This window comes from Pongo pygmaeus, chromosome 11 (genome assembly GCF_028885625.2).
Source record: "Pongo pygmaeus isolate AG05252 chromosome 11, NHGRI_mPonPyg2-v2.0_pri, whole genome shotgun sequence".
Taxonomy (NCBI): domain Eukaryota; kingdom Metazoa; phylum Chordata; class Mammalia; order Primates; family Hominidae; genus Pongo; species Pongo pygmaeus.
Genome location: NC_072384.2, coordinates 138,561,274 through 138,672,221, shown reverse-complemented (window position 1 = coordinate 138,672,221; position 110,948 = coordinate 138,561,274). Strand labels below are relative to the sequence as shown.

General features: G+C 45.5%; 1 protein-coding gene and 1 non-coding gene across 5 annotated transcripts; one reads left to right on the top strand and one right to left on the bottom strand.

Moving 5' to 3' along the window:
* Positions 1-13,402: 13,402 nt before the first annotated feature.
* UBE2F (ubiquitin conjugating enzyme E2 F (putative)) lies at positions 13,403-88,560 on the bottom strand. 4 transcript variants are annotated; one of them, XR_010122914.1, is made up of 11 exons: positions 88,389-88,560; positions 82,295-82,428; positions 67,660-67,689; positions 61,007-61,072; positions 39,380-39,447; positions 30,590-30,660; positions 25,428-25,485; positions 23,787-23,819; positions 20,059-20,121; positions 14,102-14,709; positions 13,403-13,880 (listed from the first exon to the last, which is right to left on the bottom strand). XR_010122914.1 is itself a non-coding variant. In XM_063648180.1 (10 exons), exons 2-10 carry the CDS (start codon positions 82,410-82,412, stop codon positions 14,659-14,661), a joined length of 558 nt encoding a protein of 185 aa, XP_063504250.1. In that variant the 5' UTR covers positions 82,413-82,428; positions 88,389-88,560; the 3' UTR covers positions 13,403-14,658. The 4 variants fall into 4 exon arrangements, 3 of the variants coding, with proteins under 3 accessions (XP_063504250.1, XP_054335392.1, XP_063504251.1); XM_063648180.1 differs by having other exon boundaries at positions 13,403-14,709; XM_054479417.2 differs by lacking the exon at positions 88,389-88,560 and adding an exon at positions 86,616-86,741 and having other exon boundaries at positions 13,403-14,709.
* LOC129032223 (U6 spliceosomal RNA) lies at positions 26,993-27,094 on the top strand. The gene has a single exon (XR_008501244.1). It is a non-coding gene; the product is annotated as a U6 spliceosomal RNA (small nuclear RNA).
* Positions 88,561-110,948: the final 22,388 nt, after the last annotated feature.

The following is a 110,948-nucleotide window of genomic DNA, read 5'->3' as shown; positions in this document are numbered from 1 at the left end:
CACAAAAAATTTAAACAAGTATTGAAAATATTTTGCTCTGTCACTGATTTTGAGCACTTTCATTATGAGACTTCATTACGGAGTAGTGTTCTTCATGCTCTTGTGTTTTCGGTTTGTTGACCTTTTTAGACCCATTGGATTAAAGTGTTCATCAATTTGGAAATTTTTTCTTTTCAAATATTTCTTTCTCCCCTGCTTCTTTGGGGATTCACAATTATGAGTTATCTCACAGCTCATGAAGTTCTCATGGGGGAGAGGTTCCCAGTTTTTCCCTTTATTTTGGATTGTCTTTGTGGCTCTATCTTGAAGTCCATGTTTCTTTTGCAAAATATAAGCTGCTGTTAAACCCATCCAGTGTCTTTTTTTTTTTTTAGATGATCTCTGTCACTCAGGCTGGAGTGCAGTGGCACGATGTTGGCTCACTGCAACCTCCGCCTCTTGGGTTCAAGTGATTCTCCTGCCTCAGCCTCCCAAGTAATTGAGATTACAGGCATGCGCCACCACACCCAGCTAATTTTTGTATTTTTAGTAGAGACAGGGTTTCTCCATGTTGGCTGGTCTCAAACTCCTGACCTCAGGTGATCCCCCTGCCTCGGCCTCCCAAAGTGCTGGGATTACAGGTGTGAGCCACCAAGCCCGGCCTGTAATTTTTAATTGAATGCTAGGCATAGTATGTTTTCTCTGGTGGGTGCTGGATATTTTTTTATTTATTTATTTTTTTGTAGACAAGAGTCTTGCTCTGTCACCCAGGCTGGAGTGCAGTGGCGTGATCTCAGCTCACTGCAACCTCCTCCCAGGCTCAAGCAATCCTCCCACCTCAGCCTCCCAACTAGCTGAGACTACAGGTGCACACCACCACACCTGGCTAATTTTTGTATTTTTCGTAGAGATGGGGTCTCACCATGGTGCCCAGGCTGGTCTCCTGTGCTCAAGCCATCCTGACCTCTGCCTTAGCCTCCCCAAGGGCTGGGATTACAGGCATGAACCACCACTCCTGGCCTGGATATATATTTTTAATTAAAAATTTTATTGAGATCATTGTAGATTTACATGCAGATGTAAATAAATGACAGAGATCCTGGCTGGGCGCGGTGGCTCAAGCCTGTAATCCCAGCACTTTGGGAGGCCGAGGCAGATGAATCACCTGAGGTCGGGAGTTCGAGACCAGCCTGACCAACAAAAATACAAAAATACTCTCTACTATACAAAAATACAAAGTACTATACAAAAATACTGCCTCTACTAAAAATACAAAAAATTAGCCAGGTGTGGTGGTGCATGCCTGTAAATCTCAGCTACTTGGGAGGCTGAGTTAGGAGAATCACTTGAACCCGGGAGGCGGAGGTTGCAGTGAGCTGAGATCGCACCATTGCACTTCAGCCTGGGCAACAAGAGTGAAACTGTCTCGGAAAAAAAAAAAAAGAGATCCTTTACCCAGCTGTCCACGATGATTAACATCTTGAAAACTATAGTATAACATTACAACCAGGGCCAGGCGAGGTAGCTCATGCCTGTAATTCCAGCACTTTGGGAGGCCAAGGTGGGTAGGTCACGAGGTCAGGAGTTCGAGACCAGCCTGGCGAATATAGTGAAACCCCGTCTCTACTAAAAATACGAAAATTAGCCAGGCATGGTGGCATGTGCCTGTGTTCCCAGCTACTTGGGGGGCTGAGGCAGAAGAATCACTTGAACCCAGGAGGCAGAATTTGCAGTGAGCCGAGATCACCACTGCACTCCAACCTGGGCAACAGAGCAATACTTCATATCTCTTTCTCTCTCTCTCTCTCTATAAAATTTATATATTATATATTTATATATTATATATTATATATATTTATATATTATATATTATATATATTTATATATTATATATTATATATAATTTATATATTTATATAATATTTATATATTTATATATATGTTATTTATATATTATATATTTATATTTATATATATAAAATATATATATATCTCTCACAACCAGGATATTGACATTGATACAATTCATTGTTTTTCCCCAGCTTTACTCATTTGTGGGGTGTTTAGCCCTATGCAATTTTTTGATGTGTACATTTGTGTATCCACTACCACAATCAAGATATATTTCCGTCATTACAGGGATCCTTGTATTAGTCTTAAAAACAAATCCACCCCCTCCTCCTGCCCATTCCTGTCTAACTCCTGCCAGCCACTAAACTCGTTTCTAAAATTTTGTTTTTCCAAATGTGTTATATAAACAAAAATATACAGCATGTTACTTCTTGAGATTTTTTTTTTTTTTTCCCTCAGTGTAATTCCTGGAGACTGGTCCAAGTTGCTGTGAATAGCTTATTGCTGTTCACTGCTGAGTAGTATTCCAGGGTATGTGTGTACCACAGCTTGATTATCCATTCACAGGTTGAAGGACACCTGGGCTGATTCCAGATTACAGCTGATATAAATAAGGCTACTATAAACATTGGTGTAAAGGTTTTTGTGTGAACTTAAGTTTTCATTTCTCTGGGATAAATGGTCAGGAATGTAGTAGCTGGGGCATACAGTAATTGCATGTTCAATGTAATGACTCAGCAACTGAAATTTCCAACTATGACTGCAGATTTGTCTGTCTCTTTTCAGCTCTATCAGTTTTTACTTCATGTGTTTTGAGAGTCTGATGTTGGTAAAGGCACATGTAGGACTGTCTGGTGGTGAATCTTCTGTTATGTAATATCCATCTTTGTCTCTGCCAATTTTCTTTGCTCTGAAGTCTAAGTGATCAGATATCAATAGTCACTGCTGCTTTTTTTAAAAAATTAAATTCTGCATATCTGTTTTCATCCTTTCAATCTACAAATGTTTTTTAATTTGATGGGAGTTTCTACTAAACAATATAATTGAGTTGTGTCTTTTAATCCACTCTGCCAGTCTTTGACTTAAGAGAACTACTGATATGTTAGCTCTTAAATCTACCGTTTTGTTTGTTTCATCGGTTTACAGGCTGTATCTCTTTACTTGCCTTCCTTTGGGTTACCTGAACAGTTTTCAGTATTCTGTCTTGATTTCTTTATACTGTTTTCAAAAACTGAGATATAATCCACATACCATAACCTTCACCCTTTTAGAGTACACAATTCAGTGGATTTTCATCTATTCCCAAGGTTGTGCAACCATCACCACTAATTCCAGAATATTTTCAACACCCCAAAAAGAAATAACTGTGCTCATTAGTATTCATTTCCCATATCCTAGCAACCAGTAAACTTTTTTTTTTTTTTTTTTTTGTAAGATGGAGTCTTGCTCTGTTGCCCAGCCTGGAGTGCAGTGGCTCGATCTCGGCTCACTGCAACCTCTGTCTTCCGGGTTCAAGCAATTCTTGTGCCTCAGCCTCCCAAGGAGCTGGGATTACAGGTGTGCGCCACCATGCCCAGCTAATTTTTGTATTTCTAGTAGAGACAGGGTTTCACCATTAGCCAGGCTCTTGTATTTAGGTTTTTAATTCATTTGACTTAATCTTTGTATTATAATATATGACATCAGGCAAGAAAAGACAATTCTTTTTACCATTTAATCGTCTCGATACTCATCAAATATCTATTGACTGTAGGCCAGGTGCAGTGGCTCATGCCTGTAATCCCAGCACTTTGGGAGGCCAAGGTGGGTGGACTGCTTTGAGCTCACAAGTTCGAGACCAGCCTACACAACATGGTGAAACCCTGTCTTTACAAAAAATACAAAAATATTAGCCAGGCGTGGTGGCGCATGCCTGTAGTACCAGCTACTCGGGAAGCTGAGGTGGGAGGATGGCTTGAACCTGGGAGGCCAGAGGTTGCAGTGAACTGAGATCGCACCACTGCACCGCATCCTGGGCAACAGAGCCAGACCTTGCCTCAAAGAAAAAAAAATCAATTGATCAAGTCAGGCATAGTCCCACATACTCAGGAGGCTGAGGTGGGAAAATCCTTTGAGCCCAAGAGTGCAAGTCTAGCCTGGACAACATAGTGAGACCCCTATCACTTGGAAAAGAAAACTCAATTGACCATAGATGTATAGGTTTATTTCTGGACTCTATTATCTATTAATCTATACATCTCTCCTTATGACACTGTCTTGATTACTATGACTTTATAGTTAAGTTTTGAAATCACAAAGTGTGAGTCCTCTAGATTTGTCCCTTTTCAAGATTGTGTTGGCTATTTGGGGCCCCTTACATTTTCTCAAGACTGTTAGGATTAGCTTGAGAGGGTTTGCACTAAATCTGTATGTTTATTTACTGTATTAGTCCTTTTTCATGCTGCTGATAGACATACCGGAGACTGGGCAATATACAAAAGAAAGAGGTTTAATGGACTTACAGTTCCACATGGCTGGGGAGGCTTCACAATCATGGTGGAAGGCAAGGAGGAGCAAGTCACATCTTATGTGGATGGCAGCAGGCAAAGAGAGAGCTTGTGCAGGGAAACTCCCCCTTATAAAACCATCAGATCTCGTGAGACTCACCCATCACCATGAGGACAGCACGGAAAAGACCTGCCACCATGATTCAATTACCTCCCACCAGGTCCCTCCCACAACACGTGGGAATTTAAGATGAGATTTGGGTGGGGACACAGCCAAACCATATTATTTAGGGAGTATTGTCATCTTAACAATATTAAGTCTTGCAAAACATAAACACAGAATGGCTTTCCATTTATTTGTCTTCAATTTCTTCCAGTGGTATTTTGTAGTTTTTGTCTCTAAGTCTTGTTTCTTTTATTAAATGTATCACTAAGTATTTTTTATGCCATCACAAATGGAATTGCTTTCCTTATTTTCATTTTTAGATTGTTCATTGCTAGTGATTACAGTATACTGAACTTATATATTGCAACCTGGGAAAAGCAGTTTTGTCCTCAGTGAGCTCTAACTCAAGTCAAATACAGCCTTGCAAGTGGGGTTTTCATGGAACTACAAGATTTGTTAAATGACACATTTCTCAGCTGGGCGACATGGCTCATGCCTGTAATCCCAGCCCTTTGGGAGGCTGAGGTGGGCAGATCACCTGAGGTCAGGAGTTTGAGGCCAGCCTGGCCAACATGGTCAAACCCCGTCTCTACCAAAACTACAAAAATTAGCGGGGTGTGGTGGTGTGCACCTGTAGTCCCGCTACTTAGGAGGCTGAGGCAGGAGAATCACTTGAACCTGGGAGGTGGAGGTTGCAGTGAGCTGAGATCATGCCACTGCACTCCAGCCTGGGCAACATAGCAAGAAAAGGACACATTTCTCCAGTAATGAGGCTTTGAAGGATCTCCAGCCATGTTCTGCTCCCTCCAGTGGTGTCCAGGCTGTGCATTTGCACTGTGAATGTGTTTAAGGCTACTGTGGAGTTTGAGGGTGTGAAAGAGGGATAGTGTGCCAGGCATGGTGGCTCACAGCTGTAATTCCAGCACTTTGGGAGGCCGAGGTGGGTGGATCACCTGAGGTCAGGAGTTCAAGACCAGCCTGATCAACATGGAGAAACCCCGTCTCTACTAAAAATACAAAATTAGCTGGGCATGGTGGCGCATGCCTGTAATCCCAGCTACTCAAGAGGCTGAGGCAGGAGAATCGTTTGAATCTGGGAGGCAGGAGGTTGAGGTGAGCCGAGATCATGTCATTGTTCTCCAGTCTGGGTAACAAGAGCAAAACTCTGTCCAAAAAAAAAGAAAAAGAAAAAAGAAAGAGGAATAGTGTAAGTTAAAAATGCCATAAACCTCTGTTGTTAATGAGATTTACATATTTTTCTTGAGTAAATACTCTGGATTGCTTCAAGCCTATGGTTAATTTCCAGACCTATAAAAAGGTGACTGATAATTTTTTGCCAGTTTTGTTACTTTTATGGAAGAGAACATTTTAAGAAGTCCTTGGCTGGATGCGGTGGCTCACGCCTGTAATCCAAGCACTTTGGGAGGCTGAGGCAGGCGGATCACTTTAGGTTAGGAGTTCAAAACCAGCCTGGCCAACATGGTGAGACCCTGTCCCTACTAAAAATAGAAAAATTAGCCAGGCGTGGTGGCGCACGCCTGTAATCCCAGTTACTCGGGAGGCCGAGGCAAGAGAATCTCTTGAACCCGGAAAGCGGAGGTTGCAGTGAGCCGAGATTGCACCACTGCACTCCAGCCTGGGTGACAGAGCAAGACTGTCTTAAAAAAACAAAATAAGTTCTTTGCCAATCTCACTGATATCATTTCTATTCATACTGTCTCTTAGTGTGTCTCTGTAGTTTCCTTAGTGGCTCTGGTATTACAATATACATATATGACTTATTAAGTCTACTAGTGTCAACATTTTACCACTTCTAATGAAATAAGGAAATCTTACTTGCATTTAATTTTATTGGTTTTTTTTTTTTCCAAGAGAGAGGGTCTTGCTGTTGGCCAGGCTGGAGTGCAGTTGCGGTCATAGCTCACTGTAACATCTAACTCCTGAGTTCAAGTCATCTTCCTGCCTCACCCTCCTGAGTAGATATGACTACAGGCATACACCACCATGACGGGCTAATTTTTTTTTTTTTTGAGACGGAGTCTTGCTCTGTCACCCAGGCTGGAGTGCAGTGGCACAATCTCGGCTCACTGCAAGCTCCGCCTCCCGGGTTCACGCCATTCTCCTGCCTCAGCCTCCCGAGCAGCTGGGACTACAGGCGCCTGCCACCACACCCGGTTAATTTTTTTGTATTTTTAGTAGAGACGGGGTTTCACCGTGTTGGCCAGGGTGGTCTCAATCTCCTGACCTCGTGATCCGCCTGCCTTGGCCTCCCAAAGTGCTGGCATTACAGGCGTGAGCCACCGCACCTGGCCCCATGATGGGCTAATTTTTTAGAGATGGGGTCTTGCTATGTTGCCCATGCTGGTCTCAAACTCCTGGCCTCAAGCAATTCTCTTGCCTTGGCCTCCCAAAGTGTTGGGATCACAGGCATGAGCCACTACACCCTGCCCTATTTCCTCTACTTTTAAATATCATTGTGTTGAGCATCAGACAGCATGATTTTTAATTTAATCAACACATATGATTTATGAAGATTATTTTATCACTTCTTTTGTTTGAAGAACTTCCTTTAGCTAAACTTTATGGGTAGATCTGCTATTAACTAATTCTTCTTGTTTTATTTCATCCAAGAATGTTTTGATTTCACTCATTCCTGAAAGTAAGTTTTGCTGTATATAGAATTCATGGTAGACAGTTATTTTCCTTTCAACACTTATAATACCATGCCACTTCCTTCTGGCCTCCATGATTTCTGAGGAGAAATTGACTGCTTTCAAACTGGTGTCCCCCTATAAGTAATGCACTATTTTCCTCTGGCTGCTTTTAGGACTTTTTGTTTTCAATTTTTAGATGGTTAACTTATTATTTGCCTTGGCATGGATTCTTCTTTTTTTTTTGAGATGGACTTTCACTCTCGTTGCCCAGGCTGGAGTGCGATGGCGCGATCTCTGCTCACCACAACCTCCGCCTCCCGAGTAGCTGGGATTACAGGCATGCAGCACCATACCCAGCTAATTTTTATTTTTAGTACAGACGGGGTTTCTCCATGTTGGTCAGGCTGGTCTCAAACTCTTGACCTCAGGTGATCCGCCTGCCTCGGCCTCCCAAAGTGCTGGGATTACGGGTGTGAGCCACCACGCCTGGCCTCTTGGCATGAATTTCTTTGAGTTTATCCTGTGTGGGGGTCACTTAGCTTCATCAATCTCTGTTTCAGTCTTTCCATAACATTTGCAAAGTTTTCACATTTATTGTTTCAAATACTCTTTTAGTCTTATTCCCTTTCTCCTCTCCTTTCGGAACTCAGTAGGAAATGGAATCTTTTGTCATTGTTCCATTGAGGTTTTGTCCTCCTGCACTCCCCCTTTTTGGTTTCTCTCTCTTCGGATTTAGTAAATTCTATTGATCTGTCCTCAGATTTGCTGATTGTATCTTCTGTTATTTCTACTCTACTATTGAGCTCATCCAGTAAATTTTTAAAGTTTCTGTCACTGCACATTTTAGTTCAATAATTTCCACTTGGTTTTCTGTAAGTTCTATATCCTTGTAGAGATATTCTATTTTTTTATTTGTCTCAGAACAATTCATTATCAGCTTTTGAAACATTTTTATGATGGGTACTTTAAAATACTTATAAGAAAATTCCATCTGATTCAGCTCATGATTAGTGTCAGTTTATTGTATTTTCTCATTTAAGTTGCAATTTTCCTGCCTCTTGGTATGATGAGTGATTTTCATTTGTATCTTGGACATTTCTATTACGTTAGGAGATTGTTAATTTAAATCGCTGTCATGAACTGCCTGACGTCATGTCTGAAAGCCTGAAAAGCCATAGATATTGTTGGGTTTTTGCTTATATTCATATAGGAGGGTGGATCCAATCCTTGTTACTCAAGCTGCAAGCACAAGTCCCCTCTGTCCTTTCTGTTATCTTCCTTCCGATGGCTTTTGTCTGTTTTCTTCTGCATTCTGGGAGAATTCCTCAAATTTGTCTCCACATCATTGATCTACTTTCTCAGCATCAATTCTGCCCTTTGCTGTGCACTTTATTATGATGATTTTAGTTTCCTCATCTAGTTCTTTTATAGTTTCATTCTGTTTCCTTTTCACTTTGGCCTATTGCCTACTTAGGGCTTTTTTAGTCAAACATGCAATTTACTGCATTTTCCTAAACATGTGGATTTTTCTTCCCTAAAATATTTTTTTCATTCTACACTTCATTTCCAAAATCATGTTTACCCTTAGAATCTCCAGGATATTACTTCTTCTTTTCTGCAGCATTTTCCCACAGGCTTTACTCAAGCAAAGTAAACTCTGCTCAGCCTTGACATCTGTCAGCTGATGGAAGGGCAGTTACCTTGCCTGGGTGGTGCCAGACGCCATCCTCAGCTATTGCCTGGGCTAGTAAGTGCACCCAGCTCCTGGTTGACTGCCACAAGCAGGCTTGCAGCTGGTGTACTGTGCTCTTAAGCTACTACATATTTACTCAACAGCCAAAAATCACATTGTAGTAACCTACTCAGTTACTGCAGCTGGCTAAGGCCTGTACTCCAGATGCTGACTCCTGGGAGAGGCAGGAATACATATGTGAATAAGTGCAGTCGACACCCTTGGTGCTTCTGGAAGCTTGGGAAAGACGAGGATACTCAGAAAGTGTTCGTCTACCTGTAAGAGCAGCAACAGCTTCATAGCAGTGGCACTATATGAACTAACTCTTGAAGGAGTCCCAAGAGGGAGGCTGAGTGTCTTGGAAAAGCGGACCTCATCTCAGAGCATGTAAACACTACTTTGAGGCCAGGGTCTTCAGGGCAGTGGCTGGCAGGGTGGACAGGGGCCCAGTAACAATGGGCTCTGTACGCCAGGCACAGGAATGCTTATTCTGAAGGCAAGAGGAAGAGCTGGAATGGTCAGAGGTGTTTCAGAAACCTCTGTGGGAGTAAAGTGGAGAGGATGTGGGTAAGGAGGACATCCCCACGGGTTTTAGTCTCACCTGGATGTCTGGCCAGCTCTTCCACATGCCACTGCCCTTCCTACAATGACCATGGTTTCTGTCACATGCCACTGCCCTTCCTACAATGACCATGGTTTCTGTCACATGCCACTGTGATTGGTATGGCAGCCATGTGAGTGGGATCCACAGAGTCACTGGACTCCACCTGTGTCTCCTGCTCTATCTGGAGCTCCTTGCCACAGCATTCCCCAGGGAGACAGGTTTTCTCTTTCCAGACTAACTTGAGGCAGAAACCTCTTAGGAATAGGAAACAAGGCTACTGACCCACAGGGCTGCACCCAGCTACAGCTCCTCCACCTCACCATGGGTAGGAGAGGAAAGGACACAGGTGAACAGGGTCACTGAGGTTGGAATACATATTTTTAGAAAGGGATATCTGGTAATATCAATGACTGGTTTGAGACAAAGTAATCTTCCAACATTAGGCATCAGGAATGACATACGAGTGATGAGCTGCTAGGAACGTCATGAGGTTGGACACTGAGGTGATGAAAACCCAACACTGAAAAATACAACAAATACAGACAGAGGAGGCCTTATAGGCCACAAGAGCATCATCTGGGTATCACCTAGATTATCAGAGAAGGGGAAACACCCACACATGAACTGTGGACCAGAGGCCCAAGGAAGAGACAAAATGGAAGTGCTAAGCCACTACGGCTACTATGTAAGTCTCTCCTGGTTACTGTGCCTCCCTGACAAGTATTTACCCCAGTCGGCTGTGCATGGAGGCCCTGTTCACAGGTGTTCTCTTCCCCAGCATGGGGAACTCTTGGAGTAGGCACTGTCATTTCCATCTGGCCCTGACATAAGCTAAAAAAAAAAAAAAAAAAAAAAAAAAAAGCAGTGAATATACTGGAAGAACTCTGGCTCAGTGAATTTGCCAATGAGAATCAGCAAGGCCTAAGATGAATTTTCTGAAGTGATCGTTCAGTTCTTTATATAACTGTGTGAACAAACAGATATTCTTAACAATGCAGGGTCCCCAAATGCTCCCATCAGTGGGTTTCTTGAAGAACTTTATTTTTTCAAACCACATTTCTTTCAATAAATAAATTTCTGTAACCTATGGAAACCTGGGGTAAGAGAGGTGACGCAGATAGGTGATATAGACGCCTCTGAACCAGCCCCTCTCAGCTGTTCAATATGTTTAATTTTAGGCAGGGCTATAGGAGGGAAGAAAGAGGGGAGTGACAGGTTTTCTCATTTTTCAAATTATTCTTTGGCAAAGAACAAGTTAAACATTTTACTAAGACTATATATCAACATTTTACTAGACTTATTTTATGAAGAATAGTGAACGTGTAGCAAACTTGAATTTCCAAAGCGAAACATACGGATAAAAGTGAAGGCCAGGTGCGGTGGCTCACACCTGTAATCCCAGCACTTTGGGAGGCCAAGGCGGGCGGACTGCTTGAGCTCTGGAGTTTGGGACCAGCCTGGCTAACATGGTAAAACCCCATCTCTACCAAAAATACAAAAAATTAGCTAGGAATGGTGGTGCATGCCTGTGGTCCCAGCTACTGGGGAGGCTGAGGTGGGAGGATTGCTTGAGCCCAGGAGGTGGAGGTTGCAGAAAGCTGAGATCACACCACTGTACTCTAGCTCCAGCCTGGGTTACAGAGTGAGGCCCCATCTCAAAAAAAGAAAAAAAAGAAAGTGAAAACAATCCTGAATTGGTGGTTTACATCTTCTTGTTGGAATTCTTACTTTAAAAAACACAGTCTGCTTGATTTGATTATTGGCAAAAAGGGCGATGTTAACACGAATAAGTGACTTATTTTGAAAATCTCTTAGGGAATAAGAAGGTTCTACTTAACAAATGTAAATCAGAATGCACCAGTAGTGCCGTGGGTTTTACAGAAGAAACTGGAACTGATTTTTTACAGCGGTTCTTTAAATAAGTGGGGGTGAGGAGTGGCAGCAGAGCAACCCCAGGAACAGCAAGTGGGGTTTGTTCACTGAAGACTGTGACAGACTTTTGTGATCACCACCGCCTGGGAGTTTGCCCTCTGGGATTTTATTTTTCTTTTTTGGGGGTCTAGAATCCAGCAGAAGGGCTATTCAATCTTTCTGCTGCCATAAGAAAAAAACATGCTGGGTCTATCACCAGACGGCCTCTGAATGGGCTAGGACTCTGCTGAGACTGGCCTAGCTATGAACACTGTTGTGTTCTACACCCCACAAGGTCTTTCCAGACAAGTGTGCAAGTAACTAGAGACAGAGGAAAATATGCACAGGTGCTTTGAATCATGTAAACTGCCAAATACTAAGGTACATGATCCTTTAAAAAACGGACATTCACAATGTTTTAGCTCCTGAGCAGCCTCTCAGGCCTCTCGTGCTTGGAGACGAGGGCAGGTGAAGACAACCCTAACCCAAGACACTGGCTCCCTGTGGTCTGTGCTCTGCAAATAAAGCTGTTGGAAACACCACAGATGACGAGTCATGGGAGAAAAGGCGAGGGGCACAGCTGAGATCCATTTTCAATATCTGAGTAATACTCTTGCCTTGGCTCCTTAGTAGAAAGACTGCAAAGGGATGGTCACCTGCTGGTGGTTATTTAGGGGAAGATCAGAGGTAAGATGTGAGCCTTCTTCTGAGAGGCCTACCCTGGAAGTGTTTCCTTCTAGGAGTGGTTGAAAAACATACAGCTTATGCATCAAATTCTAAGCAATAGTCATAAGGACCCTCTGGAGTCCAGCCAAGAACCAGGATTCAGGAAGCAAAGGTTCTGGATGTCCAATTGGATGTCAGAGCTTCCCAAGAGCTTCACTTCCCCAAGGGCCTGCTCACTCTCACTATTTCCAGGACTGGCCTTTTGGCCGAGTCTAGGGATTCCCATTCCCTGACAGATCAGAAACCACCAACTAGTACCTGGTTGGTTGGGGGCACATGCACTGGAGCCAGAAATGTGACTTTGGCCTGTGAAAGAGGGAGGGGAATGCCAAGAAGTCAAAAAGTCTGGAAGGAAACTGGGTCCCACAGTCACCCAACAGATCCCAAGGGCCCCACTGGCCAAGCACCCAGGACAACAGCTGCTGCTTACTGTGATGGGCTGCATCTGAATGTGCTCCTAAGACGGGGGTGTGTGTGCAAAATATCTCTGGGGGACTTCCCCTAGACAGAATGGGATGATTCAGTTATCTGGACATTTTGAAAGAATTGCTTAATCCCTGATAATGAGCAAAGTGTTTTTCTACTGTGCAGATACTTTGATGTCAGAATAACTGATATTACCACTTTCAGTGCGGTCCAGAGGGCACACTGTCTTTCATGTACACTGCATAAATGTTTCCACTGGACAGCAGGCGTGAATTCTCCCACAGAAGCGCTCTTCTGGAAAGTCCTGCATCAACACCTGCAAACCACCAGCTGGGGAACTCCAGGGAGCCCGAACAACTACTATGGCATGTGCCCTGACTTGGGCCTGGGACTGGCACCAAGCAGAGAACCTCATTTCCTGGGTCACAGGCGGCAGGAATTAGCTGCTGGCCTCCTGCCCTGCCTAGAGAGGAAGCCTAGTGCTCAGCTGGCAAGTTCCTCTGACACTAGGAAGAGGAAAAGTGTGAAAGCTGCAGTACCTCCTTCTCCTAGGCCCTGAGAGGTGGGCACTAATGTGTCTCCTGGACAAGCCCTGAGCTCCTGAGATGCCATCATTCTCTTTATCCAATCTCACCCTTCCTGCTCTGTGTGGCCTGTTAGCCAGGGGCCACCCTCAAGTCTAATGGGTGCAAAGAGGAAGCAAGGCCTACATTCCTCACCTGCTGGGTCTCTGTGACAGACTGATCTCACAATCAGAGATTCTATAAATTAAGAAAAACAAACTAAACTCAGTAGATGGCAGACGGGGGAATCCAGAGGTCTAAGGAAGCTGGCAGTTAAATTTGAGAGTGTTAGGCAGGCAGCAAATGAAACTAGACAGACATTTATTTTGTGTTTGATTTCACTGGTTCAAATGTCTACATGCTGGAGTAAATCCACTTGCCTCTCTTCAGGGCTCTTCCTCTGCAGTACATTAACCTGGCCGAGGATGGCGTATGCCACTGTTGACTCCTGGTCCTCCAAGGCCTAGGAGGCTCACCCCACCGGCAGGGCCTGGAGCCATAGCAAACTCAGAAGAAGGCCACAGGTACAGTCTCAGTGACATCAGACATTGGGCTGATTCCTGAGGCATCGCTCCTGTCTCCCAGGACAGCAGGGTCTGGCGCTCTGATAAGCAGCTACCAGGTCACAATCACATGACCACTGCAGAAGCATCAACCCCAGCTGGTCCAGGCTCCAGCCAGTTTCCTCTGGGCAGCATGTGAGAATGGGCTCCCTGCCTTTTTGTTTTGATCATCCAAATCTAGCTTCAAAGGGCTCCAAAATGTCCTCACCACATCTGGACCTGAAAGCAAGAGCTGATTTTTAAGAGTGAGATTCTCATTGCATTTGGACAAAATGAATAATGTGCCTTTCATATTTTCTTTGTATTTCTCTTCAATAGTTGCTTGACCCAACATCTTTCTGTCTGCTCTATACAATGAAAATACAAACTAAATGAGAATAGAAAAAATAATTAAAGCATTGAATTGTACAAATTACAAATCTGTTCCAAAATATACTTACATTAAATAAAATACGCATTTCAATAAGAGATCTGCAGTGAATGACTCTATGCATTCTGGGAGGCTTCACAACATCTAGGCAGGGCCAACATTCGTGAAAGAAGCTAAGAGATTTTGCATCCAATCACAGTTTGTAGCGGGTATCTTATTGCCAATCTGCGAGTTACACTGAACACATCATTAGCATCGCTTGTGCAGAAAACCAATTTTGTTTGGGAAAAGGGAAAGCAAGCCTGGCCTCAATTTTGAGTTCATTACAACTTCTTAAGAATTTCACCAACAGCCTATACAGTACAAGTTCAAAAAAGTAAACATGTTAAGGTAAGCAGACAACTCTTCAGAAGCCCAAACACATTTTCTTGCTGTATTTATGTTGAATTCTCCATCTACAATGAGCAGTCATGAAGATGGTCTTCTTCAGGGCAACATGGTCACAGGACTGGGGCAATCCAGGGGACTGAGAGGGAGCATGAGGACGGGAGAGGGGGCTACCTCTTGCTGTTTCATGTTAGAGACAAACTGTAACACAGTCCATGGGCCCGCAATCGTCCCCTTTTATCATCTGGCATAACGTTTGATGTAGTCATCCACTTTATTCCGGAAGTCCTCCTGTGGAGTAACAGCATTGGGGACAGAAAGAAGAACAGGAGGAGTGAGTGAGTGAGTGAAGCAGCGCTTCAGGGACAAGTCAGATCCACCGGCACCAAGGTCCCCTGTGGTCGCCAAGGTGGCAGAAGGACCGGGACCTTGCAGAGTCTGAGTGCCATTTTGCCCCGACCTGGGTGCCTACTGCACGCAAGACACAGTGCTGGGTATGTTGAGGGGGGAGCACGTGGAAGGCCTGAGTGGGAGGGACCCTAAGGGGGCACCTATCCCTTCTCATTTTCCAGATGGGGAAGGTGGAGCCCAGAAAAGTGTGGTCGAGGTCACAAAGCCAAGACTCCTTTGGCCACAGTGGATGTGAGCCACAGCTGCTCCTCTCAGGAAGACCCTTGTTTCTGGATTTGTCTTCCTAGAATGATTTCCCTGGATGCTGCTACCTATTTAAAATGTGCCTGCTCTTCACAGCCCATGTACAGCCCCCCGTCTCTTCTGGGCAGGATTACTACCCTGCCCAGAAGAGAGCTGGGTGTGCCACAGAGCTCCACCCTCATGCATTGAAATGAAGGTGGACAGTGACCAAAGGCGGTATGGACCTAGGAATCACCCCAGGCCAGTATGGGTGGAACAATCTTCTCAGATCTGGGCCACTGTCAGGTTTGTCCCTGGATCTGGTCTCTCCAAGGTTAGGAGTAAAATCCCATGGGACTGTATAAGCCATAAGAGTGACTTGGAGCTCTTAACCCTCTCACTCCTACAACACAGCTGCTGGGTCTCTGATGTCCCTGCAGGATCACACTGCTTCAGTCCCATCAATGCCATGCAGCCCCCACTGCACAGGGAACACAGCACAGTTACCACAGTTCTTAGTGGGCATGAGTTCCATTTCCTTAGCTAAACCTCAGCCCTCCTGTCTAAGCCTCAGTCTAACCTGTTTGCTGATTCCACTGCATAATCTCGACACCTGGCAATGTGCAGGGCATACCCTGGCACTCGATGTATACCTCACTGCTGCCGCAATGCCCTCTTGCAGGGGAGACCCTGCCTGGAGCATGGTCCTGGCCAGCTGGGCACCAGGTGCCTGCCCTCCTGCCACACCCTTTAGTTAGCATGGCAACCCTTTCCGGGGCGGGCAAGTTCCCAATTTGAAGCTATGGATATGGCCCCATGACTTGCTCTGGTCTCAGGGTGAGAAAGTGGAGTGCTCTGAGTCTACCCAGGTGCCTCTGCCCTGCTAACTGCCCTATTTGTCTACAGGATGGCGTTTGGAGCCTCCCACATGGGCCTTTACCCCGCAACAAAGAGGGGCTGTGCAGAAACCCTGCCTGCCCTTTTACAAAACCTTCTCAAGGCCATTTCCACAGTCCCCAGAGCCAGACAATACTGGCAGCTCACAAGGACCCTGCAAAAGCTTACAGGATGTAAAATGAAGACCCCATAAATGCCCCTGCCTCTCCATGTTCTGGAGGACAAAAGACGCCATGTACTCTTAGTCGCCCTGTTCACCTCAGCCAACATAGAGCCCGGTGTCCATGCCTGCAGGAGGCCCCATGCTCCAGCAGGCCCCATGCTCCAGCCTCTGCTGCCTCCCTCCTCCTCTCCTACTGCAAGGGACACAAAGCACAGGGCCCAAGTGAAAACCACAGACTCTGGAGCCAGATGGAGGTGGGTCCAAGTCCTGGGCTCTGCCTCCAACGGGCTACTTAATCATGGCAAATCTCAGCTTCTTGGCAGCTGTGTCGTCAGCAGCAAAACAGGGATCATAATGGTATCTGCCCCAAGGGGCTGTCGTGAGAAACAAGTGCACTCTGTGTCAGGTGCATGGAAGCGTGCCTGGCTCCTCCTATTCCATTCCTCTGACGTGCACCAGTCATAATGGCCTCTTTTCTCTGCCCTGAGCTCCACAGCACGTTTGCCTCAGGGCCTTTGCATTGGCAGCCAAGGTTTTCTGGAGCGCTCCTCTCTCACCACCCAGCCCTCTGTGGCCCCCTCTCCACCTCACATGCTGTGTTTGTTCACCTATTTTTTTTTTAATTTTAATTTTCATATTATTATTTTTTTGAGACAGAGTTTCGCTCTTGCTGCCCAGGCAGGAGTGCAATGGCGTGATCTCAGTTCACTGCAACCTCCACCTCCTGGGTTCAAGCGATTCTCCTGACTCAGCCTCCCAAGTAGCTGGAATTACAAGTGCCTGCCACCATGCCCAGCTAATTTTTTTATTTTTACTAGAGACGGGGTTTTACCATGTTGGCCAGGCTGGTCTCGAACTCCTGACCTCAGGTGATCTGCCCACCTCAGTTTCTCAAAGTGCTGGGATTAGAGGCATGAGCTACGGCATCTGGCTGTGTTTGTTCACCTATGCTCTACCTCCTCCTGCCGGAATGTGTGCGCCACAGGGACAAGGACTGTCATTCCCACAGTCATCCCAAGCACTTTGCACCTCCCTTGGCACCTAAGTGGTCACCAGCCAAATAAGTGATGAACGAGTGGACATAAGGACGCGGCGCTCACCAGCTGTGACTATGACTCCGCACGGAGACGGGGATGGGGCGGCACTGCTTAGGCTTCATGTGGAGGCATCACTGTTTGAAGATTTTAGGTCCATTTTACTGGGGCTAAAAGTGTACCAGTTGCAAAGTCCTATTTTATACAAATCAGGAATATGAAATCTTATTTCATACAAAGAAAGGTAAAATGGAAGACATCTCTCCACCTGGAGCTGTGGGAGTGCCCCTATTGCCATCACTTTCTATCTGATAAGGCTTGGTCCACAAGGGCTAGTCCTCGCCAGCAACAGCAGACAGGAGTGCCGCCATGAATGCCTGCAAGGGGTTGGCCAAGGGGCACATTTGCCCAGGGCTTGTCAGCGCAGTACCAAGCCCAAGGCTTTACCAGACAACACAAGCCCATCAGGACCACCGACGGATGGCAGGGGTCAGGGACTGACTGCCCCCATGGGGAGCTGTGAGCACAGGGCTGCCTCACACCCCCGCTACTTCTCTTGAGGACCCCTGCTGTTCCAGCCCTCAGGACAGAGCTCGCATCCTCGGCAGCACACCAGCCTCAGAAGATGGCCTGCTCTGCCCGCCTGGTTGCACTGCGCCACTCCCCGTGCCCACTGTGCTTGCCACTTGTTTCGTGAGTCTGAGCAGGATGCATGCTGGGTGGCACTTCTCTTGTCTCCCTGTTGGAGGTGCTCCTGCCCACTCTTTGGGGCCGTGGTCAGGCAGCACCTCCTGGGCTCAAGACTGTAGCGAGGACTTGGCAGGGCACATTTCAAATGCCCTACTTGGTCGTGGCACATAGTAGGTCTAACTAACATTAACAGAAGCCAAGGCGCTGAACATTCAGCACGATGTCTAGAACTAGCTAGAGGGGTTTTAGAACTGTGTTCAAAGCTACATCAGGTCGGGTGCAGTAATCACTTTGGGAGGCTAAGGCAGGTGGGTCGCTTGAGGCCAGGAGTTTGAGACCAGCATGGGCAACATGGTAAAACCCCCTCTCTACTACTAAGAATACAAAAATTAGCCCAGTATGGTGGCACACGCCCACAGTCCCAGCTACTCGGGAGGCTGAGGCACAAGAATTGCCTGAACCCGGGAGATAGAGGTTGCAGTGAGCCAAGACTGCACCACTGCACTCCAGCCTGGGTAACAGACTTTGTTTCAAAAAAAAAAAAAGCAACTTCAGCCAAGTGAACAGTGGTGGCTGACCGACTGCCACAATGGCAAGGCTGCCATAGGGAATCTGGTTCAGAAAACGGAATGTGAGGTTCTACCACCAAATCCAGCCAGAGCCCCTGGCCTAAGCTGAGCTACCTCGACGCCAGCCACACATGGCCTGCCTCTGCAGGCTCCTGCTTCATGTGCTTTGCACTGGGCCAATGGTAAAGTCATTTCAGACCCCCTTTCCTGACAGCACTTCCCCTCCTCAAGGCTTGTATGCTTTCTTTTATCAGACAGTTAAAACCACTGCTGTCTTGCTACTCAAACACAGTGGAAGGTGACATTCAGCAACTATAATTCTTTCAGCTTGGGTTTTGTTATACTTTTTTCTTCCCAGTGAGTTTTAATATATTGTTTCTAGGTAAACGGTCTTCCTTAAACAGGTGTCTTACTGGAAGACCTCAGTGTGGCTCCTGAAATGAATGACTGATCATTTATGCACTGCATTAGAGGAAAAAACTTTTTAGAAGTGGAATTGAAGATTAAAAATAATGAATAGGGTGAGCTCTCTGAACCTTTACAAGCTCAGGGTGCTGCCCTAAAAATTAAAAAAATAAATAAAAATTAAAAACAGTAATGAATAGGATCTCATTATTTTTGGGTAAAAATCAAAGTCAAGTGTGTATGAATGTGTATGAGCTCAGCAAAAGGTGTGGAAGGGTAAGGTGGGCCGCTGGGGGTCAGGAGGGTGCTAGTGGGTGTGACACCGTCCCTTCTCCTTCTCTGTTCCTACTATTTATTTATTAATGTATTTAAAGATAGGGTCTCACTCTGTCACACAGGCTGGAGTGCAGTGGCACAGTCTTGGCTCACTCAACTTCCCAGGCACAAGCAATCCTCCCACCTTAGCCTCCTGAGTAGCTGGGACCACAGGCGTGTGCCACCATGCCTGGCTAATTTTTGTAAAGACAGAGTTTTGCCATGTTGCCCAGGCTGGTCTCAAACTCCTGAGCTCAAGCAATCTGCCCACCGTGGTCTCCCAAAGGCTGGGATTACAGGTGTAATCACAACGCCACCATGCTAGTGCTATACCTGTTTTAAATTACTCATACTAAATTCCACTAGGAAATCACATCAAATAAAAATCACTTCTCGGCTGGGTGCCGTGGCTCATGCCGGTAATCCTAGCACTTTGGGAGGGCAAGGCAGGAGGATTGCTTGAGGCCAACTGTTCAAGACCAGCCTGGGCAACAAAGCAAGACCCCATCTCTACAAAAAATAAAAGTAAAAAAATTAGCTGAATGTGGTGTCATGCACCTGTAGTCCCAGCTACTCGGGAGGCTGAAGAGGGAGGATCACTTGAGCCCAGAAGGTGGAGGCTGCAGTGAGCCACTACTGCAACACTGCATTCCAGCCTGGGTGACAGAGTGAAATCTTGTCTCAAAAAACACAACAAAACAAAACAAAAAACAAAAAAACAAACACACACCAATTCTCTCTAACCTTGGGTAAAGCATTTTCCTCAGGTTACACACATTTACTATACCATATTGTTTGCAAATTGCTTTGAATTCCAGCCTTGAATCCCACCACTCTCTTGGTGGATAAATTTCTCATTTATCCAGTCAAGAGACAGTAGTAATCGTCTTCGTGACAAGTACATCAACCTAGAATAAGCCTGTTACTGGCTCACCTTGTCCCGCAAATGATGTTCTGCAGCTTCAATATTCAGTGGATCATCAAAATTCAAAAGATCCTTAAAAAGAGAGAAACTTAAAGTAAACATTGGAAGAATTGCTTTTCTGCTGTTAAAGTCTTCATTTTATGGCACAGTAAGAGAAGTCTAATTAGCAAATGGTAGACCAAACTGGAGAGCTGAGAATCCCACTAAGAACTCAAGTGCTTGTGATATCAAAGTATCGAACATGTGGGTATTTTTTTCAAAATGGTGACTGACAACTGACTGAAAGAAGTCAGAGATATGTTGACATGCAGTTCTACAAAGTTTGGTGAAGATGGAGTAAATTGCAATCGCATTCATTTCTAATGCTATTTGTGATAACTAGAGAGTGAAAACCACTATTATTAAGCATTTCCAAATAAAAATCCCCTTCTTTTCCATAAAAATTAACTTTTTCTTTTGTTTTGTGATTAACAGTTTTGACTTTTTGAGCCCCTTTCCTGGACTTTCCTTTCTCTGCTTCACCAAGCCTCCCATGCACAGCCAATAGGGACGATGTCTAGAACCCGAGCAAACTGCACAGCAGTGTTGCTAGGCTCATGTCCCCCAACTCAGGAGAGGGAGCCAGACCCATTCTCCCCTAGAAAAGCACTGCAATGGCTACGCCCCTCAGCCCCAAGAAGCACTCTGGACTTTGGACCAAAGCCGCATCTTATCTTCACACTGCTAACCCCTCTTGTTGAGAATCAGGGGGCTTGCCTGGCTGGGCGCGGTGGCTCACGCCTGTAATCCCAGCACTTTGGGAGACTGAGACGGGCAGATCACCAGAGGTCAGAAGTTCGAGACCAGCTTGGCCAACACGGTGAAACCCCGTCTCTACCAAAAATACGAAAATTAGCCAGGCATGGTGGCGCATGCCTATAATCCCAGCTACTCGGGAGGCTGAGGCAGGAAAATCGCTTGAACCCAGAGGCGGAGGTTGCAGTTAGCCAAGATGGCGCCACTGCACTCCAGCCTGGGTGACAGAGCAAGACTCGGGCTCAAAAACGAAAAAAAAAAAAGAAAAAATCAGGGGGCCTCAATTTGTCCTTATGATGAGTCATGGCTTTCCAACGCAGGCTGTAGGATGGATCATTGTCAAGACAACCATATTTCTCTTCAGGAATGATGTTAACTTTGGGGACTATGTTCCTGGAGATTAATATGGCTGTGACCATTAAAATGTTACAAAATAGCAAAGAAAAACTGTAAATCTCTATAGCCATTCACAGTTGGAAAATTAGATTCCAAGTCCTAGAAAAAGGCAAAAATGTAAAGTACGTATTAGATAAAGACTGTTATCAGACACACAGAATTTCTTATCTTCTTTACTGTATGTTAGACCTAAGATAAATGAGTTGATCAGAATAACCATTACAGACTTAATTAGCAAGTTTGATTGGCTCTTTTAGAATTTACTTAGAGCACTGAGAGATGGGGAGCTAGTGTGGCTGCAGCAGATTTCTTTAAAAAAAAAAAAATTTTTTTTTTTGAGACGGAATTTCGCTCTTGTTGCCCAGGCTGGAGTGCAATGGCGTGATCTCAGCTCACTGCAACCTCCACCTCCTGGATTCAAGCGATTCTCCTGCCTCAGCCCACCAAGTAGCTGGGATTACAGGCGCCCGACACCACGCCTGGCTAATTTTTTTTTTTTTTTTTTTTTTTTTTAGTAGAGATGAGGTTTCACCATATTGTCCAGGCTGGTCTCCAATTTCTGACCTCAGGTGATCTGCTGGTCTCAGCGCCTCCTAAAGTGCTAGGATTACAGGCGTGAGTCACTGCGCCCAGCCAACAATTTTTTTTTTAATTCCAAGGAGCCAGTGTTTCTTTCCTCCCATTAATTCCCCTGCAGCAAGTCACCAGTCAAAACCTATTCAGAGCCAAGTAACCTGGGACAGACATGGTGGGCTCTAGAAAAAAATCATCATGGTGGCTGATGATAATGACGGCATATGGGCCCCTAGAAGGGCCTGAGTTCACACCTTTGGCTCTCTCAATCAAATCTGGAGATGCCAACGCTCAATATTACAATGGAGCACAACTGCCAGACAGATTTCAAATTAGGCTCCAGAAATAAAACTTCATTCACTTCAATAAAAAAGCCAAAGACAGAAGCAGAACAAAGTGGCTGAGACCAGCAGAAACTGTCAAGCCCAGGTCTCCATCAGGTATGACCTCCCATGGAGATTCAGGGAGATCCTGAAATCACTGGAAGTACTTGGTTTCTCTGCTTGTGTGATAGACATTCACCAGCTAACATCTGACAGAAAGACAAAAGGTGGGCAGGGACTCAGTTTAGTTTGCTCTGCTTTTGCTGCTTTTGCTCAGTTTAGGCTCTGCTTTTGCTGAAGATAAGAACACTGTGCCCTCAGATGACAGGACAAGTAAGAACAGACCCGTCCCTAGTTTAACTGAGTCCTGCAGGTGCCTCTGCTGTAGGCAACAGCCAGTGACCCACATGACACTCGGCCAGGAGGATGCTCGTAAAACAGCCCGCTGGCCTGGGTGGACTATCCAAGATCATAGAGGCACCTTAGGTTTTATAAAAGTAGCAAAAACTATTTTTTCACAAACAGATCTCTGAAGCTTATTTCTTTAAAAGCGCCTTTATGAATCGAAAAGTAAAAATTCAAAGGAACGTATAATATTGTATAAACAAATCCAACCAACAGCTTTTGGCTGAGTCCATTTAGCCCCTTCCTGCCCTAAGGCCATTGTCTGAGAAATGCTATTTCCTGAGAACAGCAAACTTCAGCAGCTCATCACTGACAAAAAGACAACAACTCTGAGGTTCTGGACTCGTGAAAAGCCCTCAAGGCTGGGTAACCACAAAATCATCCACCCCAACCAGGACACTTGGGAGGTGACAGGGCCACTCCCTGGGCTGGCTAGTGTAGCCACAGGCACAGACGTGGACTGGGCCAAGTGAACCCAGGGTAACAGCCACCCTGCTGGAAGGGGCTAAGGCAAGTGGAACCAGCCTCATCCCCTAGAAACCAGGGTCAGCCACCTCAGCAGGGCAGAAGTGAGACTGCTGTGGCCCCTGCCCCAGACAACCTCCCCACATGTCACTCCAAAGTCCCCTCATTCCCCACCTCACTGTTCTACTTCTGACTCATAAAAGAGCAACAGAAAAAAGGGGTAACTATGTAACTATTTGCATGGTGGGCTATTTTTTAATTTATTATTTTTTTTTAGAGACAGGTCTTGCTATGTTGCCCAGGCTGGTCTTGAATTCATGGGCTCAAGTGATCCACCTGCCTCAGTCTCCCAATGTGCTAGGATTACAGGTGTGAGCCACCATGCCCAGCCAGCATGTTTTTTGGGGGGGTTTTGTGTGTATCTGTTTTTTGAGGCAGAGTCTCTGTCACCCAGGCTGGAGTACAGTGGTGCAATCTCAGCTCACTGCAACCTCTGCCTCCTGGGCTCAAGCAATTCTCCCAACTCAGCCTTCCAAGCAGCTGGGACTACAGACGTGTGCCACTATGCCCAACTAATTTTTCTATTTTTTGTAGAGATGGGGTTTGGGCCTCCTGGACTCAAGTGGGGATCCGCCCAAAGTGCTAGGATTATAGGCGTGAGCCACTGTGCCCAGTCCATGTTTCATTTTTTAACATGGTTTTGTGTTAACCTTAACGCAATGTCTAAAACCAGCAACAAGGAAACTGAGAATAACTTGGGATTTTGATCACTGTACTTACAGTAAACAAAGAGTTTAATCCCCAAACGACATCCTGAAATAAAAAAGAAAACAGAAAACAAGTTTTAAGCCAAAGTGCACCTAGTCTTTTAAACCCATGATCAAGAAATATGCTTTGTACTGTATCAAAACCTGTCTTTAGCATGGTTTGTTTTTCTCAAGATAGAAAATTAAAATAACTTCTCTTCAAGTGTAACAACAAACTCTGGAAAATTCAAAGAGATGAGCAGTCTCAGGTAGTGAATATAAAATCAAAGACAGCATCAGCCACCCTCCCAGTCAGACCTGACAAGCCCACTCCTGCACGACAGGGCCCGCAGGCCAGTGTCTGCACAGGGGCTCCACCTTAAATCACCTCTTACTTGTTACCACCAAATATGGTTCTGACTTCTAAAAAGTCACCTTCAAAATAAAGTCTGTTGTTTTTACATCTACTGCCTCTTGTGGTTGTAGATAAGTTAATTACCCCTCATCCTATTAAGTTTTCTTAATGATTTTGCATTAGTTATTTAAAGAATCATAGAAGATTCACAATTCAAGGATCAGAGATTTTCATTAAATAAAACTGAAAGCCAGAGTTGTTCTATCTGTACTGACCTGCCATCTGTGAATCACAAATTCATTCTCCATTTTCCTCTTCATCAACTCAAGAGTTTCATCCTTTTTAGGCCTGTTCTCATGCTCCTCCCCTACTTTTTGCTAGTTGGTAATTTTATTTGCCCTTCTCTGTTTTCTCTAGTCCATCAATCCATCCACCCACCCATCCCTGACCTTCCGACGTGAGCCAGGCCTAGGGTTGGAGTGTGCATGAAGGTGAGCCCTCAGCCTGAGGAAGGGGGATGTACAGATGGGCAGGTCAGCAGGCCAGCACTGTTCACGAGACGTGTTCCCCAGAGCACCCACCCTGGGAGGAGAGGCTCCAGAGGCAATGACAGCCATCTGAGCCCCAGGGGAGCAGGAGTCTGCCAGGGAGAGGGCTGGAGGAGAGGGCCACCTTCCAGGTAGAGGCACGACCTGCAGAGGGAAAGTTCTGAGAGGGCAGGACATTTCTAGAGCGTGGGGAGAGGCTAAAAAAAGGCTGGGTGGGCTGCCCATGGTGGCAGAGACTACAGCTCAGAGGAGCTGGGTCAGGACTGCATGCAGTCTGCAGTGCTCCCTGATGCAGGGCCAGGGCCAAAAGCCCCTTCCTGTGCTCTTCCCCTAGGGTACCTGCCTGATGTTAGGTACCCAACACCTGACAGTCTTCTCTGGCCATAGGGAGTGGTTTACACATCAATTTGCTGCTCCTTCTCCAACACCTAGTGGCCAGAAGAGCTCAAGACATCCCTGTTGAATGAATGGTGGCCATGAGGTTTCCTATGTGGCGGGTGGTTTGGCTGTGAAGCCTGCAGTTTGGGCTCCTATCTCTGGTTCTAGAATGGTGCCTGGCAAAGCCAACAAGGATGCTCATCTGGCCCAAACTGACTGAGGTCAGTGACTGGCTAAGTAGCCTAGGCAGCAGGGAGAAGAGGAGGCAGGGTGTGTCCGGCCACTGGTGTGGATGTGACAGGCAAGGACATGTGCTGCTTTCTCAGGAGGCTGGCTACTGCAGGGAGAGGACCACAGGGACAACTTATGATCAAGATCAAGGCACAGACTCTACCTTTAATGTTCTTGTGGGAGCCCAGCCAGTGCCATCAATTGAATGTTCTCTCAGTAAACTGAAAAAGATAAACACACAGTGGTTAGTAAGGAGCAGCCACAGGTACCCTGCAGGCTGCCAACCAGTCCTCTCGGTGTGTGTTTTGTCTTTATTTATGCCATGCAGGAGCTCTACTTTTTATTAAACCCATCTTTTCCTCTGTGGCTTCTCAGTTTTCTCTTGCTGAGGAAGGCATTTCTACCTCCAAGGTTACATACATATTCAATTATAAAGTCTTGTGTTATGTTTATCTGTTTGTTGTAATACTTGACATGGAAGTTTTAGGCTGAGGAAAAGCATGTTTAAAACAACACACAAAGAACATTTGTCAATTTAATATTCAGAAAATGACAATGGTGGCTGCGTATGGTGGCTCACGCCTGTAATCCCAGCATTCTGGGAGGCTGAGGCAAGGTGGGAAGACAGCTTGGATCCAGGAGTTTGAGACCAGCCTGGGCAACACAGTGATACCCTGTCTCTACTAAAAATTAAAAATTAGCCAGGCATAGTGGTGCACGCCTGTACTCCCAAAGGCGGAGGACTGCTTGAGTCCAGGAGTTCGAGGCTGCAGTGAGCTGTGATGGCGCCCCTGTACTCCAGCCTGGGAATTGTGTGAGGCCCTGTCTCAAAAAAAAAAAAAAAAAAAAAAAAAAAGAAAGAAAATGACAATGGCAACAAAATGACAAGATGACAAAGGAGTAACTGAAGCTTAGAGCTTATTATGTGTATGTCAGGCACAATCCTAGGTGCTGTGCCATTAAATTCACTTAATGCCTATAACCACCCGTGAAGAGAGCATCACTGTTTCCCTGTCTTATACAGGAGGAAATGAAGGCACAGAGAAGACATGCCCAAAGGCACACGCCTCATGAACAATGTTCTTCCAACCCAGGCAGCTCGCGGGCACCAACATTCTGAAACACTGCTGATGCAGGTTAACAACAATGGGAGCTCCCAGCATATGACATTTTAATAACTGGGTTTTTTTTTTTTTTTTTGAGACGGAGTCTCTCTCTGTCTCCCAGGCTGGAGTGCAGTGGCACGTTCTTGGCTCACTGTAAGCTCCACCTCCCCAGTTTTACGCCATTCTCCTGCCTCAGCCTCCCGAGTAGCTGGGACTACAGGCATGCACCATCTATGCCCGGCTAATTTTGTTTTTCGAATTTTTAGTAGAGATGGGGTTTCACCGTGTTAACCAGGATGGTCTCAATCTCCTGACCTCGTGATCCCACCTGCCTCGGCCTCCCAAGGTGCTGGGATTACAGGCGTGAGCCACAACGCCCGGCCGTAACTGGGTTTTTTTTTTTTTTTTTAAGTTCAAAAGAAAAAGCTTGAGGATAAAAGATTAATGCAAAATTCTGAATATCAATCACTCCTTAGGTGGGGGGCCCATGCTCAGGGAAGGCACACCAGGATCAGAGGTCCGGTGAGGCCCCATTTCTGAAGCTGGTACCTGAGAGTCCTGGTCGTTACTGTCTATCAGCTGTAAAGGCACACCATATACTCTCATGGAAATGATCATTCCAGTGCTCACTTCCGCAGCACACATGCTCAAATTGGGATGATACAGAGAAGATTAGCAATTTCCCAATAATCTTAAAAAGTAAAAAAAAAATTTAAATAATTTTAAAAGGATTAAATGATCATTCCATACTTTGAAAAAGTATAATTTATTGCCAAGCTTCCTTCTGGAGATACAATTACTTTTGTATTTGTTGAATTATTGTGCTGTGGCTTTGATCTGTAAATAAAATATCAGGCTTTATCCATAATTGTTACCTCTGATTAACTTTTTTGAATTAGAGCATGTTTAAATTCACAAAAGTCAATTTAGATCAGGCGAAAAATATGTAGAGTTTGAATCAGCAGTTTAAAAAAACAGATAACTAACCTTAAATTGACCATTAAAATTTACTTTTAGCCTTAAAAAGAAAAAAGGAAAACTCAAATCATGTACCCTACCAACTGGGTGGACGTCTTTCTACCCTATAGAGGTATTGGTGACTTGTGGATCTGAATCGTCAACTTCTGAATAACTTTTTTGGGAATGAAGTCAAATCCTAGTGGCTATATTTTGTTGAATGGAGGAATTATTTCTGATCTAGCTAATCATTTTCTTATATAGATCTTAATGCAACCTTCAGTTATATATTTGTCATTTATTTGTTGAACGCCTGTTTCATCCATAAAAGCAGGGAATGCTAATTCCTCTGCCAGTGCCTAAGCTCAATCAACATTAGCTGAATGAAGGAGAAGGAAGCTCACCCTGAGCTTTGCTGTCAATAGCACAGCCAGAGGCCGGGGCAGGTAATGGGGAGGCAAGGCCGGCCCCAGCATGTGGTGGCCACTGGTCTGGGCAGCAGTGAGGCCCATCAGGGGTGCAGTGCCTCCAGTCACTGAGGAAGTTCTCGCCTGGCCTCACAGAGGATAGTCCCAGCAACAGCTCAGGAGACAGAGACACTCGGCTATCAGAGACGTCATTAAGCAAGGAGACAAAGGACACCCCACGAACTGTAATAGAAGCTTGGGCTCTAGGAGAAGCTTTGACTGAGCTCTTGACCTAGGCCCTCCAATCCCACAGACATGGAGCCTCTGACCTTGTGCCAGAGCAGGGGAAGGGTCCCTGCTGGGACAACAAGGTGGAGCCAGGGCAAATCTCTCTAAAAGAGGAAGGTGCTCCTGTGTGCCAGCACTGAAAGGCCCGTGGAGCCCCAGGCACACATCAGTCCTGCTGTGGGAAGGGCTGATGAGCTGCTGTCAGCGTCACCACAAACCAGGGGTGCAGTTGGGCTTTTCCTTCCCTTTATTCGGGACACACCATAAAGCTGCCACTGGACACTGTCTGCTTTTCACTAACAAGGTGGTCCCTGTACATCAATCTGGCACATTATTTCCTTAGATTAAATCCCTGGAAGTGCAGCTGACAAGCCCAAGGGTACATACGAGTTACAGGTAGTCTACATGGCTGAAGGACCAATGAAAGGTGTGCAAATATACACACCCTCCAACAAGAGAGCCTGCTCGCTCTCTGTCACACACTCCCCTACCACCACCAAGTATCTACCTTTGTGCCTGCCAATCTGGTAAGTGGTAAGCCACTTCATGGTTTTCTGCACCTTTCTCTGGTTACTGATGAGAGTGAACATCTCCTCAGATATTTACTGCCCACCTCTATTTCTCCTTTTATGAATCACCTATTTGTAGCCAATGCCACATTTTTCCAGAGAAGTATCCATCTTTTTTATAATGAATAGTAAGGACTATTTACATACCAAGGATGTTAATCCAGTTGATCATTTCTCCTTCTATTTTGTGTTTTTAATTTTTACGTGGTCAAATCTGACAATCTTTTTCCTTAAGATGTCTGGCTTTTATATCAGGATACCATCTGTTCATCCTTATAAGGCTTTGCTAATCATCTGATTTCCCAGAAGACGGCAAAAGGGACAAGAGAGCTTCCTATTCTGGACCCATTTCTGACTGAGGCAGGGCAAGACAGGGAAGTAGAGTATGGCCCTCCAGAAAGTGAGCCAGGTGTCCTCACAAGCACAGGAGGAAGCGGGGCAGTGGGGGCCTGGGCCAAACACATTTATAACCTGCAACCAAAGATAGTGGAATTTTAATGTTTCAATACGTAAAGGACAGATACTTCAAAGGGAAGATGCTTTTTAAAAAAGGTATGTCTGGTAAAATGTATTTTTAACCATCTGTGAAAAATGAGGCTGATATTGAAGAAAGGGAGCAGTATATACAAAAATGAAATGGGCAAATGGGCACCAACTGTAGTTATGAAGAGAAAGGCATCCGGCATGGCGCGGTGGCTCACACCTGTAATTCCAGCACTCTGGGAGGCTGAGGTGGGCAGATCACGAGGTCAGGAGATTGAAACCATCCTGGCTAACACAGTGAAACCCCGTCTCTACTAAAGAAAACAAAAATTAGCCGAGCGTAGTGGTGGGCGCCTGTAGTCCCAGCTACTGGGGAGGCTGAGGCCGGAGAATGGTGTGAACCTGGGAGGCAGAGCTTGCAGTGAGCTGAGATCGCACCACTGCACTCCAGCCTGGGCGACAGAGCGAGACTCCGTCTCAAAAAGAAAAAAGAGAAAGGGATCCTGAGGTAAGATTTCCAGCAGCCACAGTTTACACATTTCCTTTCAAAGGTGATTAGTGTTTACTAAGGAGAGAGGAACGAAAGAAAAGAGATACGGAAGTTGAGCATGAGAAATGACTTAGGCCACTAATTGCATTTCATGTCAAAAGTAGGAGAAACGTGCTAAGAAAACGCTTTGTGCCTACTTTTCAAACTGGCTGAGTGTGAGGCACATACGGGTCAAATACCTAGCCTAAAGTCCCACAGCTGCCCCGGGCAGCGGGGTGGGGGCGGGGGCGGCGAGCTGGACTCAGGTCCAGGTGGTCTGATATCAAAGCCCCTACAATCAACCTTGCTGCCTTAAAGTGATGAAAGGGACAAAGTGCTGAAAAAATAAAGCCCAAATGCGAAACTTACTTTAAAAACCAACCAATCCACCTACACAACTTTTCCAGTAGCCTTAGGAGGAGAAATCACTGATGCCTGACGTTCTGCCCATGCCAGGGATCAGGGACACAAGTCACAGCAGACACGAAGCTCTGAGAGGCTGCCTGCCCTAAGTGCCCTGACATCTATCAGGACCATTTTGGTAGAGAGAGGGCAGCTTAAATACAAGTGCCCAAGGTCATCTCAAGCCTGCCATCTACAGTTTTTCTCCTGCATATCTATCGTTAATCATATTTTCTCATCTTAGCTAAAATCAGCCACATGGAGGGAGTGTGGTCTCTCATTTAAATAGGAGGGGAACAAGGCAAGGGACTCCAAGGGTCCATCCTGGGCAGGCAAGGAGGCTGCACTAAGAACTTAGTAGGGCTGTGGACCCCAGAGGGCCAAGAGAAGACACTGGTCTGGAGGCAGAAGGTAGGGTAGGGTTTGGGAGCAGGCAGGCAACCGCAGCTACTTCAGCTGAGTTCAAGCCGTTCCTAATCTTGGCCATGCCTCAAAATCTTTTCAGAGGAGACAACATGTTTAAAAGCCCAACGCTTGCACATGACACTCACGAATGTAGAAGAAAGAAAAGACAAGAAACTCACCTCAGACATATTTCCCCTGTCTCTGTGATGTTGGGGTGCCAGATCTTGGTCAGGCATTTCACTTTGGGAGGCTGCAACACAGAGAGAATGAGAGAGATCACGCCGACAGTCTCTGCAAATCACATCTCCAGGCCAGAGCCTTACCACATCCCCTATTTAGACGCTTGTTTCATGGCTTACTCAGCATGCAGTTTGACTTGCTGAACACGTGTTCAACCCTGAATACTGGCTCACCTCACCCAGGAGGCATGTGTTGATGTGCTGCATCCACAAGGGCTAGTCTCAGCAGCAAAGTCTACCCGTGGGCTTCTGAGCACCTCTCTACAAGCCCCATGTGTCCTGCCGGCTGACAGTGCTGGTGACTGGACCTCTGTCACCTCCCATACCCCCTGGGTTTGGGACTGCAGAAGGTATCCACAGTGCACTCTAAGGAATAGTTCTGCATCCTCTGGGTCCAAATCCAATCAGAAGCCCCAGATTCCTTTGCAATACAAGTTACTATGGCTGAAAGTTACTGCTCCTTGCAAGAACAGCCTGTTCCGTTTGCTGGATTTTTCTGAAGATGCTATTGTCACATACATTTTCCTAGATGAAAGCCCTAGTCCACTTTACATTTAAAGGAGAGAAAGAGAATGAAAATGAATTTGTGGGGATAAAGTATATCAACATCATTTATGACTTGGCATGTTTGGATAAAGTTCTTTTAAGATTTTTCTAGTTTGCACATGGTAGCTAACTTTGGGAGGCCACGTAAAAGAATAAAATATAATTAATGATAGATACCCAGGAGAAAAAAAATCTCAGCGTTTTGGGAGGCTGAGGTGGGAGGATCGCTTGAGGCCAAGGGTTTAAGATTAGCCAGGGCAATATAGCAAGACCCTGTCTCTCCAGGGAAAAAAAAAGAGCTGGGCATGGTAGCTCCTGCTTGTAGTCCCAGCTACTCAGGAGGCTGAGGTGGGAGAATCACTTGAGCTCAGAAGTTCTAGGCTGCAGTGAGCTATGATCACACCATTGTACTCCAGCCTGGGTGACAGAGCGAGTCCCTGCCTCCAAACCAGAAAACAAAACCAAACCAAACCAAACAGATTTCTCTGTTACAAAGGCAATCCATACTCAGAGAGAAAAGGACAACAGAAATGAAAAGAAACATGTGTAAATATATAATAAATTCTGCTATCTTTCACTTTTTTTATGTAAGAATATATACACTCCATCAAAATGCTACCCAGAAATTATGTGACACCTGATGTACATGTGTTTATGCCTCTTTTCTAGGCCACACACATAGTGTGCATGCAGCATACTCACTTTTCTTTATAGAAGAAAGCTGTGCTACATGTTTTAGTTATTTCTGCCATCGTTTCAGATGGCATCCTGCATTCCATGGTACACCTGCCCGAGTTTAATAAGCACTTCCCTACCTCTGGGCCCTCAGGTTGCTTCCTCTTCTCCCAACCCTGCTCTATCAATGCAGGGTTCATCCTGGGTGAAATGTTTCCTCAGGATGAAGCCCAGGAAGAGGATCTGCTGGTCAGAAACCCTAGCTTCTGATACACTGCTCATGTCCTTCAGAAGATGTGACACCCCCCCCGCCAAACCCGCCACAACCTGCAGTAAGGGAGAGGGCCTCTTCTCCAGGACCTCCCACAGCAAGGTCCCCTTGGTTAACATGCAGAAGTGTCAAATCACAGGATCTCATCAGAAAGGTCGTCTCAAAAAGGAATCAAACCTTTGTGAAATGGGTAACATTTTCCCTGTGTATCATCTGCTATTAACTTTTATTTATGATGTTTTCTGAGGAGGTTATTTTTGTAATCAAATTTTTATCTTTGATGCCATACTTAGAAAATACTTCACCATCCAAATATCCTCTTTAACTTTCCAGTAAACTTTTATAGTTTCATCTTTTTATTTATTTGTATAAAGCAAAAATACTTTTTCAACACTCTAATGAGCATTCTTCCTAATTTCAAAATACCACAAAATCAGTAGATTCCAAAAAACTGATTAAACTGACTGTGTAAATCCATGTGTCTGAGGACAAAGAATTTAGGTTCAGAATGAGTTTAAATAAATTTCACGTTGTGCTTTTCTATAAATAAATGGGAATGTATTTAATAGAAAGGAGGAACTGAATCTTTCCTTTCCACTGAGGCATTTGGGCTGCAGAGGGAAGGTCAGACTGCCATGAGGGGCAGGGCTCTGTGCCCCTCTCTGGGTCACTGGATGATGGCAGGCTAGTGCTAGGCCAAGTCACCAACTCTCAGTTTTTGTAGGAACCTAGAAAATTGTCAAACTCACTCTCCCTCCCAAGCAGGTACCCCTTCTGCGGAGGCCCTCACACATGACCACGCAGCCTGGTGCTACCACATCTCCCAAAGGCTTGGGGGTATTTGCCCTTCCTCCTGTCCCCTTCACACCTTCCATAATTTGACGTTAACACAGATACCTCCTTTTGTCAACGGTCCTCTTAACTGTGGTTCCAGAACAGAGGGCAAAATTCTGCGCCTGGCTTCTGACATACATACTTTCCAAACTGAATTAGGCCTGTAGCCCCTTCCCCCTAACCCCAGTGGCCCACAGCTAGACCAACAAGCAATGCCCAGCCCTCCCACATTCCCCCTCAGTGCTTGGCATGGCCACCATCACTCACCCTGCCGGGAGCCTAATGTATGACAAATCTGGCCTTTCAAACCAACAGAGAACTGGGTTATTTGGTGGGCTGCGGCTACCCATTTGGAAAAACACAGTGTTCCAGATGCATTAAAATTAAACATAAAAGAGAATTATAGGACTAGAAGAAAATGTAGATGACCATCTTGGGGTCTGAAGGCTGCTTTAAGCATATCATAACATACAAAACTCAAGCAGTGAAACAAAAAAACCAAACTTGTATAGAACAACGACTAAAGACAGCAAATGCAAAACAAAGAAAGTATTTACAGCATAGCTAAAAAACCTAAGAAAAAAGTTTCACATACTTTGCTTGTAAGGACTCTAGTAAATCTAGAAGAAAAACAAATATCCCCACTGGAAACATGGGCAAAGGACATAATAGCAGCTCATAAAAAATATAAACAGCTTATTAGTGGGAAATACTATTCAGCATCCGACTTAAGAAATGAAAATGCAATTGCTTGAACCCAGGAGGCGGAGGTTACAGTGAGCTGAGACTGTGCCACCGGACTCCAGCCTGGGGGACAGATCAAGACTCTGTCTCAAAAAAAAAAAAAAAGAAAGAAAGAAAAAGAAAAGAAATGACAATCGGATATTAAATGAGATACCATTTCCTCCCAAAATGGCAACAACAACAACAAAAAGGCAAATAATCTACCTTGGTAAGTATTTAGGGAAACGGAATTTTCAAACATTGATGGTGAGGATGCCAACTGGCATTCCTCTCTGCAAGGTAATTTAATAGGATTTATCCAGAACCTTAAAATGGAGCATCAATTACTCAATACCCATAATGCCATGTCTAGGAACTGATCCAGAGGAAAGAGGCAGACAGACATAAGATGCATGCCCCAGACTTACCTCACAGCCCTATTTATTCTGGGGCAGCAGACCACAGCCTACAGACCAAATCGAGGCTGGGACTGTTTTCACATGGTCAAAGACTGGTTTTTACATTTCTAAAAGGTTATTGAAAAAACAAAAAAGAATATGGGATAGAGAGCCTAAAATATTTATTGGTCCACAGAGCCTAAAATATTTATTGCTTAGCCCTTTACAGAAAGTCTGCTTTATACTACAAAAGGTTGGTCAACCAGTGACCAATGATAAAGGACTGGTTTAAATGATACATCATACAAGGAAGTGCTCTTATTAATAATGATGCAATCGTGCATTGACTGACATAAATGTGTACGTCCATCATATTATGATGGGAAAGCCCCGAGTTACCAGACTATGTGTAGCATCACCCCATTGGTATGTGGGATTTATACTGTCTGCAACAGACATTAGAGAGTCAGGGTGATCATCTCTGGATGGAGAGATTACGGGTTATTATTATTCTATTTTTGCATGGCCGTGTTGTCTCAATTCCCTACAAAGTCTGATAATTTCATATGAAGAAGAAGGGAGAGTGGGAGTTCAGGTGTCACTTGTGGTCGCCATCACTGCTGTTCAACATGTGTCTCTGGCTCTCCTCCTCCAGGGCCCATGGCAGGCCTGGCCTTCTTTAGTCCCTCTGGGCTGGCCATGGTCATGTTATCTGATTTGGCCAATAACATGTGAGGAGATGTGGTGTCTTCACTTCCAGGAGGAAACCAGAGCCAAGAACAAAAAGCTGTAGTCCTTTCTCCTGCTGTAGCACACAGCTTCCTCCAACCAGTCCTGAACGACGCACCTGAGGGCTGTGTGACACCACAGGCCAGCTAGGGTCTGGGCTAAGCTCTCTCCTCCTCCAAGACATCCCCAGGCCATGTCACGTGCTCCTCCTCTGGGCGTCCCACCAGCCTGAGGAATAGCCATCGCCCACATCACCACCCGGGCTCCTCATTGTCATGTCAGCGTCTGTCTCCCCAGAGACTGAAATTCTTAAAAGGCCACCAAGTTCCCATCCTTGGCCCTCCAGTGTCTGACACGGAGCCTGGCACAATGTAGGAGCTCAATAAATGTCACTACATCCGTTTGGACGGTTTCTAAACTGACAAATTACAAGGCAGGCTTTAGGCTGGGAGTTAAAACTTCAGAGGCAAAGGGACAAAAACACAAAGAAAATTTGAATTTTAGCTGCTGGGATATTGGGTGGGGTGGGGGATTCCAAATAGACATTTTTCTTTTAAAAGTTTATTCTAAAATAATGATCGACTTTATTAAAGGTTTTCCACATTCACGGTCTTAATAACAGACCTTCACTGCAGGAACTGTAACTCTTAGGAGATAAGTCCTTATGAAGTACAGAAATTGTGTCAAGTCAGTCATGGCAGTGAAGCAGATGCACCCTGAGAAGCCCCAGCCCACCCCTAGGCTCCGCACTGGCTGCTGCTGTGACCCACCTGGTGCCCTCAGAGTGTGCCCTCACTCTCTATGCTGAATGCCTGTGCCTATGTGATTTTCCTATGCTGGCTGAATTAGTTCATCTCTTTTCTACACTAAGTTTATTGGGGGCAGAGAGAGGGGCAACCACTGAACAATTTGTGTTTTTTGCCTAGCATGGCAGGCACAGGCTACACACTGGAAATAGTGTGGGCAAGACAGCTGGCACTCCCTTAGGGCTCACAGCCCAGTGGGAAAGAGATGCTCGGGAGAGTCTGTAAGCAATGATTCATTATAAACATGGCAAATGCAACTACTTTTGTGTTCAGCCAAGTACTACACCCTAATGATCCCCTGGAGACTCCCTGCTGGGGACACCAGTGACATATGCTGGCCCCTAAGGAAGTTGCCCCACGCTTGCCTGAATGAGAGGCAGACAGGAAGAAAACAAGAGAAGGGGACAGGAGGCTGGGTGCAGTGGCTCATGCCTGTAATCCCAGCACTATAGTAGGCCAAGGCTGGCGGATCACCTGAGGTCAGGAGTTTGAGACCAACCCGGCCAACATGGTGAAACCCCGTCTCTACTAAAACTACATAAATTAGCCGGGCATGGTGGCAGGCACCTGTAATCCCAGCTACTCGGGAGGCTGAGGCAGAAGAATCACTTGAATCCAGGAGGCAGAGGTTGCAGTGAGCCGAGATCATGCCATTGCACTCCAGCCTGGGTGACAAGAGTGAAACTCCATCTCATTAAAAAAAAAAAAAAAAAAAAAAAAGGCTGAGCACAGTGGCTCCCCGGCACTTTGGGAGGCCGAGGCAGGCAGATCACCTGAGGTCGAGAGTTTGATACCAGCCTGACCAACATGGAAAAACTCCGTCTCTACTAAAAATACAAAATTAGCTGGGCGTGGTGGTACATGTGTGTAATCCCAGCTACTCAGGAGGTTGAGGCAGGACAATCACTTGAACCCACAGGCAGAGGTTGTGGTGAGCCGAAATCGTGCCAGCCTGGGCAACAGAGTGAGACTCTGTCTCAAAAAAAAAAAAAAAAAAAAAAAAAAAAAAAGGCAGGGGGGACAGGAAGGAAAGGCTGGGGAAAGGAGAGGAAAGGACCCTACAGAAGCAGGGTAGGAACATGGTTCATGCAGAGCCCCCAGCTGCTCTCAGTACTTCTGGGTTTGAGAACATGGGGTTTTATTCCTGATGAAATCTGACCAGCCCATCATTTATGAAACTTCCAAAAGAGACAGCAGTGGAAATAGAAAAATGTAAGATCATCATTACAGAGCTAAAGGTCAAACACAGCACACAGAACTTCAGAAAGGCTGCACGGGGATGATGTTTTCCCACAGGGACTGGTAGTGGGGAGGGGAGAGGGGGGCTGGGGAATACCAGGTCTGAGAGAAGGACAGGAAAATTTAAGCCTTACCCCTCCACCTCAACCTCTGTGCCAGTCTCAAACTAATAAGGGAAACAAGTCTTCAAGGCTCAGTGGCTTTCAAGTCATTCTTTATTCCATTTTCCTTCCTATTTCTTGAAGTCACAAATGGGACAAGACAGTATGACAAACATTTTCTCACCACCTGGTGTGGTAGGAAGGGCACACGCTTAAAAGCTGGGCAGCCCTGAACATTAAGTGACTTCAACAATTCAGCCGTCTCCATTGGCAAAGCTAATGTTTTAACTTTAGCTTTCAGAACCCTAACTTCCTAATGTATAAAGATATGAATGTTAAGATCACCCAGTGACAGTAGGCTAGGGCAGGAGAATTGCTTGAACCCGGGAGCTGGTGGTTGCAGTGAGCTGAGATCACGCCATGGCACTCCAGCCTGGGAAACAGAGCAAGACTCCGTCTCTAAATAAATAAATAAATAAATAACCCACTGAACTATCAGAAGAATGGAATAAAATAATGTGAGTCAAGACACCTGGCACACAGAGGCTCTCAATCATGCCCGTTCCTTCCCTGGTATTTTCTCTTAGTTTGCTTTCTTCCTATAGTGAAAACAAGGAGCTCTGCTCCTAGATGATGCCAGATATACCTGAAACAATGGTTCTCTGATGCCTCACAATTTGTCTGGAAAGTTTATCAGCTTACACTTAACTCCCTGCTATGACATCCAGAATGGTGTGTCATAAGTATTTAGTGGCAAATCTAAATACAGAATTTTAAATACTGTATGCCTGTTTGTTTCCAGAAACCACCAAAGAGTCCCCAAATTCTAAACATCTGTACTGAAACCAAGCCTCTGGAACCACCTCCCACTGGCCATGGTGCAGTGCTCCGTCGCCAGGTTTCTCAGTGTGGTTTGGGAAGGATGGAAAGTCTCAGCAGGTGGTGGATGGACAAAGACTGGAAATGTGTATTTTCCCATCTTTGTCTACAAATTTAAAAATTTCTTGAACTGCCAACTCTTCCCCATCCCCATAAATTACATTTCAAAAAGAATCTTAAATGGAGTAGTCCGGTAAAAAGTCAATTTCCATAGATGAAGGTTTGCTTCTAAAACAAGTATTGCAGCCACTGAACGGAGCCCGGTGGTTGGGGTTGGGGGCAACTCCACTCGTCAGGCAGTGGGAGCACACTTCCCACAAGCGAAGTCACAGGCACAGTGTCCCCAATGCCCACATCCTCATGATGGGAGTGAGGCTTCCTTTTCTCTGGCAGCACCATCAGCTTGTGCTTTCCTACTGGATGGGCCAAGAGGGTTAGTTAGAACACGTGAGGAGGAATACATATCCATGGTGCACGCCAATAAGACAAGCACGCTGAACTGCCTGTACACCAACTCCTGGCAATTTGGGCTGAGACACATCACACCCGTCCCTAAAGCGCAGCCACACCTCCTCTAATACCCCAACTTGGGGGTGTGGAATTACTCAGACTCTCCAGTGGTTTGTCACTGCCAAATCGAAAACGCCCAACCAAACCCCCACATCTGAGTTTTCCCATTTTTTCCTCTATTCTTCCCCAACTCCAATTCTTCACTCGAGTTGACCTGGCCCTATCTGCCTTCTGCAGGTTGCAAGTTCTCATGTCCACACCTGTCACCACAGTTCACCACGTTTCCATGTCACCTAGAACACCCTCCCCTGGTTCTGGGCCACATCAGGGTGACTCCAGTTAGATTTCCCCCTAAAAGCTTAACTAGCCCCGACCACTTTCCAAAGTGATGATTACTTTCCCTTCTCTGAATTCTCAAAAACTAGTTTCCTATCATTGATCAGTACCACTACTGTCCTCTACTTACCATTTTTATCACTTTATCAACTTTCTACACTTTATCTCTCCTAATTGGTCTGTAAGTTCCATCAAAGCAAAGACATAATGTAATGGTATTTGGTATAATTATCGCCTAAAAGGATCTTTGAGGGATTAACATGAAACTATAGGTATAAATTACTTATAGTTTAAACTACAAGTCACTGTTCTCTGAAATTCTAAAATACACATTTTATAGACTTGTGGAATTTTGGTGTTATATCATGAACAAAACTACAGTCATTTTATTAAATGCTTTTTTTCTTCAGTGCCAGACTGTAACAGATAAGAGTTATAGAAAATACACAGGCAGGCTGCCTGGCACATAGTACTCATAAGTATTTGTTGAATAAACGAATTCTTTACTAACACTCTAAATACTGCTGATGAGTGACATTCATCACAAAAATACTGAAGTGAGTACTCAGTCACACATGGACACACGCAGAGGGGAGTGCTAGGGCCCTGTGCCAGTGGCGGGCCACAGCCACAGGCAGCCCCGCCCGAGAAGTAAAACAACAGGCTCAACGCAGGCTACTCACCACCATGTTGTACGCATCGGGAACTTCAGTTTCAAACTGAAATTTTCCACCCTGGTAGTAACCCTCATCTATCAAAAAACACAAAACAAAACAAAAAAATCCTTTAAATTAAAAAAAAAAGGAAACAAAAAGCAAACACTCTGTTAGGATATGGCAAATACAGAGAATCGGGAGTTTAAAAACAGGCCTGCAGAGTTCCTCGGTTCCATCACCAAATGCACACACATTGGTGGAAGTCCTGCCCCTGCCTGAACAGAAATGGGCTCCATGCTGTCACCCGCCTGCTGTCTGTCTTCTCAGGGGGCCGAGCACACCCTCAGGGAAGGGAAGGGACATCCTTCTGGGGCCATCTGCCTGGCCTCCTTGCATCCTACCATCTTCCTGGAACCTACAACCCTCCAAACACATCTCATTCCTTAAGTGACTTCTTTATCTGCTTACTGCTGGTCTCCCCAAGAGAATGTCAATTGGAGGACACAAGACTAACAGTCACCAACAAACCCTTACTGAGCACCCAACCTCTGCTGGGCATGGTTCTAGGCCTTGGGGACACAGCAGTGAACCTGACAGAATCACTGCCTCAGTGACTGCTTGGTGCAGCCTTCAGAACAGAGCAGGCCTTCTAGAAATGCGGGCTGGTAGGCACGAAGGAGGATGCCCAGGGTCTGAGCATCACCAACATTGCCATCCACATGCTGTGTACCCCCACTCCCTCTTTACCCCACCCCGCACGCCCTGTAGACCCCACAGGGCAGTCCCTCTCCTCAGAGAGTACCCAGCCTGGGGTCACTAAGTGGCTGCTGGTGCCAGCAGAGGGCACTTCAGCATGAATGAGCTTGGAAAAGCCACTGGAAATAAATTATTCTCAATTTTCAAATGTGACAGAATTAGCACCATTTTAAAATTAAAATTCAATTTCCCCTAAAATATTTATCATCAGGAACAAACCAGTAATATTAAATCCTATCATTTTCCTCAAATTTTTTATATGAAATGAATGCATAACAGCAAGTTGTTAGCCTCAAACAAGTCATCATTAAAAAAAAAATTCCATTCCTTAAGAGTTGAGACTGTATCAACATTTATGTCATCTAGTAGTTAAAACTGGCATTACCTGGACCCTAACATTTTTTTTCTTTGCCAATTTGATAGAAGAGACATACTAGTTCTCTTTTATTTTACATTCGCTGATGAATACTAGTGAGGCTAAAATTTATATGATTATTGGTCATTTATGTTTTTTCTTTTAATAACTGAATGATCAATGTTCTGAAACTCTCCTTTTATTACTGAGATATTCATCTTTTAATTACCAATATGAAAATCTCTTAGTCTTTGCTTTTTAAATAGTCTACAAGCAATTTTTCTTAGTCTGCTGTTTGCATTTTGATTTGGTGCTTTCTGAACACTAGTTTTCCATTTTTAAGCAGCTAATCTTTCTTTAGGGTTTCTGTCTTCGGGGTCATGCTTAGAAAAGGCCTTTCCCAACCAAGATTATATCAATATCCTCTTATATTTTCTTCTAGTAATTTAATGTTTCATAGATTACATTTAATCAGCTCATTCATTCATCAACTGATTACAGACTAAGGTCGTATTTTTTTTCCTAACTGGTTGCTTAATCTTCCCAACAGCATTTATTATTCTAGCCTTCCTCCACTTATTTGAGATGTGTATTTCTAGTTTTTATAAATACACTTGGTTTCTGACTGGCAGTATAAAGTCTCTGGCAAAGATACTTGTTTGGGGAAATTTTTAACTCCAGATATAAGAACTTTTCAAATAAGTGGCATCTTAGATATAAAATACTCAGAGTATACGTCTTTGTTCGTCAAAGCATGTGTGGATGTTGGTGTCTTACACGTATGCTGATATTGAGCACTGTGGCACGACACAGAAATCCAATGCCAGGCTTCACGTTACAAACCACGCAGTCCACTCTGTGAACTGTTAACACAGCTTTTGGATGATGCTGCTTCACCCGCGCTGTCCTTTTCCTTTTCCTTAGGAATGATCACTACCCATGCGAGACACCCTGGTCGTGGCTGTGCTCTGGCCATTCCATCCTGCCATGCTATATTTTTTCTCTAGCTGGCTTTCCAGTTCATGGATTACAGAGTTTCAACTCTATTGCCTACCACTTTCAAAGATGTTATTTGGTCTAATATGATTGTCACTTTACCTTATTCCCTCTGCTCCAGTCAAGTTCTTACTTAATAATTATTAGGATTATATCTTCTCTTAACTCATTAAAAAGTGAGAACAGACTGTTTTATTTTTTTCTCTTTCATGAAACAAGTCTCTCTCAGGAGAATGATCTGCTCCTGCATCAGTACTTCTTTTTCCCTCTTTGAAGTTGCACAGCTTTTAGACCTGATCCAAATCTGCTTATTTATTATTGAATTTGCCCAGAAATTCCACAGTCCAACTTAAAAAGCAGCTTGGGAGCAGACTGGACTGAGATGAAACCCAAGAGCATCTCTTATTTACAAGGTTTCCTTCACGATGTCCCCAGCTTAAGAGTTCAGATTCACCTTCTACACCTGGCTCTGGGAGTACCTAGCCCAAGGCAGAGACGGTTCAAGGAAGGCCTGCTCACTTCCACAGCTGGCAGGTAGTGGACTCACTGAGAATGTCTGTAACTACATGTGCACCGTGGCCCACAGCACAGTATACAAGTCCAGGACAGGCCAATTCTATGTTACTATCGTCCATGGCTGCTGGGGCTGAAAACATGGTATTTCTCAGACAACTAGGTTTTAAAATACAGTAATGAAATGCAACTGAGGGAAGTTCCTGGCACTCAGCTCTCAATCAGCCAGCCTGGCCCCTGCCCCACTGTTACAATTAGAGGAATTATCCTCCTCTTTCCTTGTGTTTTAGAGCCCACTCCTCACTACCTTTGAGGAACCATACTCCAGTGTCTTCAGGATTACTGAGAGCCCTGGGAAAACAAACCTTTCGAAGGGGTATGTCGGCACAAATCACTGTGAAAGAATCTATTTCTAGATTCTAGATGGCCGACATCCACATATGCTCTGTCTGGTAACAAATCTGTGGACAACGCCCTTGAGGCCAAGGAGTCATGCCAGCTCTCCATCCCACCTCCTCTTTTACAACCTTCTTCCCCCCTGTAAAAAAAAGGCCTACCTCCCATCTCTCCCTGTACTAGAATGAACTGCCTCGAGGAGTGGACATTCCCAGGGGACAAAAGTACCAGTGACGCACTGATAAGGGTAAAGCCACCTCAAAGCGACGCATTAAGGTAGGGTTGTGCTTTTCCCTATATTTGCTTTTTCCCCCACCACTGTGTCTCCATTCGCTTTTCCCTATCTATAACCATTTCTTTCTTTTTTAAAATTATTTATTTATTTTTGAGACAGTCTCATTCAATTGCTCAGGCTGGGGTGCACAGCTCACTGCAGCCTCCAACTCCAGGGCTCAGGTGATCCTCCCACCTCAACCACCCAAGTAGCTGGGACTACAGGTGTGTGCCACCACGCCCAGCTAGTTTTTTGTAGAGATGGGGTCTCACCATGCTGCCCAGGCTGGTCTCAAACTCCTGACAAGTGATCTGCCCATCTTGGCCTCCCCATAGTGCTGGGATTACAGGCATGAGCCACCACACCTGGCCTATACCCATTTCTGTAAAGGACAAAGCATCGTATTATAAATAGTATGTGGTGGTTCACGCTGGAGTGTCTTGGGTTCAGACACTGTGGAGTCTGATGGCAGGGATGATGAAAACTTCATTTAGTAACTTCAAACCCTAGACCACTGTAAAAGCAGGCATTACCCCTTTGAGAGCCAAGCAAAGAGGATGCCAAGAAACAATAGCCATGGTGCCTTCCTCCACCTAGGGCACCAGCTCCATGTCTCACCTATCTAACTAGGAACCTCCAGGAGCTCAGAGTGAGATGGCTGTCAGAGGCATATTCTTAGAATGAAAATGAAGTAAAACTTTTGCCTGAGGGAAAGAGTCTGATTTCGCAGACTAGTTTGACAATTAATGTATATGGCAGATAGTTTTGATAAACTGAATGGGCTGAATCTGGAGCTCCAAGCTTTGGGTGAAAATAGGAAGAATGTAATAAGATTTAAAAAATACTACATTGGTGTACATATTAGTATGTTGAAATTAATAATACTGCTGTTTTTCTCAACTCTTCCTCAGCATTTCCAGCAAAAGCCTGCAAAGCTGCTCTGAAGTGAAGAGTGACAGATGTAACTATTCAGGGTAGAAAAGCATTCTGATGTCCCTGCAGCTGACAGGGATTGGTAAAGTGATTCTGGTGGACACTTCAGAAACTGAAGCAAAGGACTCCAATGATTGAGTGACAAAGCCTTCTCCAAGTCAGGTGGCTTCCAATTCTCTACTTTCAACAAAATGGAAGAAGGAATCTAATCTAATAGTCAGTGGAAAAATCATGAAAATACTTTATATGACGACAGGCAAGGTGACTCATGCCTATAATCCCGGCACTTTGCGGGGCCAAGGCAGGTGGCTTCCTCGAGCTCAAGAGTTTGAGACCAGCCTGAGCAACATGGCAAAACCCCATCTCCACAGAAAAAAAAAAAAAAATTGCCAGGTGTGGTGGTGTGTGCCTGCAGTCCTAGCTACTTGGGAGGCTGAGGTGGGAAGATTGCTTGAGCCTGGAAATTTGAGGCTGCAGAGAGCCATGACTGTACCACTTCACTCCAGCCTGGGCAACAGAGTGAGACCCTGTCTCAAAAAAAGAAAATACTTTGTATGATCTTTGGCCTTTAACTTTGAAGTCCAAAGACAAAACGGCACAGCCATAACAAGACACCTTCCATGCCCATCTAATCTACTTATTTATGTGAACAAGCAGTCCTGAGTGTTTATATCTATAAAGACAAAATAATGGAAGAAAACTGGTATCAGACTTTTGTTTCTAGCATAAAATAATATTCATTCACAAATGCATCACTTTAATCAGGGAAAATGCTAACAGTAACCCCATCATTTTCAGAGATACACTGCAAGTGAAATGTTTAATTATCATCAAAATTTGCTTAAATTCATTATTCATTACACAAATAGTTGATGAGTGCCCACCATGTGCCACACACAGTTCTAGGCCCTGGTGACACATCAACAAGAGATAATTCCCGCCCTTATGAAGCGTATATTCTAATGGAAGGGAGAGAAAATACATAAATTACATAATAGAAGGAGTAGAAAGTGGGAAGAGGCTGCAATTTTAAGCAGGGAGGTCAGAGAAAATGACGACTTGAAGGAGGAGGGTACTGGGGTGAAGGACACTCCACGCAGATGAAACAGGGTGGGTACGGTCAGAGGCCTAGTATGTTCCATGAACCCTGCAGAAGCCAGTGTGGTCAGAGAGTGAGGTGGAAGAAGAAGACCTGAGCCCGAAGAGGGAGCAGATGCAAAGGGTGTTGGGCCCTGCAGGCCCCTGCATGTAGCTGGCTCTGATTCAGAGTGAGATGGGGCCATGAAAGGGGTCTGAGTAGGGGAGGGACAGGAGCATATAAATGGATCACAGAGCAGGAGCCCAGTTGTGATTATCTGTTGTAATCACCCAGGTGAAAGATGGTAATAGTTAGGATCAGGGTGGGAGCAGGTAAAGTGGACAGATTTTGAAGGCAGCAACACCAGAATTTGTTGACAGATTAGGCACGGAGGGAGGAGAGAAGGAGTCAAAGAAGATCTTTGACCTTGCAATGGAAAAGGCAGAGTTGCTACCATGAAGATAAAAGGACTGCAGATGGCACAACTGTGTGAAGTTCAAATCAGACACATTAACTTGAGATTTCAAGTTGGCATCCCAGTGGAGGTGCTGAGTGGGCAGCTGACAGATCATTCTTGAGTACTGGGAGAGGTTGGATAGAGAGGGCAGTTTGGGAGCCATTCAGGGTAAAGCATTCTGATGTCACAAGATAGCCAGGACACCAGGGAACTGACTACACAGGTCCAAAGACAGGATGAAACCTTGAGGTTCCCCCACTTTGACGGGCTGGAAGATGAGGCAGAGGACAGGCAGCCAGAGACAAAGAAGGAAAAACTAGAAGCAGGAGCCTGTACAAATAACAACTGCAACAATCGTTCAAAAGCAAATGTTTAAAAGCAAATGTTTAACACTTAAGAGTCTTAACAGTTATAGGAACTTTTCAAATAGTGAGCTCTGGGCTGGGCACGGTGGCTCACGCCTGTAATCCCAGCACTTTGGGAGGCCAAGGCAGGTGGATCATGAGGTCAAGAGTTCAAGACCAGCCTGGCCAACATGGTGAAACCCGTCTATATTAAGAATACAAAAATTAGCCGGGCATAGTGGCGGGTACTTGTATTCCCAGCTACTCGGGAGGCTGAGGCAGAAGAACTGCTTGAACTCGGGAGGCAGAGGTTGCAGTGAGCCAAGATTGTGCCACTGTACTCCAGCCTGGGCAATAGAGCAAGACTCTGTCTCGGAAAAAAAAAAAAAAAACAAATAAATAAAGCTCAATCTATCTATCTACCTGTATATCTAGTTACAGAAGAGTATAAAAAAATTACAAAATACTTATAAGCATAAAAATGTTTACATTAGGGTGCAATTCGAGGGAACAAGTGGAATGAAAACATGAGTGCCGGGAGAAAAACTAGCAAAGGCTTTCCAGCCAGTGAAGTAGAGCTTATTCACGTCAAAAACAAAAAAACAAAAAAACAAAAAACTGTGATGATGGGCATATCTGTGGTGGTGGGCATATTTGTGGTATTTATATTCTATACTGGAAACATTTCAAAGAGTAATATAATACTTTCATTTTTAAATGTCAATATTTACAGCACACTGGAAGTGATATCCTATGCAAACTTTAAACTTAAAAGGCTCTGATCCATCTCAGATCAGACTGTTGAAAGAGAAGAGACAGAGACAGATGGTGGAGAAGAGGAAGTGAGTGCGAGCAGAGGCAGGAGCAGGACAGACACGGGCACCAGGGAGCGGGCAGGACTCTGGGATGCAGGGCTGCAGACAAAGGCACAATGACAGCTATTGTATAGAGATGCTGAGACTTAGAGGAAAACATGAACATAATGAGGAAAGAAATGGACGGTTAGGGGGAAAGCACCAAATGGAACGTCAACAGCTAGAAAATACAGTATCTGAAATGAAAAATTCACTGGATGTGCTTAACAGCAAATGAGACATTGCAGAAAAAGAAACTATCCAAACTGAGGCACAGAAAGAAAAGTGAACAAAGCCTTGTGACCCAATGGAGGTATAATTTACATGTAGAAGTAATCTATATGTAAGACATATATGATATATATATATAAACTAGAGTGCCAGAAAACGATCACAGAAAAATATTTAAAGAAATGTTGGCCAAATTATTTCTAAATTGGATGAAAACTATAACTCACAGATCCAAAAAGCTTAATAAACCCAAGTTGTGATAAAAAGAAAAAACCACTTCAAAGCACATTATAATCAAACTGCTGAAAGCAGTGATAAGGAGAAAATCTCAAAAGCAGCCAGAGAATAAAATGCACATCGCATAAAGTGGAACAAAGAATCACCACTAACTTCTAAGGAAAAAATACAGAAGGCAGTAGAATGACATCCTTAAAATGCTGAAACTGTCAACTTAAGAATTCAACCTTCAGCAACACTGATAGAATTCATCACAAGCAAATCCGCACTACAAAAAAATCTTCAAGGATGTTCTTTAGGCAGAAGTAAAATAACACAGAGGAGAAATCTAGATCTACAAAAGGGAATGAGGGTCATAAATGTTAAGTATGTGGAGACATACATTTTAAAAACAGACTGTGTAAAGCACAGATAATATATTCTGGGTTACAACATATGTAAAAGTAAAACAAATGAGAACTATAAAATAAAGGTTGGGCTGGGAAATGGAAACATACTACTGTTTGTCTAAGCTTCAATCTTAAACATCAGAAAAAGAAGAGCAAATTAAACTGGAAATAAAGAGGAGGGAAATAACAAAGACATGAGCAAAATTCAAAAAACGGCAAAATCAATGAAACTAAAAGTAGGTTCTTTGCAAAGATCAAAAAAAATTGACAATCTTCTCACTAACCTGATCAAGAAAAAAAGACAAAAATTACAATATCAGTAATTAAAGAGGAGACACAACACAAACTCTACTGAACTTAAAAGGATAAGATGATACTAAGAACATTATATCAATAAACTGAAAAATGCAGATGATATGAGCAAATCCCTTGAAGGACACAAATTAGTGAAGCCCACTCAAGAATAACCTAGGCAGCCCTATATCTATTAGAAATTGTGTTTATACTTAAAATCTTACCACAACAAAACAAAATTCCAGAGACAGGTGGCTTCACAGGTGAATTCTACCACTGAATAAAGAATTAATAGGCCAGGCACAGTGGCTCACACCTGTAATCTCAGTACTTTGGGAGGATCACTTGAGCCCAAGGTTTCGAGACCAGCCTGGGCAACATAGTGAGACCCCCGTCTTTACAAAAAATAATTAGCTGGACATGGTAGTGCATCTGCCCACTACAGACGGTGGGCATCTGTAGTCCCAGTTACCTGGGAGCCTGAGGCGGGAGGATTGCTTGAGCCCAGGAGGTTGAGGCTGCAGTGAGGCGTGATCATGCCACTGCACTTCAGCCTGGGCAAGAGAGTAAGACCTTGTCTAAAAAAAAATTAACTAATTAATACTAATTCTACACAAACTCTTCCAGAGAACAGAACACTTCCCAATTCAAAGACCAGAATGCATTACCTTGACACCAAAATTAGGCAACTCATTACAAAAAAAACTACAAATATCCCTCACAGACAGGTAAGGATTTGTAAAAATTCTTAACAAAATACTAATATATCAAACTGAGCAATATATGAAACCATTAACACATAATACATGATGAATTACGGTTTATCTCACAAATGCAGCTTTGGTTCAACATTTGAAAAATAATTTATCAGTGTAACTTACCTTATCAACAGACCAAAACAGAAAAACCGTTATGATCACCTCAGTAGATGCAGAAAAAGCCTTTGACAAATTAAGCATCCATTCATCATTGGCCATTTTTGGTTTGGGGGGAAAAAAGCATCCATTCATGATTAAAAAAAAATACATACATACATACATATACATATATATGTATATATGCAAACAAGAAGTAGAAAAGAACTTCTCAATCTGATAAAGGGCATCTGCAAAAACCCTATAGCAAGGCCGGACTCAGTGGCTCACGCCTGTAATCCCAGCACTTTGGGAGACCAAGGCAGGCAGATTACCTGAGGTCAGGAGTTCGAGACCAGCCTGGCCAATATGGTGAAACGCCATATCTACTAAAAATATAAAAATTAGCTGGGCATGGTGGTGGGCACCTGTAGTCCCAGCTACTCAGGAAGCTGAGGCACACGAATTACCTGAACCTGGGAGGCAGAGGATATAGTGAGCTGAGATCACACCACTGCACTCCAGCCTGGGCGATAGAGCAAGACTCTGTCTCGAAAAAAACAGACAAAAACCCTACAGCAAACCATACACGTAATGATGAAAGACTGATAGCATCCCCCTAAGATTAGAAACAAGCCAACCGGGTGCGGTGGCTCACGCCTGTAATCCCAGCACTTTGGGAGGCAGAGGCGGGCGGATCACCTGAGGTTGGGAGTCCGAGACCAGCCTGACCAACATGGTGAAACCTCATCTCTACTAAAAATACAAAAATTAGCCGGGTGTGGTGGTGCATGCCTGTAATCCCAGCTACTCAGGAGGCTGAGGCAATAGAACTGCTTGAACCTGGGAGGTGGAGGTTGTGGTGAGCTGAGATCATGCCATTGTACTCCAGCCTGGGAAACAAGAACGAAACTCTTTCTCAAAAAAAAAAAAAAAAAAAGGAACAAGCCAAGGATGTCCCTCTTACCACTTCTATACATGATTGTACTGGAAGTCTTAGACAAGAAAGTAAAGCAAGAAGAGGAAACAGAAGGATACAGACTGAAAGGGAGAGATAAAATTGTCTTTATGCACAGATGGCATGATAGTTTACATAGGAAAATCTACAGAATCCACAATACAACTACTACAATGAAAAGCAGGTTTATCAAGGTTGTAGGACACAAGGTCACTACACAAAAATCAGCTGTATGTTTATGTACTAGCAACAGAAAACTGAAATGGAGATATAAACCATGTTCATGGATTAGAAGATGTGATAATTAAGATGACAATTGATATGGTTTGGATGTGTGTCCCCTCCAAATCTCATGTTGAAATGTGATGCCCATTGTTTGTTTGAGGTGGGGTCTGGTGGGAGGTGTCTGGGTGATGGGGCAGATCCCTTATGAATGGCTTAGTGCCATGGTAATTAGTGAGTTTTTACTGTTAGTTCATGCAAGAGTTGGTTGTTTAAAAGAGTCTGCATCTCTTTTGCTCCCTCTCTCACCATGTGATACGCCGGCTCCACTTTGCCTTCCGCTAGGATTATAAGCTTCCTGATGCCCTCACTAGAGGCAGATGCCAGCACCATGCTTCCTACACAGCCTGCAGAACCATAAGCCAAAATTGGCCTCTTTTCTTTACAAATTACCTGGCCTCAGGTATTTCTTTATAGCAATGCAAATAAACGAACACAGCAATTCTCCCCAAATTGATTTACATTAGAGTCAATGTAGTCCTAATCAAAATCTCAGCAAGTTTTTTGCCAAATTTGACAGGCTGATTCTAAAGTGTATGTGGAAAAGTAAAGGAACAAAAATCACCAAAATAATTTTGAAAAAGTAGAAAAATGTTGAAGGAGTCAGAGGTCACATGATGGGATTTCAAGACTTACTATAAAGCCATAATAATCAAGCAGTGGTATTTGTACAAGTGTAGATGTACAGAACAATGGAATGGAACAGAGTCCAGAAGCAGACCCACACACATAGAGTCATGTAATGTCAACAAAGGTGCCAAGGTAAGTCAATGGGAAAAACCCTCTTCAACAAATGGTGCTAGAAATGGACAATGCAAAAAGAGATAGAGAAAAAAAAAACCAGAAAACTACACTCTTCTCTTGTATAATATGTGAAAATTAACTCAAACTGGATCACAGACCTAACTGTAAAACCTAGAGCTATAAAACTTCGGCTTTTAAAAAAATAAGGCTGGGCATGGTGGCTCCTGCCTGTAATCCCAGTACTTTGGGAGGCCAAAAGTTGGCTGATCACTTGAGCCCAAGAGTCAAGACTAGCTTGCGCAACATGGCGAAACCCTGTCTCTACAAAAAATACAAAAATCAGCCAAGTGTGGCAGCATGTTCCTGTGGTCCCAGCTACCTCAGGAGGCTGAGGCAGAAGGATAACTTGAGCCCAGGAGGTGGAGGTTACAGTGAGCCATGATCGTGCCACTGCATTCCAGCTGGGGCAACAGAGCAAGACCCTGTCTCAAAAAAATAAAATAATTTTAAAAATAAGAGAAAAAATCTTTGTATTTCTTAGACAAAGATTTCTTAGGACACAACAATCACAAACTATTCTTACTAGTTTTGCATTGCTGCTATAATAAATTTCCACAAACTCTGTGCCTTGAACAATACAAATTTATTATCTTCTGGAGGCCAGAAGACCAAAATGAATCTCACTGGGCTAAGATCATGAAGTTGGCAAGGGGGCACTCCTTTCTGGATGCCCCAGAAAAGGCTGTCTCTTTGCACTACCAGCGGTCAGAAGCTGCCAGCATCCAGGGCTCATGGGCCCTTCCTCCACCTCCAGAGGCAGCAGTGGCAGGTGAGTCTTTCTGCCAGTGCCTCACCTGCTTCCTGCTTCCATTGTCACATCACCTTCTCTGGCTCTAACTGCTTCTCTCTCCCTTTCCACTTTAAGGATCCCTGTAATTACACTGGGTCCACCTAGAAACTCCAGGACAATCTCCCTCCCTTAAGATCAGATGACTAGCAATCTTAATTTATCTGCAACTCTAATTCCCTTTTGCCATGTAACATAACACATTCAACAGCTTCCAGGAATTAAGACATGGACATCTGTTAGGGCCATTATTCTGCCAACCACATTACCACAAAGAAAACAATCATAAGTTGGATATCCCCAAATGAATTTAAAATACATGGTCTTTAAAAGACAGTATTAAGGAAATAAAGACGAGCCATAGACTAGGAAAAAACATTTATAAAGCACATCTGATAAAAGACATATCTAGGGTAAGGAACTCTTGAAATCCCACAATAAGAAAAAAAAACTTATTTTTTTTTAAATGAGCAAAACAGTTGAGCAGACGCATCTCCAAAAAAGAGACAGTTATTAAGAAAATGCAAATTAATACCACAATTAAATACCACCATGTAACCATTACCATGAGTAAAGTTTTTTAAACTAAATGCTGGTGAAAATACAGAGCAACTAGAATCCTCATACAGTGCTGGTGGGAACACAAAATAGTACAGCTACTTGGAAAAAACAATTTTGTAGTTTCTTATAATTTAAGAAAACTGAGAGCAACTCAAATGTCTACCATTTGATGAATGGATAATCAAACTGTGGTACACCCATACAACTGAAATAACAATAAACACAACAACGTGGATGAATGTCAAAAGCATTACACTTAAGTGGGAGAAGCCACATACAAAATGTTGCATACTGTTTGGGTTCATTTAAATAATATCCTGGTAAAGGGAAAACTATAGGGAAAGAAATCAGGTCGATGACTGCAAGGGGCTGGGGATGGAGAGAGGATCTACAAAGTGGATCCAGGCAACTTTTTGAGGTGATGGAAACTTCCTGTATCTTAATTGCAGCAGTGGTTATGTGAGTGCGTAGGTCTGTCAAAAGGCAGAGAGCTGTCTACCTAAGAATGGTAAACTTACTGTATGTAAATTATAGCTCACTAAACATGATTCTTAAAAAAGATAAAAAGCCTGTGCCACATAAAAGACACCATCAGGTGGAATGGGAAACTTAAAGAGTGGTGGTAATTTTTTAAATGCCAAAAAACTTAAGATTTAAATACTATGTCATTTTTGGAGATTTTATACACACTATATACATTTTTACTGGAGACCACCAGAATCTGTTTTTGCCCATGGAAATGAATGGTTTTTAAAACAATTCATATCATACTCACTTCAGGAAGCCTGAGCATCCCACGAGAGAATCTGACTTGGAGTTACGTTTAAGGCAGGGGACAGACCAGTGTGAGAACAGATCAGGTGTCTCTGTATCAGATGATGGGGTGGCCTACTCAGTAGGCGCAGTAAGCAAAGAAGCATCACACCAGCCAAATTCTTGGAAGGAGCAAGGAGAGAGCAGTGAATGTTCTCCTGATGAAAGTTAAGAGAATGCTTTGGCAGATAACTGACATTTTAAGAGCTCATATCACATTTCTATTCTACATCGCAAGAAAATTGGCATCTGTATTTTTAAGATTATTTGAAAGAAAAGATTCTACCAAAAAAAAAAAAAAAACACTGTGCTTCTTCAAATTTATCCCCCTTATAATGTTTATCTCCATACTAAAATTAAAAATCAAGCTAGAAAGAAACAGGGATGAGAGTATAAATTTTATGTGTCTGAAACCTTTACATATTAACAATAAACTACATGTAAACTACTACATGGTCAGGATGTTGGTCAAGGCAATAGGTCTCCTCCGGTGCTCTACTCCATTTCCTTATCTTCTTACATGTCCATGACTATTTAAATGTTGTTCCAAAACATTCATGCGTCAGCCGGGCATGGTGGCTCACGCCTTTAATCCCAGCACTTTGGGAGGCCAAGGCAGATGGATCACTTGAGGTCAGGAGTTCGAGACCAGCCTGGCCAACATGGGGAAACCCTGTCTCTACTAAAAATAAAATAAATAAATAAATAAAATAAAAATTAGCCAGGCATGGTGGTGCACACCTGTAACCCCAGCTACTCAGGAGGCTGAGACAGGAGAATCGCTTGAACCCAGGAGGTGGAGAACGCAGTGAGTCAAGATCGTACCACTGCACTCCAGCCTGGGTGATGGAGTGAGATTCCTTCTCAAAAAAACAAAAAAACAAAATGTTCATGCATGGAACCAACTCGGGTTTCAGGTTTACCAACTGTAATTCTTTGCTCAAAAATTGGAATATTCTGGCCAGGTGCAGCGGCTCATGCCTGTAATCCCAGCACTTTGGGAGGCCGAGGCAGGAAGATCACCAGAGGTCAGGAGTTCGAGACCAGCCTGGCCAACATAGTGAAACCTCGTCTTTACTAAAAATATAAAAATTATCTGGGTGTGGTGGCACATGCCTGTAATCCCAGCTACTCGGTAGCCTCAGGCAGGAGAATCGCTTGAACCTGGGAGGCAGAGGTTGCAGTGAGCTGAGATTGTGCCACTGCACTCCAGCCTGGGCAACAGAGCGAAACTCTGTCTCAAAAAAAAAAAAAAAAAAAAAAATTGGGATATTCCTTTATTACACATTCAGAAACTTCTCCTTCTATAGCTCCAAAGCTCTGAAACAAACCAAACATGATGGGGATAGCAGATAAATCCACTAAATGTTTATGACTCAATGTAAGCTGCACGTTTATTATCATGTATCAGGGAGTTTTTATAAATTAAAATTTCAAAATAAGAAAACATCAATAATCTAATGACTGATACATTCTTTTTTGTTTTGTTTTGTTTTTTGTTTTTTGTTGAGATGGAGTCTTGCTCTGTCACCCAGGCTGGAGTGCAGTGGCGCAATCTCAGCTCACTGCAAGCTCCGCCTCCCGGGTTCACGCCTTTCTCCTGCCTCAGCCTCCCAAGTAGCTGGGACTACAGGCGCCCACCACCGCACTCTGCTAATTTTGTTTTGTATTTTTAGGAGAGACGGGGTTTCACCATGTTAGCAAGGATGGTCTCGATCTCTTGACCTCGTGATCCGCCCGCCTCGGCCTCCCAAAGTGCTGGGATTACAGGCATGAGCCACTGGGCCCGGCCTAATGACTGATACATTCTAAAACAAATTTAGAGGAATACACACATAACTATATAAGATTTATAATCTAGCTATAGAAGTCTCTAATCAGAATTTTTTCTATATGTAATATCAATAAAAACCCTTTAAAAAAAATCACATATCTGATAAAGGATTCATATCAAGGTATATAAGGAAAGCTTGCAACTTAATAAGACAATCAGGCTTGGCGTGGTGGCTCACGCCTGTACTCCCAGCACTTTAGGAGGCTGAGGTGGGCAGATCACCTGAGGTGGGGAGTTCGAGACCAGCCTGACCAACATGGAGAAACCTTGTCTTTACTAAAAATACAAAATTAGCCGGGCGTGGTGGCGCATGCCTGTAATCCCAGCTACTTGGGAGGCTGAGGCAGGAGAATCGCTTGAACCAGGAAGCGGAGGTTGCAGTGAGCCGAGATTGCACCATTGCACTCCAGCCTGGGCAACAAGAGTGAAACTTGATCTCAAAAAAAAAAAAAAAAAAAAAAAAGACAATCAATCATATTTTTAAATGGGCAAAATATTTGAAGACTCACTTGAACAAAGAAGATATACAGGTAGCAAACAAGCAAATGATAAGATCACCATCACCAGTCATTAGGGAAATGCAAGTTAAAGTTATAATGAGATATACACCTACTAGAATGGCTAAAATTGAAAAGAATGACAATACCAGTTGTTGGTAAGAATATAGAGAAACTGGAATTCTCATTCATTGCTAGTAGGAATGCAAAACTTTGGAAAACTTAATGGTGGTGGTTTTATAAAGTTAAACTTACTCTTACCACATGGCCCAGTAATTCAACTGCTTTGTATTTACCCAGAAGAAATAAAAACATACTGGCAAATGAAGACCTGCACATAAAAATTTTTAACAGCTTCAGGTATAATAGCCCCAAAGTGGAAACAACACAAAGGTTTGTCCACTGGTCAACAGGTAAATAAACTGGTATGCGTCCATACAACAGAATACAATTCAACAATACAAAATACAGAATACTGATTAACAACATGGGTGAAACTCAAAAACATTACGTTAAGTAAAAGAATGTAACTTATATCTCAATCAACATTACTTTTAAAAACACTAAAATAGATATATACACACCAATGATCTAGATTCTACTTCAAGAAGCTAGAAAAAGTAAAGTAAAACCAAAGTATTAGGAAGGAAATAACAAAGAGCAGAAATAAATGAAATGGGCAAACAATTGAGAAAAAAGTTCTTTGCAAAAATCAACTGCATAAACCTTTAGCTAACATGATCAAGAAAAATGAGAAGCCACAAATTACTGTATCAGTAATGAAAAAGGAGACATCAATATAAGTCTTACAGATATTAGTAGGCTAGTAAGAATATTCTGGGCTGGGCGCAGTGGCTCACGCTTGTAATACCAGCATTTTGGGAGGCCAAGGCGGGTGGATCACGAGGTCAGGAGATAGAGACCAGCCTGGCCAACATCATGAAACCTGTCTCTACTAAAAATATAAAAATTAGCTGGGTATGGTGGTGTACACTTGTAATCCCAGCTACTCGGGAGGCTGAGGCAGGAGAATCGCTTGAACCTGGGAGGTGGAGGTTGCAGTGAGCTGAGATCGCACCACTGCACTCCAGCCTAGGCGACACAGCGAGACTCCGTCTCAAAAAAAAAAAAAAAGAACAACATCAAAATACTTCCATCTATGAATTTCAAAATAAGTACTATATAAAGCTATGACAATTAAAACAGTGTGGTACGCGCCTAAGGGTAAACACAGACCAATGGAACAGAATCAAGTCAAAAAAGCAGAACTACACATATACAGTCAATGCTTTTTGGTCAAGGTATCAAGGTAATTCAATGAAGAAAGGAAAGTCTTTTCATTGAAACAGCTGGATATCTATAAAGTAAATCTGAACCTCTGTCTTACTCCATATACAAAAATCAATTCAAGATGGATGATGGACCTTAACATAAAACCTACAATCCTAAAGCTTCTAGGAAAAAAACCTCGGGTAAGCAAAAATTTCTGGACAGGACATAAAAGGCACAAACTATTAAAAAACTGATAAACTGCACATCATAAAAATTAAAATTTCAGCCAGATGTGGTGGCTCATGCCAGTAATCTCAGCACTTTGGGAGGCCAGGGTGAGCGGATCACTTGAGGCCAAGAGTTTGAGACCATCCTGGGCAACACAGCAAAACCCCGTCTCTACTAAAACTACAATGGGTGAAACTCAAAAACATCACGTTAAATAAAAGAGGCTGAGGCCTGGGAATCGCCTGAATCCGGGAGGCAGAGATTTCAGTGAGGTGAAGTTGCACCACTGCACTCCAGCCTGGGTGACAGAGCAAGACTCTGTCTCAAAAAAAAAAAAAAAATTCCTCCTCAACAAAAGACAGCATTTTTAAAAATGAGCAGAAAAGTCAGAGAACGGGAGAAAATATTTGCAGCTCACGCATCTGACAAAAGACTTGTATTCAGACCACAGCACAAAATAAAAAGATTTTTTAGGGCAAAAGACTGGGGCACTTCAGAAAGGACGATGTATAAATGGCCCGTAAATACATGAAAAGACACTCTACATCATCTGTCACTGGGAAATGCAAATAAAAACCCCAATGATATACCATTTCACACCCAAATGTTGATATATGTGTAGAACAATGGAAACTTCTCATACAGTGCTGGTCAGTGTATGGCACAGCCACAGTGGAAAGTTTCTTAAAAGGTTAAACATGTTATCTTTCCCATGACTCAGAAATTCCACTCTTAGGTAGAATTAAAGAGAAAGGAAAACTATGAACACGAAAAGCTTGTAAAAAAAAAAAAAAAAAAAGCTCACAGCAGTCAAACCTCATAGCTTTTGGTTTATTGATACTAGCCAAAACCTAGAAACTACTCAAATGTCTATCACTAGGAAGATAAATTATGGCATATTCATTAAAATTCCATAAAAAGGGAATAAACTACTGATTCACACAACATGTGTAAATTTAAAACTATGTTAAGTGAAAGAAGTCAGAGACAGAGTACATATATAAGATTCCATTTACATATAAAAAATTCAAGAACAAGCAAAACTAATTTATGGAAATATAAATCAGAAAGGAATTTTGGATGGTGGTGTGGGGGGCAAGGAACAGGCTGCAAAGAGGCAGAAAGAAACTTTGGGAATGATGGAAATGTTTTTCATCTTTATTGGGGTTATGGTTACATATGTGTATACATTCTCCAAATGTAAGCTATACATTTCAAATTAGTACATTTTATTGTTTATAATTTTATACTTCAGTAAAACTGATTTTAAAAATTTAAATTTAAATTTTAAAAATTGTCATTGTTACTTAAACCCATGTTCCCGTCAGCCTAAAACCATCACCACCATCACAGCAGGGCAGGCTGAGGTGACCTCCATCAACATGTCAGTCAGGCCACTCACTGAACAGGTCCAGTTTTTCAAACTGTCCCACTAACTTCCCAGAAGCCTCCATGGGATATTTCAGGCTATCTTTTAAGTTTTTGTTTTGTTTCATTTCACTTATTACTACTTTTTCTTGTTTTGTGAGATGATGTGGACACTTTTTTTCTAAATTCGGTCCCTTTCTTTTCCCCATCACCAAATTACATTTCCATGTTTTTCTCTAAAGAGTGTATTTATTCCCAAGCATGAGCAACCATTCCAAAAACAAACAAAACTATCAAAATGTTAGCAAGTGTGAACAGGAGCCAGATAAAGAGGTGTGAGCTGAAAATGCAGACGCAATTCTTCCACTCTTGACCATTCTAACCCTCAGATCATAGATTTTAGTGAGTTTTCAGCCCTAGCTCCAGGATTACTGGCTACAAATAAGTCCATTTCAAAATCATTTTATTTCATATATTGTTAAAACTTTACAACTTAGACATATCACTGTAATTTGTTTTCAATATGAGGAGGAGCATGATTCTAAAATTTTTTTTAAAAACCATGATATGAGGCAAGTTTTTCCGGCTGGCATATCTCGGCCACACTTCTCTTAATAATCAAAGGGCAGGCATCACCACAGCTTTCTAATTCACAGACATCACAAAATAAGGGCATATACACAGTATCTAAAAAGCATGCCATGCACAGCTCAATGTTAATGTCCCTGAAGTACACTTATTAAAAATATGAATGTTCAGGCATTAAGTATTTACAGGTACCAAGACACAAGTTACTTTTTATTTATTTATTTATTTATTTTGAGACAGCTGTCGCTCAGGCTGGAGTGCACTGGGCCGATCTCAGCTCATTGCAACCTCTACCTCCTGGGTTCAAGCAATTCTCCTGCCTCAGCCTCCTGAGTAGCTGGGATTACAGGCACGCACCACCACCACGCCGGGCTAATTTTTTTGTATGTTTAGTAGAAATGAGGTTTCACTATGTTGGCCAGGCTGGTCTCGAACTCCTGACCTCAAATGATCCACCCACCTGGGCCTCCCAAAGTGCCGGAATTACAGACATGAGCCACCGGGCCCAGCCACAAGTTACTTTTTAATCTGATGGAACAATGAATACAAAAACTGTAACAATTATGCTCCATTTTCAAGGACAATTCTAAGACCAACATCAAAGATGCTGTCATATACACAATAATCACAACGTTAAAGTGATTCAGTAAAAAATTTCAGTAAAAAAATAAGGGGGGCTGGGCGCAGTGGCTCACGCCTGTAATCCCAGCACTTTGGGAAGCCGAGGCTGGCAGATCACCTGAGGTTAGGCGTTTGAGACTAGCCTGGCCAACACAGTGAAATCCCATCTCTACTAAAAATACAAAAATTAGCTGGGCATGGTGGCACATGCCTGTAATCCCAGCTACTCAGGAGGCTGAGGCAGGAGAATCACTTGAACCCGGGAGGCGAAGGTTGCAGTGAGCCCGAGATTGCGCCACCGCACTCCAGCCTCGGTGGCAGGGTGAGACTTGGTCTCAAAAAAAAAAAGGCGGAGGGGAAGCGGAGAAGCAGCATTTATCCATACTTGTCAGAAACCCAATCACATGACAATAAAGAGCCTGGAAAAATCAACAAACATCTTTGAGTGGCCAAGGACCACAAAGCCCATGCTTGGGATGGGCAGAGCTACAGAATCCCTGATAGCCATTGAAAATGCCCTAGAAAGGCAGATGAAAGAAAATATTTTACTATAAACACACAAGTCTGAAATTAGGAAACAGAGAACCAATCTTAATCACTACAATGATTTCTAAGAACACCCTACATTACTTAACAGAATAGTAAATGATGTCCCCGTAACAGTGACTTTGAGTCACCAAGAAAGCATTAGAGTGTGCTCAATACCTCTCGTCAAAAACAGCACAATATGCAATGTGTTTTAGGAAGGCAGCCAAAGGATCGTTAGAGTTTTCATCATTTCACAGTTTAAAGCCCTTCACTACATTTATCTATAGATGTCAGGCATGTGGAACACTCTGCTTTCTAACGATGGTGTTCTATTTGGCATAAAGTACAGCTAATAGAAAAAACAAGAAAAAAGAAAAAAAAAATCTAATGATGATGTTCTAGCACTAACTCCTACACCCAAGTTCTCTCCTTATCTTAGAAGGGTCAGTAGCAGACTGATTTACACTCCCAGAACCCCCAAGTCCTCTCCTTATCTTAGAAGGATCAGTAGCAGACTGATTTACACTCCCAGAGCCCTTCGTGGGACCATCACACAGATAAAATGGAATGTTTTTTAAGTTTTCAAGCATATTTTGATATTTTGAAACCAGGATTTCTTGTGCTATTATTATCAAACATCTTCCACAGAAAAAGCCCATCCTACCTACAGAGAGACAAGGCCGGGACTTATTTGTGGGTTCATTGCCACCTACCAAAATCCTGTATTCTTTTCCACATTTTAATTAGCTAGTGACTAATAATTCTCAGTTTCTCACTACCTTTCCATCCCCCAAATAAAATAACACCCTATATTTCCACCACCAAACATCCTTCCCTCTTGCTAATTCCCCACAACAGCATCGACCGGTTGCCACCCACTGTCCAACATAAACACCAGTGGGTTGTGAAGTGTGGGAATCTGCAGCTCTTGGAGCTGCACTGTAACTAGAAAATATACAAGTCCTCCTCTTGCTGTCTACTTTGACCAAGAAGAAATATGTTGCCATGCTGGGGCAGCTTAGGGATTAGACACTTATCAGTCTTACTGAGGACAGCTGGTAATCTTCTGTCTGCTTCTGTGTGCCAGACCCTGGGCTTAAGTGCTTTACCCACACTATCTGTTTAATCCTCACAACTGTCCTATGAGATAGGTCCTATTTGATCCCACTTTGTAGATAGGCAGGCTGTGGCTAAAAGGTTAAGCAACTTAACCAAGGTCACACTATTCCTACGTAAGGGAAAAGGATTGGAACCCACTTATGACTTCAGAGCCCACACTCTTCACTATACACCAACTGCTTCAGCTGTCATTAGCTTTAGTTACATTTATACATCATTATTGAGAGTGTACACTGAATGCCTCAAATTCACTTTAATATGCTTTATTTCATTCACTATGAAGTATATATCTTATCTTCATATGAAATTGTTATTAATGTGTTAATTTTTTAAAAGCTAGAGGACAAACCAAAGCAAAGATTACAGGTTTGGGCAGCCTTTATCATTTGCTGTTTGAAATCACTTTAATACTTAAGTTATGTAAGAATATTACCTGGGGTTACTGTTAGCTGAAAACAATGAAGCTTGTTTGGATCAGGAAAATGCACTTTACATGTACCTGCAAAAGAAACAGCACATCAGGAAGGTCTGGCAGTGAGCAGCAGTCCATATGTTGAGGCTAACCTTTGAACACATGTAAAGTTAGCGGTGCTACAGGGATTCGTATGGTTTACGGAAAGCTGGTAGATCTCCCTCACTATTTGTCTGATAATAATCGTGCCAATACTCTAAAATTGCAAACCAATGGTTTCTGTCATGTGCTTTTCTCCTTACAGTCTTTTACTAGTTAATTCCAAATAGAGATGTTTTCCTTCAACCTTTAAGTGGTCACTAAACCATTTATTTCAAGAATGATGCTACTGTACTTTGACAAGAAGAAACCATATCTCAGGGAGATTAATATATGCAGGCAAAGGCTAACTAAACACGAAAAAACCAGGAAAGAGCCCAGGTCAACTCTGTTGCCCTAGGACCACAGACATTCAGTCACCATGGTAAATGGAAGTTCTTTATAAAGAAGGGTGCTGGCCGGGCTTGGTGGCTTACGCCTGTAATCTCAGCTACTAGGGAGGCTGAGGCAGGAGAATCGCTTGAACCCAGGAGATGCAGGTTGCAGTGAGCCAAGATCGCACCATTGCACTCCAGCTTGGGCAACAAGAGTGAAACTCTGCCTCAAAAAAAAGAAGAGTGCGCCCAGGACTTAGCTCCCACCCAGCCAGAGTTTACCATAATATTTTGTCTTTTTAAAAAATACCTTTACTACCTAAGTGGTAAATCAACTTGCTTTATTGGTAAAATAATGCTCTATAGACCCAGATGGAAATGTTCTGTGCCCACTGGTCCAAATCATAAGAGGCCTGAATCAGGACAAAGTGTTCCCCTGGGAGAGAAGCCACTGGCTGCTGGTGCAGGCCAGGGAAGTTGATTGTATCCCACCCATCTCCTTCAAACAAATGACACACAGCTAATTACCCACTGGAAAAATACCCAAGGAATATGGAAGGAATATATATAGAAATTTTCTACATCTATAAAATCAAAAAATACTATGCTAAACTTTTTTTTAGACAGGGTCTCACTCTGTTGCCTGGACTGGAGGACAGTGGCATGATTCCAGCTCACTGCAACCTTTGCCTCCAAGGCTCAGGTGATCCTCCCACCTCAGCCTCTTGAGTAGCAGGGACTACAGGTGCACACCACCACACCTGCCTAATTTTTGTATCTTTTGTAGAGACAGGTTTTCACCATGTTACCCAGGCTAGTCTTGAACTCCCATGCTCAAGTGATCCACTCACCTTGGCCTCTGAAAGTGCTAGGATTACAGGCATGGGCCACCACACCAGGCCTATGCTAAACTTCTCAGTTCACCACTGGTGGTGAACTAAACATGGAAAAACCTAGGTCAAATTTCTACTCTGTTCTCCTAGCACCACAGACATCCACAGTCACCACAGCAAATGGAAGTTAAAAAGAAGAGTGCTGGCCAGGCATGGTGGATCACGTCTGTAATCCCAGAACTTTGGGAGGCCAAGGCAGGAGGTTCATGAGGTCAGTAGTTTGAGACCAGCCTGGCCAACATGGTGAAACCCCGTCTCTACCAAAAATACAAAAATTAGCTGGGCAAGGTGGCGGGCGCCTGTAGTCCCAGCTACTTGGGAGGCTGAGGCAGGAGAATTGCCTGAACCCGGGAGGCAGAGGTTGCAGTGAGCTGAGATCACACCACTGCCCTCCAGCCTGGGCAACAAAGCGAGACTCTGTCTAAAAAAAAAAAAAAAAAAAAAAAAAGTGCTGCCCAGGAGTTAGCTCCCACCCAGAATTTACTACGATATTTTGTCTAAGTTTTTAAAGTTTTTTTAGAAGACTTTTAAAAAATGTGTTTAAAGTTTTCTTACAAGTTCCACCAAAAGTATTTGCTTAGTTTGACAATGATAAAAATTTTTATCGAAAACAGGACAATTCAAATTTCTACTCAGAGGTGACCTTAGAGACGATCTAGTCCAACGTCCTCAATTAGGAGACATAAGTAGAAGGTCCAGAGAGGTTTGGTGACTAGCCCAAGATCATACAGGTTATCAACAGAAGCAAGGTTAATTCCTACATTAATAACTAGTTCATGACTCCTTCCCCTACCTCATGCCTCATTTCCTTTCAGTACTTAATGACCATGTTAAGACATGGGACACCTGTATATACAAACAACAAATAACACAGGACTGTTTGTGGGGTTTCCTTTCCAGAGTGAAAACTGTCTAGAAAAGCAAGAAGCAGTCTTAGAGATAACAATGTCACAGTCCTTACTTGAGAAATAAAGAAACTGGAGCCAAAGAGTTCAAGACTTTCCCCAAAATTACACATTTAGAACTATGTGTGAAATACTTAAAATGGGCTTTATTCTTCCTAATCTTAACTTGCAAAGATAAATGCCATCCTTCTAGTGAGTTCTAAGTAACAAAAACATATAATTCTGACTTGGGAAATGTTTCAATGATTCACTGAAGTTGGCATCATGTATTTGTTTTTAATACCTGGCATTCTCCTTTGTTTTAACAGACAGATGCGGAAATCAATAGCTCCAAAAAAGCTGGCCCATCAAGAATAAAGAAATTATTGGCCGGTCGCAGTGGCTCATGCCTGTAATCCTAGCACTTTGGGAGGCCAAGGCGGGTGGATCACCAGAGGTTAGGAGTTCAAGACTAGCCTGGCCAACATGGTAAAACCCCCTCTCTACTAAAAATACAAAAAATTAGCCGGGTGTGATGGCGCATGCCTGTAATCCCAGCTGAGGGGCAGGCTGAGGCAGGAGAACTGCTTGAACCCGGGGGGCAGAGGTGGCAGTGAGCCGAGATTGTGCCACTTCACTCCAGCCTGGGTGAAAGAACATGACTCTGTCTCAAAAAAAAAAAGAAATTATCAAAGTGGATTAAAAACCAATAAAACTATGCCAGGCGCAGTGGCTCACGCCTGTAATCCTGACAAAACCCCGTCTCCACTAAAAATACAAAAAGCAAGACTCTGACTCAAAAAAAAAAAGAAAGAAAAGAAAAGAAAGGTTAAGTTCTAAAAAAAAAAAAAAGTTAACAGGTTTTCGTTCTAGTTCAATGCACTAATGCACTAGAATTAAGCTTTTTATCTACATGTAGGCATGCACTATCTGAGCCTCTAATATTTCAGTCTATCTGAAAGAAACATTTTAAATTTTTTTGCAGAGAAACCGCTACAAACTTGCATGTACAGAGCTCCAAACTAGTTCTGAATAGTTACTAAGTGGTACTGATACAAGGCAAGTTATTTTGTTTGCCTTTGTAAATATTTTAGAAAGATAATAAATAGATAGTAAAGGGTTATTCATTGGTGGCTTCTTGTTTTCTCTTTAGAATAATGAGACATACTTTTGGAAAGCACGGCTTACTTGAATAAAATGATATAATTTCCCCTCTTTCATTAGGAGAGAAGGTAGGGAGAAAGAACGAAAGAAGGGGCAGGGAGCATGCTGTCTTTTTGTCTGACACCACAGCCATAGGGCTGGGAAGACGTGCCATGCTTCTTTCAAACCTAAGGTATGCAGTTACAATCCTGATTTGAAAGCCAGTCATAAAATTTTCTTGTTTTTAAAGTACACTCTATGGGTTAAAAACCAACAATCTCTGTAAGATATGTATCACGGATGAAGGAACCATTTATAAGTGGGACCTTTTCTGTGGTTTTGGTTAAATGTCTACATGTGTTGGCCATGCACAGTGGCTCGTGCCTGTCATCTCAGCTCTTTGGGAGGCCAAGGTGGGAGGATCACTTGAGCCCAGGAGTTTGAGATCAGCCTGCGCAACACAGGAGACTCCATCTCTACAAAAAAATAATAATTATTTTATTTTACTTTTTTGAGACAGTCTCGCTCTGTCACCCAGGCTGGAGTGCAGTGGCGCTATCTTGGCTCACTGCAAGCTCCGCCTCCCGGGTTCACGCCATTCTTCTGCCTCAGCCTCCCGAGTAGCTGGGACTACAGGCGCCCACCACGACGCCTGGCTAATTTTTTGTATAAAAAATAATAATAATTTTAAAAAATTAGCTAGGCATGGTAGCATGCACCTGAGGTCTGAGGTCTCAGCTGCTCAGGAGGCTGAGGTGGGAAGATCATTTGAGCCCAGGAGGTTGAGACTGCAGTGAGCCACACTCATGCCACATTGTACTCCAATTTGGGCAACAAAGAGAGACCCTGTCTATTTAAAAAAAAAAAAAAAAAAAAAAAAAGTTTACATGTATATACAGGCTCAAGTTGGGGGCCTGTGGGAAGATAAGATGAGAGTGGAAAGCAGAGGGATTATTTTATTTTATTTTTATTAGGAAAATGTCCTAATAAAAGAGTATAACGAACCCATCCCCCAGCTTCAACATTTTGCCAATCTTGCTTGTCTATCCTGCCCCCACACAGTTATTTGTCTATTGTTTGTCTTCCTGTAGCATTTTAAAGCAAACCACTTCATCTGTAAATACTTCAGTGGATAGAAAGATAACTTTTTTTTCTTTTTGAGACAGTATCACTCCATCGCCCAGGAGTGCAGTGGCGCAATCTCAGCTCACTGCAACCTCCGCCTCCTGGGTTCAAGCAATTCTCTTGCCTCAGCCTCCTGAGCAGCTGGGATTACAGGTGCATACCATCACAACTGGCTAAATTTGTACTTTTAGTAGAGACAGGGTTTCATCACGTTGGCCAAGCTGGTCTCGAGCTCCTGAGCTCAAATGATCCACTCACTTCAGCCTCCCAAAGTGTTGGGAATACAGGCGTGAGCCACTGCACCCAGCCAGAAAGATAACCTTTTAACAGAATCTCAAGATATTGCCTCATTTCCGAGTTGAAGAAAACTTTGAGGACCAGCAATCCAGTGTTTTTCAAAACACTTTCGACTGAGATCCACAGTAAGAAACATATTTTACATGACGACTCACTATACCTACCCATAAATTCTATATGTTGAAAATAATCTTTTGGCTGGGCGCGGTGGCTCACGCCTGTAATCCCAGCACTTTGGGAGGCCGAGGCAGGCGGATCACTTGAGCCCAAGAGTTTGAGACCAGCCTGCCCAACATGGCAAAAACCCATCTCTGCTAAAAATACAAAAATTAGCCTGGCGTGGTGGTGCGTGCCTGTGGTCCCAGCTACTCGGGAGGCTGAGGCGCAAGAATCACTTGAACCTAGGAGGCACAGGTTGCAGTGAACCGAGATCTCACCACTGCACTCCAGCCTGGGCGACAGAGTGAGACTCTGTCTTGAAAATAGTAATAATTTTTTAAGAAACATTACATACTTACCCTCTCAAACTGATTTCACAACCACGGAGAGGTTGCAACCCACCATTATCTTTCCTACTTCAGATGGAGGTTGGAATGGGCCCTGTCCTGCCCCATGTCAGAGATACCTCCACATCCAAACCTAAGTTCTCTCTAGCACTCACCCAAACCAGCAGACCCACTTATAAAATATTTCACCATCATCCACACACATCCTCAGCCCCAGAACTAATTTTAAAGGAAGTACGATAATAAAAAGTTGTAATTCTAAAGATACTAAAATGATCAAAGCTTTCAGGCTTTAATGATCTTTTGAAATAATCAAGTGTTTGGAAGATTAATGATAGAGAAAATATGACATATATTACAAAAGTGAACTGCCTGATAAATAGCTTTCCGAATGTACCATGCTCATGAGTGAAGACTGCATGCTGACCCTGTGTGTCTGGGGCAGAAACAATCAAGCAAGATGGACACCAACTGACAGCAAGGCAGTGCAGCCACCCCTCAAACATGTAGACAAGTTACAAATGAGAACTTTGCCAAAAAGCTGGTATCATCCCTAACAAAAGTGGAACTGTTATTGATTTCTATACTTTTCCACTCAAAGTGGATGTGGGACAGAACGCATCTGGAAAAGGCAAAAACCTAACCAAATGCACCTCTGCTATTCTAAGGAGAGATAGAAAGCACTCAGAAAGATGGCAGAACCTTGTTCTTTTTTTTTTTTTTTTTTAAAGACAGAGTCTCATTCTGTCACCCAGGCTGCAGTGCAATGACGCAATCTTGGCTCACTGCAACCTCCGCCTCTTGGGTTCAAGCGACTCTAGTGCCTTAGCCTCCCGAGTAGCTGGGGCTACAGTGATGCAGCACCAGGCCCAGCTAATCCAACTTCTTTTTTTTTTTTTTGAGATGGAGTCTTGCTCTGTTCCCCAGGTTGGAGTGCAGTGGCCTGATCTCAGCTCACCGCAACCTCTGCCTCCCAGGTTCAAGTGATTCTCCTGCCTCAGCCTCCCAAGTAGCTGGAACTACAGGCATGTACCACCATGCTCAGCTAATTTTTGTATTTTTGGTAGAGACGGGGTTTCACCATGTTGGCCAGGCTGGTCTCGAACTCCTGACCTCAAGTGATCCAGCTGCTTCTGCCTCCCAAAGTGCTGAGACTAGCGGCATGAGCCACCATGCCTGGCCTACCTTGTTCTTATTAGACACTTGAAAAAATCCTACCTTTTCACAGAAAATTAAAATTCACTCCTAACATACATGAAAAATAGGCTTTTTACTATACAAGGTTATTAAAACAAAAAGTTTTCTTCATGCAATTATTTCACAGTACTTAGTGTTTGGGGATGCTATACTTACAAGGTAAATTAGCTTCAAGTTCTGCAACCTCTGTAGAAACAAAGAAATCATTATTAATATTAGTCAATTACTCCACATAAAATCACCAGTTCTAAATTGGCAATTTCCTCTAGAACACCGAATTTAAAAAAAAAAAAATGGATGAACTGAATAAAACCTGGTCTAAAGTTTAGACTTTAAGCCATTTAGCTGCTTTCGATATACAAAGTGACTTGCAGAATGCCAACAAATTCAGTCAAAAGTCCTTGAATATTCACTTTAATGTAAAAGAAAAACATTTTAAATTAACATAGAAATGACCTATAGGTAGCCAGTCACTACAGTGTTTTTAAAAGTGGTTCCAAGTACTGGAATGATTCCTCTCAAAATCTGATCTATATGCACCTTGTGTTTATGTCTGTTCCCAGTGCTGTCTTCCAGTTACTCCCTCATAGCTGCATTTCTTGGCCCCAGTCCTCTGCCCCAGGGCCTCAGACATTGCAGTCCCTCTTCTACGAGCCATTCTTTTGGTGTTTAAGCCCAGCACCCCCTCTGCAGGACAAAACTGCAACCCCCCGCCACAATCCTGCTCACCACTTCTATTCAACACAGTATTAGAAGTCTACACCAGAGGAATCAGACAAGAAAAACAAATAAAAGGCATCCAAACTAGAAAGAAAGAAAGAAAGAAAATTATCCCAGTTTCAGGTGACATGATCCTTTTTAGGTGCAGAAAGCCCTAAAGACTGCCCCCTCCTTCCCCGCACACACACCTACTTTAGAATAAAATGGTTGGGAATAAATTTAAGGAAATAGAAGATCTGTATACTGAAAACTGTAAAACATTGATGAGAGACATTAAAGAAGACACAAATAAATATATGGAAAGATATACTATGTTCATATATTTGAAGAATTAATATTGTTAAAATGTCCATACTACCCAAAGCGATCTACAGACTCAATGCAATCCCTATCAAAATTCCAATGGCATTTTTCACAGAAATTAAAAAAACAATTCTAAAATTTGTCTGGAATCACAAAACACCCTGAAAAACCAAAGCAGCTTGAGAAAGAACAAAGTTGTAAGCATCACACTTTCTGATTTCAAGCTACAGAAATCAAAATAGCACAGTACTGGCATAAAAACAGACACATAGAACAGAAAAGAGAGTCCAGAAGTAAACCTAAGCATATAAAAGTCAACTAATTTATGACATAGGTACCAAGAAAACACCATGGGGAAAGGATAGTTCCTTCAATAAATGGTGTTGGGAAAACTGGATATTCACATGCAAGGGAATAAAATTGGCTCCTTATCTTATACCATACATGAAAAATCAACTCAAAATGAACTAAAGACTTAAATGTAAGACCTGAAAGTATAAAACTCCTAGAAGAAAAGATAGGGAATAAGTTCCTTGACATGGGCCTTGGCAATGATTTTTTTGATATCACACCAAAAGCTCAGAGAAAAAAAGCAAAAATAAGCAAGTGGGATTACATCAAACTAAAAGGTTCTGTACAATAAAGGAAACAATCAGCAAAATAAAAAGGCAGCCTATGTGCCAGGCATGGTGGCTCACGCCTGTAATCCCAATACTTTGTGAGGTCAGGTGGGTAGATAGCTTGAGCCCAGGAGTTTAAAGACCTACCTGGGCAACATGGCAAAACCTTTTTTTTTTTAACAAAATACACACAAATTAATGGGGTGTGGTGGTACACACCTGTGTCCCAACTGCTCAAGATATTGAAGTGGGAGGATCACCTGAGCCTGGGAAGTCGAGGCTGCAGTGAGCCGGGACCACACCACTGCACTCTACACCACTCACTCTACGTGACAGAGTGAGACTCCATCTCAAAAAAAAAAAAAAAAAAAAAGAAAGAAAAGGTAGTCTATGAATTGGGAGAAAATATTTACAAATCATATATTAGATAAACAGATTAATATCTAAAATATATAAGGAAATCACACAACTCAGTAGCAAAAAAAAACATTAAAAATGGGCAAAAAACATGAATAGACATAAAAATGGCCAACAGATATATGCAAAGGTGCTCAACATCACTGAACATCAGGGAAATACAAATCAAAATCATGAGAAATCACCTCACACCTGTCAGAATGGCTGCTATCAAAAAGAGAGATAAATGTTGGCAAGAAGGTGGAAAAAAGAGAACCCTTGTATACTGATAGCAGGGCTGTAAACTTGGTATAGCTGTTATGGAAAACAGTATGGAAGTTCCTCAAAAAATTAAAATTAGAACTACCATATCACCCAGCAATCCCACTCTGATTATCTACCCAGACAACAAAATCAGTATGTGGAACAGATACCTGTGCTTCCATATTCATTGGAGCATTATTCACAATAGGCAAAATATGGAAATAACCTAAGTGTCACTGACAACTGCATAAAGAAATTGTGGTACACACAGTATATATGTTGGAACATTGTTCGGCCTTAAAAAAGAGATCTGTCATTTGCGACAACGTGGGTAAATCTAGACATTATGCTATATAAAATAAGCCAGACACACAAAGACAAATACTACATGATCTTACATATATGTAGAATCTAAAGTCAAAATGAAGAAACAGAAAATGATGGTGACGAGGGCATGGGAGTGGAGAAGGGGGCAGAATGGGGGGGATACAAAGTTACAGTTATATAGGATGAATAAGTCTAGAGATCTAAAGTACAGCATGATGACTATAGTTCATAATATTGTTTTATATGCTGGAAATTTGCCAACAGAGTAGATTCAGATGTTACCATTTTTAAAAAGGTAAACTATATGAGAAGATGAATATATTAATTCACCTGACTGTAGTAAACAACCTACTACTATGTTTATCAAAGCAGCATATTGGACCAGGCACTGTGGCTAATGCCTGTAATCCCAGTGCTTTGGGAGGCCGAGGCAGGAGGATTGCTTCAGGCCAGGAGTTTGAGACCAGCCTGGGCAACACAGTGAGACCATCATCTCTTTTTTTTTTGCCTTTTTCCACAACCTCCCAACCTCCTAAAACAAACAAACAAAAAGAGTCAGGCGTGGTGGTGCATGCCTGTAGTCCCAACTACTCAGGAGTCTGAGGTGGGAAGGTCACTTGAATCCAGGAGTTTGAGGTTATAATGAGCAATCATCGTCTCACTATGCTCCAGCCTGGGCAACAAAGAGAGACCCTGTCTCAAAAAAAAAAAAAATCTTTTTGTTGTATACCTTAAATATTTACAATAAACAGCTAATTAATTAAAAACAAAAACCTGCAGTTTAGCAGGGCATGGGGAAGGGCACCCTCGGAAATAACTGACCCGGCAAAGTCCTCTGTGCCTCAGACAGAAAGTAGTGTGCTCTGGGGTCTTTGGGACAGGGAGATTCTCTCCAGCTGTGGGGACTGAGGAAAGAGGAAGTTTCTGAGTTGGGCTTTGGCAAGTAAGTAAAATTTAGTCCTGTAGACTTAGGGGAAAAGAAGAGTATTCCAAGCAGATAAATTAGCAATGTGCGAAAGCACAGTGCACGGAAAAGCACAGAAACCAGACAGCATCCAGTGTGGCCAGAACAAAGGTCCCAAAACAGCAGAGCACTGGGAAACAAAGTAGAAAAATAGAAACAGAAGCGTGGAGAGAGCCATTGGAGATTTCTGAACAGAAGTTTCTAATCTTTGCCTAAAGAGGACAACCTTAGAAAGGGCAAAGTGGAGGCCAAGTGACCTAAGAGATGGGCAGCAAGCACCTGGCAAAGGCAGAAAAGTGTGGGGGCTTCAGAGCAAACAGAATGGAGAGGTTCCAGCAACTGTGAGTGGGTGGAGGGGGTCAAAGATGGCACCCAGGGGTGATGTGCTGGGATGTGCCAGAAAGCCACAAGAGACAAAGAGGAGGAGTAGGGGAGGGGGAGGAAGAGGAGGAGTAGGGGAGGGGGAGGAAGAGGAGAACAAGGCTGGGGGCACAATGAGGGCAAAGGTGAGGGGTTTCTGCAAAGTGATGCAATGGCCAAGGAACAGGGAAAGTTACAGATGAGAAACATGCCAAAAAGCAGGACAGCCATCGGGAACGTGGTGATTCAGTGAAAGAGCACAGAGTGTCCAAGGGGAAAGGCCATTGGAAGAGGATCAGACCTTGCTGATTCGCATTCAAAACAGCAGGAAAGCAGGAAGAGAGATGGAACCCAGAGTACGAAGTGAAGAAGCAAATGTGTGGTCAAAATAGCTGCAGCACGATTCCTTTAATAAGTGAAGTGGGGAAAGGCGGCAAGGGGAAGGGGCAATGGAGGCCAGAATGCTCGCAAAGCTCACCACCGAGTGGAGGAATGAGAAGGCTAGCTGAGGGCTCTACTCCGAGGCTCAGGGTTCAGGAGACCTGCAGGCCTCTGATCTCAGCTATTTATATGCTACAACTAAGCACCTGTGTAGAGGCACATGGCCCATTAAATGCACTCATTCTAGGGCCCAGGTATATGGAATGGGTACCAAAGGTGAAGACAGACAGTGGAGGAGCTAGAGAAAGGGAGAGGCCCACCCACAGCCACTCCCTCTCAGGGCCAGGACATGTTCTGGCCAGGGCAAGCCTTCTCACACTGAGAAAAAGGGCAGATCTCTTCAGCGGAGCTGAGTGTGGGGGGAGAAGAGGAGAAACAGTTCACCCACTTGCCATGATTAGAAATAGAGCAAGTTCTGTGACTAAATACAACCTGGGAGCCTATCTTCCTGGCAGTCTTATGTGGTGGCCCCTACATTAAAAAATATTCCCTTGACTGGGTGTGGTGGCTCACATCTGTAATCCCAGCACTTTGGGAGGCTAAGGCAGGAGGATCGCTTGAAGCCAGGAGTTTCATATCAGCTTGGGTAACATAGTGAGACTCTGTCGCTACAAAAACGTAAAATATATACATATATTTACTTAACAAAATATAATGATGGTGATCCCAGGAAAGGTTCACCATTATTCTTCTCATGCCCACACTGATACATAGCTGTCTTTCCAATGGGCCAGATTTTGCCCTTCCTTAGAGCAATGTGTGCGAAAGGCAGAGGACGGAGGAAGGCAACAGAACCTCGGACCACACCACCCAACACTGGTCACATCTGACACGTGTGACCTACACAGGTGAAGAGCAAATGAGTTGTTCATAGTGATCACTTTTAAATAAGGGTTACCTATATAATTAAACTTGATCTTAAAGCAAATACTAACATTTTATTCTGTATTATTTATATTTTGTTGATTAGAATTTACAAGAAACTGTTCTTGAGGGCCCTTCTTTTGAGAGATTGATGCTGGCCACTGGAATCCAGCTTTCCCTGGCATGACTCTGGCAGTGGCCCAAGCCACCTCAGTAGAGGGTGATAACTCCTGTCATCCAGCTTTTCCTACGGGAATTTAGAAATGTGTCCAGACGGCATGGTAAGCGACTGTGGATTGCAAGCAGAGGGGCCAGCATGACAGAAGCAAAAGGTTCAAGAGGACAGTCTAGTGACAAGGGAAGAGGTGAGGTCTGGGCACAGACAGACAATGAGGAGTGAGGCCACTGACCAGTGCTAAGACTGTGATGTGGTAGGGCGGAAGGGTGGGAAGAAATGGGCAACAGAGCCAGGCCCCTTCTCCTACGGGGATAGGGGTGCGGGAGCAAGAGGCACTCAAGGGCCAGCAAAGTGACAGCCAGGAAGATGCCAGACAACACCTGATAAAGAAAGGAATGGAAGCCCTGGCTGCACATTCGTCACTCGGGGAGTGTTTTGCTGGTTTGACATTTGACAGCTTTGTCAGGGACCAATTTACATACTGTAAAATAGACCCATTTTAAGTAAACGATTCAATAAATTGTAGTAAATTTTGGAGCTATGTATCCATTACCACAATCTAGTACCTGCTGAGCTTTTAAAAATCCTAATGCCCCAGCCCTAACCCTGACCAATTACATCAAGAGTTTCAGGTAGAACTTAGGTCTCTGAATTTTTAAAATTCTCTCCCAGGGCTGGGCGCAGTGGCTCATGCCTATAATTCCAGCACTTTGGGAGGCTGAGAAGGGCAGATCGCATGAACGCAGGAGTTTGAGACCAGCCTGGGCAACGTGGCAAAACCTTGTCTCTACAAAAGATACAAAAATTAGCCAGGTGTGGTGGCATGCACCTGTACTCCCAGCTACTCAGGAGGCTGAAGTGGGAGGATCACTTGAGCCCGAGAGGCAGAGGTTACAGTGTGCTGAGATCGTGCCACTGCACTCTAGCCTAGGTGACAGACTAAGGCCTTGTCTCAAAAAAAAAAAAGAATTCAAATTCCAAGATGAGCATCAGGCTCACATTTGCATGTTCGGTGCAATTCACTCACGGAAGGAGGGCAGGCTGAGGGAGCTCCTGGACCCAGCCTACCAATGATCCCACCACAGTCAGAGTCCCTGCAGGCTTCTGGTCCAAGAAACAGCGCAAGCAAGGACTACAATCCTGGGGCACAGGATTTCAATAAAGATGCTGGCATTGTAGTTCCACCGGGGCAGAAAATAAGCCAGGCACGCTCCCACAGTGCTCCTCTCAGGGAGTTGTCACAAATGACAAGAAGTTTTGCCGCACTTCCAACGAGGGCAAATTAGAATTCACTAACATCAACAGTTATCACCTTAAAGTCAAGGTACAATAAGACTATTAGCAAAGCTTGGCAGCCTCTGGGCAAAGCAGTGGCCCTTCTCTGCACACCCTCACCACCTGAAGAACGCCACCCACCTACAAAGTAATGAGAAATGAAGATACTTTTAAAACTGCTCAAGTCTTGCCTATTTCAAGATGTGACGCGGCATTTCTGGGAGGCACCTGGCTGACACCTTGCACAATTCCGTGGCTGCATAACTTCCCTCTGATAGATTAGACTCTTTTCCTTTCTAACTAAAGATCAAACCACAGGACCCGTTTGAAGCATGACTACACTGAAATATCAGATTGCAAAATCCACCTGATCACCACAGAGGCCCCCACACAGCACGTACTCACCTTCTCCTGCCCTGGCCCTAACACAGGGCTCCTGCTGGCTCCTTGCCGCCTGCTCCCTGACCCTGCATACCCTGTGGGCAGGGGCCATGTAATCTGCCCCAGCCCTATGAGCTCAGTACCTGGCACTGGGGCTGAGCACACATGGGGTGCTCGGGAAAAGGGGGACACATAAGCATACTTGCCTACAGGGTGGCAGTGCCCCTGCTGTGAGTTTCCTCTAAGATCCAAGAATGTTTCTTTTCACATAGCTGGGAACTGAGGAGGCATTCCAAAGGTGCTGTGGACAGAATTTATGCCCTTCACCCCCAAATTCATATGTTGAAGCTCTAACCCCCAATGTGATGGTATTTGGAGGAAATTAGGTTTAGATCAGATCATGGAGGTGGAGGCCTCGTGATGGGATTCATGCCGTTATTTAAAAAAAAAAAACAAAAACAAAAAACAAAGAGGGACCAGAGCTCCCCTTCTCTCCTCCATGTGAAGACACAGCCAGGAAGAGGCCATCTGCAAGCCAGGAAGACAGCTCTCATCAGGAACTTGATCATGGCCTTCCAGCCTCCAGAAGGGAAACACATGCCTATTGTTTAGGCCAAACCATCTATGGTCCTTTGTTACAGCAGCCCAAGCTGACAAAGACAAAAGGCTGGTCATACAGGCAGATGACTCTTGGCAAAAGCCAGCTCCAAGCTCCATCAGACAACACTAGGCAGAGCTGCCGAGCCCTTCAACCTAGGTAGAGACAGCTGCCACTTTCCAGGTGGCCTGATTACTTCCTTAAACCTGAACCACTGCCTCACAGATTTCTAGAACTAGAACTTTATTTCTTAGCTTCCCACTGCCTTTACGCATTAAAATCCTCAAATCCACCTTTTCTGCATGCCTAACATCTGGGAGACACTTGACTCACACACAGGGCCTCAGCCCCTCCACAGACAGCACCACCACGGCTGAGGCCTCACACTACAGAGTGCAGGCCCACAGTGCTCATGGTCCCCTCCAGACTCTGGAGGAACAAGGCTGTAACTCTGAAAAGCAGTCACAGCCCCTGTAGCAGAGCCTGGTATCACTAAGAATGGAGCCCACAGGCCTCCTACCACTTACTTTGAACACAAATGCAGATGATGTCAACTTGAGCCCTCATCTATGCTTCCACAGGGTCCTCCCTGCCCACTAGGCTATGTGGTACACCTGAGGGGCTGCCAAGTTTCCCGGGGCAGCTCTACTGGCATTTAACCCTCCAACAAAGCATGTAAAGGTCAGCTTGCGGCCAACTGCCTTACATCTGCACTAGCTGGATTCCTCCCCTTGGGCCACTGCTCTAGTTTTTAAAATATGTATTGTAGCACAGAACCTCCCAGCTACACACACTGCTAAATGCTGTGACTACCCTGACAATGTGGCATGCCACACCCTGAGCCCGCCCTGCTAGAGTTCTGCACCAGGACACGCTGGAGACAGTGGTTCCAGAAAATAGTAAATGCTTCTCTTTCTCCCCCAACACTGAAATGGGGACATGTGGCAGACCTCATATAGGAAGGTGAGGGTCCCACCCGTGACTGGACTGCTCAGGCAGACACAGGCACCCTCACAGAGGGAGGCCCCTGCATCCTAGATACTGGGAAGCTCAGGCAGATGGGCAGCCAGACCCTCCCACTGCCCCAGCCCCCATCAGCCAAAACAAGAGAAGGTTAGAAACTACCTGGGACTCAGGGGCTGATTGGGACAAGGGGTACACACAGAATCAACCCCCTTTAGCTCCCCTAACTCCAGACTTCACCCTGAAATGGCTCAATTCCAAATCCCCACATTTAACAAAGACTGACACAGGCAAAGGGTCCTGTCAGACCTCCTGGAGACCCTTGAGGTCTTTGGGGGTCACTAACTGTATGCTGGCACTACAATGTATGTTGGGTGAACAAGTGAAAGAACAGGAAGACAGACAGGCATTGAGCTATTAGATGGAAACAGTGCCAAACCTCAGACAGATTAAGAAAGCAATTAATTCTGCCCTGAGGGGTGTTTGGGGGGTAGGGAGCACCATGGACTCAGACCCTGACGGACTCAGTCACACAGAGGTTCACAGGGAATGCCAACAACAACACTGGCAACGGCCAGCCCTCCAGTCAGGCCTGGACCCAAGTCAGGGCCAGCTCAAATGCAGATCTGACTCTCTCTCCTCAGTGACCCCAGCTTCTGGAGTCAGGACAGACAGCAGCCCAAAACACTCATCATTCTACACCCTCCAGGCAATGCAGCTACAAGCATCACTCCAGCTCCAGCCCAGAGGGTGCCCTCAGAACTGGACTGAGGATGCTGAGGAAATGTGGGTGTGGCTGAGTGGGGAGCCCTTGCGGCCATCTGGAGGCCTCCCCATGGCCGGCCACTCTAAAGCAGGCCACGTGTTTCCACAGACCTGGAATCGAGCCAGGAGAGCTGACTCTGGCCTCCCATCACTGTTCAGAACTGGGCTCACTCTTTCAAGAAAAAGAAGGGGCCTCTGTTGTGCAGATATCACTGGCCCTTCCTCATACCCCTCCCCAGGGACAAGCTCCTGCCTCCTATAAGCTCAGCCCTACTGCCATCTGCACCACACCAGAGCCCACATCACAGGTGAGCAAGGCAATGAGCCAGGCGCTGTGACGCAGCAGCACCCAGATCCCCTCAGTGAGGGCTGTGGGCAGGCAGCCTTCAGCAATCACCCCTTTCAGGGATTTGGTGGCTGCACAGACCTGCACTCCACACTACACCTGTCCCAGGCAACCCTCATCTAACGACTGACAGGTGCAGAGCAGGAAAACCTGACTTTCTCACCAGACTGAGGACAGCTCTGAAGGGCTGTGCTTGTGCTTGCTCTTGCTCCAAAGCAGAGGCTGTCGTGGGGCCTTCCTTGCTGCTTGAGTCTCCCTCTGCCTGCTGTTGCTTCCCTCACCTACCCCACAGGTGTTGTCCCAAAGGTACCCCTTAGTAAGGATCCTGCATGACAAACTCCCTACCTCCTCTTCAGGAAACCCAGCCTATGGCATAAAGTCCCAAAGACATATTGATACAATTTTCTACCACCTATGGATGCTCGTGAATAACACCCTTACACAAGCCACAGTACCAGATGACAGTTCTGACTATAGTAATCTTTCTGAACTCCAACACTCTACTTTCCTCAAAGTCCCAAAAGGGAGTTTGGATTTCACCTGGAAAGGATTCTCACTTTATCACCCCTCAAAGTGACTTGCCATGCCCTCCAACAGCCACAGCAGCCTCCACAGCACCACTTCCGCCATAACTCCCCAGAGGATAGAAGGCCAGACTGCCACCAGGGTCAACAAGCCACCCACAGGGCAAGCTAAACAAAGGAGCACTCTAGGGACGGACCCCACAAGCATGAACCATCAGGCACTCTTGTTGCACTTTGTGTGTACAGCCACCTCTCTCAGATCAGGCCCACCCTTCTCTTTACCCAACCTCCACCACAAGCCCAAACTACTCACCACTCAGCCTGGCCTGCAGCCCCTGAGGTGAGTGGAAGGCAAGGCCACGAGAGGGAAGGTTACACTGAGTTCTACTGCCATTTATCACCAGTGCTTTGGACTCTGAAACTTAATCGCCACCAGTGCCTGGGGAGGATGGAAATGGTAGCCTCAAGAGTTGGCTCTGCACCTCTTCTTGTGAGACCCTTCTCCTTGTGAGACCCTTCTTGTTCTTGATGGGTTGCACAAGGTCAGAGAACCTCAGCTGGGCCCTGTCAACCTAGCCAAAGATATTTCCTTCCTTGGAGCTGGAGGGCCACCCAGGTTGGTAGGTCTTAGTGGGCTCTGTCAGGCCCTGGAGCCAGCAGAGAGCTCCAGGGTGAGTTCCTGAGCAGGGCAGGAGACATGGAGACGCAGAGCCTCCTTGAACTCTTTTCTGTGGACTTGCACTTCTATTTTGCTACTTTGGTTTCTGTTTGTCGCATCTGTTCCCCCAGAGCCTGTCCTACCCCAGTATGTGGGTCTGGCTGTCTTGCTGCAATAAACCCGCAAAGTGGGCAAGTTTCTTAACCTGAGTCTCAGCAGTTCATGGGTAAAATGAAGCATCAATCTGGCAAGGCTTTGAAAAGTCAAACAAGAATTACCCCATTAAGTGCCTACTATGGCTCGAATGGGGCCAAAATTCATGTTGAAGCTTAATCCCCACTGTGGAAGTATTAAGAGGTGGGACCTCTAGGGAAGTGATTGTCATCAGGGCTCTGCTGCATAAATGGCTTAGTGCCTTATAAAAGAGCAGGAGGAAACTAGCTTAGGCCCTTTTTGCCCTTCCATCTCTTCTGCCATGTGAAGACACAGCAACAAGGTGCTATCTTTGAAGCAGAGAACTACCTGTACCAGATACCAATCCTACTAGGAGCCTGGACTTCCCAGCCTCCAAAACTCTATTGTTTATAAATTACCCAATCTGTGGCATTTTGTTACAGCAGCACAAATGAACTAAGAAGGTGCCCAACAGAAGGCCCGGCCCTAAGTGCTCAGTATACAAAAGCTCCTATTAGCTACTATTAACCATGACAATGACTGGGTAAAGAAGATGGGACAGTCTGTTTGTCAGCTTCTACCCACTCCTCCTCAGCTGACACACAGGCCCTCCTCGCTGCAACTCCTCAGGCACTGAAGCACTCACTGTCTACTCCAAGTACAGCAACAACACACCATTTTCCTGGCTTGTGCTGCAGATGGAGCCCAGAATCTGAGAAGACACTCAAGTCCTATCAGGCACACCCAAGTAAGGTGCTCCAGCTCTTGCCCCGCCCTCTGGGCCTCTTAGGGTAAAGCCTCCAGCACAACAGACGCTGAATACAATCTACTGTTCTCCCAGGCTTAGTAAGTAAGGCCAAAATGTGAAATACCATTCTCACTCCACTTTCAACCAATCATCCAGCTGGATAATCCAAAACTAAGTCCAAACTCAGGGGCAGAAAGAGAATAAGAAAAAGAGTACAGGCCAGGCACAGTGGCTCATGCCTGTTAGCCCAGCCCTTTGGGAGGTTGAGGCAGGCAATTACTTGAGGTCAGGAGTTTGAGACCAGCCTGGCCAAAATGTTGAAACCCCATCTCTACTAAAAATACAAAAATTGGCTGGGCATGGTGGTGTGTGCCTGTAATTCCAGCTACTCAGGAGGCTGAGGCATGAGAATCGCTCGAACCCAGGAGGTGAAGGTTGCAGTGGGCCGAGATCGTGCCACTGCATTCTGTCTTAAAAAGGAAAAAGAGGACACTGTTAAGTCCCCACAAACCCAGTGCCCTCACAGTTCCCATTCCTTCCCCAGTTTAACAGTGATTTGTGTCTGGGAAGGTCAAGCACAGCACATTTACATACAGCAGCTCTTCTGCTGTTAGATTCTTCAGGACACGTAAATGCCTGTAATCTCCATGTTGTCAACCTAACACAACATGAAAACAGGGAGTTCGAATACACTAATCAACCCTTTGCTTTCTAGCTGCTCTACATGTAAGAAATGTAAACACTTGCTGGGTGCAGTGGCTCACACCTGTAATCCCAACACTTTGGGAGGGCCGAGGTGGGTGGATCACTTGAGCCCAGGAGTTCAAGACTAGCCTGGGCAACATAATGAAACCCCATCTCTACAAAAAATAAAAAAATAAAAAAACTAGTTAAGCACGGTGGTGCATGCCTGTAGTCCCAACTACTCAGGAGGCTGAGGTGACAGGATCACCTGAGCCCAGAAGGCTGAGGCTGCAGTGAGCCATGATTACGCCACTGTACTCCAGGCTGGTGACAGAGTAAGAGCCTGTCTCAAAAAAAAAAAAAAAAAATTAAAGAAATGTAAACACTTGTTATAAAGTAAGGCCAGGCACAGTGGCTCACGTCTGTAATCCCAGCACTTTGGGAGGCAGAAGCGGGTGGATCACCTGAGGTCAGGAGTTTGAGACTAGCCTGGCTAACATGGTGAAACCCTGTCTCTATTAATGGCCGGGCGCAGTGACTCACACTTGTAATCTTAGCACTTTGGGAGGCTGAGGCAGGTGGATTACCTGAGGTCAGGAGTTCAAGACTAGCCTGGCTAACATGATGAAACCTCGTCTCTATTAAGAATACAAAAATGGCCGGGCATGGTGGCTCATGCTTGTAATTCTAGCACTTTGGGAGGCCGAGGCAGGCGGATCATCTGAGGTCAGGAGTTTGAGACCAGCCTGGCCAACATGGCAAAACTCCATCTCTACTAAAAATACAAAAAATTAGCTGGGCGTGGTGGCAGGCGCCTATAATCCCAGCTACTACGGAGGCTGAGGCAGGAGAATCACTCGAACCCTGGGAGCAGAGGTTGCAGTGAGCCAAGATTGCACCACTGCACTCCAGCCTGGGCGACAGAGCGAGACTCCATCTCAAAAAAAAAAAAAACAAAAAAAACCACAAAAATTTGGCCAGGCGTAGTGGCTCACGCCTGTAATCCTAACACTTTGGGAGGCCAAGGTGAGCAAATCACCTATGGTCGGGAGTTCAAGACCAGCCTGATCAACATGGAGAAACCCCATCTCTACTAAGAGTATAAAATTAGCCAGGTGTAGTAGCGCATGCCTGTAATCCCAGCTACTCAAGAGGCTGAGGCAGGAAAATTGCTTGGTACTCGAGAGGCTGAGGCAGGAGAATTGCTTGAACCCGGGAGGTGGAGGCTGTGATGAGCCAAGATTGCACCACTGCACTCTAGCCTGGACAACAAGAGCAAAATTCCATCTCCAAAAAAAAAAAAAATAGCTGGGCGTGGTGGCGGGTGCCTGTAATCTCTGCTACTCAGGAGGCTGAGGCAGGAGAATTGCTTGAACCCGGGAGGTGGAGGCTGCAGTTAGCCAAGATTGCGCCACTGCACTCCAGCCTGGGCGAGAGTGAGACTCTGTCTCAAAAAAATAAATAAATAAAATACAAAGTTAACTTTATTATAATTAAGCAAATTATAATCTCCTTAAAGGCTGCAACTGTTTCTTCATCTTTTATAGGTCTTATGACCCCCAAGAAACTGACTTCAAAGCACTTGAAAATTTTAAGAGTTTGCTAAATGAATAAATGCAAAATTTACGCTCAAACATACAAATGAATGCATATCTGCATGCACGCATACTCTCATACATTTTACCAACCCTTCTCCAAGGATAAAGTTCCTCCTCACCAACATGGATAGCAGAAGTCACTAAAACTCTAGAACACTATATGTTATAATTCCGTGAAGAGAACTAATTTTTCACAAGACTCGCCGTAGGCTTTGACCTGAATAAAACAGGATAAGATCCTAAGAGATTACAAAATTTGACTCCTTCCCCTTTACAGAGCAGAAACTATGGTGCTGAGAGTCAGAAAGAAAGGAAGATAATGGCAGCTCTGAAACCAGTCTTAGGCCTTGCTTACTCTCAGCACCTTATTCTTTCTGCTAGCATTTTGGCAGACGTGACAAAGAACATCCCAAGTGTATAAGACACACTGCAGTTTCTAATACCATCTCCTTGCAACAGCGTGCTCATATCATCTGCGTGGTACAATATCCTTCACTATAAGAGATAAGCAATTATATTTTAAAATCTTTTAAACAGGTATTTCTATTCAGCAGTAGGTTGCTTTATATCCCCAAAGACTCTCCAGTCAAGCTTCCTTTTGTTATAGGATACAAAAACAGTTCACACGAATGATCATTACCTTTAACAAGCAATTTGTCTCTCACAGAAACCCTCCGAGTCGAGTCGGACGCTGTGGCTGCCGTCCGGGACCCTTTGAGACCATCGTCACGCTTCAGTTTACTTGCTAGCGTTAGCATTACTGCTGCCTTTACCCTGAAAGACAGCAATGAAAGCAGGGTTAAGGACCAGGTCTCCAGAGACTAATTAGACATTGAGAAAAATATATAGGTGCTTTTGTATTTTGATTTTTTCCCATAATTTAGTTATGGAAAAAATTTGTACACATTAATAAGATGGGATTCCTTCATAATACATTTGAGAAGCTCTATGCCATCCCCTATAAGCCTAACTTTTAAAATTATGAATTAACATTTTTTAAAAAAGAGAGTCATGGCTGGGCACGGTGGCTCACAACTATAATCCCAGCACTTTGGGAGGCCAAGGTAGGACTGCTTGAGCCTAAGAGCTCAAGACCAGCCTGGGCAACATGACAAAACCCTGTTTCTAAAAAAAATACAAAAAAATTAGCCAGGAGTGGTGGTGTGTGCCTGTAGTCTCAGCTACTCGGGAAGCTGGGGTAGGAGGATCCCTTGAGCCTGGGAGGTTGGGGATGCAGTGAGCCGTGATTGTGCCACTGCACTCCGGCCTGTGTGACAGAGCAAAACCCTGTCTCAAAAAAAAAAAAAATTAAAATTAAAAAGAGTCATGCATTTCACACTCATTGGGTGCCAGGCCCTGGGATGTGGTTGTGACAAAGCTCCCATGGAACACAAGGTCTAGGGTGGCCTCCACAGCTTCTCAACCAGCATGCCCTCACCAATGGGTTCCACATGAGTCCATTACTGCCCACTGGTAAGTCGGCCCTTCCCTGCTGCAGGGGATCATGCACACACATGGTACAGTCCCAGGGTCTGGCCCATCACCAACCGAAGCAGCACAGCCTCTGGTGGAAGAGGAGCACCACTCTTTGCTCTCCTTCCTCTTTTAATAAAGGTGTGGATAGAGCCTTAATAAGCACCTTCTCATTTATTCATGCTGTGTTGCATTTACTTACATTTGTGTTTTATTTATATTTTTTGGCAATTTCAACATCAAGACTAAATTAAAATTAATGTCCCAAAGTAGATTATGTTCACTGGTGGCTTCCACCCCATCTGTGTTGCAGGTTCCCCTGCTGCAAGCTCACTGGGAGGGACAACAAAGACCAAACACAGGTGATGCCCCTTGCTATCTGGGAGACGGTTGAAGAAATGCCACAGTTTGTTTAAAATTTTATTTTTTAAGGGCAGTTTTAAGTATACAGTAAAATTAACAGGAAGGTACAGAGATTTCCCATATGCCCCCTGCCCCAACACACGCACATCCTCCCCTATTACCAACATCTCCCACCAGAGGGTACATTTGTTACAATCAATGAACCCACATTAACACATTATAACTCAAAGTCCACAGCTTACATTATGATCCCACTAATTATAACAAAGTAACTATCCTCTAGACTCTGCCTTCTGTTTCTAACATAAACTGACATTAATCCTCCTCCTAACTCTTGCTCACTTTGCCATGGTCAGAGAGGGTCACTGGAACTTCTTTTGACTGAGGACAAATATTTGTCACCAGGGCCAGGTGCCGTGGCTCACGCCTGTAATCCCAACACTTTAGGGGAACAAGACAGGTGGATCACTAAGCCAGGAGATCGAGACCACCCTCGCCAACATGGGGAAACCCCGTCTCTACTAAAATACAAAAAAATTAGCCGGGCATGGTGGCCCACACCTGTAGTCCCAGCTACTCGGGAGGCTGAGGGAGGAGAATCACTTGAACCTGGGAGGCAGAGGTTGCAGTGAGCTAAGATTGCACCACTGCACTCCAGCCTGGCAACACAGTGAGACTCAAAAAAATAAAATAAAATAAAATAAAATAAATTGTCACCAGTTCAATATTTCCATAATTTCCTTTGTTGCTTTCTATCATTTTATTTCAATACCACTCTGATCGTTTCAACAGAAAATGATCTAAAAATTCCACGTGAAAAGCTTGACCTAAGCACAGAAATTTTAGGTTGAGGCTAAGATCCTGAAAGTCAAATAAGAATACTCCTTTCCTCATTGGCATTTGAAACCATTTTTCACCCAGGTCTCTTACACAGTTTCTCACACCATCTTCTGCATATCCCCTAAATGCTGTCAGATTTTATTTTCTATTGTTTGTACCATGAAAACAGTACAGGCCAGGCACGGTGGCTCATGCCTGTAATCCCAGCAGTTTGGTAGGCCGAGGTGGGTGGGTCACCTGAGGTCAGGAGTTCTAGACCAGCCTGGCCAACATGGCAAAACCCCATCTCTACTAAAAATACCAAAAAAATTAGCTGGGCGTGGTGGCGGGTGCCTATAAATCCCAGCTACTTGGGAGGCTGAGGCAGGAGAATAGGTTGAACCCCGGAGGTGGAGGTTGCAGTGATCGTGCCATTGCACTCTAGCCTGGGCAACAAGAGTGAAACTGCATCTCAAAAAATAAAAAAAATTAAAGAATTTTTTCAAAACGAAAACACATAGAACACGATCTTCTGAACTGCATAGTGTTTTCCACTAGAGGACACGGACATACACATACCCTAAACCCCTTAAGAAGCACTGGTCTAAAGGCTTCAAAGACAGCTCTGCACTTTCACAGTCATAAGCTCTTAGAATTGCAAAGTTGGAATGGACTTCTCCCACTCCCATTCCATTTTAACATGTGGACCCCAGGACAAGAGGCCCAGAAGGTAGGCTGCCCAAAGCCACTCAGCTGCTAGAAGCTGTCACCACAGACACACCAGTTTCCCTCTTGTGGATGACAAAAATGTTTTTTGTTTGTTTTTTGAGACAGGTCTTGCTCTGTAGCCCAGGCTGGAGTGCAGTGGCGTGACTTGAGCTCAGTGCAGCCTCAAACTCCCAGGTTCAAGACATCCTCCCACCTCAGCACCTTCTACCCCCTAAAGCAGCTAGGACTACAGGCAGGCACCATCATGCCCAGCTAATTTTAAATTTTTTTGTAGAGACAGGGTTTCACTATGTTACCCGGGCTGGTCTTGAATTCCTGAGCTGAAGCAATCCATCTGCCTCAGCCTCCCAAAGTGCTAGGACTACAGACGTGAGCCACCATGCCAGGCAGGAAATGTTTTTATCTCGAGTGTGGTCATGGTTTCAGACTGATCAATTACACAATTTAAATATGGGCAGTTTAGTGTATTTCAATTACGCCTCAAAAAATTTGACAAAAATGTGAAAATAAACCAACATTAGTTTCTTCATTGTTATGCTACTGCGCCATCTCCTCAGGTGGACCTCCATAAGAGCACATCTTCACAGCTTTGCCCAGGGCAAAGCAGCTGGATTCAGCTGATGAAGTTACTTCACAGGGAAATAGTCACAAACACCTGTAGGGGCTTTAGCTACCACAGACAGTAGCACCATCTAGAGCCAAGCTCTCCTGCTTCAGCCCCTACCTGGAATGATCTTGTCAAAAATCCCTCACAAGGATTCCTTGTCATGGAACAGAGTCTCCCTTCCCAGCCAAGTCTGCTGCCTCGTGTGCAGACTCGAGCACATCAGTCCTGCCACATCGTCAGAATCACCCAATTATGGACCAAGACGTGCATCCATCCATCACCTGGGGGTCAGCTGGACGCACCAGATGCCCTACACAAGGACTACCACGTCTCTGGCTGACCTTGGGAATGCAAATGAAGCAAAGAGTAAAAAATAAAAGCACAACATGCTTGAACATGAGTTCAGCAGGCAGTAACCTAGGAAAGTCAGAATGAAGAGTCCCACAGAACAGCAAGCACCAGGGCCACACCCAGCTCTCGGAGAACCTGCACTGAAGGAGGCTCAGGGGAGCCTGGGGAGAGAGATCCCTCACACACTGAAAGGCCAACCACCAAGAAACTCTTCTGCACCACTACAGCCCACAGGCTACGCTTAACGCTTTTATACCCCCAATCACACCACGATGAAGTCTTCTCTGTGGGCAGAAGATGCTCCAATATTCAATTCCACTGGAAGAGTCAGATTGCTGGTTTATTATCTTCAAGTCTGTGACTTGCAAGATATAAAAGAATGTAACACTGGTGCTTTGTTTTCCATAGAAAGTAATAAAAAATGTACTTCCCTAACATTCTAAGAAATCTAATACAGTGACCATCTATTTTTCTATCATGTGTATCATTTTCACATGCCACTTTAAGGATAAACCCAAGGCCTAATTTGGGAATGTTTCCATAGCTGTAAAATTAAATTTAAATCAAAGGATTCTAACAAAAAATAAGTATTCAAACTGTCAAGAGGCTAGCTGAATACCTGCAGTTGCTTCAGAATTCTTCTCCTTCTTCAATATGCTTCAACTCTTGAAGATCTGGTTTAAAACAAAACTTCCTCTTTCCTGCAAACTACGCTCTAAGGCAGCATTTCGGTAACAGATCAGCTGTTCTGCACAGCATTCTCAGTTTCTAAATTCCACAAGTTGTAATTGGCCCAGCTAGGTTCCTCCTCTGGGTGGGACCTGCTTTCAGACGGCCCAGAGAAGAGTATCTGGTGTGCAACTTACTAGTGCCATCAAGTGATATTTACTCAGCATCCCTGCAAGCAATGGCAAAACCAGGCCACGTCACTTGTGCAGGGACACCAGGGGCCAGTCAGCTCAAGGTGAGGGGGCTACTTATTTACAATTCCTTCCGAATGGAGACGTCTCAATCCAAGCATAAAGGATGGGACTGCGGGTCACTAGGGGACACTCAACTTCCCCAGCCAAAGGGGCCCCGATCAGGGCACAACGAAGTCCACATCCCACTCTTCTACAGAATGCCATTGCCCAGGAACCTCCCGCTCGGCACAGGAGTACGCTGGTTGACTGACCATCTTTGGAGTCCAGCCCCTTTTATGTTCAGCAGTAAACCTGCCCCTTCCTGCACTGCCTACTACCTGAAAGGCAGGTATGTCCAGGTGGGGGGTCCTCAAGCCCCACAGCACTAAGCTTGGTGTGATTCTGTCTCTCAATCTCTCTCTCTCCCACCTCTATGCTCCCCCTTGCCTTCAACTCACTCCTCAGCCAGGATTCCACTGCCCCAGGCAGGCCAGTTTCCTCTTTGTTCCTTCACAACACCCTGCTCATTTCCAGAAGCTTCTATTCAATCTGATACCCAGGTCCAGAATGCCCTCCTTCCCTTCACAAACGAATCCTACCCCTTCCTTCAGGGGAAGATTCCTACCTACATCCCAGCGTCTCCTCCTCCAAGAAGCTTTCTCTGGCTATTCCAACCCATCCTGCCCCCACTTCCAGGCGGTCGGGAATGCAGAGTGGGGGGCCCAATTCTCTCCTGTGACAGATGAGGAAACTGAGCCCAGGGAGGGGAAGGCCACACCCAAGATGACACACCAGCAGAACTAGGTCTGGAACCAAGACTCTGCTGCACTAATTGTTCCAAGATGCCCTTCCTTCCTCGTCTCCTTTGCTGTGGTAAAAATTTTCCAAACTAGCCTGGCCGCCCCCAGTTGTACGTAAGCGTCCATACTTACTCTTCCCGCTGCAGGTACGAGGACCGGGCGCGAGTTGTCACTCCCCTCACCTCCCCCGCTCCTCACGGCCTAGCGCGACTCCCGCCCCGATCGGGAGTCCAGTCCCGCTTTCTGCGGCCACGTCGGGCCGGTGACCTTGGCCAGGCGCTGGACGCCCCGCTTCCTCCGTACAAGGCAGGCAGCCGATCCCGCGAGTGGGGCGTGAGCGGGCCAGGTCTGTGCCACGCTCGGCCCAGGGCCTGGTTCACACCAGGTGCTCCGCGCGGGCCGTCCCCCGCCACCGCCGCCGCGGTCACTCACTGCCGGGAGAGGCCAGCGCCCCGGCCGCCGACGCCGCCTCCGACCCCCGGCTCGCTGCCCGCGGCCTGCGGCCCCTTCCCATTCACGCCGCTCGGCCTCGCGTCCGGGTGCCCGCGCCCGCCCGGCCCCCGGCGTGAGGAACCCGGCGGGCCTGAGGCGGCCCCGCCACCGCCCGCGCCCTCCGCCCGGCCCGCAGGCCAGCCCGCGCACCGGCGGCCGCACCTCGCCCCGCCGCAGAGCCGCACGGTCGCTCCTCACCTGGGCTCCCCGAGACAGGCGAGGCGGGCCCGGCGCCCAACACCATGCCCGACCCGGGCGGCTGCTGCGAGACGCGGCCCCTCACAGCCGCACCGGCTCCCGGCGGCGGGACCGGAAGTGGCGGGGCGGGGACTCGGCCGCTCTGGCCCGCGGCAGCCGAGACAGCAGCGGGCGCTTTAAAAAAAAAATTCAAAGTCGCGAAAAACTTTATTTGGAACCAGACACGCGAACAGCGGCATGCACCGGTCGGGACTGGGCTGGGCGACGGGCCGCTCGGACCTCGCTCATTGGCAGAAGGCGCGGCCAGGGGGCGGGCACGGATTTCGCGACCGCCGCTGATTGGCGAGTAGCGTTAGGGGCGGGGCTTCCGAGTTGGCCCTGGAGCCCGAGCGCCGGAGGGCTGGGGGTTTTGCGCCTGGTTCCAACCCGGGTTCACTTCGTGGTCTGCAGGGTTAGGGGCTCGGAGGAACCCAGGCTATCCTTCCCTGAAGAAGCGGCCTCCGTGGCTGGAGCTCCCGCTGTCCAGCACCGCACCTGGAGTGCAAAGGACTGGACAGGCCCCCCGCAGCCTGCAGTGCAGAGGACTGGACCGGCCCCCGCAGCCTGCAGTGCGGGCGGTGAGGGAGACCGGGCGGTCAGACGCGCAAGCCACGACCAACCCCAAACCGGGTGCTGCGCCCACAGGCCCCACTGTTCTTGTCATGTCCCTTTTATTCCTTCTTTTCTGTCTTAAATGTGTTTAAAGTACCTTAAAAATCCATTTCAACTTGTCCTCTTTTGGGCGCCCAGATTCATCCCGCGCCCATTAGCGTCCTGTGTGATTGACGAGGGGCCGCCCTGGGCGTCAGGCAGGCCCCTGGAGGAGTGAGTGGGCCATCGGAAAGATGAGGTTGAGCATGGAGACGGTCAGAAAGAGACAAGGAGTTAGACTTTCATTTCCAAAAACCCCACTGAGAGGTTTCTAACAGTGGAGTGACAATATCAGGTTTTCTTCCTAAAGGAGGCTGGCGGGCCTGGTGGCTCATGCCTGTAATCCTAGCACTTTGGGAGGCCAAAGTGGGAGGATCCCTTGAGCCCAAGAGTTTAAGACCAGCCTCCTGATGGTGGCAAGACCCCATCGCTACAAAAAAAGAAAAAAAAAATTAGCCGCGTGATGGCGCGCGCCTGTAGTCCCAGCTACTCAGGAGGCTGAGATGGGAGGATCACCTGAGCCCAGGAGGTTGAGGCTGCAGTGAGCCGTGATCGCACCACTGCACTCCAGCTTGGGTGACAGGGCAGACCCTGTCCCCATAATAATAATAAAGGCTTTGGCTCTAAGTGAGTCGGTGGGAAGGGAGTCAGGAAAACTGGTCAAGAACACAACTCAGCCGGGCGCAGTGGCTCAGGCCTGTAATCCCAGCACTTTGGGAGGCCGAGGCAGACAGATCACTTGAGGTCAGAAGTTCAAGACCAGCCTGGCCAATATGGCAAAACCCCGTCTCTACTAAAAATACGAAAAAGCCGGGTGCGGTGGTGCACCCCTGTAATCCCAGCTATTTGGAACGCTGAGGCAGGAGAATCGCTTGAACCCGGGAGGCAGAGGTTGCAGTGAGCTGACACTGTACTCCAGTCTGGGCGACACAGCAAGACTGTTTCCAGAAAAAAAAAGAAAAAAGAAAGAACACAACTCGTGTTATTTCTTGTGTTTGGGACCATGTCTCTCCCTTTTTTTGCCCGGCTGACTCTCAACTTTTTCTAAGCTAAGACACCACCTTCTCAGAGGCCTCAAAGTCTGGGGGTGGGGTGGGGCAGTGCAGGTGCCCTCTGTGTCTTCCTTGGAGCCCTGCACTTCCCTCTTCCTTATTGTCATGGCCTGTTTCCCTGACTAGGCTCAGCTCCTCAGCCCTCCTCTTCCTTCTTCCTCCAGCCTCCCCTCCTGCCACCCCCTTTCCCATCCTGGAACATGCCGGTGATTAAAACACATCTGCTGGATAGAGATGGCATGCGCTGGCAGCATGAGTCCTGGTGAGAGGAGATAAGGGCTTGAAGATTGCAGTGTGTGAAGGTGCAGCCGGAATGGCGTGAGCACTTGTCTTACTCATAAGCGTCACTGTCTGCAGAATGGATTGCACCACACATTGGCCCACGTAGGCCCAAATTCCACAGCGGTGGATGAATGAAGTCATTTCTAGCTCCATTTCATGAGGCTGCCTAATTCTTTCACTAAGACTTATTTAGGACTTCCTAGTTTATTAACTCAATTAATCCAAACAATAACCCCATGAAACAGGTATTATCCCTATTTTATAGATGAGGAAACTGACACAGAAGTTAAGTAGTCTGTTGGCAAAAAAGGTCAAACTGTAAAATATTTGAAGAGATTTTATTCAGAGCCAAATATGAGTGATGAAGCCCTGAGTCACAGCCTCAAGAGGTCCTGAGAACATGTGCCAAGGTGGTTGGATTACAGCTCGATTTTTATAAATTTTAGGGGTGCCAGAGGCGTTTGAACCAGAGCAACTCCATCTCAAGGCTAAGACCTACTGGGCTACATTCCCAGGAGGTTAGGCATTCTAAGTCACAGGATGAGATAGAAGGTTGGCACAGGTACAGGTCACAAAGACCTTGCTGATAAAAGGATGCCATTAAGAAGCCGGCCAAAACCAAGATAGCAACGAAAGTGTTCTCTGCTCATCCTCACTGCTCATTACGCACTAGTTATAATGTATCTGTTGCTAAAAGACACTCTCACCAGTGCCATGACAGTTTACAAATGTCATGGGAAAGACAGCAAGTTATCCTATGTGATCTAAAAATGGGAGGACCCCTCAGTTCCAGGAATTGCCCAGCCCTTTCCTGGAAAACTCACGAGTAATCAACCCCTTGTTTAGCATATAATCAGGAAATGACCATAAAAGTGGCCACCCAGCAGCCCTTGGGGCTGCTCTGCCTACTTAGTAGCCATTCTTTTATTTCCTTACTTCTCTAATATACTTGCTTTCACTTTACTCTATGGATTCCTCTTGAATTCTTTCGTTTGAGATCCAATAACCCTCTCTTGGGGTCTGGATCAGGACCCCTTTTTGGTAACAAGGGGACAGAAGTTACAGGCAGACACCAATCAATACATGTACATTAGTTCAGTCTGGAAGGGCAGGATAACTGGAAGCAGGGAAGGGTAGGCAAGGGCTTCTGGATCGTAGGTAGATTCAAAGATTTTCTGATTGGCAATTGGTTGAAATAGTTATTGTCTAACGAATGAATAGAAAGGAGAGTCTGGGATAAGATAAGGTGTTGTATAGACAAACGTTCTTATGTAGATGAAGCCTCCCATAGCAGGCTTCAGAGAAATAGATGGTAAGTATTTCTTATCAGACCTAAAAAGATGCCAGACTCTTGGTTAATCTCTCCTGGATCAGGAAAAGACCTGGAAAGGGAAATCTACAGAACGTAGATTTTCCCCACAAGAGACAGCTTTGCAGGGCCATTTCAAAATATGTCAAAGAAGGCCGGGCACAGTGGCTTACGCCTGTAATCTCAGCACTTTGGGATCACAAGGTCAGGAGTTCACCTGTAATCTCAGCTACTCAGGAGGCTGAGGCAGGAGAATCACTTGAACCCGGGAGGAGGCTGAGATTGCAGTGAACCAAGATTGCTCCATTGCAATCCAGTCTGGGTGACAGAGCAAGACTGTCACACACACACACAAACACACACAAAAGTCAAAGAAATATATTTTGGGGTGAAATATTTCTCTTTCTTTCAGGGCCCACTGTCATGTGATGCTATACTAGAGTCAGTTGGAATTTGGCATTTTATTAGTACAAAGAGCCTGTTTTGTCAGTCTTATGATCTCTGTTTTAATGTTAATGCTGGTGAGCTGTGCTTGAATGCCAAAGGGAGGAAGGTATAATGCAGCATGTCTGACCCCTCCTTCCCATCATGGCCTGAACTAATTTTTTAGGTTTCTTCAGATTCCCCTTGGTCAAAAGGAGGGGTCCATTCAGTCGATTAGGGGGTTTAGAATTTTATTTTTGGTTTACATGTCCAACATGGCTGTGAGGAATAGAGAAGTTCTTCTTCAAAGTTTCTTAAAACCATAAGGAGCTTGTCATTTCTTTGCTTTATGCATATCTATATATGTTCCAACGCAGCTGCTCTGACTTGCCCTGGCATGCCTGGACAGGGTTAAGTCAGCCTGGGACCATAGTGCCTGCCATTCCTTATTTGGAAACCCTCCTGACCCTCTCATGACTAGCTTCCTCTTTTCTTTGTCTCTTTCCCCTTTACCTATTTAGAAAAGTTTCAAGCTGTTAGCCAATCAGGTCAAGCTTAGAATGTGAGGTCCCATTCTGGCCAATGGAAATGAGACACAGCCATAGGACGATTGCATCAGGTTACAAAGATTATAAATGTCCCCATCTCCTTTGTTCAGGTGTGCTCTCATGGCAAGACTGCTAGCGAGTGGCACCCTTTCTGCAGAAACTAAACTAGCCTTGCCGAGAGATCCTTTGTCTCAGTGTTGATTTTGCCACACCGAACACCCATTTCCAACAATGGCAGAGCTAGGATTTAAAGCCAGGCAGTCTGACTCAGAGATTTATCCTCAGCCAGCACGCTTTGAGGCAGCTGATACAAAGAACTTGAGGTCAGCTCTGGGAAGCTTGAGATGGTGCCATGAGTGTATTGCCTGCAGGTCTGTCACCTGAGTCCTGGCCTCTGTGGGCTGGCCTTGCCCTCCCAGGTGCCTCCAGGGAGCTAGGGCCTGGGCTCAGACATCTTCACAATCCAGGACATAAAGGGGACTGGTGCCCCTAACTCTGAATTTCATGTTCTCTGGGAGGGACTGGCTCTGCTTGAGTCACAGAGCCATTGTGTGTGCATGTGGGAGTGGGGTGGAAGTTCAACTGTGAGCCTCACAGAGGGGTGTTGTTGCCCAAGGAAGGGCAGGGGGAGACAATGTCCCCATATCCTGTCCTCCCTCACCCCTGTAAGTTCAACCCCAGAGGCTTCCAGCTAGGATGTGGAAGGGGAGATGGCCTGGGCTATCTATCTTTCCAGCCTGGTCCAGGGCCAGGGGCACTCCGGCCTGGGCTGGTGCAGGGACCTGGGAACCTGCCGGGTGAGGGAAGGGTCTCCTAGTCAGGAAAAGTGGCCTCTGCCAGCATCTTATTCTGCTTATGCTGCCATAAAATACCACAGACTGGGTGGCTTACACAACAGATGTTTATTTTCTCACAGTCTGGAGGCTGGGAAGTTCAAGATCAAGGTCTGGCAAGGTAGGGTTCATTCTGAGGCCTCCTCTTGCTTGTAAGCAGCCACCATCTGGCTGTGCTCACACAGTCTCTGTGTGCTGGGAGAGAGAGAGAGAGAGAGTGGGCATGCAAGCATGAGAGCTCTCTGTTGTCTCCTTATAAGGATTTGAATCCTGCCAGGTTAGGGCCCCAGGTTAGGGCCTCATTTAACCTTAATTGCTTTCATAGAGGCCCCATCTCCAAATACAGCACACTGTGGGTTAGGGCATCAACATATGAATTTTGGAGAAACAAACATTTTGTCTCTTGCTTCCAGGAAAGCCCTGGAGGGGCATCCATTCCATTTACCCGTCCACTCCACTCTTCCCTCCTGCCCTCACTGTGGGTGGGGCACACTCCATTCATTCCTCATTGGGGTAGGCATTCCTGGCTCTGGGCTTCACTGGAAGATTGGCCTCCAGAGGTAGAATCTGCAGTCTGGGTGAGCTGGCATCACCAGGCCCAGTGGGTCCAGTGCTTATGCCCCTTCCTCCAGACACAGTGTCCTTACCCCAGGCAAGACCTTAGCCATGTTCCAGGTGGAAGCCCTTGTTGTGTGAATTGGGAAACAGTCCAGGGGATGCTAAATTTGGAGTAGACTTGGGAGAAAGGGTGCAATGCAGCCCTTGGCCAGCCCTTGCTCCACCTGTTCTGTGTTGTTCTAGATTACTCCCAGGTGTGCATCTGCCCTCCAGCCTCATCTGGTGTTCCTGGGGAGCAAGGCCCAGGACACTCAAGTGCAGGCCTGGACACATACAGGCCCCACGTCCCTGTGGAGTCTTCTCAAATCTACTTCAGTCCAAGTCAGGCACTATGTAATTAGTACCTGTCAAGGGCTGAGTGTCGTTGGGGACAGACCCTGCCCTCCAAAAGCCCGAGCTCATGGGAGAAACTAGCATTTAGTAAATCACCACAGAATAGGGGCAGGGGTACAACTGTGGCTGCTAAGGTTTGTTCCAGACAGGGGAGAACAAAGCCTTCACTGACCCACATGAGTTTAGGGATCATTGGGGAAAGGAGGGAGAGAGAACTGTGCTGACGGTAAGCCTCACCTTAGAATTCAACTGAGGAAGCTGAAAATAAATGCCAAAAATCCCAGGTCCCACTAGCTTATTCTCTTGCTAAGAGGGGAGACAGGTAAATGGTGTTTCTGTTAGGAAAAGCTTTATTGGGCCTTTTGGGGCCTGGGGTCTAACCTGGAGAGGAGGACAAAGATGAGACTACAAAGCAGCCAGAGGTGGTGTGGAGTGCTGTGAGGCTATCTGAGGGGCAGAAGCTGAGAGGTGACACCCAAGTCCCTGTTCTGGGGTCCTCTGTGGCATGAGGGGGGGATGAACTTCCCATAGTTGGGGCAGACAGGGGCTCAGATTATCATCATTGTTATTATTATTTAGTAAGGGGTCATCCAGGAAGCAGACAACTGAAAATTCTAAGTAGTATAATTTTAATTACATATCTGGTATAATTAAGTTTTGCTTTTGCAACTGGCCCCCAGGGAATACAGCTTGTTTCTTTTTATTTCTAAAAAAAAAAATACAGTGGGCTGTGATGGCTTTGTTGGAGAGAGACTGAGTCAGAGTGGTGTTTTAAATCTGATGATAGGATTGAGATTGTCATCATTCACCTACAGCAACAATGGGCTCCTTTTAATAAGGTCTATGCATGGGGACTGGAATAGGGACATGGTAGTTCTGTAGTTCCTCCTCCTTCCTGGATGCCCATCAGGTGACCCCAGAACTGGCAAAGCCCTACAGGACCATCAAATGTGAGAGAAGCCACCTTCCTCTGGGGGCTTTTTGCTTTTACTTTCTTGCAGAAATGGATTTAAGTTGCCTTTGTCACACTGTCTCCCATTTTGTATTGCATGTTCTTTTGGATTAGTCACTAACCAAGGTTAATTCAAGTTTTCAGGGGTTTTATTTTATTTATTTTTGAGACAAAATCTTGCTCTGTTACCCAGCCTGGAGTGCAATAGCACGATCTCGACTCACTGCAACCTCCGCCTCCTGGGTTCAACCGATTCTCCCACCTCAGCCTCCCGAGTAGCTGGGATTACAGGCGCGTGCCATCGCGCCCAGCTAATTTTTTGTGTTTTCAGTAGAGATGGGGTTTCACCATGTTGGCCAGGCTGGTCTTGAACTCCTGACCTCAAGTGATCTGCCCACCTCGGCCTTCCAAAGTGCTGGGGTGACAGGCATGAGCCACTGCGCCCAGCTAAGTTTTCAGGTGTTTCTATGCAGCTAAAGAAAAGTGCCACCTTTTATGGTTTAGCTCTGGTAGAGGTCTTATGTGGTAGATGTGTGTGGTATGACAGGTCACAACCATATGTGGAGTGCTTAATAATGGCTCCTAAAGATGTCCTTGTCCTAATTTCTGGAATCAGTGAATATATGACTTTACATGGTAAAGGGACTTTGCAGATGTGAGTAAATCCAGGATCTTGAGATGAGATTATCATGGATTATCCAGGTGGGGCAAAGGTAATCACAAAGGTCCTTCTGCCAGGAAGGCCAGAGATCTGTCAACAGGAGATGTGAGGATGGAAGCAGAGGTTGGGGGCATTTGAGGAAGGGGCCCAAGCCACAGACTGCAGGTGGCTTCTAGAGGCTGCAGAAAGCAAGGAAGGGGGTGCTCCCTTGAAGCCTTCGGAAGGAATGCAGCCCTGTTGTTATGGGCTAAATTGTGTCCTCCTCCACATTTATACATTGAAGCTCTAATCCCAAGACCTTGGAATGTGACTCTATCTAAAGAGAGGGCCCTTAAAGGTACTTAAGTTATCCAAGAAGGCTGGTATGCGAGAAAAAATTTTGAATGTAAAAAGTAAATAAATAAAAAGGTAATTAAGTTAAAAAAGAGGTCATTAGAGAACCCTAACCCAATACAGACTGGTGTCCTTATAAAAAGAGGAGTCTAGGATACAGACATGCGTGGAGAGAAAACCAGGTGAAGAAACAGGGAGAAGACGGCCGCCTACAAGCTAAGGAGAGAGGCCTCGGGAGAAACTGGCCCTGCCAACACCTTTATCTTGGACTCCAGCTTCTAGAACAGAAAGAATTAATTTCTGTGGTTTAAGCTGCCCTGCCTCTGGAGTTTTGTTATGGAAGCCCGAGCAGACTCACACACCTGCTAGCACCTTGCTCTTAGATTTCTGACATTCAGAAAGGTAAGAGAATGTGTGTCATTTTTGAGCAACTATTTGTGACAGCCGCCACGGGAAGCGAATACACCGTGTCTCCCATAGAGCATTCCCAGTGGATGGCGGCTGGGGCCGCAGCCTGGGGTCTGGGCTCAGGAAGGCCTGGCTGCAGGGAGAGGCACTGCCATCACCCGAGGGCACATCAAGGCGCTTTTCACAGGCACTCAGGATGCTGGAGCCGCTCTTGCAGGCACTTCAGTACTCTTGCAGGTACTTCAGCCGTAGTTTCATTTGGCACGGCCTCTATAGTCTTCATTGTTCTCACTATCTGACATTGTGCACTTCAGTGGGTGCTGTGTGGAAAATACCACAAAACACTTTTCCCTAAAAACCCAGCTGAAAATGTGTATCTGCGAGTTCATGGGAACGCTGAAGTGCACAAGACAGAACATGATCAGGAGCAGCCATCCCAAATTTGGAGCATCAGTGATGGTCGGGACGGCATCCACGCTGTCTGCATCTCAGGCTGCCCTCCGGGGCCCTACTGGGGCCACCTAAGACAGTCACCTGGCACGTCAAGGCAGTCCCTTCCCCTGCAGCCACAGCTCTTGCTAGAGACTTAGTGGGAACCAAGATTCCGTAACTCCTTTCGAAACCCACATGACTGAAGTCCAGGAGAATTCAGGTGATGGTGATGCTACAGGTCTTATTTGTAAAGAGGAGGAGCCGCCATTCAGAATGGGCCTGCCCAGCAGAGGAACAGGTTCAAATATCCTATCAATGATGTATCGTCAGTAGCAACATCCCAGAAGCAAGGTAAGTATTCCCCGTAGGGCCCTGGGGAATAGGTGATGGGGCATTAGTGAGAGAGTCTACACAGCTGCTCCAAAAACATGGTAGACACACATTCCCTGCTGGAAAAGTATCCATCACACATGATAAAATGAAAAAATAAGCAGGGCCAGGCCCTGTGACTCACACCTGTAATCCCAGCACTTTAGGAGGCAGAAGCGGGAGGATTGCTTGAGCCCAGGAGTTCGAGACCAGCTTGGGCAACACAGCAAGACCTAGTCTCTACCAAAATGAAAAGGAAAAGAAAACTTAGCTGGGTGTGGTGGCATGAACCTCTAGTCCTAGCCATTCCAGAGGCTGGGGTGGGAGGATCACCGGAGCCCAAGAGCTCAAGGCTAGAGTGAGCTATAATCACACACTGCACTCTGCCTGGGTGACAGAGTGAGACCCTGTCAAAAAAAAAGAAAGAAAGAAAGAGAAAGAAAGACAGCAAGAAAGCAAGAAAGGAAGGAAGGAAGGAAGAGAAAGAGAGAGAAAGGAAGGAAGAAGGAAGGAAAGAAAGAAAGAGAGAAAGAAAGAAAAGAAGGAAGGAAGGAAGGAAAGAAAAAAACTTTTAAATAAAATGGTCTGTTTGGATAGAGATAAGTCTATGAATTATTAGAAAATATTTAGCTGCATATTGTGTTCATTTGCTAGGGCTATTGAAACAAAGTACCATAAACTAAGTGGTTTAAACAACAGAAATGTATGGTCTCTTCTCTGGGGAGGCCAGAAGTCCGAATGGAGGAGTAGCAGGCTTTCCTTCTGAAGCTATCAGCTGCGGTCTGGCCTGGGCCTGTCTCCTTGGCTTGTGGACGCCACCGTCTTCTCCCTGTGTGCTCCTCCGCCTCCACCTCCGGATGTCCCTTTTCATAAAGACACCAGTCATATGGGATTAGAGCCCACCTTAACGACCTCTCTCCAAATAAAACTTAGGGGGAAGCAACTCTGAGGTACTGGGGGTTAAGGCTTCAACATACGAATTTCGAGGTGGACTCCTAACCCACAGACACCAGCTGTTGCTCTGGGCGCAGTATGGGGTTGGGGCGGGAACAGGGGTCTCTTCACTTCACAGAACCCTGAACCGTTTTGATTTTGGGGGGTGGAACGGGGGTGGGATGCGGGGGAACAAGCCGCCAAGCAGGGCCTGGCGGGCCGCCTATGGGAATCCGGGAGAAACCTTTGGAAGCGGCCTGGAGTTGCTAAGGGGCCTGGGGGCGCGGGTGGGGTAGGGGTGGACGCAGCCCCCTCATCTGCCAGTTGGCATCTGTCCATTCAAGGGCCCCGGCCAGCAGCCCGGAGGGAGCTAAGTGCACGGCCCATCAGCCCTCCCTAGTCTGCTGCCCCTCTGTGGCCGACTCGGCTCCTCAGACGGGCGGGGTGGGTCCACGGCGCCCACCGACCTCCCCCCGCAGGGGGAAGCCACAGTCCCCCAGCTCCGCGGGAGGTGGGCGTCCCTCCGAGGGCTGCGTGGAGACGCTGCCAGAACCAGGGCCAGGGTCAGCAGGGGTGTCCTTCCACGAGGGGAGCCCTGGGGTGGGCTGCCTGCCCGCCGGGACAGCCCGCGGGGGACGCGGAGGCGCCTAGGGGATTCCTGGGCGCTGCGGTATGTGGCGCAGGGGGCGCCCCGGTATGTGGCGCAGGGGGCGCCCCTTCTTGGCTCCGCCTCCACTCCCACCTCGGTCCCTGGACTCAGCGGCGCTGCGGGGCCGAACCCTGGGGCCTCGCATCTCCGCCCTGCCGGGAGGGCCAAGTGGCCGAGCTCAGGGCGCACGGCTTCACCAGGCTGCGGTTACACGGGACCGGGTTCCCCGGGCCGCGGGATCCCAGGACACGGGGCGCGGTTACACCCGGCGCGGGGCTACAGAGGGTGCGGGGGTCCAGGGCGTGTGGTTAGTCAGGACTCAGGGGGCATCGCCACAGGGGCTGGGGGGACCCCTCCCTGTCGCCCTTTGGATGGTGGGCGCTGGTGGCCTCGCCCGGGGTCCAGGGGTCCACGCAGGGGGTGGCCCAGGCGCCGCAGGTTCCCCAAAGCCCCGAAGCCGGGACCTCCCGGGGCAGGAGAGTTGGGTGGGGGCGACACCCGGGCTTTGGGCTGCGGGTGAGGCTCCGCCTGCATCTTGGCTCCGCGGGTCCCGCAGGCAGGTGTCCCTGGAACCCGCCGGGCCCTAGGAGGGCTGAGCACCGGCAGCAGGGCAGTGCCCAGCCTTCGAGGAAGCCCGAAGAGCTGACTGCAGGGTAGGGCCAGCCTCCGAGGGGGGCATCTCGAGGAGCCAAGGTCGGAGCAAAGCAGAGGAAATTAGTGAGGGGAAAGGCTTGGTACACTGCAGGGCAGGACTGCTTTTGCACGGAGCGGCCTGCTACGCCCTCCCAGCCCCGTCCCACCACTGCGCACCACCTTAAAGGAAGATTACAAAGGAATTCAGATTCCAGATGAATTGTAGCTCTAAATGTAAAAGGTAAGACTACGCTTTTAGAAGAGCTCATAGGAAAATGGTGCATGGAGAAGGCAAAGCTTCTTTAGGCAGAACACAAAAAAGGACAAGTCATAAAGGACAAAAAGACTACGCTGTAACTCAGGACCTCTCTTGATCAACCGACACCATCAAGACAATCAAAAGACAAGCCGCAGGGTGGGAAGAGATATTTGGCACACATGTATCTCACAAAGAATTCATAGCCAGAACTGTAGTCTGTAAGTCAACAAGAAAAGGCAGAAATTCCCCAAGAAAAATCATCCGATGATTTGATCGGGCACTTCACAAATGTGGTAAGCCAAATGGCAAGAAGCCTGTGAACCTGGGAAGGTGGCGCCTGCAGTCCCAGCTACCTGGAGGCTCAGGCCGAGGGTCTCTTAAGACCAAGAGTTTCAGGCTCCAGCGAGCCATTGGCTACTCACTAGTCAGCAGGAAAAGAAACCATCTGACATTGCTTCACACCTGTCAGGATGGCTAAAACGAAAAAGATGGCAAGGATGTGGGGCAAATGCAACTCTTATACGCTGCGGATGGGAGTGAGTATTTATACATTGGCTTTGGAAAATAGGTGGCGTCCACTAAAGTTGAAGACATGTTTGCAACCCAGCAATTTCACTCTTGGGTATGTATACATATACTCACCAAAAAAAGTACTTATTCCACAACTTAGTTCTGTAACTTAATACTATGGCTTTGAAATCTATTCATATTGATATATAGAAATCCATATTGTTCCTCTTTTTTTTTTTTTATGAGACTGGGTCTTACTGTCACTTGGGTTGGAGTGCAGTGGTGCAATCACAGCTTGCTGCAGCCTTAACCTCCCGGCCCAAACAATCCTTCTGACTCAGCCTCCAAAGTAGCTTGGACTACAGGCATGCGCCAAGTGGTTAATTTTTTAAAATTTATTTATTTATTTATTTTTGAGACGGAGTTTCACTCTTGTTGCCCAGGCTGGAGTGCAATGGCGTGATCTCGGCTCACTGCAACCTCTGCCTCCCAGGTTCAAGCAATTCTCCTGCCTCAGCCTCCCTAGTAGCTGAGATTACAGGCATGCACCACCGTGCCCGGCTAATTTTGTATGTTTAGTAGAGATAGGGCTTCACCATGTTGATCAGGCTGGTCTCGAGCTCCCGACCTCAAGTGATCTGCCTGCCTCGGCCTCCCAAAGTGCTGGGACTACAGGGGTGAGCCACTGCACCCAGCTAATTTTTAAATTTTTTGTAGAGATGTGATATCTAACTCCTGGATTCAAACAATTCTCCTACCTCAGTCTCCCAAAGTGCTAGGATTACAGGTGTAAGTCACCGTGTCTGTCCATATTATTCCTTTTAATAAGTGCATATGTTATTCATTCATAAGAATATTTCACAATTGGCCACATGCGGTGGCTCACACCTGTAATCCCAGCACTTTGGGAGGTCGAGGTGGGTGGGTGGATTACCTGAGCTCAGGAGTTTGAGACCAACCTGGGTAACATAGTGAAATCCCATTTCTGTCAAAAACACAAAAACTAGCTGGGTGTAGTGGCACGCATCTATGGTTTCAGCTACTTGGGGGGTTAAGGTGGGCGGATCACTGAGCCTGGGAAGCCAAGGCTGTAGTGAGCCATGATTGTGCCACTGCACTCCAGCCTGAGTGACAGAGGGAGCCCCTGTCTCAAATAAATAAATAAATATAAATATATAAAAATTGGCCGGGCACAGTGGCTTATGCCTGTAATCCCAGCACTTTGGGAGGCTGAGGTGGGTGGATCACCTGAGGTCAGGAGTTTGAGGCCAGCCTGGGCCAACATGATGAAACCCCATCTCTACTAAAAACACAAAAATTAGCCAGGCGTGGTGGCGGATGCCTGTATCCCAGCTACTTGGGAGGCTGAGGCAGGAGAATTGCTTGAACCTAGGAGGCAGAGGTTGTAGTGAGCCGAGATCATGCCACTGCACTCCAGCCTGGGCAACAGAGTGAGACTCTGTCTCAAAAAGAAATTATGTGTATATGTATGTGTGTGTATGTGTGTGTGTGTATATATATATATTAATAAAAAATAAAAATAATAAAAATAATTTTTTAAAAAAGAATATTTCACAATTGTCCAGTTTCCTGTTTCCATTTCATTGCTTCCAATTATTTGCAATCACAAACACTGCTGCAGCAAACACACTGCCTGGTGAAAGTAACCTGGAGTAAGGTCCAGAGGCAAAACTCCTTATCTAAGAAGCTTAGAAGTAAATTAGACTTCCCTATTATCTAAAGCCAGCATCCAGTTCCAGGCTTCTTTCCCAAAAATGTATAAGTAATTCGAATTTCTATACATCTGTGGAATGCAGATATCAAAACTCATTGTGCAACCCTTGCTGGCATTAAGGCAGCAAAATGTCTACAAAGGTAATCATTTATCTGTCATGTCTTACATGGATAATATGGTCCAAATTACCCTTAAGCTCACACTTTAAGGACCATAAATAGCTCTAAGGAAAATCCACTGCAGTGTGCTGTCCTCTCTTCCTGAAGCACCCACTGTACTCTTCCGCAGCATAGTTTCTATCTAATAAAACTTTCCTTTCTTTCCTTCCTTCCTTCCTTCCTTCCTTTCTCTTTCTTTCCTTTCTGAGAAGGAGTCTCACTCTGTCGCCTAGGCTGGAGTTCAGTAATGCAATCTTGGCTCACTGCAACCTCTGCCTCCCGGGTTCAAGCAATCCTCCTGCCTCAGCCTCCCATGTAACTGGGATTACAGGCATGCGCCACCACACCTGGCTAATTTTTGTATTTTAGTAGAGCTAGGGTTTCACCATATTGGTCAGGCTGGTCTCAAACTCCTGACCTCAAGTGATTTGCCCACCTCAGCCTCCCAAAGTGTTGGAATTACAGGCGTGAGCCACCGCACCTGGCCTCCTTTTAAAACCTATACTATTGGTAAATTCTTCTTACTACCCAAGACTCAATCACTTTCTGTTGCCTGGTCTCTGACACCTCGCCTGGCATAAGGTAAGGAGTTTCTCTAAAGCCTGCCCCAAAAAGTGAAATAGCTGGATGATAGAGTATACACATTTTCAGCTTCGCTAGAATTGCCACATTGGTCTTTAGAGTGGCCATACTACTTAATATGCCTACAAGCAGTATGTGAGGATTCGCACTTCCCCATAACCTCCTGGCATTGACAGGCTGATTTCGGCAATGTGATGGGGATGAAATGATACCCGCCTGTGGCTCTCCTTTGCATATCTCTCAATGGCAAGTGTGCGCAGCTTTCCTGTTGTCTATTGGCCATTCACAATTTTCCTTCTGCGAATGGCCTTTTTGTATTGTTTGCCCATTTTTCTGTTTATCATTTTCTTATTGATTTGTATAAGTTCTTTATGCATTCTGGAACAAATCCTCTGTCTAATACATAGGACATAGTGTATATAGTACAAAATCTTCTGTTCAGTGGCTGGTTCCTTATCTTTGTTTTTTTGTTTTGTTTTGTTTTGAGACAGTCTCGCTCTGTTGCCCAGGCTGGAGTATAGTGGCGCCATCTCAGCTCACTGCAACCTCAGCCTCCCAGGTTCAAGCGATTCTCCTACCTCAGCCTCCCGAGTAGCTGGGATTACAGGCACATGCCACCACACCCAGCTAATTTTTGTATTTTTAGTAGAGACGGGGTTTCACCAGGTTGGCCAGGCTGGTCTCAAACTCCTGACCTCAGGTGATCCGCCCACCTTGGCCTCCCAAAGTGCTGGGATTACAGGCATGAGTCAATGAACCCAGCCTTAGCTTTGTTTATAGTTTTCTTTTCTTTTCTTTCTTTTTTTCTTTTCTTTCCTTCCTTCTTTCTTTCTTTCCTTTCTCTTTCTTTCTTCTCTTTCTTTCTCTCTCTCTCTCTCTTCTCTTCCCCTCCCTCCCTCCTTCCTTCCTTCTTTCTGTCTTTTTTTTTGAGGCAAAGTCTCACTCTGTCACCCAGGCTGGAGTGTAGTGGTGTGACTGCAACCTCTGCCTCCTGGGCTCAAGCAATCTTCCCGCCTCAGCCTCCCCAGTAGCTGGGACCACAGGTGTGCACCACCATGCCCAGCTAATTGTATTTTTGTAGAGATGAGGTTTTGCCATGTTGCCCACGCTGGCCTTGAACTCCTGGGTTCAAGCAATCTGCTCACCTTGGCCTCCCAGTTTTTGTGTTTTTTTTGAGACAGTGCCAGGATAGAGTGCAGTGGCCCAATCTCGGCTCACTACAGTCTTGACCTCATGGGCTCAAGTGATCCTCCCACCTCAGCCTCCTAAGTAGCTGGGATTACAGGCATGCTCCACCATGCCCAGCTAATTTTTTGTATTTTTTGTAGAGAAGGGTTTCCCCATGTTGCCCAGACTGGTCTCGAATTCCTGGGCTCAAGCCATCCTCCTGCCTTGGCCTCCCAAAGTGTTAGGATTACAGCTGTGAACCACTGGACCTGGCCTATAGTTTTTTGTTTTGTTTTGTTTTTGTTTTTTGAGATGGAGTCTCACTCTGTCACCCAGATGGGAGTGCAGTGGCTCAATCTTGGCTCACTGCAGTCTCTGCCTCCCAGGGTTAAGCAATCCTCCCACCTCAGCCTCCCAAGTAGCTGGGACCACAGAGATACACTACCACAACTGGCTAAGTTTTTGTATTTTTGGTAGAGATGGGGTTTCACCATCTTGCTCAGGCTGGTCTCGAACTTCTGAGTTCAAGCAATCTGCCCACCTTAGCTTCCCAAAGTGCTGGAATTACAGGGGCGAGCCATCATGCCCAAGCCGGCCTATATCTTTTTATTAGTTCTTTCCCACATTGCTATAAAGAACTACCTGAGACTGGGTAATTTATAAAGGAAAGAAGTTTAACTGGCTCTGTCTCCCAGGCTGGAGTGCAGTGGCACGATCTTGGCTCAATGCAGCCTTGACCTTCTGGGCTCAAGTGATCTTTCCACCTCAGTCCCCCAAGTAGCTGGCACTACAGGTGTGCACCACCATGCCTGGCTAATTTTTGTAGTTTTTTTGGTAGAGATGGGGTTTTGCCATGTTTCCCAGGCTCTTCTCGAACCCCTGACCTCAAGTGATCCACCCAGCTCAGCCTCCCAAAGTGTTGGGATTGCAGGCATGAGCCACTGTGCTCAGCCTTTTGTTTTTTTCAAGTCAATCTCTGGCAAATAAACAGTCATATTTTCTTTGGAAAAAAGCTCTTCTACTACAGAACAGATCCAGTTTTGTGGCTGTCTGTCTTGATACATAGATGAGGAGTCCTCTTTAAGAAAGAACATAATTATATAAAGTTATTATACAAAGTGCTATATACTTGGCTGGGTGCCGTGGCTCACTCCTGTAATCCCAGCACTTTGGGAGGCCAAGGCAGGTGGATCACTTGAGATCAGGAGTTCGAGACCAGCCTGGCCTACATGGTGAAACCCCATCTCTACCAAAAAACAAAAAAGGAGCTGGGTGTGGTGGCATGTGCCTGTAGTCCTAGCTACTCAGGAGGCTGAGGCAGGAGAGTCACTTGAACGCAGGAGGTGGAGGTTGCTGTCATGCTGCTGCACTCCAGCCTGGGCGACAGAGTGAGACCTGGTCTCAAAAACCAAACCAAAACAAAAACAAAGTGCTGTATGTTCAAAGAATTCAAAGTCAGGGATGAAAGTCAATATTTATTTAGAGTGAGAAAATAATAAATAGCACAAAAATGACAAAATGCAGAAAAATATAATCACATAATATATATATGTAATATTATTTACAAAATAATAATGATATTGTATTAGTCTGTTCTCATGCTGCTAACAAAGACATACCTGAGACTGGGAAATTTAGAAAGGGAAGAGGTTTAATTACTCACAGTTCAGCCTGGCTGGGAGGCCTCAGGAAACTTATAATCATGGTGGAGGCACCTCTTCACAGGGCGGCAATAGAGAGAACGAGAACCCAGTGAAGGGAGAAGCCCCTTATAAAAACATCAGATCTCATGAGAACTCACTCACTATCACGAGAACAGCATGGGGGAAACTGTTCCCGTGATTCAATTATCTCCATCTGGCCCCACTCTTGACACATGGGGATTATTACAATTCAAGGTGAGATGTGGGGGAGGGACACAGAGCCAAACAATATCATATATATAATATGTGACGTATATAATATTTTCCTATTTTTTTTTGAAGTTTGTCATATTTGTTTGTTTGTTTTTGAGAAAGAATCTCATTCTGTCTGGTGTGTAGTGGTGTGATCTTGGCTCACTGCAACCTCTGCCTCCTGGGTTCAATCAATTCTCCTGTCTCAGCCTCCCAAGTAGCTGGGACTACAGGTGTGCGCCACCACACCTGGCTAATTTTTGTATTTTTAGTAGAGACGGGTTTTACTATGTTGGCCAGGCTGGTCTTGAACTCCTAACCTCAGGTGAGTTGCCTACCCCAGCCTCTCAAAGTGCTGGGATTGCAGACATAAGCCACCACCCCTGGCCAGTTTGTGGTATTTGTGATTTGCTTTCTCACCACCAATAATATTTACTTTCATCCTTAACTTGTAGTCAAAATTGAGTATACTTTTTCTTAAAGGAACTCTCCCCACCCCAAAGCTGTATAGCAAACCTCTCCAGAAGTTTCTATGGCCACGGGCCATTGTTGTGGGCAGAATAATGCCCTCCTCCCAAATGTCCACATCCTAATCCCTGGAACTTGTGAATCTGTTACCTCACAAGGCAAAAGGGACTTTGCAGATATGATTAACTTAAAGACCTTGAACTGGGAGATTATCTTGTATTATCTTGTGGGGCCAATGTCACCACAAGGGTCCTTATAAGAGTGAGGCAGGCGGGGCTTGGTGGCTCATGACTGTAATCCCAGCACTTTGGGAGGCTGAGTGGGGCGGATCACGAGGTCAGGAGATTGAGACCATCCTGGCTAACACGTGAAACTGTCTCTACTAAAAATACAAAAAATTAGCAGGGTGTGGTGGTGGGTGCCTGTAGTCCCAGCTACTCGGGAGGCTCAGGCAGGAGAATGGTGAGAACCTGGGAGGCGGAGCTTGCAGTGAGCTGAGATTGTGCCACTACACTCCAGCCTGGGTGACAGATCGAGACTGTACCTGAAAAAAAAAAAAAAAAAAAGAGTGAGGCAGGTGTATGAGGGCATCTTTTTCCCCTGCTCGTCTTAAGTTTTCCAGCTGGGGTCCTGAAAATTAGGCTAACAAAAGACAGACTAACAAGAGAAAAACAAACAGATTGTTAGAAAGTGCAGCACACATCACTTGGGAGAAACCTTAGTGATGAGTAACTCGGAGGGATATTTAGAACTGGGTTTATGGAGGCCAGGCATGATGGCTCATGCCTGTAATCCCAGCACTTTGGGAGGCTGAGGTGGGTGGATCATTTGAGGTCAGGAGTTTGAGACTACCCTGGCCAATGTGGTGAAACCCCATCTCTATGAAAAATACAAAAATTAGCTGGGTGTGGTGGCATGAGCCTGTAATCCCAGCTGCCTGGGAGACTGAGGCAGGAGAATAACTTGAGCCCAGGAGGTGGAGTTTGCAGTGAGGCAAGATTGGGACACTGCACTCCAGCCTGGGTGACAGATCGAGACTCTATCTCAAAAAAAAAAAAAAATAGAAGAAGAAGAAGAAGAAGAAGAAGAACTGGATTTATGTAACATTTTAGCAAAGGAACAATACATTTTTAGAGAAGCGATGAGACAAAGGAAAAGGGTTTTAGGCTTCCAAGGGTGACAAACTGTGAGAAGGTGACCAGATGAGGGAAGCTAACAGAAGAGTAGGGCTACCTGGGCAGGTCCATCTGGATGCTGACTTTCCATCTTCTACATGGCCATAAAGCTTCCCTGGGAGAGGGAATTCATAGCAATCCTCATTCCCCAGAAGTTTCTGCTTTTTTGTCAGGTAAAAGAAGCACCAAGAAGATGTTTTTCTGTATCTACTGATTATCATTTGCCTCTAGCTCAAATTAATCATTATGCCAACATAGTGTATTTTGAAGTGGCATATTCCTATGAGCTACACAGGAGATCAGAGTCAGAAAGAAAGAGATGTGAAGGCCAGGCGTGGTGGCTCACACCTGTAATCCAAGCCCTTTGGGAGCCCAAGGTGGGAGGACTGATTGAACCCAGGATTTCGAGAACAGCTTGGGCAACATAGCAAGACTCCCGTCTCTACCAAAAATTGAAAAATTAGCTGGGCATGGTGACATACACCTGGAGTTCTGGCTACTCGGAAGGTAGTCATCCCCTGAGACAGGGATCACTCGAGCCCAGTGGATTCACATTGCAGTGTGCTGTGATAGTCTGGGTTACAGAGTGAGACCCTGTCAAAAGAAAGAGAGAGAGACAGAGACAGAGAGAAAGAGAGAGTGGAAGGAAGGAAAGAAGGAAGTAAGGGAGGGAGGGAGGGAGGGTACTCTGAAGATGCTCCTCTGCTAGTGAAGATGGAGGAAGTGGTCACAAGCCAAGGAGCTCGGGCAGCCTCTGGAGACTGAAAAACACAGGAAACAGATTCCCCTGAAGCCTCCAGAAGGAATGCAACCCTGGTGACACCTTGATTTTAAATGTTTCACCTCCAGAACTGTAAGATAACAAATGTGTGTTGTTTTCACCAGGTTTGTGGTAATTTGTGACAGCAGCAACTGGAAGCTAATATAGCCATGTGTCCATATCTGTATCTTGAACCCTTTCTCTCTTTCTTTTTCTTTTCTTCTTTCTTTCTTTTTCTTTCTCTCTTCTTCTTTCTTTCTTTTTCTTTCTTTCTCTCTCTTTCTCCTTCCTTCCTTCCTTCTTCCTTCCTTCCTTCCCTCCCTCCTTTCCTTCTCTCTCTTTTTCCTTCCTCCTCCCTCCCTCTCTTCTTCCTTTCTTTCTTCTTTCTTTCTTTCTCTCTCTCTCTCTTTCTTTCTTCTTTCTTTCTTTCTTTCTTCTTTCTCTCCTTCTTTCCTTCTTTCTTTCTTTCTTTCTTTCTTTCTCTCTCTCTTTCTTTCTTTCTCTGTCTCTCTCTCTGTCTCCTTCCTTCCTTCCTTCCTTCTTTTCTTTCTTGACAGAGTCTAGCTCTGTCACCCAGGCTGGAGTGCAGTGACACATTCTCGGCTCACTGCAACCTCCACCTCCTGGGCTCAAGTGATCCTCCCACTTCAGCTTCCTAAGTAGCTGGACCACAAGCATGTGCCACCACCCCTGGCTTGTTTTTGTATTTTTTGTAGACATAGGTTTTCGCCATGTTGCTCAGGCTGGTCTCAAACTCGTCAGCTCAAGCAACCTACTGCCTTGGCCTCCCAAAGTGCTGGAATTACATGCACGAGCCACTATACCTGGCCTATTAAGGGTTAATTGAACCATTTCTTACCCAAGTGGGATCATATTCTATGTGAGTTTCGTAGCTTGCTCTTATTTTTCCAGCTAATGGCAGGTCTTGAAGGCCCTTTCTGTAAGTGTATGTAGAGCCACGTCACTCCTGTTAAAGGCTGGTGGAGGTGGTGTTGTTCACTACCTTCCTTCTGCTCCCCATGCGTCCAGCCATCTGCAGTCAGGTAGGGCCCTGTGCCTAGCTACGGCTGTTGGGTTGTGGGCAGAAATGATATGGCTGGCTCTGATTTACGTGAAAGAGGGCTAAGTCCAGTTTTATCATCCAGGCCTAAGAGTCGCACTCAGGCACCTTGTTCCCAAGGGGCATCTCATGGGGAGACAGGCAGCAGAGAGAGTGGCAGACAATGCTGGTTGCTATGCCAACATCTACCCTTCCCTTTCTTCTCTGTGACAAAGCCCTGGCTTGAAGCTGGGCACATCACCTGGTCTCCCTCGATGCTAAGTGTGGCCTTGTGTCTCAGTTCTGGGTGGGAAGGCTGCTCAAATGGGGATGACTCATGTAGGGGGCACTGCTTTGCCTCCTGCACTCCCTGGGCTCTCCAAAGTGATTTTAAGAAGCAGGCACTTGAGAGCCCAGAAGCTTCTCTTCATCCACCGCTTGGCTTAATTAAGGTGGTGGTGGGAGGCCACAAAGGCTGCCCAGCCCCTCGGAACCACTGTCATGTCTTTGGTTCAACCTTCTTTCATCCACATTGCTCTAGCCAAGAGTCTTTGGTAGCAACAAACAGAGACCCATGCAAGCTTGCTTCCACTAAAAGCAGGCAGGCCAGGCAGCAAACTTCAGATTCCAGAAGACTTCAGGAATGGAAACTTCTCTCTTCTTTGGAGGCCTGAGTTGCTCCACAGCCCTGCCTCTGTCTATTGCTGTCTTACTCTCCATTGTCTCTGAAGCTGCCTCAGGATCCTTAGGGTGTTGCTTTTGCAGTTGGAAACCTCTGTGGCTGGTGGTGCCTTTGCCCGAGTTTTTGCTCAGGCCCGCTTGGCTCATTCTGCCCACTTGGCCTGGCAGGCTGCGCTCAGCTCGTGCTACTGGCCCGGATTTCACACCGGACAACAGTGAGCCAGTAGCAAAGTGGAGTGAGTGTGGGGTCCAGCCACTGTGCACAGCCAGGTGAACTGGCTGCTGCTATGGGACAGGCAGCTCCAGGCACTGGCACAGGCGCCGACTCCATGCAAGGCTGCAGCTGGATCAGATGTACTGCTGGCGGCTTCCTCTGTGGTTACCTATGTCTGGAGAGGGGAGCATGGTGGTGCCTGGAAGCATGGCGATGCCAGGAACCACAGAGCCCCAAAGAAGTTGTCACAGCCCTGGCTCAGGGAGCCCCTAGGTCTGGGCTTCCTGAAGGGCCACAGCTCTTCTCTCCTTCTTGTTGCCCACAACATGGTGAGTGTGGGGTTGGGGGGCATGTTTCAGCTCTGTTTGTGTTACAGCTCTTTCAGTCACACCATGTGGTGAGTTCTTGTCCCACGTCCAGGAAGAGTGAGGTACGTTGGCAACTGGAGAGTGAGCAAGA

Coding starts and splice junctions, on each gene's coding strand:
- UBE2F (XM_063648180.1), bottom strand. CDS start 82,412: ATGCTAACGCTAGCAAGTAAACTGAAGCGTGACGATGGTCTCAAAGGG. Junction 39,448..61,006: donor TCAGCTAACAGTAACCCCAG/GTAATATTCTTA, acceptor GTTTTTTGATAG/ATGAGGGTTACTACCAGGGT. Junction 20,122..23,786: donor GATTAAACTCTTTGTTTACT/GTAAGTACAGTG, acceptor TCTCTTTTTAAG/GATCTTTTGAATTTTGATGA.